We start from the raw sequence: 113,284 nt of genomic DNA, 5'->3' as shown, positions 1-113,284 counted from the left end.
GTCCACAGAGTGCCCCTTTACATCAGAGTCCACAGAGTCCCCCTTTACATCAGAGTCCACAGAGTCCCCCTTTACATCAGAGTCCACAGAGTCCCCCTTTACATCAGAGTCCACAGAGTTCCCTTTACATCAGAGTCCACAGAGTCCCCCTTTATATCAGTGTCCCCCTTTACATCAGAGTCCACAGAGTTCCCCTTTACAGAGTCCACAGAGTCCCCTTTTACATTAGAGTCCACAGAGTTACCCTTTACATCAGAGTCCACAGAGTCCCCCTTTACATCAGAGTCCACAGAGTGCCCCTTTACATCAGAGTCCACAGAGTCCCCCTTTACATCAGAGTCCACAGAGTCCCCCTTTACATCAGAGTCCACAGAGTCCCCCTTTACATCAGAGTCCACAGAGTCCCCTTTACATCAGTCTACAGAGTTACCCTTTACATTAGAGTCCACAGAGTCCCCCTTTTACATTAGAGTCCACAGAGTCCCCCTTTACATCAGAGTCACAGAGTCCCCTTTTACATTAGAGTCCACAGAGTTCCCCTTTTACATTAGAGTCCACAGAGTCCCCCTTTACATCAGAGTCCCCCTTTACATCAGGGTCCTCAGAGTCCCCCTTTACATCAGAGTCCACAGAGTCCCCTTTTACATTAGAGTCCACAGAGTCCCCTTTTACATTAGAGTCCACAGAGTCCTCCTTTACACCAGAGTCCCCTTTACATCTGAGTCCACAGAGTCCCCCTTTACATTAGAGTCCACAGAGTTCCCCTTTACATCACAGTCTACAGAGTTCCCCTTTACATTAGAATCCACAGAGTCCCCCTTTACATCGGAGTCCACAGAGTCCCCCTTTACACAGAGTCCACAGAGTCCCCTTTTACATCAGAGTCCACAGAGTCCCCCTTTACATCAGAGTCCACAGAGTTCCCCTTTACATCAGAGTCCACAGAGTCCCCCTTTACATCAGAGTCCACAGAGTCCCCCTTTACATCAGAGTCCACAGAGTCCCCCTTTACATCAGAGTCCACAGAGTCCCCTTTACATCAGTCTACAGAGTTACCCTTTACATTAGAGTCCACAGAGTCCCCCTTTTACATTAGAGTCCACAGAGTCCCCCTTTACATCAGAGTCACAGAGTCCCCTTTTACATTAGAGTCCACAGAGTTCCCCTTTTACATTAGAGTCCACAGAGTCCCCCTTTACATCAGAGTCCCCCTTTACATCAGGGTCCTCAGAGTCCCCCTTTACATCAGAGTCCACAGAGTCCCCTTTTACATTAGAGTCCACAGAGTCCCCTTTTACATTAGAGTCCACAGAGTCCTCCTTTACACCAGAGTCCCCTTTACATCTGAGTCCACAGAGTCCCCCTTTACATTAGAGTCCACAGAGTTCCCCTTTACATCACAGTCTACAGAGTTCCCCTTTACATTAGAATCCACAGAGTCCCCCTTTACATCGGAGTCCACAGAGTCCCCCTTTACACAGAGTCCACAGAGTCCCCTTTTACATCAGAGTCCACAGAGTCCCCCTTTACATCAGAGTCCACAGAGTTCCCCTTTACATCAGAGTCCACAGAGTTCCCCTTTACACCAGAGTCGACAGAGTTCCCGATTACATCAGAATCACCCTTTACATCAGAGTCCACAGAGTTCCCCTTTACATCAGAGTTCACAGAGTCCCCTTTTATATTAGAGTACACAGAGTTCCCCTTTACATCAGAGTCCCCCTTTACATCAGAGTCCACAGAGCTCCCCTTTACATCAGAGTCCACAGAGTTCCCCTTTACATCAGAGTCCACAGAATTCCCGTTTACATCAGAGTCCACAGAGTCCCCCTTTACATCAGCGTCCCCGTTTACATCAGAGTCCACAGAGTTCCCCTTTACAGAGTCCACAGAGTCCCCTTTTACATTAGAGTCCACAGAGTTCCCCTTTACATCAGAGTCCACAGAGTCCCCCTTTACATCAGAGTCCACAGATTTCCCCTTTACATCAGTCTACCTAGTTACCCTTTACATTAGAGTCCACAGAGTCCCCCTTTTACATTAGAGTCCACAGAGTCCCCCTTTTACATTAGAGTCCAAAGAGTCCCCCTTTTACATTAGAGTCCACAGAGTCCCCCTTTACATCAGAGTCCACAGAGTTCCCCTTTACATCAGTCTACAGAGTCCCCCTTTACATCAGAGTCCCCCTTTACATCAGAGTCCACAGAGTCCCCCTTTACATCAGAGTCCACAGAGTTCCCCTTTACATCACAGTCTACAGAGTTCCCCTTTACATTAGAATCCACAGAGTTCCCCTTTACATCAGAGTCCACAGAGTTCCCCTTTACATCAGTCTACAGAGTCCCCCTTTACATCAGAGTCCCCCTTTACATCAGAGTCCACAGAGTCCCCCTTTACATCAGAGTCCACAGAGTTCCCCTTTACATCACAGTCTACAGAGTTCCCCTTTACATTAGAATCCACAGAGTCCCCCTTTCCATCAGAGTCCACAGAGTTCCCCTTTACATCAGAGTCCACAGAGTCCCCCTTTACATCAGAGTCCACAGAGTTCCCGATTACATCAGAATCCCCCTTTACATCAGAGTCCACAGAGTTCCCTTTTAAATTAGAGTACACAGAGTTCCCCTTTACATCAGAGTCCCCCTTTACATCAGAGTCCACAGAGTTCCCCTTTACATCAGAGTCCACAGAGTCCCCTTTTACATTAGAGTACACAGAGTTCCCCTTTACATCAGAGTCCACAGAGTTCCCCTTTACATCAGTCTACAGAGTTCCGCTTTACATTAGAGTCCACAGAATCCCCTTTACATCAGAGTTCACAGAGTCCCTCTTTACATCAGAGTCCACAGAGTTCCCTTTACATCAGAGTCCACAGAGTCCTCCTTTACATAAGTGTCCCCCTTTACATCAGAGTCCACAGAGTCCCCTTTTACATTAGAGTCCACAGAGTTCCCCTTTACATCAGAGCCCACAGAGTCCCCCTTTACATCAGAGTCCACAGATTTCCCCTTTACATCAGTCTACAGAGTTACCCTTTACACTAGAGTCCACAGAGTCCCCCTTTTACATTAGAGTCCACAGAGTCCCCCTTTACATCAGAGTCCACAGAGTCCCCCTTTACATCAGAGTCCACAGAGTCCCCCTTTACATCAGAGTCCACAGAGTTCCCCTTTACATCAGAGCCCACAGAGTCCCCCTTTACATCAGAGTCCACAGAGTCCCCCTTTACATCAGAGTCCACAGAGTCCCCCTTTACATCAGAGTCCACAGAGTCCCCCTTTACAGAGTCCACAGAGTCCCCTTTTACATTAGAGTCCACAGAGTTCCCCTTTACATCAGAGTCCACAGATTTCCCCTTTACATCAGTCTACAGAGTTCCCCTTTACAGAGTCCACAGAGTCCCCCTTTTACATTAGATTCCACAGAGTCCCCCTTTACATCAGAGTCCACAGAGTCCCCCTTTACATCAGAGTCCACAGAGTCCCCCTTTACATCAGAGTCCACAGAGTCCCCCTTTACATCAGAGTCCACAGAGTCCCCCTTTACATCAGAGTCCACAGAGTTCCCTTTACATCAGAGTCCACAGAGTCCCCCTTTATATCAGTGTCCCCCTTTACATCAGAGTCCACAGAGTTCCCCTTTACAGAGTCCACAGAGTCCCCTTTTACATTAGAGTCCACAGAGTTCCCCTTTACATCAGAGTCCACAGAGTCCCCTTTTACATTAGAGTACACAGAGTTCCCCTTTACATCAGAGTTCCCCTTTACATCAGAGTCCACAGAGTTCCCCTTTACATCAGTCTACAGAGTTCCGCTTTACATTAGAGTCCACAGAATCCCCTTTACATCAGAGTTCACAGAGTCCCTCTTTACATCAGAGTCCACAGAGTTCCCTTTACATCAGAGTCCACAGAGTCCTCCTTTACATAAGTGTCCCCCTTTACATCAGAGTCCACAGAGTTCCCCTTTACAGAGTCCACAGAGTCCCCTTTTACATTAGAGTCCACAGAGTTCCCCTTTACATCAGAGCCCACAGAGTCCCCCTTTACATCAGAGTCCACAGAGTTCCCTTTACATCAGAGTCCACAGAGTCCTCCTTTACATAAGTGTCCCCCTTTACATCAGAGTCCACAGAGTTCCCCTTTACAGAGTCCACAGAGTCCCCTTTTACATTAGAGTCCACAGAGTTCCCCTTTACATCAGAGCCCACAGAGTCCCCCTTTACATCAGAGTCCACAGATTTCCCCTTTACATCAGTCTACAGAGTTACCCTTTACATTAGAGTCCACAGAGTCCCCCTTTTACATTAGAGTCCACAGAGTCCCCCTTTACATCAGAGTCCACAGAGTTCCCCTTTACAGAGTCCACAGAGTTCCCCTTTACAGAGTCCACAGAGTTCCCCTTTACATCAGAGTCCACAGATTTCCCCTTTACATCAGTCTACAGAGTTACCCTTTACATCAGAGCCCACAGAGTCCCCCTTTACATCAGAGTCCACAGAGTCCCCCTTTACATCAGAGTCCACAGAGTCCCCCTTTACATCAGAGTCCACAGAGTTCCCCTTTACAGAGTCCACAGAGTCCCCTTTTACATTAGAGTCCACAGAGTTCCCCTTTACATCAGAGTCCACAGATTTCCCCTTTACATCAGTCTACAGAGTTCCCCTTTACAGAGTCCACAGAGTCCCCCTTTTACATTAGAGTCCACAGAGTCCCCCTTTACATCAGAGTCCACAGAGTGCCCCTTTACATCAGAGTCCACAGAGTCCCCCTTTACATCAGAGTCCACAGAGTCCCCCTTTACATCAGAGTCCACAGAGTCCCCCTTTACATCAGAGTCCACAGAGTTCCCTTTACATCAGAGTCCACAGAGTCCCCCTTTATATCAGTGTCCCCCTTTACATCAGAGTCCACAGAGTTCCCCTTTACAGAGTCCACAGAGTCCCCTTTTACATTAGAGTCCACAGAGTTACCCTTTACATCAGAGTCCACAGAGTCCCCCTTTACATCAGAGTCCACAGAGTCCACAGAGTCCCCTTTACATCAGTCTACAGAGTTACCCTTTACATTAGAGTCCACAGAGTCCCCCTTTTACATTAGAGTCCACAGAGTCCCCCTTTACATCAGAGTCACAGAGTCCCCTTTTACATTAGAGTCCACAGAGTTCCCCTTTTACATTAGAGTCCACAGAGTCCCCCTTTACATCAGAGTCCCCCTTTACATCAGGGTCCTCAGAGTCCCCCTTTACATCAGAGTCCACAGAGTTCCCCTTTACATCAGAGTCACAGAGTCCCCTTTACATCAGAGTCCACAGAGTTCCCATTTACATCAGAGACCACAGAGTTCCCCTTTACATCAGAGTCCACAGAGTCCCCCTTTACATCAGAGTCCACAGAGTCCCCCCTTAAATCAGAGTCCACAGAGTTCCCCTTTACATCACAGTCTACAGAGTTCCCCTTTACATTAGAGTCCACAGAGTCCCCCTTTACATCAGAGTCCACAGAGTCCCCCTTTACATCAGAGTCCACAGTGTCCCCCTTTACATCAGAGTCCACAGAGTCCCCCTTTACATTAGATTCCACAGTTACCCTTTACATCAGTCTACAGAGTTCCCCTTTACATCAGAGTCCACAGAGTCCCCCTTTACATCAGAGTCCACAGAGTACCCCTTTACATTACAATCCACAGAGTTCCCCTTTACATCAGAGTCCACAGAGTCCCCCTTTAAATCAGAGTCCACAGAGTCCCCCTTTTACATTAGAGTCCACAGAGTTCCCCTTTTACATTAGAGTCCACAGAGTTCCCCTTTACATCAGAGTCCACAGAGTCCCCCTTTACATCAGAGTCCACAGAGTCCCCCTTTACATCAGAGTCCACAGAGTCCCCCTTTACATCAGAGTCCACAGAGTTCCCCTTTACATCAGAGTCCACAGAGTCCCCCTTTACATCAGAGTCCACAGAGTACCCCTTTACATTAGAATCCACAGAGTTCCCCTTTACATTAGAGTCCACAGAGTCCCCCTTTAAATCAGAGTCCACAGAGTCCCCCTTTTACATTAGAGTCCACAGAGTTCCCCTTTACATCAGAGTCCACAGAGTTCCCCTTTACATCAGAGTCCACAGAGTCCCCCTTTACATCAGAGTCCACAGAGTCCCCCTTTACATCAGAATCCACAGAGTCCCCCGTTACATCAGAGTCCACATAGTCCCCCTTTACATCAGAGTCCACAGAGTTCCCCTTTACCTCTGAACTCGCAGAGTTCCCTTTCACTGTAAGGAAGGACTCTGCAGACTCTGATGTAAGGGAGAACTCTGGGGACTCTGAGAACCCTGATTTACCTTACTGTACTTACTCAGAGGCTGGAGAGAGAAGGAGGAAGACTTCAGTCACAGACAGGAATGGATGGTGAGCTCACTCACCTCTTGGCAGTCAGCACCTCTCATCCACATGTATCTGAGGCTGCTCGACTTCAAATTTCTGGCCCCCAGCTTTCCTTTTCTGAGGCACAGCACTGGGGATTGGAGTGTGGGCCAACACAGAGGGGTAGGGGTGGGAGGAAGAGGAGCAGATCGAGCCCTCTCTCCTCTCCCGTCTGTGTGTGTGTTTGGGGGGGGGATGTAAGGCCCCTTTCATACTGGGGCGGTGGTGCGGGCCCCAGCTGTAAAAGGTGCTATTTTTAGTGCTGCTTTACCATCGTTTTAGTGACGGTATTCAGCCACTAGCGGGGTGGTTTTACCCCCCTGCTAGCAACCAAGAAAGGGTTAAAACCACAAAGCAATGTTGCAGCGGCACTTTGCCGGCGGTATAGCCGCGCTGCCCCATTCATTTCAATGGGCAGGAGCAGTGGAGGAGCGGTATACACACCGATCCTTCACCGTTCCACACTGATGCTGCTAGCAGAACATTTTTTACCATCCTGCCAGCGCACCGCTCCAGTGTGAAAGTCCTCGGGGAGCTTTGCAGATGCTATTTTTTAGCACTATAGCACCTGCAAAGCGCCCCAATGTGAAAGGGGTCTTAGTAATGGCTTTGGGCAGCGTGAAAGAGGATGTAACAGACACTCTCGGTTTAGACGCCTGCAGCCAGCAACCCTGTTGGGAAGCCACATGCCCCATACACACTGTCAGACATTCCGACCACAAAATCCGTCTTGTGTTGCATACACAAAGTTGTCGGAAAATCCGATTGTTCAGAACGAGGTGACGCACAAAATGTATGACGGGACTATGTAGAGGCCAGTAGCCAATAGCTTTCGTCTCCAATTTTTTTCCGAGCATGCGTGGCACTTTGTGCGTCAGAATTCTCTACACACAATCTGGAAAAATCAGATCGGATTTTGTTGTCGGAAAATTTTAGATCCAGCTCTCAAACTTTTTCCGCCGGACAGTCCAATAGAGCCCACACACAATTGGATTTTCCAACAACATAATCCGATTTCAACTTTTTCAGTTGGAATTTCTGACTGTTTGTACAGGGCAATAGTCCGGTCTGAATAATGTGTCTGGGTTTCAGGCAGTCTGAAAGTTGAAACCTGGATGCATGATTCCAAACTCAAACTGTCCGGGTGAATCCTGGACAGGTGGAAACCCTAATTTTAGCTGCCCATACAAAGCAAAGACAGGCTGTACGCCAGGAACTGCTTTCGTTCACATTAAATGCAGCTTTGAAATTGTGCGACTACATCTGAAATCGCACAATTTTAAAGCCACATTGGTGAGACTTTGAAGACATCTGCATGCCGTCATGCACAGGTACACTATATTACCAAAAGTATTGGGACACCTGCCTTTACACGCATCATGAATATGTTTTTATTACAGTCTGCAGAGTATACAATTCAATCTAAAAATATGAAAGTAAATAAAAAAAGAATTTACTAGGAATAAGTAACCTTGTAACAACAGTATCTCATATTCACAAAGAAAGGTAAGGGTAGTAGGTCCAAAGTATAGTGCAATATCAAACCATATTATTACAGACAATATTACGCACATGAACTTTAATGACCCCTTTCACACTGGGGCCGCAGCCATGTTAGCGCTGCTTGTTTTAGGCCTGATTCACACCTATGCATTTTTAGTGCTTTTTGCATTTCGCAGATTTGTACTACAGAAAGAGTTCCTTAGGAAACCATGTTAAATGGGCTGCAGTGCAAATATGAAAAATGCATAGCTGTGAATCAGGCCTTAGTGGCACTTTAGTGCTATTTAGGTTGGATTCACACCTATGCAGTTTTAGTGCTCTTTGCATTTTGAAGATTTGCACTACAGTTTATTTAACATGGTTTCCTATGGAACATGTTCTGTAGAGCAAATCTGCAAAATGGAAAAAGCATTAAAGCAGCGCTTTTCAGGCTGACGGGCACTTTTAACCCCAAAGAAGGGGTTAAAAGCGCCTGTGTTGCGGCACATTGGAAGCGCTGCTCATTCATTTCCATTTGCAGTAAAAACAGCGCTCTCAAACCGCCCCAAAGATGCTGCTTGCAGGACTTTTCCTAACGCCCTGCAAGCGCACCACCCCAGTGTGAAAAGTCACACTAAAATTAATGGCAGGCGGTTTTCAGGCACTTTACAGGCGCCATTTCTAGCGCGAAATCACCTGGAAACTGCCTCAGTGTGAAAGGAGTCTTAGTCCTAGGCAGGGCCATCTTTAATATTGATTGGACCCTGGACAAAAATTTTCTTGGGCCCCCCCCCCCACCCCGTGCAAGTTCACGCTCTGCCTACTCAGCATTTCATCACTGCTTACTGACTGGTTGCTAGAGGTTACAGCACACATTACGGCTCACTGATTAGTTGCTAGAGGTTACAGCACATCATCTCCTCACTGCAGGGGAGGCATTATATACATATCAATGCCGCCTTTATTTACATATCAATTCTGCCAGCCGCAGCTATTTGCTTAGTATTGCCGCTGCTATTTACTTAGTAATGCCATTATTTACATGTAAACACAGGGTCTGCAGGTGAGTCATCTGTACACAAAAATAGGGCAGAGGCGGGCAGCATTAGTAGCAGCACTTCACACTGAGATATCAGGACACAGCACAGGACTAAAACCTCAAGGGACGAGAGAATTTAAACCCGGGAGAGTTGGCAAGTATGAGGCAGCTGTTTTGGACCCCACAACAATGACAGGGCCCAGGGCAGCTGCCCCTTTTGCCCTGCCTTAAAGACGGTGCTGGTCCTAGGGTTCAATACTGAGTTGGCCCACCCATTAGGCTATAACAGCTTCAACTCTTGATGTTGGATGAGAAAGGCCTGGCTCAAAGTCTCTGTTCTAATTCCATTAGTGGAGAGCAATGATCGGGAACCGGAACGGACGGCTTCTGTCGGAGAGGGTGCCAAACGCACGGGCCGAATGTTGGCTGGTTTTTATTGTACCAGCCAATGTCACCCAACTAGGGATGAGCTCCGGCGTGTTCGCACACTTCACGTGCAGAGCCCGTCGGGAAGTCCGCACTGCACTAATCACAGGCAGTGGGACATTTTCCGATTTCTGCAGCCTTGCATCGGGCAATGTCTCACTGCCTGTGATGAGAGCAGCGCTGCGCCGACTTCCTAGTGGGCTCTGCACATGGAGTATGCAAACATCCCGGAGCTCATCCTTACTCCCAACATTCAGCCTGTGTATGGGGCTTAAGGCTTCTCCCATCCTAGCATATAAAAGGGCACTTGCTCCACCAATTACATCATTACAGGGAGGCTTTATCTTAAGGGGACCTAAAACCCAATTACATAATTCCCTATCATCACACTATATTGGGGCAGAGCAACCTAGTGGCAGACTAGTTAACTGCACCTGCTTACAGGTATTGTAGCCCTGGCAGGCGGCCCGTAAATGCCCTGTACACACAGTCGGAAATTCCGACGGAAAGGGTCCCATCGGATTATATTGTCGGAAAATACGATCGTGTGTGTGCTCTAATTTGAGGGCAGGATCTAAAATTTTCCAACAAAAAAATCCGATCAGACTTTTCAAATTGATTTGTAGAGAATTCCGACAAAGTGCCACGCATCAAATTACGACACCAAAGCTGTTGGCTACTAGCCTCTACGTCATATCCAATGAACGTCACCTCGTTCCGAACGATCAGATTTTCCGACAACTTTGTCTGATCGTGTGTATGCAAGACAAGTTTGGCACAAAATCTGTCGGAAAAAATCTGATGGATTTTGTTGTCGGAATGTCCGACCGTGTGTACAGGGCATAAGTTGCTCAGCCCAGGCATCACAGCTGCATCAGAGTTTTTCGCTCCTGGCTGCTGATAAATAGGGAGAAGCAGATATTTTGTAGTATTATGATTGGCTGGATGAGCACTCGGATTTTACCGCATCCATAATACAGGAGAAGGGATTTGGATGAGACTGGGAAGAAGAGTTGCAATGGCTGAAAGGAGAGAGGACCATACTATGGTAGAGGACCCATGTGGGCTCAAGCTGCAGGCACGGGCTTGAGAGGAGAACCTACTTTTTGCCTGGCCTCCCTTGTACACACATGAGCAGCACAGAAGCATCTAGAGATGGAGTCACCTGTCAGCAGAGGGAGCTGTGCAATCCACCCCAGATGTGGCCCGTCTTGCATCCCCATCCGGTCTGCAGAGACTGACTACTGAATGCTGACAGAAGACATTCAAAGAGCATGTGAGGCCTTTGGCCTTACTTGTGTTTACTGATCCTACTGGTTCCTGCTAGATCCTGTTTTCTGTCTGAAACTATTTAAAGTGGACTTATTCCTCTATTCAGCTACATTAGGATACTCTGGGGGGTATTTCTTTTACCTGCAGATTATAACTACCTTCAATTGAAAGTTGAACGCTCCCACGCCCATTGCCAACAGTCTTTTCTTTGATCGACTCCACTGGCCAGTGACTAGATAGGCTATTTATACTCTTTTAAAATCCGGCTATATTTGCTGCTGTTGTTGGTAGAGTCGTTCCTCTGTCTTTCACCTAATGTGTTTTAGTAGGGCCATTCCCAGGTGACCAATAATAAAGAATTCCATCTCTATTGTCTATCTGTATATTTTGGTGGTCACTGTTGTGTTGACTCTGCTACGGTCAAACCTCTTTAACCAGTTCCTTCCCCATAGGGCATATTGCTTGTTTTTAAAATAAAGCCCATTTGTTGCTCTTGGTATAATGTACTGTCCAGGTACAGGGCGGATCATCACTGGAAATGGTAGAAGAGACCATCATATGTAGCAGCTCCTATGGAGGTAGTGTTACATTATGTTTGATTAAAGATTTAATAACCTTTATTGAATATTCCCAACTTGCATAAAATGGGTGGGCTTAGTTCCGTTCTAATAGAATCTGTTTGGCTAGTATATGGTTATACACTGTATGTGGTATGCCTCAACCAGGGTTCTGTGGAACCCAAGGGTACCTCCAGATGTTGCTAAAGGTTCCATGAGCAGTAGTGGGTTGATGACCTGCCTGATGGTGCCTGCATAGTTATACCACCAACATCAGTCAGCACAGCCATTAGCATAGGGCTAGTGGAGATTCTCGTCTTGTATCCTAGACACCAATGGTCATATTAGCTGTCTGTCAAGGAAGTATTCTTCCCAGTGTCCACCAATGCATAGGGGCATGGCACTGACCACCACTGCATAAGGCATTCTTTCTACTGTTCTAATAGAATCTGTTTGGCTAGTATATAGTTATACACTGTATGTGGTATGCCTCAACCAGGGTTCTGTGGAACCCAAGGGTACCTCCAGATGTTGCTAAAGGTTCCATGAGCAGTAGTTGATTAATGACCTGTCTGATGGTGCCTGCATAGGTATGCCACCAATATCACTCAGCACAGCCATTAGCATAGGGCTAGAGGAGATTCTCCTCTTGTATCCTAGACACCAATGGTCATATTAGCTGTCTGTCAAGGAAGTATTCTTCCCAGTGTCTACCAATGCATAGGGGCATGACACTGACCACCACTGCATAAGGCATTCTTTCTACTGACCACCAGTGTAATGGTGCCCTTCCCTTTTTGACCATCAACATGGTTTGGCTAATGCACAATGCTCTGCAGATATGTTTTTTAGCAGGAGTTCACTAAGATCTGAACATTATTTTATGGTAAAAGGGTTGATAAAGGCTGCCTAATGCCGCGTACACACGAGCGGACTGTATGGCATACTTAGTCCGTCATACAATCCGACGGACAGTCCGTCATACTTTCGACTGAACGGACTTGACCACACACGGATACACAAACAGTCCGTCGAAAGCTTGCGCGATGACGTGTACAGCACGTACGACGGGACTAGAAATAGGAAGTCCAATACACAGCAAAGCACCCTTCCGCCGTGTAAATCCTTTCTGGGCATGCGCCATTCTTAGTCCGTCGAACTAGCATACTGACGAGCGGATTGTCCGCTGAAACCAAAGTATGACGGACAGAATTTCGAAAAATCCGAAATACTTAGTACGCCAGACTGCACGCTGAAAAAGTCTGCTGAAGCCCACACACGAGCGGACTGTCCGCTGAAATGTGTTTCGACGGACTAAGTACGCCATACAGTCCGCCCGTGTGTACACGCCATTAGATATACCTTATTCTTTATAATTATTAGTATATATAATTGTAATTATTATTTTTTCTTTTGAATTCTTCTTGCCTTTCATACCAGCAGTTCCAGCATTTCCCTTTTTCCCAGGAGATCCAGGAATACCAGGACATCCTCTAGGAATGGTCAGTTTATCTGAGTGTTCAAGTCCTATGACCTTTACATCTGCAAGCAAAGGTGAGGACAGGACAGAATATTAAGGGGGCTTCCTCTTTTAACCATAAAGTGAAAATCTAACATTTGGCAGGAAAAAATGCCAAAAGGACAAGTGTCCCTGACCCCATCAAATCAGTCATTCTTAAATCCTCCCAGAGGCTGCTGGGGGCAATTGCTGCTTGGAGATTATCTTCCTCTGAGTGGCTATAAGCATAAGTGAGTCTAATGGAATAGCTGGTTGTCAAGTGTTTACGAGAAGTGGATTCTACTAATGACATTCTTGACCTGTAGAATTTGTCCTATGTTGGAGCATTCCTTTAGGCTGGGTTCACACCAGTGCGAACTGGATGCGGGTTCTCAGAATCCAATTCGCAATAGCAGGGCATTGTGACTCGCTTTCTATGAAGCTGGTATACATATCTCTGCTGCGGCTCCAGTTCAAATTTGCACAGGGGCCCTGTGCGTCTTTTGGTCTGTTTCAGGTCTGAATTCAGGCCAAAATTTGGTCTGAAATCGGACCTAAAACAGTGAACGGAGACGCACCGGACCCCTGCTGTGTGCTGCATGTGGCTTAGATGTGAAGCCAGCCTTACTGAGGGGTTGTTTTGTTACCCCAATGTACAGGTCTTTGCATTCCTCATACTGCACTGCACATACCAGATTGCTTTGCTTATGTTTGGGTGTTGGGTCTTTAGAATGTTCAAGCTTCTGTCTTAGTGTATTGCTGGGCTTGAAGGACACAGGGATGCAATTAGGGCTGCCGCCTGTCCAGGATTCACCCGGACAGTTCGGGTTTGGAATTTTGTGTCTAGGTTTCAGTCTGCCTGAATCACGGACAAATTATTTAGACTGGGCTGTGGCTCCCCAAGTAAATGAGATACAGGGGAATCTTGGATTATGAGCATAATCCACTCCAGGAGAATGCTTGTATTTCAAAGCACTCGCATATCAAAGCGAGTTTCCCCATAGAAGTCAATGGAAATAAAGATAATTAGTTCCGCATTAACTTCTATTGCATGAATTATCGCATGTGGCCAGAGGTGTAGGGGGGGGGCACCGAAAATACTTGGGGACAGCTCACTTGAATTCGGAAAGCCTGAACTGAGTATTTCCGAGTGTTTCCGAGTGAGTCTGAGTGTTTCCAAATGGCTCCGATAGGTTCCAAATTGTTCTGAGTGTCGCTAGTGCTCCCACACCTCTGACCAAATGCGGTACTGCACACCCCATGAGCTTGAATTCTGCTCGTTTTGCGAGACAAAGCTTGCAAACCGAGTCAGAATAAAAAAAAAAAAAAGTTGCTCGTCGTTTCAAAACGCTCGTTAACTGCGTTACCTGTTAACCAAGGTTCCACTGTACTCACACAAAAATCTGTTGCCATTCGGGAGCTGCGGGCCACTGTCTTGGGGGGCAGGTTTGGCATCACTGGGGGGGCCATGATGTCAGAAAGAGCAGTTTGGCCACACCCACTGTTTGCCACAGCGAGCTGCATTACCACCACTCTCCTTGGGGCACCCAATGGTGTCCCATGTCTTTTATAATCCTATTGTGTATACCACGAAAACGAATGTGCCCTGTGCCGCTAAAGTGTTTGGGTTTGGCTTGAAGAAAAGGTGGCAACCCTAAGATGCAATGGCGCCTCCCAAGTTTTTCTCACGCTCCAGCTATATACAGAATGGCTATACTCCACTCAGTGGCATTGAAGGGGGGGGTCTGCACTGAAGGGATAGTATGCACTGAATGGGGGGGTCTGTACTGAAGGAGGGGGCGTCTGTACTGAAGGGGGAGTATGTACTGAATGGGGGGTCTGCATGGAAGGGCGGGTCTACACTCCAGGGGGAGAATGCACTGAATGGGGGGGTCTGTACTGAAGAGGGGGGGTTGTCTGCACTGAATGGGGGGGGGGGGGGGTTATGCCCTGAATGGGGGGGTGGGGGAGGTTTGCATGGAAGGGAGGGTCTGTACTGAAGGGGGAGAATGCACTGAATGGGGGGGTCTGTACTGAATGGGGGGATCTGCACTAAGAGAGGGGGTGTCTATTCTGATGGATGGGGGTCTGTACTGATGGAGGGGGATCTGGATGGGGGGATGTCTGCACTGAATTGGGGGGGGGGTTGCACGCAAGGGAGGGTCTGTACTGAAGGGGGATTATGCACTGAAGGGGGGGGTGTCTATTCTGATGGATGGGGGTCTGTACTGAGGGAGGGGGATCTGTACTGATGAGAGGGGTCTGTACTGAGGGAGGGGGATCTGTAGTGATGAGAGGGGTCTGTACTGAGGGAGGGGGATCTGTACTGAGGGAGGGATCTGTGCTGAGGGAGGGGGGCCTGCACTAAATGGGGGGGGGGGGGGTCTGCACTGAAAGGGGGGAGGGTCTGTACTGAAGGGATGATCTGTACTGAGGGAGGGGGATCTGTACTGATATGAGGGGTCTGTACTGCTGAGAGGGGGAACTGTACTAATGAGAGGGGGGGGTCTGTACTAATGAGGGGGGTCTGTACTGAGGGAGGGGGGGTCTGTACTAATGAGAGGGGTCTGTACTGAGGGAGAGGGGTCTGTACTAATGAGAGGGGGTCTTTACTAATGAGGGGGGTCTGTACTGAGGGGGGGGGGGTCTGTACTAATGAGAGGGGTCTGTGCTGAGGGAGAGGGGTCTGTGCTGAGGGAGAGGGGTCTGTACTGAGGGAAAGGGGTCTGTACTAATGAGAGGGGTCTATACTGAGGGAGAGGGGTCTGTACTAATGAGAGGGGTCTATACTGAGGTAGAGGGGTCTGTACTGAGGGAGAGGGGTCTGTACTGAGGGAGGGGGGTCTGTACTAATGGAGGGAGGGTCTGTACTAATAAGAGGGGTCTGTACTGAGGAAGGGGGGTCTGTACTATTGAGAAGGGTCTGTAGTGGGGTAGGGGAGTCTGTACTGAGGGAGGGGAGTCTGTACTAATGAGAGGTGGGGTCTGTACTAATGAGGGGTCTGTACTGAGGGAGGGATCTGTACTAATGAGAGGGGTCTTTATGGAGGGAGGGGATTATGTACCAAGGAGGGGGGTCTGTACTGAGGGAATGGGGGGTCTGTACTGAGGGGGGACTTTAGTTGGTGGAAGGGGGGGGGGGTGACACCATGTTTTTGCACTGGGTGACACCAACCCTAGTGAGGCCACTGATGGCAGGCACCCCTTATTTGTGGATATGCAGTGATTGGGACTAAGGGGGGCTTCCATGCTGTCAGCCCCAACTGTGATTGCTGGCAAAAGGTTCTGAGGCGGAGCTGTAGACAGGGTACGGGGGGTATTGAGTGGATGAGGGCAGAGAAGCATAAATGCACCAATTTGGAGCAGACATGTGTAGCACTCTTGGTGGGAGAACCCTGTTAAGCAGGCCTCTGTGTTTGTTTTCCTAATTTGGATAGAGTGGGAAGGGTTAGAAGCTCAGTAATGCTTTTTGGATGCTGCCTACACTTACACTTTGGGTCTATGTATAATATTTCTCAGTGCAGGTGTCTTAACTATTCTGCATGGGTACAACAAATGTTTCCCGTTGTTCCGTCAGAATAGGTGACCCATCAAAACATGTAACGGAAGTGACGTTCTGTCACGGCCCTCTTGGTACAACCGCACTCTGCAGTAAGCCTACAGTCTGAAGGTGGCAACTGACCTTAGTGTGCAATAAATGAAATATTAATAAAATACACCGCCATGTTTACAATCACAGAACTGCAAAAAAAAGTTAATAACAAATTAAATAAATATAAAATAAGGAAAAATAATAAAAATATTTAAAAAATGAAAAAAATCATAAAAAATCTAAATAAAAATAAAATGAAATAAAAATAAAAATGTTGTTTTTATTTTTATTTAAATTAAATAAAATTTTAATTTTGTATGTTTTTTTCATTCTTTTTTTATTATTTTTCATTCTTTTTTTATTATTTTTCATTATTTAATATTTTTTTTCATTTTTTATTAAAACATTTTTTTTGTGTTTATCTACTTTGCATTTGAGGCAGTTGTGTGATTGTAAAGATGGCTGTGGTGTGGTAGGTTAGTACGCCTGCTCCAGATTTGTTAATTTCCTTTATTGCGCACATTAGCTCAGTTTATCTGGTCGTGTCCCCTGAGTATTTTGTAATGACCCCTCCTATGTACTATATGTCTGGTCTGGGCAGCATGATTGCTGCGCATGTGTGTATGTTATGGAGGAAAGGGGAGTATATAAGCTTGTGCAGTGACATTATGGCTCCACCCCTTACTGAAGAAGTCAACGCCCTGACAATACGCGTCTAGGGGAGCAGAGCTTACGCACTGACATCACAACTGTGGCCATCTTGAGAATTGGATTGTTTGCTATGCTTTGCAGTTTGCACAAGCTGAAGCTGAGCTTTTCTTGTTATGCCCCATACACACGATCATTCTATCCAGCAGACCAGAGTCCGCCAGACAATCCACCCGTGTGTGGGCCCCGGTGGGTTTTTACTTTCCCCCATAAGTCTGGCGGACTTAGAAAGAAATTTTGACTCAAAATTGTCCGCCAGACTCGGCAGTCCGGCGGACAATCCGGCCGTCTGTGCGCTAGTCTGCCGGACTTTTGAAATGAACGGACTTGCCCACACACAGAGAAAAGTCCATTCATTTTGAACGTGGCTCCAGGTAGACAGGACTAGCGCAGGAGGTCAATGTCGCCGCCTCCATCGGCGAGATTGACACGTCGCTGGCCCCGTCACCTGGTATGGACTTAAAGGGGAAACCCTACGCAGAAAAAATGGCGTGGGGGTCCCCCACAAAGTCCATATCAGACCCTTATCCGAGCACGCAGCCCGGCCGGTCAGGAAACGAGCGAGCGCCCCCCCCCCCCCACTCCTGAGCCGTACCAGGCCACGTGCCCTCAACGTGGGGGGGTGCTTTGGGGAAGGGGGGCCGCGGCCCCCCCACCTCAAAGCACCTTGTCCTCATGTTGATGAGGACAAGGGCCTCTTCCCGACAACCCTGGCCGTTGGTTGTCGGGGTCTATGGGCGGGGGGCTTATCGGAATCCGGGAGCCCCCTTTAATAAGGGGGCCCCCCAAATACCGGCCCCGCACCCTATGTGAATGAATATGGGGTACAATGTACCTCTACCCATTCACCTGGTGAAAAAAGTGTAAATAAAACACAACACAAGGTTTTAAAATAAGTTATTGCACAGCACTGGTGGTCTTCCGTCTTGGGGGGTCTTCTCGATGGACTTCTGAGCTATCTTCTGCTAGCTCTTTTACTAGCGGAGGAACCCGGCTTTGTTCTTCTTCGTTGCCGCCCCCCGGGGGTCTTCTTCCGACTTCGGGGGTCTTGTCGGCCAGGGTTGTCGGGAAGAGGCCCTTGTCTTCATCAACATGGGGACAAGGAGGTTTCCCAAAGCACCCCCCCATGTTGAGGGCACGCGGCCTTGTATGGCTCAGGAGGGGGGGGGGCTCACTTGTCCCCACCCCCTTTCCTGACCGGCCGAGCTGCGTGCTCGGATAAGGGTCTGATATGGACTTTGGGGCGGACCCCCATGCCGTTTTTTCGTTGTAGGGCTTCCCCTTTAAGTCCATACCAGGTGATGGGGCCAGCAACGTGTCAATCTCGCCAATGGAGGCGGCGACATTGACCTCCTGCACTAGTCCCGTCTACCTGGAGCCGCGTTCAAAATTAACAGACTTTTCTCCATGTGCGGGAAAGTCCGTTAATTTTAAAAGTCCCGCGGACTCCCGCCATAGTCCGCTGGCAAAGTCCGGTCGTATGTGGGCAAAGTCCGGTCGTATGTGGGCAGGTCCGCTCGTTTGGAAAGTTCGGTGGACCTCCGCTGCAAAGTCCGGCGGTTTGTCCAGCGGTTTGTCCACCGGACTAAGTCCACCGGATAGTCCGATCGTGTGTACGCGGCATAAGTGTACCTGTTTACCTTTATATAATAAAATCTTTTGGAAAAGGAAAGCACTAGATGTTACCTTTCTTTTACATAAAACCACTCTATTGGGCAAGACGATCAGGGACCTTGGAACATTATTAACCACTTGCTCACTTGGCACTTAAACCCCCTTCCTGCCCAGACCAATTTTCAGCTTTCACTTTGAATGACAATTGCGCGGTCATGCTACGGTGTACTCAAATAACATTTTTATCTTTTTTTTTTCACACAAATAGAGCTTTCTTTTGGTGGTATTTAATCACTGCTGGGTTTTTTTTTTTTTTGCTAAATAAAACGGAAAAGGATTGAAATGATTAAAAAAAAAAACTGTTTCATATTTTGTTATAAAATTTTGAAAACAGGTAATTTTTCTCCTTCACTGATGTGTGCTGATGAGGCTGCACCGACGGGCACTGATAAGGCAACACTCAGTGCCCATCAGTGTCGCTTTATCAGTGCCCATCGGTGCAGCCTCATCAGCACACATCAGTGAAGGAGAAAAATTACCTGTTTTCAAAATTTTATAACAAAATATAAGGTGGCACTGATAAGCACCGATGAGACGGCACTGATGGTTGGCACTGGTAGGTGACACTGATCTGTGGCAGTGATTATGAGACAATGATGGGCATTGATTGGCAGCACTGGTGGGCATTGATGGGTGGCACTGTGGTCACTGGTAGGTGGCACTGGTTGGTACTGATAGGTGGCACATTGGGCACTGGCAGCTGGCATTGGTGGGCACAGAAAATGCAGCCGAGGCTCTCTGTGTGAAAGGCCGATGACCGACCCTCTGACAGAAGCCAGTGATCGGCTTTTTTTTCCCCTAAAGCTGACAGCGTGAGGGAAAAAAAATACAGATTACCGATCTTCTGTTTACATCACATGATCAGTCATCATTGGCTGAAAGAAAATGATGTGGTAAGGGGCCCGGGATTGACCCCTTACTCTGATCACAGAGACCGCCATGTGCGACCCGCATATTGTTGCCACCTGTCCAGGATTCACCCGGACAGTTCGGGTTTGGAATCATGTGTCCGGGTTTCAAACTGCCTGAAACCCGGACACATTATTCAGACTAGGCTATGGCTTCCTAGCAGGGTTGCTGGTTGCAGTTGTCGAAGCTGAGAGTGTCTGTTACACTCTCTTTTACACTGCACAGAGCCAGCACAACAACCCCCCCCCCCCCCCCAAACATACACACAGATGGGAGAGGAGAGAGGGCTTGATCTGCTCCTTTTCCTCCCGCCTCTACCCCTCTGTGTCTGCCCACATTCCAGTCCCTGACACCGTGCCTCAGAAAAGGAAAGTGGGGGCCGGCCAGAAATTTGAAGTCCAGCAGCCTCAGATACATCTGAATGAGAGGTGCTGACTGCCAAGGAGTGAGTGAGCTCACCATTCCTACCCTGTCTGTAACTGAAGTCTCCCCCCTTCTCCCTCCTGCCTCTGAATGAGTACACTAAGGTAATTCAGGGTTCTCAGAGCACCCCTTACATCAGAGTTCCCCTTTACACCAGAGGCCGCAGTGTCCCCCCTTACATCAGAGTTATCAGTGTTTCCCCTTAAATCAGGGTTTCCAGAGCATCCCTTATGTCAGAGTCCCCAGAGTTCTCCCTTACATCAGAGTCTGCAGAGTCCCCTCTTACAATGTAAGATAACTCTGTAAGTGGATTCAGGTGTAAAAGGGGAACTCTGTGGACTCTGATGTAAAGGAGGATTCTTGTGATTAATTTCATATGATTAGAAATGTTAGTTTATTGTAAAATATATGTATAGTTTATACTAAAAAAAAAAAAAAAATTCTATGCACCGCTAAAGTGTTCGGGTTTGATTTGAAGAAAAGGTGGCAACCCTAGACCCGCAGGGACACGCAGACATGGACGCCCTCCCGGCAATTAAGGCCCGCGCTGTAGCCGTCTTTCAGCTATAGCGTGGAAGGAAAGTAGTTAAAGGAGCCATTTATCCAAAGGAGGTCTGTGATATACAGCACACCAGGTGTCATCATTTCCCCAGAGGGGATAACTGCTGATTTTTCTCTGATTAGAGGTGAGCAGCCGGTCAAACTGGTGGTGGAGAGCACTTTTGATTTATGGCAGGATCCTCTTCAGTCAAATATTTTTTCACATGAACTTTCGTTTTAGATTTTTACACTTATGGATTTGAGCATTATTATTATTGTATTCATTTAATAGCGCACCATTTAAATGATTGTATGTACACAGCTTATTGTTCACACGGATTATGCATGGTTTTAAGTGGTGCAGCACTATTTTTTGGCATATTATATTGTATTATATAGCGACGGTGGCGACTTTCATTATTATATTTTCACAATATATTGCGCCAATTGATTTATTCAACAATTTTTCGGGTGTAAAAAGATGTCCACTTGGCGACTTCAGACTGTAGACTTATGCCCTGTACACTACACGGTCGGTTTTTCGGACGGAAAATGTGCGATCGGACTGTGTTGTCGTGAAATCCCATCTGACTTTTTCCATCTGAATTTCTGACACACAAAGTTTGAGATCTGGATCTAAAATTTTCCGACAACAAAATCCGATCGTTTAAATCCCGATCATTGTAGAAAATTCCAAAGCACGAATTGCCACGCATGCTCAGAATAAATTACGAGACAAAAGCTATTGGCTTTTTATAGTCCCGTCGTACGTGTTTTACGTCACCTCGTTCTGAACGATCAGATTTTTCGACAACTTTGTGCGACCGTGTGTATGCAAGCCAAGTTTGGGCCAAAATCTGTCGGAAAAAATCTGACGGATTTTGTTGTTGGAATGTCCGACCGTGTGTACAGGGCATTAGTGTGGACGAGTGCGGGGTGTCCCAAGATGGCCGTGACGGAACGTCACTTCCGTTACGAAATCTGACGGATTGCCTAATCTGACGGAACACCGTATTGCTTAAAGAGGAGGGCCAGTTAAAAAAAAAAAAATGTAAAAGTCAGCAGCTGCAAACACTGTAGCTGCTCACTTAATAAGCCGACTTACCTGTCCAGGATGCCCGCGATGTTGGCCACCCGAGGCCGACCCGTGCCTCGGGTCCCGGCGCCGCCATTTTATGTAAGGGAAACAGGCAGTGGAGCCTTGCGGCTTCACTGCCCGTTTCCTACTGCGCATGCGCGAGTCGCGCAGCGCTTTGTGAATGGGACGCGCTGTGTTCTGGGACACACAGTTCCCAGAACACAGCGCGACCCATTACCCAGAAGACGCCGCACGGAGGAGAGAAGAAAGAAGATCTTCGCGGAGGAGGAAGAGGCAGATTAGGATGATGTGCCAAGCAACAGACATTTCTGGTAAGTAAAAAAAAGAAAAAAAAATTTCATTTTTTTTTTTTATGATTTTTTTCTAATTTTTAATGTATTTTTTTTCAGGGTGGCCCTCAACTTTTTTTAAAATGTCCTATGATCCTCTGATCATCGGCTCCATCTAGTGGCCATAATGTGATATTATTCCTGAAATACCAAAAAAAAAAAAAAACGCATAATGGCCACTAGATGGATCATAGGAAATATACTGCAACAAAACAGCAAACATTTGTGGTTTGGTTAAGACTTCCACAGAGCAAATGATTTATACACAGGCCCCTTGTTGTCAGAGATAAAGGCAGTGTGAGGAAGGGGCACTGCTGTTCATGTCCCACGCTGATCTGAGGTATGTACATTATGGGTCTGTACTGAATGGTGGGGGGAAATCTGTACTGAATGGGGGGGGGGGGGGGGGATATGCACTGAATGGGGGTTCTGCACTGAAGGGGGAGTCTGCACGGGGGGGGGGGTCTGTAGACTCTGCACTGAAGGAGGGAGTTCTGCACTGAGAGAGGATGGCTGTCTGTTCTGAGGTTGGGGGATCTGTACTGATAAGAGGGGGGGGGGGGGGTCTGTATTGAGGGAGGGGGGTCTGTACTGATGAGGGGTGTCAGTTGGTGGAGGGGGGGGGGGGGTGACACCAAGTTTTTCCACACCGGTTGACACCAACCCTAGTGACGCCACTGGTTGGCGAGCGCTCCTTATTTGTGGATATGCAGTGACTGGGACTGAGGGGGGCTGCCTACACCAAAACTTTGGGTCTATGTGTAGCACCCTGATGTCTAGGCAGGGTTACTCCTAAATTTACCTGCCAGGTATGATTGCTTTGGCCAATTGTGAGGGATCCATTGATTTCACACTAAGTCTGGAATTGCTGCACTTCTCTCTTCTGTCACTAGATGGCCGGGTATTTGGTGACATTAGATAAGACAAGGGCATTGCAAGGACAGGTTAAGAGTAGATAGGGTATCTCAGCCAATGGGCAGGGATTTTCTTGGGTCCCTTGGCCTGCTGGGAGAGCCTATTTAATTTGGGTGAGGTCAGGTGATTGGGGTTCTGTGCCACCTGGACGTGTGTTGTACTGCCCCGGCTGCAAAACCAGAGTTTGGGACCTATTCCGGGGGACATCTGTCTGCTAGGGTGTCTGAGGGCCTATCCAAAAGCAAGAGAGCAGCATAGGGTTGGGAACCTTGTTACCAGGTACCACAGAGAGTAGCTGAATCAAGTACTGGAGCAAAATTCTCACCGACCAAGGAAGAATCAGGAAACTTCAGCAGGTGCCAAGCCAGGGATCCAGCCAGTGGGGTGACACTTGAGGAGTATCTGGAGTGCCAAGCTAGTGATCCAGCAGGGAAGCGGGGTGACGCTTGAGGAAGATACTAGACTAGAGTAACGAGATTAGAAGAGCTCACAGGATTCAGTGGCATTGGAACCTCCCAAGGGTGTCCTGGCCCTAAACCCTCTCTCCCACTGTTCTGTTCAAGAGAAAATAAATCTCTTTGCATTCAAGAAGTGTCTGGTGCCCATAACTCTACCTTACATTACACCCACTATGCCTTGCAACTCGCTCTATACAGAAGCATGTCAGCTATCCTTGGCTCTGGAGGTTCTCATTAGACTAAAAGAGTCCTGGGACCTTGCAACATATGTCTGTTATTTCTCAGTGCAGGTGTCTTAACCATTCTGCATGGGTACAACAAATGTTTGCCGTTGTTCCGCCAGAATAGGCGACCCGTCAAAACTTGTAACAGAAGTGATGTTCCATCACGGCTATCTTGGTACACCCGGACTTGCCTGCAGTAAGCCTACAGTCTAAAAGGCGGCAAGCGGACATCTTTTTACAGCCACCGAAGTCTTGCATTTCACATGTATTTTTCCACTAAACTGAGCTTATATCGTAAAATACAGTATTCAAGAATCCGTGACACTGTTTTGATGTTGAATTTTAAAAGCAGCGATGTTCAGGTAGATCAGCAAACCTGTGAGATCAGCACGCTTGCCACTGATTTTAAAATTCAACATCAAAACAGTGTCATGGATTTCTAAATACTCTATTTCACGATATAAGCTCAATTTAGTGGTAAAAATGAATGTGAAATGCAAGATTTTGGGTGTAGAAAGATGTCCGCTTGGTGACTCCAGACTGTAGGCTTAGTGCAGACGAGTGTGGAGTGTACCAAGATGCCTGCTACAGAACGCCACTTTCGTTATGAAGTCTGACGGGTCGCCTAATCTGACGGAACACCGCATTGCTTGTAATGTCGATCATCAGCTCCATCTAGTGGCCATAATGTGATAATGTTCCTAAAATACCTGAGAAAAAAAACGGGAAAAAAAACTGCATTATGGCCACTAGATGGATGATAGCAAATAATTATATTGCAAACAAAACCGCAAACATTTGTGATTCAGCTAAGACTTCCACACAGCAAATGATTTATACACAGGCCCCTTGGTGTCAGAGATAAAGGCAGTGTGAGGAAGGGGCACTGCTGCGCATGTTCTACGTTGATCTGAGGTATGTACATTATGGGTCTGTACATTATGGGTCTGTACTGAATGGGGAAGGGGGGCCTGCACTGAAGGGGGGATCTGTACTGAAGGGAGAGGTCTGCACTGCAGGGGGGGTGTCTACTGCAAGGGGGTCTGTACTGAAGGGGGGATATGCACTGAATGGGGGGGGGGGTCTGCACTGAAGGAGGATGTTCTGCACTGAGAGAGGGGGGTGTCTATTCTGAGGCAGAGGGGTCTGTACTGATTAGAGGGGTCTGTACTGATTAGAGGGGGATCTGTACTGAGGGAGGGGGATCTGTACTGATTAGAGGGGTCTGTACTGATTAGAGGGGGATCTGTACTGAGGGAGGGGGATCTGTACTGATTAGAGGGGTCTGTACTGATTAGAGGGGTCTGTACTGATTAGAGGGGTCTGTACTGATTAGAGGGGGATCTGTACTGAGGGAGGGGGATCTGTACTGATTAGAGGGGTCTGTACTGATTAGAGGGGTCTGTACTGATTAAAGGGGGGTCTGTACTGAGGGAGGGGGATCTGTACTGATTAGAGGGGTCTGTACTGAGGGAGGGAGATCTGTACTGAGGGAGGGGGTCTGTACTGATGAGAGGGGTCTGTACTGAGGGGGGGGGGGGGGTGCTGTACTGATGAGGGGGGTCTGTACTGAGGGAGGGGGGTCTGTACTGATGAGAGGGGTCTGTCCTCAGGAAGGGGGGTCTGTCCTGAGGGAGAGGGGTCTGTACTGAGGGAGGGGGGGTCTGTGCTGAGGAAGGGGGGGTCTGTACAGATAAGTGGGGTTTGTACGGAGGGAGGGGGATCTGTACTGATGAGAGGGGTTTTTACTGAGGGAGGGGGATCTGTACTGACGAGGGGGGGATCTGTACTGACGAGAGGGGGATCTGTACTGACGAGAGGGGGATCTGTACTGACGAGAGGGGGATCTGTACTGACGAGAGGGGTCTGTACTGATGAGAGGGGGGTCTGTATAGATAAGAGGGGTTTTTCCTGAGGGAGGGGGATCTGTACTGATGAGAGGGGTCTGTACTGATGAGAGGGGTCTGTACTGAGGGAGGGGGATCTGTACTGATGAGAGGGGTCTGTACTGATGAGAGGGGTCTGTGCTGAGGGAGGGGGGTCTGTACAGATAAGTGGGGTTTGTACTGAGGGAGGGGGATCTGTACTGAGGGAGGGGGGTCTGTACTGATGAGAGGGGTCTTTACTGAGGGAGGGGGATCTATACTGATGAGAGGGGTCTGTAGTGAGGGAGGGGGATCTGTACTGATGAGAGGGGTCTGTAGTGAGGGAGGGGGATCTGAATTGATGAGAGGGGTCTGTACTGAGGGAGGGGGATCTGTACTGATGAGAGGGGTCTGTAGTGAGGGAGGGGGATCTGTACTGATGAGAGGGGTCTGTAGTGAGGGAGGGGGGTCTGTACAGATAAGAGGGGTTTGTACTGAGGCAGTGGGATCTGCACTGATGAGAGGGATTTTTATTGATGAGAGTGTACTGATGAGAGGGGTGTCTGTATTGATGGGGTGCTATAGTTGGTGGAGGGGGGGTATGACACCATGTTTTTACGCCACGTGACAGCAACCCTAGTGACGCCACTGATGGCAGTGTCCCTTATTTGTGGATATGCAGTGGCTGGGACTGAGGGGCAAAAGGTTCTGAGGCGGAGCTGTAGACAGGGTACGGGGAGTATTGAGTGGATGAGGGCAGAGAAGCATAAATGCACCAAGTTGGAGCAGGCATGTGTACCACTCTCGGTGGGAGAACACAGCCCTGTTAAGCAGGCTTCTGGGTTTTTTAAATTTTTATTTGGATAGAGGGGAAAGGGGATAGAAGCTCAGTGATGCTTTTTTAATGCTGCCTACACCAACACTTTGGGTCTATGTATAATATTTCTCAGTGCAGGTGTCTTAACCATTCACATGGGTACAGCAAAGGTTTGGCGTATTGCTTGTAATGTCCTATGAGCCTCTGATCATTGGCTCCATCTAGTGGCCATAATGTGATATTTTTCTTGAAATCCCTCAAATAAAAACAAAACAAAAAAAATGCATTATGGCCACTATGGATCATAGGAAATAATTATATTGCAAACAAAACCGCATACATTTGTGGTTCAGACTTCCACACAGCAAATGATTTATCCACAGGCCCCTTGGTGTCAGAGATAAAGGCAGTGTGAGGAAATTGCAATATCTTTGTGGGATAGGTGCACAACAGTGTAGCAAAGTTCAGCAAATATAGACAGGCCCAGTGTAGAACCACAACCATCCAGATTCACTTACAACTGAAACAGCAGTGAAACAGTGGGTTGAAGGCTGGAAGGTGCCACCTGGATGGTCCAGGCTTCTTTGAAGAGGTAGGCATGGTACTGTCCCTACTCCTCCAGAACCTTTCCCTATCTCTAAGCACTGTTCCTGCCAGACGGGGGAACCTGTCCCTACTCTAGCCACTCACATCCAGCGCACCAAGCTCGGGAACTGGAGTCAAAAATAGACTTTGACCCAAGATGGCCACCAAAGTTACAGATAGCTCCCTCCCTGTGGCTGAGGAAATCATAGAGGAACCAAGTTCTTCTCAACTCTCTCCCCCATCTGCATTGTCACTGTGGTCTAGCGCCATCTGCAATTGAGACTACAGACTTAACCTGCCTACATGTTGCCTATGCTCACTGAAGGACATAGCTCAAACAGAAGTAGTGCCCCAGGTACAAAACACAATAAACAGCCTAGGGATGGTCCATGCTGGTGGTCAAACCCCCAAATGTTAGAAATAGCTTAAGTCTTCTACTTAGCGTCAGGAGCCAAGACTTCAGAACCTGTGCTGGAATTATTTGTTCATGTTTTTGGCCAAATTGTATTTTTTCATGTGTTAACTGGATTTTTTTTCAATTAACCGCTGGCCTGGTGACCAGCTGTATATTTATAGATAATAGATTAAAAAATCTGGGCACACTGGCCTACTGCATTAACCAACATAGAATTATTAAAAAGAGATAAGAGATAAGACTGAGATAAAACTAATCACAACAAAGTGTAGGTAGTAAACTCGCTCAGCAAGCCACTACAAGTGGCTACAATCTCCCAGCTTTGCCAAAGCCTCTAGCTAAGGCAGGACCTCACCAGGGTCCCTGCCGGCTGATGCGATTAGAAGGAAACCCTTCCACATCAGAGCCCTCTTGTAAGGTCACCTGAGGCCAGGTGACAGATGCACACCATTGGAGTCAGGAGTGCACCGCTAAGGTAGTGGACCCTACGGCTGACTGCTGTGGATAGAGCTCTGGGTGGTTCAGGAAAGCAGGTCCACTGGAGCACCAACACAAATCCCACTGGGAGCTAGAGCATAAGATTCTCCAGGGTGTGTCTAACAGCCACCAGAGCCTCTAGTGGTGACGATGGACTTCATTGCAACTGGCTCCAGGTCGCCGCCCCAGGGTCTCCTAGCTCACACTCGTGGTAGGCTATTGGAGGATAGAGAGGAAGCAGCAGTTCAGGAAAACAAGGGATAGTCAAGAGATAAGCCAAAGGTCGGGGCAACTAGCAAACAAGGATTAGACAAGAGGACGCCAAAGGTCAGGGTAACAAGCAGGCAGGGATAATCCAAAAAAAAGCCAAGATCAATGAACAGAAACAGACGTAGAGCACGCAGCAAGAAACACACAGGAAGCCAAAAAAACAATATTGATCAGCAAGGCTTGGCTTGCAGTGCACAGGTTAATATAGTGTTCCTAGTTAGAGGCTCGGTTGGAGCCATGCTTGAGGGAAGAGTACTTAAGCATACAGGTGAACAGTGACTGGCCTCTAATTTGAACACAACACAAAGGTGGGCAAACAGACATGAACACTACTGCAGAGTCATGACAATACCCCCCCCTCTTATGAGGTCTCCCCCTCCCCTGCTTGGGCCCAGGCTTGGAGGGAAAACTCAGATGAAATCGCCTCAAAAGATGAGGTGCAAAAATGTCAGATGCAGTGATCCAGGACCTCTCCTCAGGACCAAATCCTTTGCACAAGGTACTGAAGAATGCCTTTACAGAGGCGGGAATCCAGAATTTGACTAACCTCGTACTGATTATCCTCAGAAACCGGGCCATGGTAAGGAGAGGATTAGAGAACCTATTGAGGACTAAAGGCTTTAGAAGGGAAACATGGAAGGAGTTAGAGATTTTGAGGCTTTTAGGAATCTGAGGTTTGAAACAAACCCAATTCAGTTTAGAAGTTATACTGTACGGGCCAATGAATCTTGGGACAAACTTCAGTGAAAGAACCCTGAGCTTGATGTTTCTGATGGAGAGACAGACTTTGTACCAAGGCTATAGAGAAGGCATTTACGCCGGTGGTGGTCGGCAAACCTTTGAATTTGCTAGGGGCTGCCCGGAGGGAATCATGAACATCACCCCAAATAGAATGAAAGATTCCTGAGCTGTAGCCAAAGCTGGAATGTCTGGAGAACAGGTCATAGGAAGAGGAAGCTGTGGGTCTCTTCCATAAACTATGAAAAAGGGTGCCTTCTGAGTACTGGTGTTTACATGATTGTTATGAGAGAATTCTGCCCACGGGAGTAGAGAGGACCATTTGTCATGATGAGCAGAGACTAAGGTGCGGAGAAAGGCCTCCTGATTAATCCTCTCAGTCTGTCCATTGGATTGAGGGTGATAAGAAGAGGAAAAATCCAAGACAATAGGATTTGCAAAAGTCTCTCCAAAAACGAGAAGTAAATTGAACACCCCTGTTGGAAACAATATGAGAACTCCATGGAGGCGGATGATTTCTTGAACAAAAATGGGAACTAAAGCAGGAGCAGAAGGGAGACCAGGAAGGGGAACAAAATGAGCCATCTTGGAGAACGAATCTATTACCACCCAAATTACCATATTATTATTCTCAGACAATGGAAGATCGGTGATATAATCCATGGCAATGTGAGACCAAGGCTCCTTGGGAATGGGCAAGGGCATGAGAAGACCAGCAGGAGCTTGTGTGGAGGATTTAGCATAGACATGACCAGCCTTAACGTAGTCCTTGACATCCGAGCGGAGAGTAGGCCACCAGTAGTGGCGACTGATAAGCCGGAAGGATCGGAGAAACCCAGCATGACCTGCCACCTTGGAATCATGTCCCCAGCGAAGGATTTTAGCTCTTAGCTCAGTGGGGACAAAGGTCTTGCCAAGAGGAATTTTTGATTCCAGGGTGGCTGAATGGGCAAGAATACATGAGGTCGGAATGATCGGCTCAGGTTCTGGGTTGGGCTCCTCATCCAAAGTATCAAATGACCTAGAGAGAACATCAGCCCGACTGTTGCAGGAACCAGGTTTGTATGTAATCATAAAATTAAAATGGGAGAAGAAAGGCTCCACCTGGCTTGTATGGGATTCAGACGTTTGGCATTCTGTAAGTACTGCAGATTTTTACCTGTGAAAATCGTTATGGGGTGATAGGACCCCTTCAAGAAATGACGCCACTCCTAACGCCAATTTAATTGCAAGAAGTTCACGATCGCCAATAGCATAATTTTTCTCTGCCTGAGAAATTTTTTTGGAGAAGAAAGCACATGGTTGATGTTTTTTCTCAAAGTACTGAAGAAGCACAGCTCCCACCCCCATTGAAGAAGCATCCACTTCAACAAAAAATTGATCCCCAGGATTAGGTCTCCTCGAGAGGTCCAGAAACAAAGGCCTGTTTCAAATTGTGAAATGCAGAGACAGCTTTATGCAACAACTCCTTGGCATTCGCACCCTTCTTAGTCAAGGAGATAATAGATGCAGCAATGGAACAGAAATTCCTAATGAACTGCCTTGAGGCTGGCAGGAAGAGGCCAGTTGGTAATGGCCGAGACCTTTCCAGGATCCATACGAGGACCCAAACTAGAGACAAAGCATCCCAAAAGCAGGACCCCTTCCCCAAGGCACCCCCCCATGTTGAGGGCACGCGGCCTGGTACGGCTCAGGAGGGGGGGGGCGCTCGCTCGCCCCCCTTTCCTGGCCGGCCGGGTAGCGTGCTCGGACAAGGGTCTGTTGTGGACTTGGGGGGGACCCCCACGTCGATTTTTTTCGGCGTTGGGGTTCCCCTTTTAAGTCCATACCAGGCGGCGGGGCCAGCGACGTCTCCTTCGCGGGCCCCGCCTACCTGGATACCCGCTCGAAATGAGCGGACTTTTCTCCGGGCGGGAAAAGTCCGCTCATTTCAAAAGTACGGCGGACTGGCACACACACGGGCGGATTGTCCGCTGAAATGCGAGTCCGACGGACAGTATTACGGAAATTCCGAAATACTTAGTCCGCCAGACTGCACGCTGAAAAAGTCCGCTGAAGCCCACACACGAGCAGACTGTCCGCTGAAATGTGTTTCGGCGGACTAAGTAGGCCAGACAGTCCGCCCGTGTGTACGCGGCTTTAAACACTATTTTCCATTCATCACCTTCCCGTATCCGGATGAGATTGTATGCGCTGCTGAGATCCAACTTGGTAAACATGGAGGCGCCTTTCAACCTGTCGAATAGTTCAAATATTAAGGGTAAGGGTTATCAAATTTTGATTGTCACCACATTTAAGCCTCGATAGTCAATGCAGGGTCTTAAGATACCATCTTTTTTGGCAATGAAAAAGAACACTGCTCCCGCAGGCGATGATGATTTGCGGATGAACCCCCTGTCTAGATTCTCAGTGACATACTCTGACATGGCCTGGGTTTCTGGAATGGACAGAGGGCAGGTATGGCCCCTGGGCAGAGTTGCTCTGGGAACAAGGTCTATAGCACAGTCAAAGGGCCTGTGAGGAGGAAGCATCTCAGCTGATTTTTTTAGAGAACACATCCCAGAAATCACTATATGCAGGGGTAAGAGCAGAAGATACAGATGTGGTTGCAACCGGGAGTCTCTCCTTTTGGGGCAACCTTGAGTAAGACGAGAAGAGCAAGACGAGAAACAGGAGGGACCCCAAGCCAGGATCTGCCGAGAAGTCCAGTCCACATGTGGAGCTGTAGCCAAGCAAAAATCGCACAAAACTAAATGCCTGAAAGTAAAAGTCCAACATAAGGCACTCATTCCACTATGTTGATGGCATAGGAGTGGCCAGACCGTCACATGGAAGAAAAATGGTGTACTGGACGAATATGTTCATGCAGGTAGACTTGATTGTAAACATCAGTGAATAGTAGATAAATACTTCTTACCGGAACAGTTGGACTCACACAGTCATATGACGGCTGAGTCTGGAAGGCTTGGGGTCACAGTCAAGGACCAAGGAGTGTGAGGAGAGAGGTCAGTTGAGCTAGTGGAGGAGCTCCAGGCGGATGTAGGCTCAAAGATGGATCCTTTCAGATGGAACATCAAAGGTCGAAGTAATCAAGCTCAAACCTTTGATGTTCCATCTGAAAGGATCCATCTTTGAGCCTACATCCGCCTGGAGCTCCTCCACTGTTCCGGTAAGAAGTATTTATCTACTATTCACTGATGTTTACAATCAAGTCTACCTGCATGAACATATTCGTCCAGTACACCATTTTTCTTCCATGTGACGGTCTGGCCACTCCTATGCCATCAACATAGTGGAATGAGTGCCTTATGTTGGACTTTTACTTTCAGGCATTTAGTTTTGTGCGATTTTTGTTTTGCTATTATTATTTTTATAATTTGTGTTGATTACACTTATTATTATTGAAGCGCTACACTGTTTTTATTATTTTATCTGTTGAACTTTGTTTGTTTTTAGTGTTGGCTGCTGTTTTGGCTGTTGTGGCCATCTTTTCACAAACTATAGCGCAGTGTTTTTCCCTTTTTATATGTAGCCAAGGAAGGCCCAATACGATGGGGGTTGAGGCCTTAGGTATGATAAGGAAGGATATCCACTCCTGGTGGAGTATTAGAAATGGAAACAGAGGCGCCATTCTAAGTGCAGTATGGTGGAGTATCCCTACTGACATCTTAACAGGGAGAGTCTGAAAGCGGATAGGGCCCCCTGGAAGAACAGTGCCATCAATTGCAGAGACCACCAGTGGCGTGGTGAGGGGCGAAAGGGTAAGCTTCATGGATGATGCAGTTCTCCAGTCCATAAAATTGCCAGCAGCCCTGGAATCCAGACATGCCAAGACCGATTGAGAGGAAGCGCCTACGTGAAGGAACACGGAAAGAGGTAGATGAGAAGGTGATATTTCTGGGTCCAATACTCCACCTTCCAGATGTATTAGACCCAAGCGTTTCCTGGGCAAGTCATAAAATTACCCCTGGCCCCAGAGTTCTGCACCTAACACATTCCTCGGGGATCAGACTGGTCCAGCCCAGCTGTATAGGTTCCTCAGCTGGCAGAAGATGCTCCACGGGATTAAGGTAGGGGAGCTCAGGCTGACTAGGGACCAGGGAGTGCTGCCATCTTTTTTTTTTCTAGGGACCTCTCCTGAAAGCGAATATTGATCTGGTTACACAAGGAGATGACATCGTCCAGACCGGTGGGGATTTTTCTTCCAGCTAATTCATCCTTCACTCGGTCAGAGGCCATGTAAAAAGTTGCAACTAAGGCATCATTGTTCCAGCTCAACTCAGCTGTTGGTATATGATACTGAAGGGCATACTGTCCCATTGAGGAAGACTCTTGGCGAAGATGTAAAAGGACACTGGCCACTATAGAAACCCGACCCGGTTCCTCAAAGATATTCCAAAAGAGCTTCAAGAAGTTGGACAGGCTAGAAACCACTCGATCATTCTTCTCCCATAGGGGAACAGCCCAGGCTAAAGCCTCACCAGAAAGGAGGGAAATAATATAGGCTACCTTTGCCCAATCTGAAAAGTAAATTGAGCTTTGGCGCTAAAACCTTTTTACGCGTTTCGTCAGAGCGACGTCATCTTCGTCGCTCTGACGAAACGCGTAGGGCGTGGCCTAGGACGTGCACCTTACACTGTTATTCAAGCAGCAACGCCGGCGCAATCAATTTCATAGCGATTTGTCTTTTCGGACTTTGTGAGTAACCTGATTTTAAATAAACACAAACGTTCATACAACAGTATTGCACTATGGCTGTACTTCTGTTTCCCTTTATGTATAAACGCTAAACGGACTATTTACGGAAGGAAGAGTGCAAAATATCCCCACAGCACAGCAGAGGCAGAGCCCAAAGAAAGCTGCACAGTGGCTCATACTGTGACTGTTCGGTTAACCCATTGAGGGTTTGGTGTCTGGTGAGCGCATATATATATCTCTTTTCTAACACAGAGTGGCGCACCGGAGAGGAATGCATTCAACCCTTTTACACCAGTCACCTTGCTTCACCTTCCTCATCTGATAAAAGTTCCATGCGTTTTTCCAGCAACTAGATGATGCGATTTTGAATATTTTTAGTTGGACATTATATGATTTTTTTGTTGTTTTTACTTGGTATTTTCACAATGCTTTTCTGATTGTCACTTTTGAGGTTTTTGAGCATAATTATTGGCTCGCATATGATTTTCCACTAAAGCACCTAATATTTTTAATTGTGACAGATTAACCATATTTTTCACTACACATGTGCATGTTTGTGTTGTAAGATAATAGACACACATTCTCATTTATATATATATTTTTTTCACGTAATTCGTTAAATATCACGTATATAGTGGAGTTTGGGAGACTTCCACATTAGGTCTCGTTTAACTCTTCAGAGTATCAGCATTTATATTTATAGTACACAAAAAGGTTTTAGCGCCAAAGCTCAATTTACTTTTCAGATTTCTAGCCTATTCCCATTTATAGGGATAGGTTTCAAGCACAGGCAGCTTTAACCCCTTATAGTTCACTTCATTTTAGTTATTTTTAACCTGTCTGGTGAACAGGTAAATTTGTCCATAGCGCAATCTTATTTTTCCCTATTACCTTTGCCCAATCACTCAAAGTTTTGAGGCTGGAGCTCAAATTGAATGGTGCACTGGCTGGCTGAGGAACACCCTGCAGTCTTTGGAGTCCCCACAGAAATGGCACATAGCTGGCAGTTGCAGCGAATGTGTGACTGCGACCGGAATAGGTACAGCTGCCAATTGTGATTGAGGTTCCTAAGGCAGCCTGAAGCTGCTCAAAGTGGGAAGCCAAATTCTGGAGAAATCTGATCACCCAAGTCTGATTAGATTTCTGGGTCTTGAGTCTGCGGACTATGCCCTGTAATGGATCATCAGCAGGTAGCGACACATTAGCCGGGTCCATGGCTGATCAAACTGTCAGGTCACCTGAGACCAGGTGACAGATGCACACCATTGGAGTCAGGAGTGCACCACTAAGGTAGTGGACCCTACGGCTGACTGCTGCGGATGGAGCTCTGGGTGGTTCAGGAAAGAAGGTCCACTGGAGCACCAACACGGATCCCACTGTGAGCTAAAGTATAAGATTCCCCAGGGCGCGGAGTCTAAGAGCCAGCAGGTGTTCACCAGAACCTCTAGTAGTGAGGATGGACTGCGCTGCAACTGGCTCCAGGTCGCGGCCCCCAGGGTCTCCCAGCTCATGCTCACGTAAGCCACATAATGTTACAAGCCCCATTAAAGCTCCTTCAGAGCCCACATTATCACAAATTATGGAAGCCATCCAACATTGCTAGGCAACCCTTACCACTCAGATTGTCTCGGTCCGGATGGACCTGACGTTTCTTAAGCAAGGTGTACACCATCTCTGTCATAGGATTACTAACGGTGAGCAGCGTATTGGTGGATGATATGTGCCCTGTGCAAGCCTCTGTCAATGATTTGTGCAAGAGTCAAGAGGACCGTTGTGGCAGAACAATTTAGGCTTTCTGGGGTTCCTGGAGGGGAGAAACCGTGAAACCCTTATGGAACACTGGCTCACGAATACTTCTGACGCTACTACTTTTTTGCCGTTATTTACTTATAGAGCGGGCGCACAGATTCCCCTTACTCCCACTACCCTCGGGCGCACCACCTCGCCCTCTACTTATTAAAGTGCTACATTTCCATTATAAGAAGGCGGTTATGAGAGCAGCTAGGGGAAAAGGGTGGGTCACCTATAATGATAATACCATCGCAATTTTCCCTGATTTCTCTATGTAAAAACAGAAGGCGACATTCCTCTCCATTAAGAAAGGGCTGCAAGACCTGCAACTTCCCTACATAATGCTTTATCCAGCATGGTTGTGGATTATCCATCAGGGAAAGGCACACTTCCTCAAGGATGCAGCACAATGGGTGGACTCCTTGGGTGTGTCTGCACACTCGCGTTACAACCAATGCACACGCCTCGCCGATTGCAATTTCCTGCCTAAGATTATCTTGATCCTCCCCTTCTGTGAATCGCTCTGCACTACTCACCTAATTGGATCGCAGCTTGCGGAACATAAAAGGTTGATCACTACTGCAGTCTCCATGGTATGATATTCCTTTGGCGCCTATTTCATACTCCATGATGCCTATGGGTATGGGGTTCCAGCTGGGGCCTGTATCCTGACCCTGGTCATGTTCGGGTAACTGTTTCTGTTTTCTCACCCGCAAGTTGTTTAAGAACTTATGGTTTATGGTCGCAACCATTTAGGTGGACTTTATCCTACGTTCAGGGTTCAGAACACCTACTTCCTCTCAGGAAACGGGCACACTTCTATGAACTCTGATCTTTACTTCGTTCCATAGATTTTCTATTGGATTGAAGTCAGGTTGTTGGCTGGGCAATTCTAGCAGCTTCATTTTCTTTCTTTGAAACCAATTGAGAGTTTCCTTGATTTTGTGTTTGGGATGATTGTCTTGCTGAAATGTCCACCCTAGTTTCATCTTCGTCATCCTGGTAGATGGCAGCATATTTTTATTAAGAATGTGTACTTTTCATTCATCCTTTGTCACATATCTGATTGAGGCCGAGCTGACGGGAGGGCTTTCCCTTACATCTCCTGTCCCATTTCTCCTGAACATAAAATGGGAAGGGTAAATGGGACTTTAAATGAGGCACGTGTAACCATGTGCCTCCATCCCTGTTTCTCCTAAAGGTGGTGACAGGATATAACAGGGCATAAAGTGGTACAGGTGTCTGGTTGTATATCTTGGACAGAAGGTACTTGCAGTAGGTGCCAAGCAGCGGGCAGGTTTATGGACTGGCAGATGCAGATACACGCGACAGGTGCAGAACAGCAGGCAGACTGGTGGACTGGCAGGTGCAGGCACACAGCAGCAGGTGCAGGACAGCAAACAGCAACCAAGCTGGTGAGAAGGAGGATGCAGGGTTTCAGGTGGTCAGGCAGGCAGAAGTCGGTATCAGACAAAGGTACAGAATCTGATCTAGAGTTAAGTCAAGGCTAAGCCATGGTCTTTATCAGGTGAGCAGAGAAGGCACTGGAATGGTAGGCAAAAGGCAGTGTCGGGTCACAAACCGGGTTAGCAATAAGGTATCAGGAATGAGCAGAGCCAAACAGGCCAGGTATACGCAGGAACAAGCACGGGAGAAGGACACAGATGGTAGACATTAAAGGATTTATTGCTCTACGAGCAAAGTAATATATATTATGGAATGTCCCTGTAATAAAATTTATATACAGAAGACAAAACGACAACTGAGGGTCTGGGTCAGGGAGCATCTGAGAGATATAAAAAGACCCCCAGTAAAGATGAAAAAGAGAGAAAAAAAGAGAACCCCTTAGCTCAACATTTTAAGGTCATGCAGGAAAATCCAGAGGGTTTGAGAATAAAGGGGATTTTTGCCCTTAATCTGCCCCCTAAAAGAAGGGATTTTGAAAGGGTCCTATTACGCAAAAAGAAAATTTCTGGATTTATAGCCTCAATACTTTAACACCAGATGGCTTAAACACCAAGTTGAATCTTAAAATGTTTCTTGAGGATTAACTTGCTACTGTACACAATTTCCTTTATTGTGCGTGAATTTGCCAATAATGGAAATATTCTATGGGCTAGTTGGATGTTTTTAACCATTTAGTTTTGGAGATATTTATGGACATTATTTATGAATGCCAACCTGAAAAAACTACTGTAATATGTCCTCTAAAGGGAAAAAACCTCCATTATCTACCCACTAGATTTATTATTATTATTAGTCATAAAGATCTTTGGGACATGCCTAATGTTATAGAGGGTTACATGATGTCTAACCACATAAGGGGGCTATTGATCCCATGAAACCTATGATATTATGGATAAACTTAAATACAAGGCTGTTCATTTGTTTTCAAAACTGCTGTGAGGACAAATCAACACTGGAGGGAGTCTTTGAACTTTCATAAATAGAGGGTATATAAGGAATATTTGATCAACCCCTTCTTGCTCTGAAGAAGTCTGCTGATTGGTGAACGAAATGCATCATTCAGTGATGTCATCAAGCCCGGAAATGGAACCAGTGTGTCCTTGTGTCAATCTACAGCAGTGATTGCAATGGAAAATAGCCAGCCAGTGTCCTGTCAGAATACTGCTACCCATCAGAAAATGTAACAGGAGTGACAGTCTGAGCAAAAAATGCTTACTGCGCTTGTGCCATGCATTCCAACATGGCCGATATGCGTTCCAATAGGTTTCCTAATCTGACAGAACATGAAGCCAGCAGCAGACATCTTCTTAAACCCAGGCAAGCAGGTAGAAAGTGACGATGGCCAACCACTTGCCGACCGATGCACGCCGATATACGTCAGCACAATGGCAGCAGTGGGCAAATGGGCGTACCTGTATGTCCCCTTTAATTGGCGGGGCTAGTGGGCAGGAGTCCGCCCACTGCGTACAGTGTGACCATGCCCGCAGGACCCGAATGTCTGCCGGTGTCCTGCGATCATGTCACGGAACCGCAGAATGGGGAGATGCCCATATAAACAAGGCATTTGCCCATTCTGCCTAGTGACATGACAGAGATCACTGCTCCCTGTCATCGGAAGCAGTGATTGCTGTCATGTCTGTGGTAGCCCAGCCCCCCACAGTTAGAATCACTCCCTAGGACACACTTAACCCCTTGATCCCCTTCCCTGTCAGTGGAATTTACACAGTAATCAGTGCATTTTTATAGCACTGATCGTTGTATGAATGACAATGGTGCCAAAATAGTGTCAAAAGTGTCCAATTTGTCCGCATTAATGTCGCAGTCATAATAAAAATCACAGATCGCTGCCATTACTAATAAAAAAAATAATAATAATATAAAAAATGGCATAAAAATATCCCCTATTTTGTAGACGCTTTAAAGAGGAAGTAAACCCTTCCAAACAACTTGGACCTATAGGTAAGCCTAGATTAAGGCTTACCTGTAGGTCCAAGCAATATCTCCTAAACCTATATGGTTTAGGAGATATTTGCCCGAAAATGGGCACCGCTGTCTACGGCGCATGCGCCGTAGACAGCGGCACGCATGCGCACTAAATGCGGCAAATCCAAGAATGGATTTGCCAAATTTGTCGACTCCCGTGCGCATACGCGGGAGTGACGTCATCGCGGCTTCGCCGAGTGGCAGCGGCGGAGCTGCGAGACGCGACTCCCGTGCGCATGCGCGGGAGTGACGTCATCGCGGCTTCGCCGCTGTCATTGGTCGGAGCTGCGAGACGCCACCAGCAAGATGGACGCGGCGGACTACAGGGATCAGCGGCGACTTCGCTGGCTCCTGTGTCAGGTAAGTGACACATAATGAGCTACTATGCGATGCATAGTAGTCCATTATGCTTTACCTTTGCAGGGAAAAAAAGAGGAAGTAAACCCATCAGGGTTTACTTCCTCTTTAACTTTTGCGCAAACCAATCAATATACGCTTATTGCGTTTTTTTTATTGTTGTCTTTTGTACTAAAAATATGTAGAATACATATCAGCCTAAACTGACTGGAAAAAAATGATATATATTTTTGGGGGATATTTATGATAGCAAAAAGTAAAAGATATTGCTTTTTTTTCAAAATTGACGCTCTTTTTTTGTTCATAGCGCAAAAGTAAAAACCACAAAGGTGATCAAATACCACCAAAAGAAAGCTCTATTTGTGGGGAAAAAAAGGAAGTCAATTGTTTTGGTGCAATGTCGCACGACTGCGCAATTGTCAGTTAAAGCAACGTAATGCCGAATCTCAAAAAGTTCTCTGATCAGGAAGGGGGTAAAATCTTCCAGGGCTGAAGTGGTTAAATAGTCTAACTGAAGACTTGTCTGGGTGTAAAAACTCACCTTATATACTGAAATAGACTATTTCAACACAACAGAGTGAAATTTCAGTATAAAATCAGTTTGCCACTGAGTAGTGAGGGGTGTGCCAAGATGGCCGTCGTCAGCTTTTGCCTTGATTAGCCATTAAGATGCATCTTCTATCTGTTGCATTTTAGCTACCTCAGATTTAGAAATTGGATTTTTCAATAATCGTGGTTTACTGGTAACGCATGAAGTCCTAGTCACTTTGGACATTTAACATACTTAAAGTGAGGGGAAAAAGGTATTTGATCCCCCTGCTGATTTTGTACGTTTGCACACTGACAAAGAAGTGAACAGTCTCTAATTTTAATGGTATGTTTATTTAAACAGTGAAAGACAGAATAACAACAAAAATATCCAAAAAAACACATAAAAAAAAAAAGAGTGAAATAAGTATTTGACCCCCTATCAGTCAGAAAGTTTTTTGGCCCCCAGGTGTCTTCTATAAAGGTAATGAGCTAAGATTGGGAGTACTCTCTTAAAGGGAATGAATGCCCTAATGCTCATAATCTCAGCTTGTTTTCTGTATAAAAGACACCTGTCCACAGAAGCAATCAGATTCCATTCTCTCCCCCATGGCCAAGACCAAAGAGCTGACCAAGGATGTATGGGACAAGATTGTAGACCTACACAAGGCTGTAATGGGCTACAAGACCATTGCCAAGCAGCTTGGTGAGAGGGTGACAACAGTTGGTGCAATTATTCGCAAATGGAATAAACACAAAATAACTGTCAATTTCCCTCGGTCTGGGGCTCCATGCAACAGGATCAGCCCAGAACTAGAAGAGGGAATCTTGTTAGTGATCTCAAGGCAGCTGGGACAGCAGTCTCCTAGAAAACAATTGGTAACACACTACACTGTAAAGGACTGAAATTCTGCAGCGCCCGCAAGGTTCCCCTGCTCAAGAAAGCACATGTACAGGCCCATCTGAAGTTTTGTAATGAACATCTGAATGATTCAGAGGAGAACTGGGTGAAAGTGCTGTGGTCAGATGAGACCAAAATCGAGTTTTTTGGCATAAACTCAACTCGTCGTGTTTGGAGGAGGAGGAATGCTGCCTATGACCCCAAGAACACCATCTCAAACATGGAGGTGGAAACATTATGCTTTTGGGGTGTTTTTCCGCTTAGGGGACAGGAAACCTTCAAAAGGGACGATGGATGGGGCCATGTACCGTCAAATCTTGGGTGACAAGTTCCTTCCCTCAGCTAGGGCATTGAAAATGGGTCATTGATGGGTATTCCAGCATGACAATGACCCAAAACACACGACCAAGGCAACAAAGGAGTCACTCAAGAAGAAGCACATTAAGGTCCTGGAGTGGCCTAGTCAGTCTCCAGACCTTAATCCCATAGAAAATATGTGGAGGGAGCTGAAGGTTCGAGTTACCAAACGTCAGCCTCTAAATCTTAATGACTTGAAGAGGATCTGCAAAGAGGAGTGGGACAAAATCCCTCCTGAGATGTGTACAAACCTGGTGGCCAACTACAATAAACGTCTGACCTCAGTGATTGCCAACAAGGGTTTTGCCACCAAGTACTAAGTCATGTTTTGCGAAGGGGTCAAATATGTAAGGGTTGCATGGGTTGTTACGGTGAAAATTTCATGTCAATAGCTCCTTTAGAAATATATCAATACTTATTTTACCTGGGTCATGGGTTATCGAGTCCCATATACTGCTGGCAGGGGAAGACAAATGCTTCAAGTGATTGTAAAAAGATATATATATATATATATTTTTTCTTTTACGTGTTATACTTACCTGCTGGGTGCAACTGTTTTCTGGGGTCCCCCACCAGCATCCTCCCCCTGCTAAATTTCCCCATAATAAGCTGCTTGCTATGGGGGCACTCGTGGGGCTGGAATGAACAGGAGGTACTGGGGTGTACAGGGATCTGTTGTGTACAGAGGCATTAGTGGGGTGTATGGGGATCTGTTAAAGTGGTTGTATAGTCTTTTTTACAACTTTTACCTACAGGTAAGCCTATAATAAGGCTTACCTGTAGGTAAAAGAAATATCTCCTAAATCTGTACGGTTTAGGAGATATTCCCCTCTCAATGCGCCGCTGACTGCAGCAGCACATGCGCACAGGGGATTCTCGGCTGAAAGTCCGGCAGACGCCGGACCCTGTCAGGAAAGAAATATCCCGTGCACATGCACTGTGAGTGGCCGCAGCCACGATACCCGGAAGACACGCCAAGGGAACATGTCAGCTCCCTTGGCATGCATCGGGCGAGATGTGGGGGCCTCGTTCTAAGGTAAGTATTTCATAATGAGCTAGTATACGGTGCATACTAGCTCATTATGCCTTTTCCCTTGCAGGTATGAAAATAAAAAACCTCTGCGGGTTTACTACCGCTTTAAGGTGTACAAAGGAGGTAGTTGAGTGTGCAGGGATCTAGTGTGCAGGAGGTAGTGGGGTGTACAGGGATCTATTGGGGGTGTACAGAGGGGATAGTGGGGTGCACAGGGATCTATTGGGGTGCACAGATGGGATAGTAAGGTGTACATGGATCTATTGGGGTGTACAGAGGGAGTAGTGGGGTGAATGGGATCTATTGGGGTGCACATGGATCTACTGGGGTGCACAGAGGGGGTAGTGGGGTGTACAGGGATCTATTGGGTTACACAGAGTGGGTAGTGGGCTGTACAGGGTCTATTCTGGGTGTACAGAGGGGGTAGTGGGGTGTACATGGATCTATTGGGGTGCCCAGGGGGTTAGTGGGGTGCACAGAGGGGGTAGTGGGGTGTACAGGGATCTATTGGGGTGCACAGAGTGGGTAGTGAGGTGTACAGGATCTATTCTGGGTGAACTGAGGGGATAGTGGGGTGTACAGGCATCTATTGGGGTGCACAGAGTGGGTATTGGGGTGTATAGGGATATATTAGGGTGTACAGAGGGGGTAGTTGGTGCACATGGATCTACTGGGGTACACAGAAGGGTTAGTGGGGGTTCAAAAGGGGTTAGTGGGGTGTACAAGGATCTATTGGTGTGTACAGAGTGGGTAGTGGGGTGTACATGGATCTATTTGGGGTGTAGAGAGGGGGTAGTGGGGTGTAAAGAGGAGGTAGTGAGGTCTACAGGGATTTAGTGGGGTGTATAGGGGGTGGTGGGGTAAACATGTCACACTTTAAAATTGCGCATGCTTGTGGAATGGTGCCAAACTTCGGTACTTAAAAATCCCTATAGACTATGCTTTAAAAATGTTTACAGCTTACCAGTTGGGTCTTGCACTAGAATTATTGCTTTCACTCTAACGCTTATGGTGATACCTCACATGCGTGGTTTGAATGCCGTTTACATATGCGGACACGACCTACATCTGCGTCCGCTTTTGTGTGTGAGCACAAGGAGACTGGGGTGCTTTCATTTTTTTTTCTTTTAATTGTTTATTTTATTAAAAAATAAATATTTTTTCACTTTTTCTATTTTATTTATTTATTAATTTTTTTATCACTTGTATTCCTATTACAATGAATGTAAACATCCCTTGTAATAGGAATAGAGCATGACAGGTGCTCTTTACAGCGAGTTCTGGGGTCCATAAGTCCCCAGATCTCTCCTCTATGTTGAAAAAGCCAGAGGAGCAAAAAAATATATAATAATCGCTGCTTCCCAGCCAAAAAGACATCAGTGTTTACATCTGCCGAGGCCAATCGCAGGGGCGAGACGGCAGAAGCATCGGAGGGCAGTGGGAGGGGGGGGTGACTTTCCCTCCCGTCGCTTGTAAAAACAATCAAGTTGTTTTTACTGTGCAGGGAATCGCTGGCAGAAAAAAACAATATCTGAATGATGCCTGTAACTGCAGGCATCATTCAGACATATCAATAAATAGAATTGCGCTAATTACTCAAAGTTAGGAATAATAAGATGCATAAAATGTCCATAGGTGAATCTGCACGCCTTGTGACAAATAGAAGCACTTCTTAGTGGCAGTGACCACCATCCATCACCTTGTGCCACAGTGCCTCCACCAAGCTGTACAAAACTGCTTACTAGTGTAAAATCCTTGGTATGTTTATTAATGGAATTACCTTAATAAACACAGGGAAGGGAATATCACCACTCCAGGTAGGTCAGCCAAAAGTGAATACAAAGTAAGAGAAACAGATTTTTTTGGTTGCGCTGCTGGGTTATATGTATCAGGGGTGGGGGAAGGGGAAACAAGCAAAAAGGGGGGGGGGGGGGGGAAGAGGGGGAAGGGGGGGATGGGGAGATAGGGGGTATATACTGTGACTATGGTATACAGCAGTATTTGGACTTCCAATGTATTTTTTTAGAAGGTAGATCCACAAAATTCTGCAGTTATTAATAGGCAATGGTAGATAATAGTCAATAGTAAATTATGCAGTTATTAATAGTAAATAGTAAATTGTAGCAACAGGGAAGAGAGGGTTTCTTAGCACAAGCAGGGAGGCAGCATGTTCAAGGCCAAAAGTGAAACCTCTCCTCCAGTTTAGAAGCCACAGGTGCTGGCAATGCATATAGCAATGGAAAATAGGAAGAAGTTCTGGACAGCCGCATTCCAAAAATTGCCTTTTATTCAAAAAAACAGGATCAAAAATACATGTCACAGCAGAACAGACAGAAGCACTGACGCGTTTCACACTATACACAGTGCTTAATCATAGCTATGATTAAGCACTGTGTATAGTGTGAAGCTGTAGCATGATTCTATTTATTGATATTGCTGTTTATTGTGATTTTGTTACCCAGGAGAATAGCTGCTTAGTTTTTTTTGATAGATGAATTGCGCAGTTTTTTTTTTTCTTCTTTTTAGACCATTTTGGTTGCATGTCTGGGTGACTGAAAAAAATGGCCTGGGAGTAAAGAGAAACATACAGGTTTGCACTCAAATAGTTAAAGAAAAACCCAGAGTTTTATTGAAAATCTCAACCAAAGCAATATTGCATTGGACAACATGAAACAAACTGACTGCTAGAGCTGTGACATTAGAATACTATACTATTTTGGTTCTATTTTGCCGCAAGAAGATAAATTAGTTATCAGGTTTGTTGACATGCACATATATAGTTCTATCTGGTAAAAATAATCCACATTTCCATATTATCTATCGCATCTTAAACACCAGTCATGCCAGGCTCCTTAACCTCACCGGACAGTTGTAGCCTCTGCACCCCATAAAGTAATGCCCCAGGAGACTGGCGTTCCCACCCAGCAGATGAAGGCTTCAAAACATCCTTCGCAACCGAATATTTACAGTTATTTTGTCATTGCTTCAGTGAGTAGATTAGAAATGAGTGACATGTGACATGATCTAGTCTGATAATTCACCTCCCATCTATCATTTCATGTCTGAATCATATATACATATCCCTTTTATCATCTCAAGTTTTATTGTAAAGCTGTCTAGACCCAGTGCCATCAGCTGCAGAAGACAGAAGAGCCTCCAAGAAGAGTCAGCCAAAGTTCTTACAGCCTAAGATCCGCACCTACTGCATTGACCAGGATATCAGGTACCTACCTACACATAGGGCTCAACACTTTTTATCTATTTCAACCTGATTAATATTTGTATTTTGTATTTGTATATTTGTATTTTGTATTTGTATATTTGTATTTTGTTGTACTTATTGTGAGTTTTCTTGAGTAATTTGATAGTAAACTTAATTTCCAAACTACTCATTTACTAGCTGTGTAATACTTTTAAAAGTTAGTATAATTAATTATTCCATAATAGAGCCACTGAGAACATATGATAAAACCTGATTAATATTTGTATTTTGTATTTGTATTTTGTTGTACTTATTATGAGTTTTCTTGAGTAATTTGATAGTAAACTCAATTTCCAAACTACTCATTTACTAGCATTTACTAGCTGTGTAATAATTTTAAAAGTTACTATAATGAATTATATATATTAATAGAGCCACTGAGAACATATGATAAAAAAACAATAGAGATCAAACTCGCTCAGCAAGGGGTCACTCAGCCTTTGAGTATACAGTGGACGGTAGTTCTGATGTAATGTTTCTTACACCAGCACTGACAGATCCTCCCGTATGGTCCTCCACATTGGAATATGTTCACCAGATAAGAAGAAAAGGAGGCTCCATTGTGCAGTATCTCCGTTTTAAAAGATTTATTTACATCCACATGCAAAAAAACATTTTAAAACAGCCACTGCTCAAGCCAGCCAGCTGGTGCCTGGTGACGTCAAAGACTGATGAAGCACCAGTCTTTGACGTCATCACGTACCAGCTGGCTGGCTTGTGCCGCAGCGGTTTTAAATCATATTTTTGCTTGTGGATGTCAGTACCCTTTAAGCTTGCAATAAATCTTTTAAACTGAGGTAGTGGACCATGAAGCCTCTTTTTCTTCTTATCTGGTAAACACATTCCAATGTGGAGGACCATACGTGAGGATCTGTCAGTGCTGGTGTAAGAAACATTACATCAGAACTACCGTCCACTGTATCAGGAGGGATACCGACTCTAGAGGTGTCCCAGGAGAAATACTCACAGGCTGATAAAACCCATTGCTGAGCTAGTTTGATCTCTATAATTTGAGATCCACCTGATCCGGTAGGTGGCCTCTCTTACTAAAGAGATCCAACAGAAGTTTCAAGCTATATCCAGATGGTTCAATATCACTAAATAATTATTGAAGCACCAAATGGACTTGAATACACACAGTATTTAATTTTGTATTCGTTTTTGGTTTGCGCAATTTGATTAATTTCCACAAATTTATGAGCTGAATATTCAGGCTATTTAAGTTGCGGCACCTGACACACTGTTATATACACAATTTTTTGATTTTTTAGCAACTTAAATCACATAAATTATTACTGATTTATTCAGTAATTTTTTCACACATTCTTTTTATATTCATTTTTTATTTTTAAGATTTGGGGCAGCGCAGATTTTTCTACTTTATACCCAGAAAAATAATAGCACTAATATAAATATGTCCCCTTGATTCAAAACCTAATCCCTTTAGGAAATCCTATTTAATTCTTTAAGGGTATTTGATACTCTGCACTGCCAGTTTGTCTCTGAGAGCATTGTATTTTATAAAAGAAGCCTTGGACTATCATTTTATAACCCAAGCCTTTTGCTAACTGAATAAAGTCCAAAATAGTAAAGAAAAAAATTCTCAGATAGAATGATGGTACATCAGTAAGAACGTGAAGATCTGGGTTCAGTTTAAGAGGGTTCTTCCTGTATGAAGTTTAGATGTTCTTTCTCTGTTTGTAAAGGTTTCCATTCACCATCCACAAACGTATTAGTGCTGCCAATCCCTATTTCATGGAATATTAATGTTCCTCCAGAGGTTGTTAGGGGTTTCTTGAACTGTGGTTGATTGGCGGCACCTTCATAGTTCCAGTACCAACACCACTTGGCAAAGCCATCATCAATTGTATTTTTAGTGACTGGTAAAGCTGGCTATACACCAGTAGAATTTAGTTAGAGAATGTTTGTTTGTTTTCAGAAAATTTTCTACCATATCTAATGGTTACTGGAGTCAAATCCATGCTCACTTTCAGTGGCAGTGATGAGGAAATTCAAAGGAGCATGCTGGAAAGTTTTTCTTGAAATTCTGAATGTAAATTGTGGTTTTTTTTTTCTTCAAGAAAAATCATACGTATTGTAATGAAACCTATTTGGTATACGGTATCTGGGATTTCATTCAAATAGCAGATCTGAATGAAATTTTAAAGGGCTTTCGAACAAATTTAGTTGACTCAATGGTGGCAAGAGAGAACCTTCTAACAAGTCATTTTTTCTACAAGTGTTCACATGAAAATCCAATCATGTATGGCCAGCTTAAGGGTGGCATTTTGACCACCACTGTAAGGATTGCATTCTTTGTATTGATCAACTGAGTAAGAGGATATTTTGCCACTGATCCTCGATTTATTAATTTTAGTAAGGGTTCCCCAAAACCTGAAAATTATTTTAGGAGTTCCTCTGGGATAAAATTGTTGAGAAAGGCTGTACTAATGGGTTAAGTGGCTTCACTCTAAAAGGATCCAAGTGTCTTTGCCTGTATGACTGTAGAATGGACATTAAAGTTGCTTTGGGAGGAGCAACTGATAGAAGTGGTTCTATGTAGCCTGACATGCTGGGAACTTTTATTTATTGGTGCTACAGAAATTAAGAAAACAAACTGCTATTCCAACAAATGAGTGATTTGGCTGCATTTGACATAAGCAAGTAACTTTATAGTAACATCAGGTTAAAGGTCTTTTGTCCTTTCTCCAATCTTGGTAATTGTTTAAGCCGAACCTTTGTCTTGTTTAAGAAGAACCTGAACCTAAACACAAATGCTTCTCTGGTTTCACATGGAGGAAATTTTGAGATCACTACATAAAATTCGAAAACCAATATTCAATCCCCAAATTTATATAAATATACGTATATTGCAGACTAATAGTCTTTAGATGTGATGGCTGCCAATTTACGCAGCACTTTACACATATGAATTGTATTCATACAGTGCCTGGCTTTTTACCTATTTTGTTACATTAAAGTCTTTAGTTCAATGTTTTTTTTAATCTGAATTATATGTGATGGATCAGAACACAATAGTCTAAGTTGGTAAAGTAAAATTAAAAAAATATATACATAAAATTTATTCAGAAATTAAAAACTGATAATTGGCATGTGCGTATGTATTCACCCCCTTTGTTATGAAGCCAATAAAAAAACTCTGGTGCAACCAATTACCTTCAGAAGTCACATAATTAGTGAAATGATGTCCACCTGTGTGCAATTTAAGTGTCACGTGATCTGTCATTACATATACACACATTTTTGAAAGGCCCCCGAGGCTGCAACACCTAAGCAAGAGGCACCACTAACCAAACACCACGAAGACCAAGGAACTCTCCAAACAAGTAAGGCACATGTTGTTGAGAAGTACAAGTCAGGGTTGGGTTATAAAAAAAAAAATCTAAATCTTTCATGATCCCTAGAAGCACCATCACATCTATCATAACCAAATGGAAAGAACATGGCACAACAGCAAACCTGCCAAGAGACGGCCGCACACCAAAACTCACAGATCGGGCAAGGAGGGCATTAATCAGAGAGGCAGCACAGAGACCGAAGGTAACCCTGGAGGAGCTGCAGAGTTCCACAGCAGAGACTGGAGTATCTGTATATAGGACGACAATAAGCCGTACGCTCCATAGAGTTGGGCTTTATGGCAAAGTGGCCAGAAGAAAGCCATTACTTTCAGCAAAAAACAAAATGGCACATTTTCAGTTTGAGAAAAGGCAGGTGGGAGACTTCTAAATTGTATGCAGGAAGGTGCTCTGGTCTGATGAGACAAAAATTGAACTTTTTGTCTATCAAAGAAAACACTATGTCTGGCGCAAACCCAACACATCACATCACCCAAAGAACAGCATCCCCACAGTGAAACATGGTGGTGGCAGCATCAAGCTGTGGGGATGTTTTTCAGCAGTCGGGACTGGTAAACTGGTCAGAGTTGACGGAAAGATGGATGGTGCTGTGTGTGATTTGAGGCTAGGACAGAGGTTCACCTTCCAGCAGGACAATTACCCCAAACACACTGCTAAAGCAACACTTGAGTGGTTTAAGGGGAAACATGTAAATGTGTTGGAATGGCCTAGTTAAAGCCCAGACCTCAATCCAATAGAAAAACTGTGGTCAGACTTAAAGATTGCTGTTCACAAGCGCAAACCATCCAACTTGAAGGAGCTGGAGCAGTTTTGCAAGGAGGAATGGACAAAAATCCAAGTGGTAAGATGTTACAAGCTCATAGAGACTTATCCAAAGTGACTTGGAGCTGTGATAGCCACAAAAGGTGCCTCTACAAAGTATTGACTTAAGGGGGTGAATAGTTATGCACATTGACTTTTTCTGATATTTTGTCCTTTTTGTTTGCTTCACAATAAAAAAAATCTTCAAAGTTGTGGGTATGTTCTGTAAATTAAATGGTGCAAATCCTCAAACAATCCATGTTAATTCCAGGTTGTGAGGCAACAAAACACAAAAAATGCCTAAGAGGGTGAATACTTTTGCAAGGCACTGTATATGTAAATATGCATTTATATCAATCCCTGCCCTCAAGAAACTTACAATCTAGGGTCCCTAAAGCCTGGTACACACTATTCGTTTTCTTTTTGTTCAACCCAGTGGGCTGAACTAAAAAAAAATAAATGGAAGAGCTGCTGTGCTAACTATGCAATGTTAGTACAGCGATCTTTCCCGCTGAGATATTGTGTTCTCACAGGACGGCCCCCCTGCCAGAACACCCCTGGTCAGTACTCTCAGCCATTAGTTAAAAGCACTGATCGGATGCCGATCGGCAGACCTTTTTTGGTCAAGCCCCTTCAACAGAAGCCAGCCGAACGGTTGTATACGCGGGCTGAATGTCGGCTGGTTTCTATTGAATCGCCCGATATTTGGCCCATTTGTGCTAGGCTTAACTCCCATACATACATACACATACTAGGGCCAATTTAGAAAGGAGCCAATTAACCTGCCAGCATACCTTTGAAGTGCGGGAGGACACCGAATTACATGGAGGAAACCCACAAAAAGCACAGGGAGAACATGCAAATGTAGAAATAAACCAACCTTTCTCAACCTCCTAACTCTGGAGAAACCGTTGAAAAAAATCTCAGGTCTCAGGGATTTCCTGCTATAATGAATTAACCCGTTCACTGCCAGTTCTGTACGCCTTACGGACGTACAGAAGTGCCTGCAGGTGGCCAGGTCAGTACGGCTTATGGACCTCATTTCAATTTTATAACTCTGACCAGTGGATTACAACCAGCTGATCAGCATTATTAACCCCTAATGTGACCGCCCACCCACGCCGCCGCCTCCCTGTCCCCTGCCTCTCCACCCCCTGCCGCACCCTTCCATCTAAAACTGCCCCTCACTCTCCTGTCTTATCCCCTTCACCCCCAGCATTGATTACCCCCCTCCACCGGATTCCGAACCCCCCCCCCTGCAAACCTGCTCTGTGCACAGATCTCCGTGATCTGTCAGCCTGGGGATCGTGGCGGTGGGGAGAAAGGTGGGGGTGAAGTTGGGGCTTGGGAGGCTTTAGTAAGCATATGTTTACTAAACACCCCCCTGTAGAAGAAAGGGCGCATGCAGCGATCACTACTGATCACTGCTATGTCCCCACTGACACTGACAACTGATATATTGTAATCACAAGTTTGTCAGAAACCATGAATTAGACCTAGACAGAAGTACAGTTAAATCACACTTGTTTAATAATAAAAGTAAATCGAACATAAAGTTAAAACATAGCCAAAGTTCGGTAACCGGAACAGATATGTCAGGTCACCTTGAGGCTAGGTGACAAATGAACACCGTTGAGATCAGGAGTGCACCGCAAGGTAGTGGATCCTACGGCTGACTGCTGCGAATGGGAGTCAAGGTGGTAAGGAAGGCAGGATTATGACCAAGGCGAAGGCAGAGATTCTGGGCTGGATGGCTTAAGTAGGCAGGACTGACGAGCAGGATATCAACAGGTGAGTCACTGTGGAGAGATAAGAGCTGGCAATTATCCGTCAGATAGGTGGCCAGTTCAGAGAAGGAAGGGCTGAGCCCATCCCTGACAGAGTGTTGCAATGTATCAGACTGTCATTTTCTGAATGAATGGAATCTCATTCATTCAAGTAAAGTAATACAGAGAAAAGGGACTATCTTCAGCCCCCTTTCTCTGTCTAATGTAATAATTGTAAAAAAAAAAAAAAAATTCGTAAAAAGTAAAATAAAACACAGTAAGACCCTCCAGGAGGTCCACCCGCACTCACCCCTCCATGGTGACGGTCAACCCCCCCCGCACTCACCCATTAACGGATACCTGCTCCTCCCGGCCAACCCGATCCGTCCCGATTGGCCAGGAGAAGCCGGAAGATAATATCTAATATTAATTCGCTATTGTCACAACTCACAAGTGGGTGGGTTCGAGGTGCAATGCTATGCGCCCAGGCCCAAAAAATTTTAAGCCAAATAGAGCCCCAGGCTCTAATCATGTGGCTTGAAAAAAAAGAAAAAACTCATACAAAGCTATGAGTCTGGTGCCCTGCAGGGGAGCGGCGCCCCTAATGGACCGCCCGCTTCTGGTAAGACCCCTTTCACAAGGAGCGGACTCTGAAAAAGCAGATCCACCTGCTCAGAGGGGGATATATCTGCTGATCCCCATTGAGCAGGCGGATGACAGGTCCATGTCCACTCCTCTGATGCAGAGTGGACACGGACACAGCTCGCTATTCTCTATGGGATGGTTGGATGGAAACGGACCGCCTGTCTATTTCCATCGGATACCATCTGATTCCCCATCCTTCTGTTTTTAGAGGACTGGATCAGATCCAGGCAGGTGTAAACGGACACGTCCAGTTACATCAGTCTCTCCATAGAGACCAATGGGTTGTCCGAATGGGCCCGTCTAAAAAAAATGGACAGGCAGACCCGATCGGTGTGCTTGTGTGAAAGGGGCCTAAGGCCTTGTTCACACAGGGCATACACAGAGTACCTTTACAGAGATGCACGAGTGTTCCATGCATCTCTGTGTAGACGGTCCCATTGATGTCATTTTGGATGTAGCAACTGCACGAACAGAGCTGTTGCTCCCAGCTTTACATCCATGTAGGTCCGCCTGCATGTCCCTGAGCTCACACCGTCTGCGTTCAAGGTCATGTACCCACTCCCACATGGATGCCAGATTGGGAACAGCAGCTATGCCTGTGCAGCCGTTGCATCCCAATTGACATAAATGAGACAGCCTGTACGGGGATGCATGGAACACCTGTGCATCCCTGTGCGGGTAAACATGGACCCCCATGGGCATACACTTTAGTATGCCACACATGAACGAGGCTTTAGTACTAATTTAGCAGGAATTTTGTAAGTTACGTTGCCCAAAAAATCAGTAGAACTTTTTTTATTCTACTGACCATGTGCTTTTAGGAAATCTCTACTTTTGAGGGGTCTTTTCAAATTCTGAAAGCTAAAAACCTCCAGATTTTTTGAGAAATTTTTGGGTACGTTCGATTTTCACAATTTTTCAAAATTTAAAATTTACAAATATTTGTTATTTATTAACTCAATGCAAGTTAAGCTTTTATATTTAGTAGGGATTTAGCAGGAATTTTGAAAAATTAGCTGTGTTTTTATCGGGTAATAATGGTTTTAGTGTATTTTTTACGAATAAATTGGTTCGATAATCATTTGCACAAATATCACAGGGTCTAAAAAATCAGTAGCACCTTCTTTTTATTCTAGCGGTCATATGGTTTCAGAAAATATATGGTTTTGGGGGTCTTTTGCAAATTTTGAAAGCCATAAGGGAAAAATTAAAACCTTCCGATTTTTAGAGAAATTTTGATATCTACACTTTTGTGAAATTTTCATAATTTCGCAAAAAGGTGCAATTTAAAAGTTACAAATATTTGTTATTTATTCACTCAATACAGGTTAAGCTTTTATATTTACTAGAAATTTTCTTTCACAAATGCTGAAAGCTAGAAGTGAAAAATAAAAAACAAAGGAAAAATTGCAAAAATGGTCTGGCCACCTGAGTGTACAAAATGGAACACAGGGCCTGGCAGCGAAAGGGTCAATCAGATATTACTAGGAGAATGCCACTTGCATTGTACGTTGGTAGCCAGTGTGAAAGCCCCCATTACAGTGGTTGCCACAGTTCCCACCTTATCGACAGCTAAAAAGATTATTGGTGCCATACCGATGATTGTAGCAAATGGCTTTGGCCCCACAACTATATTAGTTGCAATCAGATAACTGATTTCCACCACATTTTTTGTAGTTTTGGGCACTCAAAGTTGTGAAATGATTTCAGCCATGAGAACCATCCCCATAATTAAGCTCATAGGGGTGGAGTGAAACACGTTGGGAGCGTGGCCTGGCGGGAGTCCAGGCTGAGACTGCCCATTGCTTCCAATACCAGTGGGTCTACATTGATGTACAGCTTCAAGGGATCCATCCTTTGCTCAACAGTTGTCTGGACATGAGACAAGCTCCTTCCCTGGCCTGCACTTACAGTGGTGGACATGGGATTGCTTTCCCTTGTAGCCTGAGCGGCACACATTTTTCCATTACCAGAAACCAAACATTGCCAGGTTAGTCAAAGGGCTATAGTGGGCGAGGATTGAGATTTCCAATGCATGGTTATTTATTTTTTGGCATAAAACAGAGCTATACGTATAAAGGTTTGTACATTTTTTCAACAGTCCTCCATCATCAATATATCCTAACAGGCATCACAGGGGATTAAATATATTAGGTATCTGAGTTAGAGCTAATAAAGGCCGTGGCCTCCAACCAGAACTTTCTAAATCTGTGGACATTCCCACATTAGGAGCCAATTACATTCACCAAAGTGTAATACAGTGGAACCTTGGATTGCGAGCATAATCCGTTCCAGGAGAATGCTTGTAATCCAAAGCACTCGCATATCAAAGTGAGTTTCCCCATAGAAGTCAATGGAAATTAAGATAATTTGTTCCGCATTGACTTCTATTGCATGCAATACCGCATGTGGCCAGAGGGGTGGGAAGGGGGCTGGAGAGCCTTGGAAATACTGGGACAGCTCGGGTGAACTTGGAAACCCTCGCAAAGGCTTAGAAATACTTGGGAACAGAGTGTTTCAGAGTATTTCCAAGTAGTTCCGAGCATTTCAGAACCTCTCCAAACCGTCCTGAGTGTCACTGGCAGCCCCGCACCTCTGGCCCAATGCAGTACTGCACACCACATTAGCTTGAATTCTGCTCGTTTTGCGAGACAACACTCGGAAACAGAGTCAGGATTTAAAAAAAAAGTTGCTCATCTTTTAAAACGCTCGTTAAACGCGTTACACGTTAACCAAGGTTCCACTGTATATTGAAGCTCACCTGTGAGTAAGGGCAGATGATTCATGTAGCATTTATTTCCTGGAATCCTTCTGCCCTTAGTTCAGGTATGCAGGCGGGAAGGTGTACTTCCCCTCCTCCCCTTCTCCAAATGAAGGGAAAAACAATGCTATCATTTTTGCCTAGGCCAGAAACCAGGAAACAGCTGTAGAAAGCAATTGTTTTCTATGTGTCCATGTGGTGACCTGTGTTCTTTCAGTGCAGTAAAATGTTGGTAAATGCAGGTAATACATGAACAGAGGGATTTGTGAATGTAGAACCCTCTTGAAGCAGGTCAAATGTACGTCATGTATTAAGGTAGTGTTTTTAGTCCAAATCAGTAGAGCAACCAAGGCGGCAGGGTGGATATAAATAAATGATTCTTTTTTTTTTTTTTATTATTTAAATCATATATTTACTTTTTTTTTTTTTTTTATCAAATTTATTTTAATAAAACGCTTTTGGAGTAAAAATCTAAAGACCGTTTTCTATTTAAGATACATTAATAATTTAGTTTATTCAGCATGAAATGGAGCTTAGTTATGTAGCACAAGGCTGTATATTCTGCAATATTCACATTTTTGGTAAACTCATTCAATGAATCCAAGCTCTACAAGCTGAGATAACATGCACTACATTGATGCATTCACACAATTTCACAGTAACCATGAGATAAAACAAATCAGGAATATTCCTTTTATCTCATTGTTTTGCAAATCTATGTAAAACTACAAACTGTATGATATGGATCCGTTCTGATATCGCGGTTTTACTAACCTGACAGCCTATTATTCTAAATAGGAAACCTTTGTTTTGTTTGCAAATATTAAAGATTATAATTACCAGCAAGAATAAGTCCTTACATGTAAAGAGCACCTGTCATTTCAGATCCATCGTGGCAGCGCCTGTTAGCGGGCATCCACTCACCTTATTGTGTCACTGCCGCATCACCAGCCATCCCATTAAAGTGAATGAGACTGTCGGTGAGTCAGAGGAGGAGCCTCTCTGCGGGACAGAGAAGACAGTTGCCCTTTAAAAATTATGATTTAAATAAAGTTAATTTAAATTAAGCTGTTTGACTAATGACTTAAATCATGATGTAACCACTTCAATACCGGGCACTTTCCCTGTTCCTGCCCAGGACAATTTTTAGCTTTCAGCGCTGTCGCACTTTGAATGACAATTGCGCGGTCATGCTACACTGTACCCAAACTAAATGTTTATAATTTTTTTCTCACAAATAGAGCTTTCTTTTGGTGGTATTTGATCACCTCTGTAGTTTTTGATTTTCGCACTATAAATTAAAAAACACAGACAATTAAAAGAATAAAATAAGCGGCACTGGCAGCATTGATAGGCGGCACTGATAGATGGCATTGGATAGGCAGCACTGATGAGGAGCTACTGACAGGCATTACTGAGTGGCACTTATGGGTACTTTTTTGGGCACTGATCGGCACTGACATGCGTTTATTATGGGGACAGATTGGCAGCTGATGGGCACCTTTTGATGGGGGCTGTGCTGATAATCAATGTACCAATCAACCGATTATCAGCACAGAACCCCTCCCTCTGACAAGGAGAGCCGCCATTCGGCTCTCGCTGTCGGCGTGAATCGAGGAAAGCCGTTTACCGGCACTTCCTGGTTCACGCGATGATCAGCTGTGATTGGTCACAGCTGATCACGTGGTAAGAAACCTTTGTCAGAGGGTTTATACCACGATCAGAGTTGCAGTGTGTCAGACTGACACACCGCACCTCCGATCACCACGCTACATGCCCCCACGGGTGCCCTCCGGATGTGTTATTCTAATTTAAATTTTAATTCTACGTCATATGATGTCCAGTCAGGATAACACAACCACTTTGCCGCCGTCTTTCTGCTATATGGCGGGTGGCAAGTGGTTAAATCGTGATTTTAATCGACCTGATTTAAATCAAGTCCAACCTGCTAGGGGGACAACACTGCTCCTCCATGGATACAGTGCAGTAAGTGAGGATTGTCGCCCGTGGACAGAAAGATTGTACCTACCTGATTACCAAGTCAAAAAAAAGCAAAAAAGCCTGAAAAAAGAAATGATTGTAGCCACCAAATCGAAGGATTGCAATAATTCTGATCACTATGAAATTACAGATAAGTGAATAATGAACTATTTATGTATAGGTTCAATATGCTGGTATATAAGAAGCAGATTAACAAGCAAAATCCCATTCATTTCAATAGCACCTGTTCACATCTGAGCGTTTTGTCACCTGAAGCAAAACGTCTTAAAAACGCCCTTAGGCCCCTTTTCACACTACCACGACTAAAGTCATGAGATGTTGCCGCAATTTCTAAAGCGATTTTGATGCGATTTTTGCTGTGACTTCAGGGAATGCCTGTGTAACTCGCATCACAGTCGGACCAAAGTAGTGCAGGGACTACTTTGAAGTCGGCACGACTATTCTGAATGGTAGTGATTGGAAATCATGGGGAACAACTTGTCATACGACTTTGCAGTCCCAAGTCATAGGACAGGTTGTGCAAGTGTGAAAGGGGCCCAAACTCAAAAAACAACATGAGCTTCATTGGGGCAGATTACAGGTGTTTTTCTGCCTTTTACATTGGTGACCTGAACAAAGTTGCGTCAAAATCGCGACAAAAACGCAGTTAAAAAAACCGCGACTTTGAAACGCTCAGGTTTGAATGCGGCCTTATGCCCTGTACACACGATCCAAAAATCGTACGACTGATCGTCCGACTTTTTTTGCTTACTAGTCGCAAGTAGAAATTGAATAGGTTAAAGTCCCGAAAATTTTCATATGGCAGAAAAAAATTCGGACGTAATGTCATGTGTTGTAGTGTATTTGTATTGTATTATCGGACGACAACTGTACTGACTAAACTAAAATTATACGATCTGGTATCAGGCGAAGAAAATTTTTGTGCTTGTCCGATTGAATAATATCAGATGAACTGTCGTGATTGGCTCTCGAAAGCTCTGTATTAACGATCCGATTATAGTACGATCGCGTCAAAAGCAGTATTTTTTGTCCTATTTTCGGATTGTGTGTATGGGCCATTAACCACTTCAGGTCCTGTCCATAGTCAAATGATATCCGCAGGGGGGGCGTCATATGACATCCTGGGCGAGCGTCCCCCCCCCCCCCCGCCACGTCACTTGGGAGCCAATGCGCGTGCCTGGCGACAGCGATGTCTGCCTGCCACCGGCGATTGCCCGGTAACAGAGCCGGAACGTGGATCTGTGTGTGTAAACACATAGGTCCACGTCCTGTCAGGGGAGAGGAGACCGATCATGTGTTTCCGTGTACAGAGGCACACCAATCGGTCTCCTCCCCTTGTGAGTCCCCTCCCCTTGTGAGTCCCCTCCCCCTGCAGTTAGAATCACTCCCTAGGTAACACATTAACCCCTTGATTGCCCCCCTAGTGTTAACCTCTTCCCTGCCAGTGACATTTATACAGTAATCAGTGCATTTTTATAGCACTGATAGCTGTATAATTGTCAGTGATCCCAAAACGGTGTCAAAATTGTCCGAACTGTCCACCATAATGTCAATCACGATAAAAATTGCAGATCGCCGCCATTACTAGTACAAAAAATAAAATAATAAAAATGCCACGAAACTATCCCCAATATTGTAGAACACTTTGGGGGTTATTTACGAAAGGCAAATCCACTTTGCACTGAAAGTGCACTTGGAAGTGCAGTCACTCTAAATCTAAGGGGTAGATCTGAAATGAGGGGAAGCTCTGCTGATTTTATCATCCAATCATGTGCAAGCTAAAATGCTGTTTTTTATTTTCCTTGCATGTCCCCCCCCCGGATCTACAGCAAGTTTACTTCACAGTGCACTGATAGTGCAAAGTGGATTTTCCTTTAATAAATAACCCCCTATAACTTTGGCGCAAACCAATCAATATACGCTTATTGCGATTTATTTTTTTACCAAAAATATGGAGAAGAATACAAATCAGCCTAAGCTGGGGAGAAAATGTGTTTTTTAAAAAAATTTATAAATTGGGATATTTATTATAGCAAAAAGTAAAAAATATTGTTTTTTTTTTTCAAACTTGTCGCTCTTCCTTTGTTTATAGCGTAAAAAATAAAAACCGCAGAGGCTATCAAATACCACCAAAAGAAAGCTCTATTTGTGGGAAAAAAAATTATAAAAATTTCATTTGGGTACAGTGTTGCATGAATGGCAATTGTCATTCAAAGTGCAACAGCGCTGAAAACTGAAAATTGGCCTGGGCAGGAAGGGGGTGAAAATGCCCAGTATTGAAGTGGTTAATGTATAGTGAGTGTCAGATGCCCTCTTCGCACATTACATACATTCTGTCACTCAGCTCTTGCTGAGACAAGAAGAAAATGTGTGTAGAGCAGCAGGTGAACCTGCACAGATCATATATCTAGTCTACAGAAAGACTTGCAATAAAACAGCAGCTGCAATTTAATAGTAATGGGATACAAATGAAGCAGCACACTAGTGATCTGATAAATTGAGGCCGGGTTCACATAGAAACACGCAGCAGATCACAGCGGGAGTCCGGTGCGTCCTCGTTCACCGTTTCAGGTCCGATTTCGGGCCTGAGTTCAGACCCGAAACGGATCAAAAGATGCACAGGGCTCATGTGCAAATCGCACTTATTAGGTTGTACTAAGCTGTATGCCATGTGAACCAAGATTTGTTTGCAAAGTTTTAAAGCTAAAGTTTAAGTCTTTTATTTTCTTTCCTGCCCCCTCCAATCAACGTGCTAATGAAAAAAAAAAAAAATAATTATTCATCATAATCATCAAGAACACAGGAAATTTCCCCAGGGGTTTTTTAGCAGCAGAGAGTTGGTGTGAAAATAGTTGATGTAAAAAAATAATTTATTTGACAGACAATAGTAATTCCAAATGAACAATAATACATCATCCATATAGGTAGTGCGACAAATACAGACATGGAACATCACTCATAGCAAAAAACTCTGTACAAGCATGGTTTGCCAATTGTATTCGTAACATATGTATCCACATGAAAAACCCAGATGCATTTCGACCCTTGCGATTTCCGGTCTCTTCAGGGGGATTTATATATTCTAGGGGAATGTCAAAATATCTAATTAAAGACTTTGGACAATATAAAAAAACTGGATGGCTATAATCCTGCAATGCCGGTTCATGCGACACGTCCTCATGTCCTCATACACCTATTGGTAACTATATCTCTATATGCATGGAGACATATTTTTGCTTAATTTGAAATACTATACCTATATATATTTTTTTATATTGTCCAAAGTCTTTAATTAGATATTTTGACATTTCCCTAGAATATAAATCCCCCTGAAGAGACCGGAAATCGCAAGGGTCTAAATGCATCGGGGTTTTTCATGTGTGCTTGTACATAGAGTTTTTTGCTATGAGTGATGTTCCATGTCTGTATTTGTCGCACTACCTATATGGATGATGTATTATTGTTCATTTGGAATTACTATTGTCTGTCAAATAAATTATTTTTTTACATCAACTATTTTCACACCAACTCTCTGCTGCTAAAAAACCCCTGGGGAATGAATGACCTGCAGGAAAATGATAGAAAAATAACTCAACTTGACAGTGTACTTGACCCCCCATCTTCTTAAGTCTATTTCAAACAGTCAAGTCATACACATGTATGGGACACTTAGCAATTCATAGAAAGTGACCAAAACAATGACTACAGAGATCAATGAAATACCTTTTGATTGAACAAACAAAGTTATCTGCTCTCGTTGACTAGTGATTCTCATCCATCGGGCCATGGCACACTGCTGGACTGTGGTCTTCTCTCTCCCAGGCCTCTAGCCAGCTATAGATCCCCACAGTTCTTCCCAGCTCACATAGTGCCCCCCATCCTCTGATAGTGGCCTACAGTTCCCCTGGGCCCTCTGAGAGCCCTCAGCCTTCGTAGTGTCCCCAAACCTCCTACAGTGTCGTGCAGACCTTCACAGTGTGTCCAGCCTGCGGCAGAACCCCCAGTCCTTCATTGTACCTCAAACAGTGTCCCACAGTGCTCCTCAATCTCGCACAGTGCTCTCCAGAAACCTCATCTCCCACAGGGCCACCAAATGTGTTGCAGAGTCCCCTAACACTCTCCACCCCCCCCCCCCCCAAACAATGACACCCAGCCCCATCCAAAACCTTCCAACTTTTCAATACACGTCATGCATTCCTATACCTCTTTTGTGTGAGTATAAACTTTATTCTTTACGTTTGGAGCCTGGAAGGTTTCGGAAGGGCTTACCATAGTCAACGTATTTACTTATTAGACAGTTACACAGTATGTGAGGTTGAAAACAAGATACAAGTCCATCAAGTCCAACCTATATGTGTGATTATATGTCAGTATTACATTGTATATCCCTGTATGTTGCGGTCGTTCAGGTGCTTATCTAATAATAGTTTCTTGAAACTATTGATGCTCCCCGCTGAGACCACCGCCTGTGGAAGGGAATTCCACATCCTTGCCACTCTTACAGAAAATAATTCTCTATGCAGTTTAAGGTTAAACCTTTTTTCTTCTAATTTTAATGAGTGGCCACGAGTCTTGTTAAACTCCCTTCCGCAAAAAAGTTTTATCCCTATTGTCGGGTCACCAGTACGGTATTTGTATAGTGAAATCATATCCCCTCTCAAGCGTCTCTTCTCCAGAGAGAAAATGTTCAGTGTGCTCTTGTTATCTTCTGTCTTGTTAGACACTCTTGTTATCATGACAAACAGTCCCACATACCCTTTTTTACTCAAGGACAGACATGTGGTGAACTAAGTCAAACATTCCCACCAACAGCACTTTTCTATAGTTTACAACATTTTTTAGACTAAGCTAAAGGCGGATTAAAATATTCTCTGCCAGTACTTAATGCCTAGCTCTGGGCTTTGTGCTCCCCTAAAAAGTAACCCTATTCCTCCAGATGCCCCCACTCAGTGTATATTGTAAAGTTCGGGGGACCAGCTAGATTGCAGGACACAGACTTTTCACTCAAAAGGAGGCTTATTGCACTTAAAGGGGTTGTAAAGGTAAATGTTTTTTCACCTTAATGCATTCTATGCATTAAGGTGAAAAAACATCTCACACTGCCGGCGCCCCCAGTCCCCCCGTTTTACTTACCTGACCCCTCGAAAATCCCGCGCTCGCCCCCGCCGTCCTTTTCGCCGCTCAGCCTGGCCGCTGATTGGCTGGAGTGGATGGATTGAAAGCAGCGCAGCCATTGGCTCGCGCTGCTGTCAATCACATCCAATGACGCAGCGTGCCGGGGGGCGGGGCCTTGTGATACAGCGAGCGGCTATAGCCGCCGGCTGTATCACGGGAGCGCGCCCGCAGTGCTTCTCACCAATGCGAGGGAGCTCGCATTAACGTGAGAAGCACCTGCGGGAGGAAGCAGAGACAGCCGCCGAGGGTCCCCAGAAGAGCAGGTTCGGGGCCACTCTGTGCAAAACGAGCTGCACAGTGGAGGTAAGTATGACATGTTTGTTATTTTAAAAAAATAAAAATTTTTACTTTACAACCCCTTTAAATAGCTTTACAGCAGCAAAATGAAAAAAAAAAAGATTTCAGTCTCACCGACTTGCAAAGTCCAGAATTGCTATCTCAATCAAAAAGTCCTTGGTTTCTGTTGCAGGTAGCTTCCCCTGCCAGGAGGCTTCCAGGCAGGACACTGCTGTCCACTTTTGTTGCTGCAAACCAAACACAAAACACCATCCACCATCTCCTCCACACCCATCTACAACTTCTTGTCTTGTTTTAAACCCACTTCCTCTAACAGGTGAGTTAACCACTTTTGTTCCCTTAAAGGGGCCACAGTCCAAACAGAGGGGAAACATAGCGTCCTTCCAGGACCCAGCCACGGGGTCCTGTACATATCCCCCCCCCCCCCCCCTGTGCCCCAACGCCAAGGAGGTGGAGGCAACAGTGGAGCTCAAGCAATGGACTCGAGAGAGGCCATCTGCATTTTGATGAAGTCTCCCGGGCCTATGCTCCACTACAATTTAAATTCCTGGAGTGCCAGGAACCACCGAGTAACCCTGGGAATAGTCCCTTTTCCTTTTGTCAGCCATGTTAAAGGGGCATGATCAGAAATCAGCCTAAACTTCCTCTCCAAAAGGTAATATCTGAGGAGTTCCAGAGCCCACTTAATGGCCAGACACTCTCGTTCAATTATAGCGTAGTTTTTCTCCACTAGGAAGTCTAGGAAGACTACCGGGTGTTCCTCGCCATGAATAACCTGTGACAACCCCATTCCCAATCCTTCATCGGAAGCATCAGTCTGGACAACAAACTCTTTTAATAAATTAGGTGCTACCAGGACAGGGTGTTGGCACAGTGCCGACTTGAGCTCCAAAAAAGCCTTCTCAGCGTCTGCATTCCACTCCACCATGACTGATTTCCGACCCTTAGTCAGATCGGTCAATGGAGCCGCCAACATGGCAAAGTTGGGTACAAGCCTCCTGTAGTATCCCACCATGCCCAGGAATGCACGTACCTGCTTTTTTTGTGAGGGAGCGGGGCCAATTCTGTATAGCCTCTATCTTGTTGACCTGAGGTTTCACTACCCCTCTACCCATGATATAGCCCAGGTATTTCACCTTCTCCATTCCCAAAGCACATTTTTCAGGGTTTATTGTAAACCCTTCCTTCCAAAGAGAGTCCAGCACTGCCTAAACTTTGGGCAAATGTGATTCCCAGTCTTTGCTAAAAATTACTATATCATCCAAGTACACTGAGGCATACTTCCAGTGAGGCTGTAAAATCCTATCCATTGCTCTCTGGAATGTGGCTGGAGCAGTTTGCAATCCAAAAGGCATTCTTTTGTACTGAAAACTCCCTTCTGGGGTAGAAAAGGCAGATTTCTCTCTAGCAGCCTTAGTCAACGGGATAAGCTCATCTACCCTGGGCATGGGGTAGGCATCAAACCGTGAAACTTCATTAAGTTTCCGGAAATCATTGCAGAATCCCGTTGGGCTTCGTTACCAACACAATCGGGCTCGACCACTCACTCTGCGATTCTTCAATAATCCCCAGGTCTTACATCTTCTTCACTTCCTCTGAAATGGCCTTCCTTTGAGCCTCTGTGATGCGGTAGGGCCGGACAAAAACTTTGACTCCTGGTTCCATGATAATATCATGCTCTATGACATTAGTGAACCCTGACAAGTCTGAAAATTTTTCTTTATTTCTCTGCAAGAACTCCTTTGCCTGCTGACTTTGGGTTTTAGACAGGGTATTTGCTACTTGGACACTCTCCACCCCAACCCGAGGCTCAAGTTTTGATCTAGCCAGGGAGGTCAGCGGTTCCCTGTCTGTCCAGGGCTTTACCAAGTTTACATGATATATCTGATAGGGTTTCCTCTTGCCCGGCTGGTGGACTCTATAATTTACCTCTTCCACTTTTTCTACAACCTCAAAAGGGCCTTGCTATCTGGCCAAGAATATACTTTCCACAGTGGGAATCAACACTGCTACTCGACCCCCCACTTGGAAGTTCCTAATTTTGGCAGCCCTATTAAAGACCCGTCATTGAGCTTCCTGTGCTTTTTGTAAATGTTCCTTAACTAGTGGCATCACAGTTCGGATCCTCTCCTGCATTTGGGAGACATATTCAAGAACACTCTTATGCTGAATTGGTTCACTTTCCCATTCTTCTTTAACACAGTTCAGTAGTCCGCGAGGTCTCCGCCTATATGCCAATTCAAATGGCGAAATCCCAGTGGAGGCCTGGGGCACTTCCCGGATAGCAAACAGGAGTGCTGGTAACAGGCAGTCCCAGTCTTTCCCATCCCTTTGTACCACTCTCTTGAACATAGACTTAAGGGTCTTATTAAAACATTTTACCAATCCATCTGTTTGGGGATGGTAGACCGATGTGCGCAGCTCTTTAATCCGGAACAGTTTGCATACATCAGCAATAACCTTTGACATAAACGGGGTGCCCTGGTCTGTGAGTATTTCCTTGGGAAAACCAGTCTGTGTACTGGAATAGTTCCCGGGCAATAGCCTTAGAGGAGGTATTCCACAGGGGTAGCTCCTCAGGATATCGAGTGGCATAGTCGAGGATCACCAGTATGTAAGAGTGACCTTGAGCCGACTTTACCAAGGGACCCACTATATCCATGGGTATCCTCTGAAATGGGACCTCAATTATGGGCAGAGGGACCAACGGGCTCCGGAAGTGGGTCACCGGAGTTGTCAACTGACAGGTGGGACAAGAGGTACAGTATCTGCTTACCTCTGCTTTCAGGCCTGGCCAGTAAAACCGGTCGGCGATCTGTGCCTCCGTATTTTCAACTCCCTGGTGTCCCCCTAAAACATCATCATGGGCCAAGTCGAGGACCTTGCATCCATACTGTTGGGGTACCAATAATTGTTCTACCACATTTTCTCTCACTTTTTGGTAACCCGAAAAAGAAATTCATTACATATTGCAAAGTGTGGCCACCGCTCATTCGCACCTGGCTCTTGGGGATCCCCATTTAGTACTACAACCTGTTCCCGTGCCCGGGCCAAAGTGGGGTCCTGCATCTGGGCAGTACCAAATGCCCCCTGGGGAACACCCAAATCTGGCAAGGCAGGGGTAGAGGCCACTTCCTCTTCCCCCAGCATTACCTGAAGTGGGGAAGGTTCCCCCCCTCCTCAGTGTTCAGGTAGGTCTGTGAACCACACATTTTGACATCCTTAACAGTATCAGCACTACTTTCATCACCATTAACCAAATCATTGGCATTTTTATCAACTGGATCCATATTAAGAACATGTGGCATCTCAGGATTATTACCCTCAACAGCAGGAACAGAGGGACTAGTTTCTCCCCAGTCTCTGGACCATTCAGATAGTTCTCCTTGTCCCCACAGTTTTGCAAATAACGGACAGTCTCGTCCTATGATAAAGTCATGCACCAAGTTCTTTACCACCTCTTGAGTACCAGTGCCACATGCTGTTGAGATGGAGACCGAGATGAGAAGGTACTCTCTAGTGTCCCTATGAATGCACACAACCCGTAAAATTTTACTTACCAGACCGATTTTCCCAATCACTCTAGGATGAACCAGGGTTACCATGCTTCCGGAGTCCAGCAAAGCCCGGGGAGGGTGGTGGTTCACTTGGACTTCACACTCAAATTTGCCCTCTCCAAGGTCAAGCTGTGTTGTACACGCTTTATGGGCATAAGAAGACCCCCTCCGAAGAACCTTGCATTTCATGGGCTCTTCTTGCAATGGGCAGTGGGCCCGGGTATGGCCCCAGGCATGACATCACCAACATTGTACATCTCCTCCTCTCCGAACAGGAACAGATCGCCGAGGGGGTAACAGGAGTGACTCTTGATCTTCCGGGGTGTTGATTGCAGGGCTCCTGGGGACGTCCTTTGGAAGGGCGCCAGTCGATCGGAAAGGTCGTGGCCGACAGGGCCCTTGACGCTTGGTAAGGCCAAGCAGATCCTCCACCACTGTATATCGTTCCACCATCTCTACAAGGAGGTTCACAGTTTTGGGGTCTCCATGGCTGACCCACCGTTTAAGGTTGTCTGGCAGTGACCTTAAGTATCGGTCTAGCACGCCCCACTCCACAATTTGGGGGCCAGACAATACTTCGGGCTGCAGCCATTTTTTTAACTAGTTGCACCAGGTCATGCATTTGAGACCGTGGTGGCCGATTCGGACGATACTTCCATTGGTGCACTCGTTGGGCCCGAACAGCCGTAGTCACCCCCAACTGAGCCAGTATTTCTGCCTTTAGTTTTTGATAATCTTTAGCGTCTTCTGGTGGTAGGTCGAAATAGGCTTTTTGAGGATCTCCGGTGAGGAAAGGAGCAATTAAGCCGGCCCAGTGGTCCTGGGGCCACCCTTCTCTCTGCCGTCCTCTCAAATGTAGCCAGAAACGCCTCTACATCATCACTCAGGGACAACTTCTGCAGAAAATGGCTTGCCCTTATGATCACCTGGTTGCCAGGGGCAACGGCCGCTTGTTCATGGCCCTGAGAAAACTGCTGCACTGCTTCTTTTAAGGCAGTCATCTGAGCCTGCATAACCCCTGGTTGGGTTGCTTGCTGGGCTGCCAACTGGGCCACCAACAGGCGAGTATTTTCTTGCTGCGGAGCCAGCGCCTTGTTGTGGTGCGTTTTTTGTACCTCCAGCTGGGTTGCTAAGTGCTGATTAGCTTCCTCATAGCGAGTCTGCGCTTGCATATTAGCCAAGGACAGCTGTTTAATTAGCTCCTCCATTGTTTCAGCTTTCAGCAGTTGTGCGGCTTTAACCCAGGACATAAATTCACCGTACTGTCCCTTTTAAATATCAGTTTAAATCCAATGCAAAAAAAAAAAAATAGCAAGAAAAACGCCTGTTACTTTGTCCTGCCCACATTCTCCACTACTTGTAAAGTTCGGGGGACCAGCTAGATCGCAGGACACAGGCTTTTCACTCAAAAGGAGGTTTATTGAACTTAAATAGCTTTACAGCAGCATAATCAAAAGAAAAAGATTTCAGTCTCACCGACTTGCAAAGTCCAGAATTGCTATCTCAATTAAACGGTCCTTGGTTTCTGTTGTAGGTAGCTTCCCCTGGGTGGTCGGTAAAAACGGGTGGTTGAGCCATGGTTTTTCCACCCTCCTGGCTGCCCGCCCAAACTGTAAAATGACAGCCGGGCAGGGTGGTACACATGCCAAAGCTGCTAAGCTCTGCTTCACTGCTGCCGCATTAACTCAGGGTGCAGATGTTGACTATCGGCTCTGTGTCCAACTTGCCCATTGAGTTTAATGGGGCTGTGCCGCAACGCTTGGTGGTGCACCATTATAGGTTTAAATCAGGCACTGAGGAGGCAAAAAACACCTCCCAACCACCTGTCAAAAGCCCTCTAAAAAGTGCTCCACTGTTAGTATGAAATAGCACTAAAGCCCCATACACACTGTCTGATTTTCTGCTGATTTTTGTCTTCAGATTTACTAAAACCATGTAGTGCAAGGTCCTGCCTGATTGCATACAAATTGAAACTCCTAAGGTTTGGACTCATATTACATGGTTTTGGTAAATCTGAAGACAAAAATCAGCAGAAAATCTAATAGTGTGTATGGGGTCTAACAGGCCAGGTTTTATGTATTGGGGAGATGCAGACTAGAATACTGCAATCACTGAGCAGCAAATGATATTACCTGTGAAGTATTTAAGTTATCATGCAAACCTGGCCTGTTAGTGGGTCCTGAGGACAGGGTTGACGACAACTGATATAGATTGTAGCATGAGGCCACGGGGATGGCGCTGAACTGTCAGGGAATTTAGCTGGCAGGATAATTCTATCAGTCAGCTAAATGAAGTGTCCGCTATGACAGCCAGTCCCGCTCTAACTTTAGCAATCTGACAGCTTTGTGACATTCATTTCCACTAGAAAAATCGATATTAGCTGCTGCTCAGTCACCTCGCATAATATGATGTGATTTCATTATTATATTATCTTACTTGTAGCTTGTACTTAAATCACATCTCTTCCAGATGACTACATTTGCACACAACAGTACGGAATATTTTGCTGCCTACGGTGTAGGCTATAGTAAATATAGAGGATAATGTTCCCCCTGCAGTAGTTTATGAAGATATGTAGAGTCATGGAACAGTTCCCATGACCATATAAAAGAACAAGGTGAGTAACTTTATAAAAGTCACAAAACTTCTAGTAAAGGTGTATGAGTGTCAGAAACCATGAATCAGACCGAGACAGAAGTACAATTAAATCACGCTTGTTTATTAACCAGTTGCCGACCGCCGCACGCCGATGTACGTCGGTACAATGGCACGGGCAGGCATAAGGACATACATGTACGTCCCTTGCCTCCCGCGGGTCGGGGGCCCGATCGGGCCCCCGCCCGGTGCCTGCGGCGGTCGGAATTCGTACGGGAGCGATCCCGGACGAGGGGACGGCCATTCATTCATGGCCACCCCCTCGCGATCGCTCCCGACGAATAGAAATCCCCGGTGACATCACTTCCTCTCCTGTAATGTAAACACAGGAGAGGAAGTGATGTATTCTCTCCTCCGTGTCGGTATTTTTCGTTCCGACACGGAGGAGAACGGATCAGTAAGTTGCACCAACACTCACACACACAGTAGAACATGCCAGGCACACTCACACCCCCCCTTTACCCCCCGATCACCCCCCCAATTACCCCTGCCCCCCAGTCACAGTGACACCAATGTCATTTTTTTTTTTTTTTTTTTTGCATTGGTGTCATTTGTGACTGTAATAACTGTTAGGGCAGTTAGAGTTAGCCCCCTTTAGTTCTAATGTACCCCCCTAACCCCCCCAATAAAGGTTTAACCCCGTGATCACCCCCCGTCGCCAGTGTCACTAAGGCTGGGTTCACATTGCAGCGGTTTATGAGAACGAATGTGATTCGCACCGCACTGCAGTGCAAATCACATCCGATCTCTGTGCGATTCGAGTTCAGCCATTCGCCGCACCCGCCACACCCGCCGCACCCGCCGCAAATTCGCACGGGACCCTTTTTTTGGCCCGCAGCAGAATCGGATCGCATGGGTGTTCACACCATGCGATCCGAGTTTGCAGATCGCACTGCGATATGCGAACTGATCTGGGGGTGTCAGTAACATTTCACTGACACTCCCAGCAGTTCGCATAGGGCAGTGTGAACTGCCGCCGGGAGGCATGCGATGCGGGAACCCGCCGCGGATTCGCGGCGTTTCCGCATCGCTCCAGTGTGAACCCAGCCTAATAAGCGATCATTTTTCTGATCGCCGTATTAGTGTCACAGGTGACGCTAGTTAGGCAGGTAGGTATTTAGGTTCGCCGCAGCTTTTTATAGCGCCAGGGACCCCCATATACTACCGCATAAAGCCCCCTGATTGCCCCCTAGTTAACCCTTTCACCAGTGATCACCATATAACTGTTACAGGTGACGCTGGTTGGTTAGTTATTTTTTTATAGTTTCAGGGCACCCGCCATTTATTACCTAATAAAGGTTTAACCCCCTGATCACCCGGCGGGTGTCATTTGTGACTAATAACTGTTAGGGCAGTTAGGGTTAGCCCCCTTTAGTTATAAGGTACCCCCCTAACCCCCCCAATAAAGGTTTAACCCCGTGATCACCCCCCGTCGCCAGTGTCACTAAGGCTGGGTTCACATTGCAGCGGTTTATGAGAACGGATGTGATTCGCACCGCACTGCAGTGCAAATCACATCCGATCTCTGTGCGATTCGAGTTCAGCCATTCGCCGCACCCGCCGCAAATTCGCACGGGACCCTTTTTTTGGCCCGCAGCAGAATCGGATCGCATGGGTGTTCACACCATGCGATCCGAGTTTGCAGATCGCACTGCGATATGCGAACTGATCTGGGGGTGTCAGTAACATTTCACTGACACTCCCAGCAGTTCGCATAGGGCAGTGTGAACTGCCGCCGGGAGGCATGCGATGCGGGAACCCGCCGCGCATTCGTGGCGTTCCCGCATCGCTCCAGTGTGAACCCAGCCTAATAAGCGATCGTTTTTCTGATCGCTGTATTAGTGTCACAGGTGACGCTAGTTAGGCAGGTAGGTATTTAGGTTCGCTGCAGCTTTTTATAGCGCCAGGGACCCCCATATACTACCGCATAAAGCCCCCTGATTGCCCCCTAGTTAACCCTTTCACCAGTGATCACCATATAACTGTTACAGGTGACGCTGGTTGGTTAGTTATTTTTTTATAGTTTCAGGGCACCCGCCATTTATTACCTAGTCTCACTAGTGTACCCCTAAATTTAGGGGTGTCTACTTTCCAAAATGGGGTCATTTGGGGGGGGTTTGTGCCATCTTGGCATTTTATGGCCTTCAAAACTGTAACGCCCTTAGAAAGCCTGAAGGCGGTGCTTGGTTTTCGGGGCCCCGTACGCGGCTAGGCTCCCAAAAAGTCCCACATATGTGGTATCCCCATACTCAGGAGAAGCAGCAGAATTTATTTTGGGGTGTCATTTCACATATGCCCATGGCATGCGTGAGCAATATATCATTTAGTGACAACTTTGTGAAAAAAAAAAAAAAAGTTTGTAATTTTCCCGCAACTTGTGGCAAAATATAAAATATTCCATGGACTCAACATGCCTCTCAGCAAATAGCTTGGGGTGTCTACTTTCTAAAATGGGGTCATTTGTGGGGGTTTTGTGCCATCTTGGCATTTTATGGCCTTCAAAACTGTAATAGGTAGTGAGGAGTGAAATCAAAAAATTACGCCCTTAGAAAGCCTGAAGGCGGTGCTTGGTTTTCGGGGCCCCGTACGCGGCTAGGCTCCCAAAAAGTCCCACATATGTGGTATCCCCGTACTCAGGAGAAGCAGCAGAATTTATTTTGGGGTGTCATTTCACATATGCCCATGGCATGCATGAGCAATATATCATTTAGTGACAACTTTGTTAAAAAAAAAAAAAAAAAAAAAAAGTTTGTAATTTTCCCGCAACTTGTGGCAAAATATAAAATATTCCATGAACTCAACATGCCTCTCAGCAAATAGCTTGGGGTGTCTACTTTCTAAAATGGGGTCATTTGTGGGGGTTTTGTGCCATCTTGGCATTTTATGGCCTTCAAAACTGTAATAGGTAGTGAGAAGTGAACTCAAAAATTTACGCCCTTAGAAAGCCTGAAGGCGGTGCTTGGTTTTCGGGGCCCCGTACGCGGCTAGGCTCCCAAAAAGTCCCACATATGTGGTATCCCCATACTCAGGAGAAGCAGCAGAATTTATTTTGGGGTGTCATTTCACATACGCCCATAGCATGTGTGAGCAATATATCATTTAGTGACAACTTTGTGTAAAAAAAAAAAAAAATTTTTTTTTTTGTCATTATTCAATCGCTTGAGGCAAAAAAATAAAATATTCAATGGGCTCAACATGCCTCTTATCAATTTCCTTAGGGGGTCTACTTTCCAAAATGGGGTCATTTGGGGGGGTTTTGTACTGCCCTGCCATTTTAGCACCTCAAGAAATGAGATAGGCAGTCGTAAACTAAAAGCTGCGTAAATTCCAGAAAACGTACCTTAGTTTGTAGATGTGACAACTTTTGCGCAAACCAATAAATATACAATTATTGACTTTTTTTTTACCAAAGACATGTGGCTGAATACATTTTGGCCTAAATGTATGACTAAAATTGAGTTTATTGGATTTTTCTAATAACAAAAAGTAGAAAATATCATTTTTTTTCAAAATTTGCGGTCTTTTTACGTTTATATCGCAAAAAATAAAAATCGCAGAGGCAATCAAATACCATCAAAAGAAAGCTCTATTTGTGGGAAGAAAAGGACGCAAATTTTGTTTGGGTACAACATTGCATGACCGCGCAATTACCAGTTAAAGCAGCGCAGTGCCAAAGTGTAAAAAGACCTCTGGTCATTTACCAGCAAAATGGTCCGGTCTGAAAGTGGTTAAATAAAAATAAAAAGGTAGATAGAAAAAGCATAGTTAAAGCATAGCCAGATTCCAGTAACCGCATTGCGTAGTCAGCCAGGCCAGAGTTCAATAACCAGATCGGGTAATCAGCCAGGCCAGAAGTCAAGGATTCAAGTAGACCAACAGCATGCAGGATAAGGAGCCAGAAGGGATGTCAGCAAGCCAGTCTTTAAACAGAACCGCAGGAGATGGTTTCTTTTGATGTGACCAAAGCGAAGGCAGAGGTGAAGTGAGCTGGACAGCTTTAAGTAGGCAGGTCAGACGAGCATGATCAGGAACAGCTGGTAACTGTGGAGAGAGATGAGAGCTGGCAATTAGCCAACAGCTGAGCAGCCAGCCCAGATAAGGAAGGGCTAAGCCAGCCCTGACAGTACCCCCTCCTCAATGACCCGTCTCCCTCGGAGGGCCACCAGGCTTGAGGGGAAACCGTCTATGGAACTCGCGGAGGAGGACAGGGGCATGTACATCCGAGGATGAAACCCAGGAGCGTTCCTGCGGACCGTACCCCTTCCAATGCACCAGGTACTTATGCGCCCACGGAACCTACGGGAGTCAACAATGGATTGTACCTCATCATGGTTCTCAACCTGAATAGGATGAGGGCTTGGCACCGAGGTGGTAAATCGGTTACAGACCAACAGTTTCAATAAGGAGACAAGAAACACATTTGAGATGCGCATACTAGGAGGTAGGTGCAACGCGTAAGCCTCTGGGTTAATCCTGTGAAGGATACGGAAAGGCCCAATAAACCGAGGTGCAAACTTCAGTGAGGGAACACGAAGCCGGAGGTTGTGAGATGACAGCCAGACCCTGTCCCCAACCTGGTAGGAAGGCAGAGGCAGGCGTCTGCGGTCAGCATGGAGTCGGTACCTAACATTAGCATGACGCAAAGCCTCCTGGACTTGTACCCAAGTGAAACGAAGACCACAGAGATGCTCCTCTAACGCAGGAATACTCTGTGGAACAAACGAGTCAGGCAACATGGAAGGTTGGAAACCATAATTCAAAAATAAATGGAGACAATCGGGAGGCAGAATTCAAGGCACTGTTGTGAGCAAACTCTGCCCATGATAATAGGTCTGACCAGTTGTTATGGTGGTCAGAAATATAGCAACGTAGGAATTGCTCCAAGGACTGATTGGCTCGCTCTGTGGCCCCATTAGACTGCGGGTGATACGCAGAAGAGAACGCAAGCTGAATTCCCAACTGTGCACAAAAGGCTCACCAGAACCGGGAGACAAACTGACTGCCCCTGTCCGAGACAATCACCTTGGGTAGCCCATGTAAGCGAAAGATCTCCCGAGCAAAAATGGAAGCCAGTTCCTTAGAGGTAGGCAACTTCTTAAGTGAATGCAATGATACATCTTTGAGAACTGGTCAACCACCATAAGGATAACAGTGTTGCCTTGGGAGTTGGACAACTCCACAATGAAATCCATTGACAGGTGAGTCCAGGGCCTCTCTCCATTGGGTATGGGTTGTAGGAGGCCCACTGGAAGGTGTCATGGAGTCTTACTCTGAGCACACACAGGACAGGCAGCTACGAAGGCAGTAACATCAGCCCATAGACTAGGCCACCAGAATTGTTGGGGAATGGCCCAAATGAGTTGATTCTTCCCAGGATGGCCAGCTGCCTTGGGAGAATGGTAAGTCTGGAGCACAGCAGTACGGAGACTCTCTGGGACAAAGCAGTGGTCGCAAGGTTTCTCAGGAGGAGCGTTGACCCGAGCAGCAAGAATTTTGTCACCCAAAGGAGGAGAAGTAAGACTGGTGCGAACTGTAGCCAAGATACGATCAGGAGGAATCATAGGAACCGGAACCGACTCAGACTTGGAAGTGGAGGAAAATTGTTGTGACAAGGCATCAGCCCTTACATTCTTAGTACCGGGTAAGAATGAGACAATGTAATTAACCAGTTGGGATCCGCGCTATTGCCAAATGACGGCATTAGCGCGGACCTACTTTTCCGGGACGGCGGCGCGCTCTGTGATCGGCGAGTCCATGAGACTCGCCTGATCACCGATCCGTGCAAGGGGTCGATCCCGACCCCTTATCACGTGATCAGCTGTCAGCCAATGACAGCTGATCATGTGATAGAACGGAGCCGGTAATCGGCTATTATTCCTCCTCGTGCTGACAGCGCGAGGAAAAAAAAAAACCCGATCACCGGCGGCCGTGATCGGGACATCAGTCCCGATCACGGCCAGCAATACAAGCGACCACCTGCCCCCTGCCAGTGCCCACCTGCCCCCTGCAGTGCCATCCTGAATAAAAGTAAGTGCCCCCCGTCAGTGCCACCCAGCAGTGCCCATAGTGCCCACAGTGCCACACACAGTGCCCACAATCTGCCTCAAAGGTGCTGCACCCCAGTGCCGCCCATCAGTGCCCAGCAGTGCCGCCCATCAGTGCCCAGCAGTGCCACCTATCAGAGCCACCTATCAGTGCCACCTATCAGTGCCCATCAGTCCCATCTATCAGTGGTACCTATCAGTGCCCATCCGTGCCACCCATCCGTGCCATCTTATCTGTGTCCATCTTTGCCCATCAGTGCCGCCTTATCTGTGCCCATCGGTGCCGCCTTATCTGTGCCTATTAGTGCCGCCTTAACTATGCCTATCAGTGCAGCCTATCAGTGCCCACCAATGCAGCCTATCAGTGCCCAGCAATGCAGCCCATCAGTGCCCACCAATGCAGCCTATCAGTGCCGCCTAATCAGCGCACTTCAATGAAGGAGAAAAATGACCCGTTTGCAAAATTTTATAACAAACTATTAAAACATGATTTTTTTTTTTTTGGATCTTTTTTTGTTTGTTTAGCAAAAAATAAAACTCCGAGCTGTAACTAAATACCACCAAAAGAAAGCTCTATTTGTGGGAAAAAAAATGATAAAAATTTAATTTGGGTACAGTGTTGTATGACCGCGCAATTGTCATTCAAAGTGCATCAGCGCTGAAAGCTGAAAATTGGTCTGGGACTGAGGGGGGTTTAAGTGCCCAGTAAGCAAGTGGTTAAAGCTCGACAAGAAAAGAGCCCATCGCGCCCTTCTGGGAGAGAGTCGCTTAGCCTCAGACAAGAATGTAAGATTCTTATGGTCAGTAAGAATAAGAACAGGCACAGTGGTACCTTCAAGAAGATGTCTCCATTCTTTCAGGGCTAAAATGATCGCCAACAGCTCTCTGTCACCAATCTCATAATTGCACACAGCAGGTGACAATTTCTTGGAAAAGTAGCCACACGGATGCATAGCACTTTCGGAGTTAGGACATTGAGACAGAAGGGCGCCAACTCCAGTTTTAGAAACATCAACTTCTAGGATAAAAGGCAACGTAGGATCAGGATGTGCCAACACAGGAGCAGAAACAAAGACAGCCTTGAGAGTCTCAAAGGCCTTAATGGACTCCAGAGACCAACTCTGTGGGTTACCGTCCTTTCTGGTCATATCAGTCAGGGGCTTGACCAGAGACGAGAAGTTATGAATAAACTTCTGATAGAAGTTGGCAAAACCCAGGAAACGCTGCAGAGGACGTAAACCCATGGGTCGGGGCCACTGTAGGACTGCCGGAAGTTTCTCTGGGTCCATCGAAAAACCAGCAGTGGAAATGACATAGCCCAGGAATGTAACCTGTTCACGATGGAACTTGCACTTCTCCAGTTTACAATAGAGATTGTTCTCTCTTAGGTTCTGAAGCACACAACAGACATCTGTGTGGTGGCTCTCCAGGGACTTGGAAAATATTAGGATATCATCGAGATAAACCACCACACATAACTGCAACAAATCTCGGAGGACATCGTTAATAAATTCCTGGAAAACAAAGGCCAAACGGCATTACCAGGTATTCATAATGGCCTGTTCTGGTATTAAACGCAGTTTTCCACTCGTCGCCTTAATGCGCATGAGATTGTATGCCCCTCTCAAGTCAAGTTTCGTGAAAACCGTTGCTCCCTTAAGGCGGTCAAATAAGTCTGTAATCGACGGAATCGGGTAGGCATTCTTAATGGTGACAAGACTGAGACCCCTATAATCTATACAAGGTCTCAGTTCACCGCTCTTCTTCTTCACAAAGAAGAAACCAGCACCAGCAGGAGACGAGGATTTGCGGATGAAACCTCGAGAAAGTGCGTCAGCAACATACTCCTCCATGGCCTTATCCTCCAAGACCGACAAAGGGTAAACCCGGCCACGAGGAGGTATGGCACCAGGTTGAAGGTCAATTGTGCAATCATAAGACCGGTGTGGAGGCAAACTACCGGCTTGACCTTTATCAAAGACATCGCTAAAATCGTGGTACTCCTCCGGCAGAGAGGCTAGTGAAGAGGTGCACAGGACCTTGGATACCTTCAGGAAGCATGTCTCACTGCATTGTGGTGACCAGAGAAGGGAGATTAAGGTCTGGTGTGACCCCTCTGACACCTCCATCTCTAATAATGCACAAAAAACAAGAAAAATAGCCCTTGGACTTTAAATGAGGTGAGAGAGGTTTAGCCAATGTCCACAACAAACACTGAGACAAAATCTATTTATTTGTTTCAAAATGTTATGCAACAGAGCGGCAACAACAATGATTGTGAGTTACCCAGCATAATAGCCAATGTGCACAACACAAGTGAAAGTAAATATACAAAGATTTATTACAAATGTTATACATCCATGAGCAACAATAAACCGTAAAAGTTGCTGAGTCAGTAAATACACATACACAATAAAAAATGTACATACATGTGGACAGAAAATATGTAAACATAATGCAGACATCAATAATACCCAGCATGTACTGGCATAAAACAAGCATCAATAGAGCCCTATGCATTTTGCGAGACCCTGCTCGCTTCTTCAGGGGCGGATGCATGAATGTTGTATTGAAGGTCTGAGATAAATCGCCAAACGCTGGATATCAAAATGGCAGCCGTGTAGTGCATCCAGCTCGGGAGCTGAGGGGGCGGAACAAACAAAAGCCACAACAGGGGAACATCCGGAGGATCAGCGCGGTCTGGATAGGGGTATTTCTCACTGCGGTCTCCACTTAGCCCCTTAACTCGTGTCTTGAAAACGTCTCAACAGAGTAAAAAATCCAATGGTTGTCAATTTGTTCTTAGAGATGTGACTGCTCTATCCAAAAAGGTTGTGAATCGGAATCCCAGCCGTGCTGAACGTCTAGATATACCCACAAGGGCTTGAAGGTTACGCCCCCAAAGTCATGTACGGGTGCATCTGTGCACCCCCTTTGATGGTGGATGTTTTATGGACACCCATGCATCACCGCTCGTACATGACGTTGGGGGCGTAACCTTCAAGCCCTTGTGGGTATATCTAGACGTTCAGCACGGCTGGGATTCCGATTCACAACTTTTTTGGATAGAGCAGTCACATCTCTAAGAACAAATTGACAACCATTGGATTTTTTACTCTGTTGAGACGTTTTCAAGACACAAGTTAAGGGGCTAAGTGGAGACCGCAGTGAGAAATACCCCTATCCAGACCGTGCCGATCCTCCGGATGTTCCCCTGTTGTGGCTTTTGTTTGTTCCGCCCCCTCAGCTCCCGAGCTGGATGCACTACACGGCTGCCATTTTGATATCCAGCATTTGGCGATTTATCTCAGACCTTCAATACAACATTCATGCATCCGCCCCTGAAGAAGCGAGCAGGGTCTCGCAAAATGCATAGGGCTCTATTGATGCTTGTTTTATGCCAGTACATGCTGGGTATTATTGATGTCTGCATTATGTTTACATATTTTCTGTCCACATGTATGTACATTTTTTATTGTGTATGTGTATTTACTGACCCAGCAACTTTTACGGTTTATTGTTGCTCATGGATGTATAACATTTGTAATAAATCTTTGTATATTTACTTTCACTTGTGTTGTGCACATTGGCTATTATGCCGGGTAACTCACAATCATTGTTGTTGCCGCTCTGTTGCATAACATTTTGAAACAAATAAATTGATTTGTCTCAGTGTTTGTTGTGGACATTGGCTAAACCTCTCTCACCTCATTTAAAGTCCCAGGGCTATTTTTCTTGCTTTTTGTGGTGACCAGGAGAGAACCTCAGCACGGAGCCAATCAAAAGAGGGGTTGTGCCTCTGTAACGGGTAAAGGATAACCAATAACCAGCGGAAACCTGGGTGAGGAAATAACTTGGAATTGGATTATCTCATGGTGAAGAGCCCCTATGGCCATGGACAATGGAACCGTCTCATGAGTCACATGGGCAGGCTGTAAAGGTCTCCCATCAAGAGCCTCAATGGCAAGTGGAGTGTCACGCAGCTGCAACGGAATCGAGTGCTGCAAAACAAATGCAGCATCAATGAACAGGCCTGCAGCCCCAGAGTCGATTAGAGCCTGTATCCCGATGAAGGACTCAGCCCAAGAAAGGGTGCCTAAAACCAGGGGCTTATCCTTCTGGATAACTGGGGGCGAAACAACGCCACCTAAGGTCTGTTCATGACAGGACCTCAAGGTTCGGGTGTTCCCTGGAGAGGTAGGACAAGACTTCAAAAAGTGACATGCCTGGCCACAATAAAGGCACAATCTCTCCCTCCTCCTAAAGGCTCTCTCATCGGCAGAGAGACGCATGAAGCCCAGGTGCATGGGTTCATCTTCACTGACCGACTCGGTACCAGGAGGCAGGGGAGGTGAGGGAGGCATGGGTGGGACTACAAAGCTCGGAGGCAAATGTACAGGAAGCTTTCGCAAGCACTCCTTAAGAGAAAGTCTTTCTCTGAGTCCGGAGTCAACGAGGATGGCAAACGAGATCAAGCTCTCCAGCTCAGTGGGCATATCTCGGGCTGCTATCTCATCCTTGATGAAATCCGAAAGACCATGAGAATAAGCAGCCACGAGGGCCTCATTGTTCCAAGCAACCTCTGCTGCCAGAGTACGGAATTCAATGGCGTAGTCGGCAACAGTTCTCGTACTCTGTTTGATGGACATGAGGCACTTGGTAGCAGAAGCGGAGCGTGCGGGAACGGCAAATACCCTTTTAAAGGAGGCCACAAACTCAGGGTAACTCAAGACAACAGGTTTTTGCGTCTCCCATAGAGGGTTAGCCCAGGCCAAGGCTCTCTCAGAAAGCAAAGATATCACGAAACCTACTTTGCTTCTATCTGTGGGAAACGCCTGGGGCAGCATCTCAAAGTATATCTCAACCTGATTGAGAAACCCTCTGCATTGAACTGGATCACCCCCAAATTGCTGGGCAAGCGGAGCGGAACCAGACATACCTCTTATAGAGGTAATACTCAAGGCGGGTGCCTGCACAGAGACTGGTGCAGCAGCAGGGACGGCCTGTGACTCAGGTTGTACCAGAGCAGCCACTGTGGGGGATTCCAAGTGAGCCGCGCGCTCAGGAGCGTTTGTAACGCCATGGCAAACTGATCCATCCCGTGATCTTGCTCATCCAATCTGGAAAAAATATTACCAACAAGTGGATTGACTGTATCTTTTGAATTCATGGCCTTCGCCTGCTGTCAGAAACCATGAATCAGACCGAGACAGAAGTACAATTAAATTACACTTGTTTATTAAATAAAAATAAAAAGGTAGATAGAAAATACATAGTCAAAGCATAGCCAGAGTTCAGTAACCGGATCATCGAGTAGTTAGCCAGGCCAGAGTTCAATAACCAGATCGGGTAATCAGCCAGGCCAAAAGTCAGGGATCCAAGTAGAGCAACAGCAAGCAGGATAAGGAGCCAGAAGGGATGTCAGCAAGCCAGTCTTTAAGCAGAACCGCAGGAGATGGTTTCTTGTGATGTGACCAAGGCGAGGCAGAGGTGAAGTGAGCTGGACAGCTTTAACCACTTGATTACTGGGCACTTTAACCCCCCTCCTGCCCAGACCAATTTTCAGCTTTCAGCGCTGATGCAGTTTGAATGACAATTGCGCGGCCATACAACACTGTACCCAAATTAAATTTTTATCATTTTTTTTCCCTCAAATAGAGCTTTCTTTTGGTGGTATTTAATTACAGCTGGGAGTTTTATTTTTTGCTAAACAAACAAAAAAAGATGCAAAATAAAAAATCATGTTTAATAGTTTAACAGGTCATTTTTCTCCTTCATTGAAATGTGCTGATGAGGCGGCACTGGTGGGCACTGATAGGCACAGTTAAGGCAGCACTAATAGGCACAGATAAGGTGGCACCGATAGGCACAGATAAGGCAGTACTGATGGGCAAAGATGGACACAGATAAGATGGCACTGATGGGAAGCACAGATGGGTGGCACGGATGGGCACTGATAGGTACCACTGATAGATGGGACTGATGGGCACTGATAGGTGGCACTGATGGGCACTGATGGGCGGCACTGATGGGCACTGGTAGATGACACTGATGGGCACGGATATGTGGCACTGAGGTGCAGCACTGTTGCAGCAGATTGTGGGCACTGATAGGTGGCACTGTGGGCACTGATGGGTGGCACTATGGGCACTAATGGGTGGCACTGATGAGTGGCACTTTTTCCAACACATAGGTGGCACTGGCAGGGGGCAGGTGAGCACTGATGAGCTGACTCCAGCTCGCCGTGATCGGGACTGAAGTCCCTCTCACGGCCTTTTGTTTCTCCTCGCGCTGTCAGCGCGAGTAGGAAAAATAGCCGATTACCGGCTCTGTTGTGATCACATGATCAGCTGTCATTGGCTGACAGTTGATCACGTGGTAAGGGGTCGGGATCGACCCCTTGCTCCGATCTGTGATCAGGCGAGTCTCATAGACGTCGTCCCGGCAAAGCAGGTCCGCGCTGTAGCCGTCATTCGGCTTAAGCGGGGATCTCTAGAGGTTAAGTAGGCAGGTCAGACGAGCATGATCAGGAACAGCTGGTAACTGTGGAGAGAGATGAGAGCTGGCAATTAGCTGACAGCTGAGCAGCCAGCCCAGAGAAGGAAGAGCTAAGCCAGCCCTGACAATGAGTAGCCAAACCTTTACGCCTCTGCTGAAGCAAATTGGAGCATGCTTTGCTGCTCTGATTCATCCCAAAAGTGTTCTATCGGGTTGAGATCAGGACTCTGTACAGGCCAGTCGAAGTCCTCCACTCCAAACTGACTTCATTTATGGACCTTCCTTTGTGTACTGGCCCAATGTCCAATTCATTTGGTGGGGGAGGGTTGGGATGGGTTATGGTGTGGGGTAGTTTTTCAGGGTTTGGGCTTGGACCCTTAGTTCCAGTAAAGGGAACTCTTAAAGTGGATGTAAACCAGAAAAAAAAATGTAATCATGGCTTGCACCTTGTACAGTATAGGATTTCATGTAATCTGTGCCCAGTTTTGCCACGAAGAGTTAATCAGCTCTGAGCAGTTCCTTTTTATCTTTTTTCAGTGAGATAAAAACTGACACACAGAGAAATAGGAGTCAGTTTCTCTCCCTTGCTGTGAGTGACGGGTGATTAACATATCTCATGCAGGAGCCTGAGAGAGACATTCTGTGTACTTCAGATCCCCTCCTTTCTTCTCCAGCTTTCCCAAGATTGGCTGCTCCACACCTCAGCATGATTGGGCATGCTGAAGTCATGTGGTGATTTTTCTGGGTTTTGACTGTATGTTAGTGATCATAGCAGAAGTTCAGTGTAAGAAATAGGAGAAAATGCATGTTGACAAGAGGAGTCTTCTGGCATCACGACACCACCCACCGAGCTCCGGACAACAGACCCACTCACAGAATCTGCAGTTTTTTGGGTCTCGTAACAGACAGATAACCACTATGGCAGTAGTTTAAAAAGGATGAGAGTGGGTTTACATCCACTTTAAGGCGTCAGCATACCAAGACATACCGGACCTTTTCTCCTACCAACAAAAGCTGGCCACCTACCTCTTTATTTCTGCAAAGCACGCTATTGTTAGAGCCTGCCGGAAGCCCTCGGTTGGTATTACAGAACTAAAGAACATTTTGACCATCCTCATGTTACATGAAAAGATGGCCAGTGTACTTCATGGCACCCAAGGTAAGTTCCTAAAAGTGTGGTATCCATGGTGGTCTTATGCTCTCCCTGCTTTGCCCCCCACCAGCTTGGGTATTCCAGACTATTCCAATATACCACCCAACCCACAGGCCCCAAGCTCTTTTCTTGTCTAAGTCTACACCCCCTCCTTTCCCATTCTTATCCGACCTGCCGCTCTCCCCTGATTTATGCACTACAGAGGGAGGGGCTGAGATCCCCCTCTGACGTCTGTCTGGCGGTCACATGACCGCAGAACGGCGAGGTGAAATAAGGCATTTAGAAGGAGAATTAAAAAAACAAAAGACACTGGGGTTGATTTACTAAAGGCAAATCCAATTTGCACTACAAGTGCACTTGGAAGTGCAGTCACTGTAGATGAAAATGAGGGAAAGCTCTGTTGATTTCTATCATCCAATCATGTGCTAGCAAAAATGCTGTTTTTATTTTTCTTGCATACCCCTCTCAGATCTACAGCAGCTGCACTTCCAAGTGCACTTGCAGTGCAAAGTAGATTTTCTTTTAGTTAATCAACCCCAAAGTGTAGTACATTTTGTCCTAGCAGAGGGGCTACCAGTAATTGTGAGCAGTTACTTTACTGCCACTTGGAACAGCGGTAGTAGGGGAGGGGTGGCTCCACACACAAGAGCTGACAGGCAGGGGGAGGGGGAGAGGGGAGGGCAGAGGGCTGATGGAGGGGATCAGCAGCTATGATTACTGTGATTGCTGTGGTCAGGACACACAGGGGCACAGGAACAGGCAGGATCAACCAGGTATTTTAAAGCATAGAAAAGGAAAAATTACCCCGCTGCTAAAACACCCCAAAGATGCAGCCCTCATGGCTGCTTTTTTCCATGGTCTCTCGGATAACATTAAAGATGAGATAGCAGCCCAAGACATACCTACCGATCTGGAGACATTAATCCCGTTTGCCATTCTCATTGACTCCAGACTCCTAGAGAGACCTTACTTTTAGGAATGCTTGCGGAAGCCTCCTGTACGTTTGGCTCCGAGCTTTGCAGTCCCACCCTTGCCTTCCTCACCTCCCATGCCTCATGGTACCGAGTCTGCCAGTGCTTTACATGTCTCTCTGTGGAGGAAAGGGCCTTTAGGAGGAGGGAGAGATTGTGCCTTTATTGTGGCCAGGTAGGTCACTTTTTGAAGTCTTGTCCTACCTGTCCGGGAAACGCCCACACCTGAGGTCCTGTAGGGGACAGACCTTAGTTGGCATTGTTGTGTCCCTAATTATCCTGAAGCATAAGCCTCTAGTCCCAGTTACCCTTTCTTGGTCTGAGGCATCCATCGATACACAGGCTCTAATCAACTCTGGGGCCGCAGGCCCATTCATAGATACTGCTTTTGTGTCTAAGCACTCGATCCCGCAGCAGTTTCGTGCTACTCCACTTGCTATTGAGGCTATTGATGGGAGACCTTTGCAGCCTTCTCATGTGACTCATGAGACTGCTCCTTTGACCATGGCCATAGGGGCTCTTTTGAGATAATCTAATTTCAAGTCATTTCCTCACCTCATTACCCGGTGGTCGATGGTTATCCTTGGTTACAGAGGCATAATCCCTCCTTTGATTGACATTGTGCAGAGGTTCTTTCTTGGCCGCCACAATGCAGCAACACAAATTTTCAGAAACTGGTTAAGGTCCTGTGCACGTCTTCACTCTCTTTTGCCAGAGGAGTACCGCAAATTTAGCAATGTCTTTGACAAAGGTCAAGCCGGTATTTTGCCTCCACACCGGTCATATGACTGTGCCATTGAACTTCAACCCGGTGCCAAGCCTCCTCGTGGCTGGGTCTACCCTTTGTTGGTCTCGGAGGATAAAGCCATGGGGGACTATGTTGCAGATTCACTTTCTGGAGGATCCATCCACAAATCCTAGTCTCTTGCCAGCGCTGGCTTCTTCTATGTGAAAAATAAGAGTGGCGAGCTGAGACCTCGTATCGATTATAGGTGTTTCAATCACATCACGACTAAGAACGCTTATCCAATTCCACTGATTACGGAATTATTTGACTGCCTCAAGGGAGCAACGGTTTTTACTAAGCTTGATTTGAGAGCGGCATACAATCTCGTGAGGAACAAGTAGGGGGCAACGAAAGAAAAACTGTGTTTAATACCAGGACCGGACATTACGAATACCTCGTAATGCAGTTTTTCAGGAATTCATCAACAATGGCCTCCAAGATATGTTGCAGCAAGGTGTAGTAGTTTATCTCAAAGCTATTCTCATACTGTATATTCAAAATCCCTACAGAGCCACCACACAGATTTCTCCTATGTACTACAGAGGATGAGAGATAATAACCTGTATTGAATCAAAGGACAGGAAGGGAAATTAGGGATTTTCGCGGTGCTGATTAACAAAGTACAATTAATTAAAGTACAAAATTAGTAGTACAAAAATTTATTAAGTTTGAAGTTAAAATCAGTAGCAATATATGCTTAAAAGATTCAGAGTAATGCAATACAGTGGTTGTTCTCGTCAAGCACACATAGTCCCGACATGTTTCGCATTGGATTGCTTCTTCAGGGGATGTGTGAATGTTTGAACAAGATCTTCAACCACTACGTTGATGGTAAAGTAGGGGAATTGTCCACCTCGGGGGTTAACTGCAGCAGTGCTGAATCGCAGGGGGCTAAAAAGCCAACCCAAGGAAAATAGGTTGGATAGTTGTAAGAAATGGGGACGCTCGTATTTTGAAAAAAATCTTTTTGAGCACTCGGGGAGACACACCTGCACAGAAGTACCAGCAAGAAGTACAAAGTCTGGAGGATCAAGCGTCACCCTTGGCTGCGACCCGCGGCCTCTTGAAGATCTTGTTCAAACATTCACACATCCCCTGAAGAAGCAATCCAATGCGAAACATGTCGGGACTATGTGTGCTTGACGAGAACAACCACTGTATTGCATTACTCTGAATCTTTTAAGCATATATTGCTACTGATTTTAACTTCAAACTTAATAAATTTTTGTACTACTAATTTTGTACTTTAATTAATTGTACTTTGTTAATCAGCACCGCGAAAATCCCTAATTTCCCTTCCTGTCTTTTGATTCATGTTTCAAATTTTCAGGGATGAGGTGCCATCTTTGTTAGGTGTTGTGTGAGGCTGAACCATCAAAATTATTCCAATAACCTGTATTGTGAGTTGGAGAAGTGCGAGTTCCATCGTGTACAGGTTAAACTTCTGGATTATGTCATGTCCACTGCCAGTTTTTCAATGGACCCTGAAAAACTATCTGCAGTTCTACAGTGGCCTCGACCCATAGGTCTTCATCCGCTATAAGGTTTTCTTGGCTTTGCCAATTATTATTGGAAACGTATTCCTAATTTCTCTTCTCTGGTCAAACCCCTGACTGATATGACCAGGAAGGATGGAAACCCACAGAATTGGTCTCCAGATTCCATTAAAGTCTTTGAGTCTCTTATTACCCTTCATTCTTGAGATTGATACGTCTGAGACTGCAGTAGGTGGCCTCTTGTCTCAACTGCCTACCTCTGAGAGCGCTATGCATTCTTGTGGCTACTTTTCCAAGAAATTGGCTCCTGCGGAATGCAATTTACGAGATTGGGGACAGAGAATTGCTAGCTATCATTTTAGCTCTCAAAGAATGGAGGCATCTCCTTGAGGATACCACTGTGCAGGTCCTCATTTTGACTGACTATAAGAATCTGACATTCTTGTCTGAGGCAAAATGCTTATCTCTCAGAAGGGCTTGTTGGGCTCTTTTTTTTGTTAAGCTTCAATTACATACTTACCCGATACTAAAAATCTAAGGGCTGATGCATTGTCACAACAGTTTTCCTCCTCCTCCAAAATAGAGTCGGCTCCTACTCCTGTGATACCTCTCGATCGCATTCTAGCCACGATTCGTACTAGACTCACTTCACCTTTGGGTGACAGAATTTTTGCTGCTCAGATCCATTCTCCTCCCAAAAAACCTTGTGACCGCTGCTTTATGCCTGAGAATCTCTGAACTACTTTTCTCCAGACGTACCATTCTCCCAAGGCAGCTGGTCACCCAGGGAAGAATCAACTCATCTGGTCTATTTCTCAACAATTCTGGTGGCCTAGTCTCCACGCTGATGTAACTGCCTTCGTAGTCTCTTGTTCTGTGTGTGCTCAAAGTAAAACACCACAAGACCTTCCAGTGGGCCTCCTAAAACCTATACCCAATGAAGAGATGCCTTGGACCCCCTTGTCTATGGATTTTATTGTGGAGTTACCCAACTCCCAGGGCAACAGTTATTTTTATGGTGGTTGACCGGTTCTCAAAGATGTCTCATTGTATTCCACTTAAGAAGTTGCCCACATCCAAAGAACTGGCATTAATTTTTGCTCAAGAGATCTTTAAGTTACATGGGCTATTCAAGGTTATCATCTCAGATAGAGGTAGCCAGTTTGTGTCCAGGTTTTGGCGAGTCTTTTGTGCACAGTTTGGAATTCAGCTTTTCTTCTCCTCAGTGTATCACCTGCAGTCCAGTGGGGCCACAGAACGAGCAAACCAAACCATGGAGCAGTTCCTACATTGCTATATTTCTGATCACCGTAGCAACTGGTCGGACCTCTTACTTTGGGCAGAGTTTGCTCACAATAGTGCCATCAATGCTGTTTCCTGATTGTCTCCATAAATGCTGAATTATGCTTTCTAGCCATCCATGTTTCCTGACATATTTGTTCCTCAAAAAATTCCTGCGTTAGAGGAGCATCTTAGTGATCTCCGTTCCACTTGGGTGCAGGTCCAAGAGTCCTTGTGACATGCCAGTGTCAGGTACAGATTCCATGCTGACCGCCGACACCTACCTGAGCCTTCCTACCAAGTTGGGGACAGGGTCTGGCCGTCACCTCATAAGCTCCAACTCCATGTTTCATCTATGAATCTGGCACCGCGGTATATTGGGCCTTTCCATATCCTCCGTAGGATCAACCCAGTGGCCTATGCATTAGACCTTCCTTCCAACACGCATATTTCTAATGTATTTCATGTTTCCTTATTAAAACCTTTGGCGTGCAACCTCTTCACCACCTCGGTACATCTTCCTCGCCCCCGGTTCAGAACCATGAGGAATATGAGGTGCAATCTATAATTGACTCTGGTAGGTTCCGTGGGCGCATACAGTGCCTGGTTCATTGGAAAGGGTACGGTCTGGAGGATCGCTCTTGGGTCTCATCCTTGAATGTAGATGCTCCTGTCCTCCTCAGTGCTTTCCATAGAAGTTTTCCCTTCAATCCTGGTGCCCCTCGGAGGGGGAGGGGGTACTGTCAGGGCTGGGCTCTCAGCAGCTCCCTTCTCTGTGCTCAGGCTGCTCAGCTGTTGGATAATTGACAGCATTCATCGTTCCACAGTGGCTCACCTGGTGATCATTTCCTGCTTGTCAGTCTCACCTACAGCCAGCCCCTTTGTTTTTTTTTAACTGCCTTGTTGCTTTCGTGCCTTCGCCTGATCAACATATCCGGATATTCTCTGCTGTGTTCCTGTGAAAGACTTTGCCGGCTGACGTCCCTACTGGTTACTGATCCTGTTCTTCTGCCTCCGACTACGCTGATCTCTGGTTCTCTGATTACTGGCTTGTCTGACTACCCGCATTGGCTTCTGATCCTGTCTTATGTTTACTGATCTGTACCATTACATTAAAAGGTGTGATTTTTACTGGATTTTCTGTCTCAGGTGAGGAAGAGTTAAGTAAGTGCATGCATGGAGTCCACGCTACGTGTATGGCGGTGGCCCATTCTGTTACTGAGAGTGAGGTAGTGTAGATACCCTGGACAGGTGTAGAGGGTATTGGCTCTGCATGTCCCTCCTAAATGCAATTGAGACAGTTGTGATGTAAGTTAACATACATACATATTACCCCTGATTATTCACTCATAAAAAAAAACAACAACATTGTAAACAAACATAATACATGTTTGAAAAAAATGTCACACTGTGTAAATCTATTGTCAATCGCTTTGTCCAGTAATGTAGAAACATTAGATACTAACAAAGTGTATATCAAACCCTGTTTGTAATGCCATAAAAGGTGCACAGTTCACATTAGTCTATACACCTAAGGAGCAAGCACACTAAAGTTCCCACCGCAATATAGCCTGTTATTATAATCCAAGCCTAGAGGCGATTCAGTTCGCATTGTGCGCTATACAAGTATTTCATTCATTCATTCATTCATTTATGTACCTCTGGCATATGACACAGTGGTAAATAAAAGAACCATCTCCCTTTCCGTGTGTTGGTCTCCTTGTGAGATCAGCTTATTACATTCTAAATAATCCACAGAGCTCACTATAGTCCCTAGAGACTCCACAAAACGAGTCCCTCGAAAATGCAGAAATGTCAGAGATGTGGTCACTCTCTGGGGATTTTTTCTCCATATCTTCTGGACCTGTCCCACCATCACCGAGTTTTGTAAAGAGGCGCTAGATATGATATGGTTACGTCTATCTCCCTGAGACCTACTATGGCAACTTGCTTATTAGGGCTGGTGGAAAATGGCACCCTCATGGTTGCAAGGAGAACGAAGGTCAGCTTGCTTCTCTTTTAAGCTTCAAAGGCCATCACATTGTACTGGGAAAATAATCAGCCCTTCCTACTCTAGATTTTTGGAAACAATTTGTAAATAATAGTTTAACATTACATAAGGATACTTACTTTAACAGGGGCTGTCCCAAAAAATACAACGTGTGATCTAGTTGGATAGTTAATATTTTATGTACTACGTTGGTTCCATGTCTGAGGTTTTTATTTTGCATATGGGGACATTTATACGACTCCTACTGTTGTGTGTGTGTGTGTATGTATGTATGTATATGTGTAATAAATATATATACACACACACACACACACACACACACACACACACGTCTTTAGTATCTTACATGTAGCGTGTGTTTTTACGAGCTGCACCACAGTTGTTTTTGGGTTGTTTTCCATGCCTGTGCTTCAGAACCTTTTTTGGTATCCCCTGCATGGGCCATCACCTTTCTCCTGATCAGTGGCGGCTGGTACTCCATTTTTTTAGGGGGGGTGCAAACAAAACCCCAACCAACCCCCCCCCCCACGTCACTTGCCGTGATGGGGCCTATAGACAGAAAGACAGAGGGATAGATTGGATAGGACAAACAGATAGATATACAGATAGATAGACATACAGACAGGTAGATATTCAGTTAAACAGATAAATAGATATACAGACAGATAGATAGACAGACAGACAGACAGACAGATATACATACAGATAGATAGACAGATAGATTTGCAGATTGATAGATATACAGATAGATAGACAGATATATAGCTAGATAGAGAGATAGATAGAGAGATAGATAGATTAGATAGATAGAGAGAGAGAGAGAACACTGACCTGTGGAGGATGACTGTAGGACGCAGTGCTGGGAGCCCTGGTGGTATACACAGTATATACACATACAGGAGATGTGTAATGAAGGCTCCAGCACATTGTCGGGTGAAGGACTGGAGCAGAGGTGGATTCCAGGGCAGAGGTGAAGCACAGCACGGCTCCCTCCACCCTCCGATCACAGACTGGAAATACATACAGCACAAGGTGCTGCTGTAGATGTGCGGGGTGGACAGATAATTACAGGCTGTTAGTAACATTAACTGGGCTTCTCATCCACACAAACCCAAACGAAAGTAACAGGCCGCCCGTCCATGGCACAGCCCAGACAGAAGGAGATGCGGGAGAATGACCCAATGAGCATGTAGAGGCGCACTGCATAGCGCCACATGGCATCAAAAACCACCGCAAATGAAGCAATTTGCCAGCAATCACAGGACTGCATTGGCATGACGCTTCCATAGTGCACTGTGACTGGCGCCGAACACAGTGCACTTACAGGAACTTTTTTTTTTCTGAAAGGGACCATTTTTTTTGTGTGACTGGCTTTGGGGGGGGGCAGGCCTCCACTGCTCCTGACATTTAAAAGATCCCTAATATGTTAAATCCCCACTACTAAACAGAGCTCTGCCACACTAAGAACAGTTAGAAAACTCTGCATAAGTATATTTTAGAAGTTGGAGTAATGTAGAGCATGGGCCTGGTGGGTCTTTCTTGGATGATAGAAGTCTAAAGTTTGCACCATTTTTAGACGTAAGCAATATTTCTGTAGCTAACCCTTACTATAATGTGAAATCTTTTTAATGCAGGTTGAAACGATGAAGGCTTCTTGGATATGTAGCTCAGTAATTGTTTTTATGCTGTGTGGAATTCAGTCATCGTTGGGTACAGATGTTCTGGACAACTCTGCTCCAAATTCTGATCTGTTAATAAGAGAACGTCGAGATGAAGAGCCCCAGTATCCAGGTAAAATGGTTGTGAAACATCACTGTGTGCAACTGAGCTTTCAACCCCAATGACATCTGCACATGTGCCTGGAATGTGGTGGTAGAACTATATTTGCCACAGCGGGTGCAGTCACACTATGACCAAAAGTAAGATATATAAAATAACTATAGTCCTATGAGGTCCTGGGCCCATTGATGTGGAAGTACCCTGTCATTTATTGAAGTTGTTCTCAACCCTGTCCTTTTGTTCCTCTCCTCTGATGTGATACAGGCCATGTTTTGGTAATTTCTCTTAGGCCGCGTACACACGGGCGGACTGTTCGCCCAACTTTGTCCGCTGAACAGTGTTTGGGCGGACAGTCCGCTCGTGTGTGGGCTTTCAGCGGACAGTTTCAGCGGACAGTTGGACGGACAAGGTTTTTCGGAATTTCCGAAAAACTGTCCGCTGAAACCTTGTTTCAGCGAACAGCCCGCTCGTGTGTAGGCTTGTTCGTCAAACAAAGTTGCGCGCATGCTCAGAAAGGATTTTCACGCCGAAAGCTATAATGCAGTGTATAGGACGTCGTATTTTTCGTCCCGTCGTACGTGCTGTTCACGTCATCGCGCACGGTTTCAGCAAACTGTTCGTTCGTCGTGTGTGGGCATGTCCGTCCATGCTAATTTTGAGCGGACTGTTTGCTGAAACTGTTGGACGGACAAAGTTGGGCGAACAGTCCGCGCGTGTGTACGCGGCCTTAGATAAAATAGCTGTCCAAAATACCAAGCCATTGACTGATTTAATGCACCTATGCAAGATAAAAGGAAACCTGCAAACATGTCCCGTTGTGGGTACTTGAGTACAGAGTTGAGAGTAGAACCACTGCCTTAGTGGATATAAGAGGGTTTGTCTCCTACTAATAGAAATGTAAGATGGTATTTTACTGACCACCAATATAAGGAAGCCATTCTCCCACTGACGTCAATATAAAGGGGTGTATTACTACCCACCAATGCAAAGCAACATTTCTCCCAATTACACCAATGGAAGGTTGGCTTTCTCTTGCTAAACACCAATGCCTAAGCTATCTCACTGACTCACCTCAATGTAAGGGGTGAGTTTACTGACCACCAATGTAAGGGGACATTTCTCCCACTGACACCAAGGGAAGGGGCTCTTCTTCCTCTGAGAACCAATGTAAGGAAAGGGGTCAGCTTCTTCCTCCAAAAACCAATGTAAGAGGGTCCTTCTGCACTAGACAGTCACCAATGTAAATGGGGCCCTCTCCCAGTGAATATCAGTGTAAGGAGGCACTTCTCCAATTGACACCAATGTAAGGGGGCATTTCTTCAATTGACACCAAGGTAAAACGGCTCTTCTCCAACTGACACCAATGTAAGGGGGACCCTTCTGCCACTGAACAACGATTTAAAGTGGGGTGCCCCCTAAAAAAAATATTTAAAAGTCAGCAGCTACAAATACTGCAGCTGCTGACTTTTAATAATCAAACACTTACCTGTCCCAGGGTCTAGCGATGCAGGGGAACGAAGCCCCCCCTCGTTCCCCGCTCCGCTCGCGGCGCCGACATTCTTCACAGCCCGGCACCCACTGCGCATGCGCGAGCGGCGCCACGCGCCCTGATCCGCCGCACAGTCATCTGGGACACGTGGCCTAAACAAGAAAATACTGCACTAAAAAATAAATAGTACAAAAAAATTGAAAAAAACAAATAAAACAAACCCAATAGCCTCCACCCTCCCCCCCCCCCCCCCCCACAGCAGCAGCTCTAAATTGTGAGATGTGCACAAATGTAAACGTAGTAATAAGAAAAAAAGCTGTGCTTACTAATATGTATGTGATATATATACACCACTATTAGTATAAAGTAAAAAGACAGTCCAATATTGATAATGAAAAATAAAGTCCAAAAAGTGGGAATAGAAACTGTAGTTAAACAGACACCACCAACACGTGATCCACCACCACATGAATTGCACGCTTACCAGAGGCAAGCTTAATTGAAAGCCTGTATGTATCCAAACATCAACTTGATACTAGTGCTTCCACAGACCACCTGGATAATATTCGTGCAGTGGGAGAGGCTTTCAGATTCATATCGCTGTCATCACCCTTCCTTATATGAATGTAAATGATGGACAAGAGAAGGCAACAACCCGATTGGAGCTCACCTCCGTCATAAATTCCAGGTGCAAAAATTCTTCCAGTCATATATCAATTGTCCTCACACTTCAGGTATGTTCCAAGCCTTCAATTCTCCAGCAATGCTGCCTTAGAAGGATTAGGTATTCCTCTGAACATGTGGTGCAGGCTTAGCTGACTCCATTGCAGTGTCTCTCCTCATGAAAAGGATGAAAGAGTTGTGTCACAGCTAAGCCTGCACCACATGTTCAGAGGAATACCCAATCCTTCTAAGGCAGCATTGCTGGAGAATTGAAGGCTTGGAACATACCTGAAGTGTGAGGACAATTGATATATGACTGGAAGAATTTTTGCACCTGGAATTTATGACGGAGGTGAGCTCCGATCGGTTGTTGCCTTCTCTTGTCCATCATTTACGTTCATATAAGGAAGGGTGATGGCAGCGATGTAAATCTGAAAGTCTCTCCCACTGCACGAATATTATCCAGCCGGTCTGTGGAAGCACTATTATCAAGTTGATGTTTGGATACATACAGGCTTTCAATTAAGCTTGCCTCTGGTAAGCGTGCAATTCGTGTGGTGGTGGATCACGTGTTGGTGGTGTCTGTTTAACTACAGTTTCTATTCCCACTTTTTGGACTTTATTTTTCATTATCAATATTGGACTGTCTTTTTACTTTATACTAATAGTGGTGTATATATATCACATACATATTAGTAAGCGCAGATTTTTTCTTATTACTACATCTGGGACACGTGACAGGTCCCAGGTGACTGTGCGGCGCCGAGGGGAAGTGATGTTACCAGCCCGGGCAATGAAGGAGGCAGACTACGAGGGACCCCCTATCAACAGGCATTTAGAGGTGAGTAAAAAACATTTTTTTTCCAATTATTTTTTTCTAAATTTTTTTATGAATTTTAAGTAATTTTTTTTTTTTTGGTGGCAACATGTAAGGGGGTATTTTTTCAATTGACAACAAGGTAAAATTTCTGTTCTCCTACTGACACCAATGTAAGGGGACCCTTATCCTACTGAACAACAATGTAAGGGAGTCCTTTTCCCACGCGAGAGATATTTCCCAAAGCGAGAGATATTTCTAGGTGGTACAGCAACATTAATTTAAGGGGTACATTTCCTGACCACCAATATAAAGATGCACATCACACTCTGAACACCAACGTATCAAGGAAATCTAAGCTGTCCACCAACATAACGGTACGTCTTCGTCTGACCATAGTTGGAGGGAACACCTATCACAATGGCACAAATGTAAAAGGGCACTGCATTTGCCACCAATATAAGGAGGCAATCCTAGCTCTGAAAATCAATGTACTGGGGATTTCCACAACTACTAACGGTGTAAAGGGGGACTTTAAACCAACCACCAATGGATTTACAGTGTCAATTCAATCCTAAACTTCAATGCGTTAATGCATTGAAATCCAAGGATTTCACATACTAAAATAGTCAGATAGTGGGATAAAATCCAAATAAGGGTCACATACCTGGTGGAGACCAAATACTGTGTATGAGAAGTTTTTTTTTTTTCACCTCCTGTCCAACACCCCTGGAATTGGAGACAGGCAATGTATGGACACAGGGTGTCGTGAATGCCAGTGTTGCAGGCAGTACTGGATCTGTGCAGCTGTCAGGTGCATAGGCAAGATAACTGTAGACCACTAGGCAGGAACCAGATGCAAAAACACCAAAGGTACCAGAGCAGATGGCAGGAATAAAGCCAAGACACAAGCTCAGGTTGGTAGCAGCTGGACAGCGAGGTATCAAATCAGAGGACAGGAACAGAAACAAAGTCAAGGACACAAGTCTAGGTCGGTAACAGTCAGGCATTGATGTACCAATTTAGGAAGCAGAAACAACATGGAGGATACAAGCCAAGGTCTGTGATGGCCGGACAGCAGAGGTAAAAGGCAGAAAGTCACATAAGCCAGGTCATGCATGGGAAGGCAGCATTAGCAAATTAAGGGACACAGACTATCGGGAACTAGCGGAAGATTACCCAGCAATGTCACAACATAATGCTGTAGTTTATATAAGCCGTTTGGCACCAACACCACACACAATGGCGTACACACCCCCAGGCCTTTTTAAATAATTTATATAGCTGTTAAATTCAACTAGACAGTTTTTTTTATGAGTAAATAAACAGTAATCATTTACTCACTATTGTATCTGTGTCAAAAATTATATTTCAGATTTAGCAACTACAGTTGTCCCAAGTTGTCTCTTGGGTTATATTTGTGGTTATTGGCCCATTCAGTTTTAACTTTTTCCATTGCTAGTATTGAAAGCAGACTTATTGAAGTGGATTATTTACCTAAAGGTAATTTTTTAGTTTTGTATACAGTGGAGAGAGATTATGCTTTTCCATTTTTATTTCTGTGTGTGCGCCCCCATTATGGAGATTCACCTTCTCTATTTGTCCTGTTTACCATTATCACTGAAAGTGAAGGTAAAAGAAAATCCCACATTTTTGAGTTGACCCCAGAAAAGTAAGAGGGAAATCTTCCAATGGGGACACTAGCTCTGGTGAGCTGGGGGTCCCCAAGGTATTCCATTAATTTGCAGGGATTTCCCCTCACTTCCTGTTTAGGTATGGCATTGAAAGTGAAGGGAAATCTCTGCAATGAGAAACTACTTTAAGAAAGCATTGAAGCAGGTCTACCACAATGTCCATGTTTTAATTTGTAATTCAAGCTTTTCTAAGGCCAATCATCCTAGTCTTTGTGTTAATGGTGTTGTAGATAACAACTATGACTCTGGTGAGCAAGATCGCTGGCCAACACTGGACGAACTGTCGAAGTACAAGAGAAGGCTATCCACCAAAAGAGGAGGAATTTTGAATGGCCCTGCTAGTCTGTATGATCTTCTGTCAACAAACCGCAAACCAGCACCAGAGAGGAGAACCATTGACAGCTTTAAAGATGCCTATGTGGGTGAGCTTCTGAAAAGGCATCGTCTGCCCCGGAGTCCAAAGGTGACCACAGTGGAGCCAAACATAGATCAACCAATCTCTGAGCGAGTCATTGCGAATTAAAGTAGTGATGACCTATCTGAGTGACCCTATTGTACTTAATCTTTGTATTACATCTGAAAAGCTCCTACAGCTTTCATAGAAAACATTTAAAGAAAATCTGTACTGAGAAAAATACAAAAGCTTCCATTGCCTACACCCTTCTGAAAATGTCAGTTGCCTGCTGAAAATGTCAGTTGCTAGATGTCTCTCACCTCAATACTTTCTAAGTCACCCAATGGGAATACACATGCAGTCAGTGAATTCAGAGCAAGGTCAGAACTCCTGATCCTCATACTTTTTCTAGATCAGTGACTCAGGAAGCATTGTATAGCTCAGCAACCAGCATAACAGCTAGACAACAAAGGCCCCTTTCACACGGGCAGATAGAATTATGCTTTTGGCTGCAGATTTTATAGTTTTCTACCACAGCTAAAAGCACACAATGCTTTCATATGGCCCCATTCACACACTGCGTTTAGCTGCGATTTAGTTACATGCAGTTTGGTGCGGATAGAAAAAATAGAATTGACTGCATCCAGGAGCGATTTAGCACAGCTATCTGCACATAACCGCAGGTAATCGCAGTGTACTATTTCACCTGCGGATAGCAGCGTGAGAAAAAAAAAAGATATAGATGGAAATAGATGGTTTGAAATGCAGAGGACCAAAATGCATCAAGGGTAGATTCAAGGGACCCAAGAAAAAACAATAAATAAAAAAAGTGTTGCTATGGGAATTACTACCGCAGCTAAACAAAACCGTATGTAATCACACTGTACAAATGCAGCTGATCGCAGTACCCGGAGTCTTGAATTTCACAGAACAAATGATATGCTTTAACTGCGACAGAACAGCCATCCGTGTGAAAGGGGCCTAACACTCTCATAAGGAGAGTTTAGCAATGGCAGCCTACATACTTCTCAGTAAAGTTTCTTTAAAAAGTATGTTATTGATTTTTAGTGTAGTACCTGTTTTCTAGTGTGATGCCTTTCAGAATTTAATTTCAGCAATACAGAAAGAACTATGAGAAGCAGATAAACGCCCTCCTGGAGGGTATTACATAGGAGGTTTTTGCATGTGCTTTTGGTATTGGTAGTACTATTAAGTGAAGGTCCTTAAATATCTAAAATTATATTTGTCATTCTTGGAAATATTTTGATGCTCAACAAATACTTCAGTTTTTATATTGGGGAACCCCATCCTACCCCCACCAGACTGAAAACAATTCAAGTCAAAAATGGTTTAAGACAGAGTAGAGCCCTTGGCAATGTAGCTGTTTTGGACTGACTCATCCCTTTGCCATTGATAAAATTCATCCAATTAGCATTTTATGCACTGGCATGGCCCCAACAGACACCAGCTGCCCACAAGTACTTCCTTTCTTGTGAAGTGAGAGGCAAGTACAGAGTTTTGACCAATGCATTGGCCCCTATACTATTGCCCAGGTTGGATGCAGATCTGCCCATAGTTTACGAATGGGTACAATACATAACCAAGGAAGGAGGGGGAATGGTTAAGTACTACACTGTGTCCCATTTTGCACTACAAGAGGCTTATATACTGAATAATAAATATAACATGTCTATTATAAAGATTCCTATTAAGAAAAAACAGCCTAAACTAGCACATTCTGTAAACTACAGCAGACTAAACAATATTATCTGGCATCAGAACTGGCCACAGATATGAGAAGTTTTCCTTTTTAGATGTTCCGCCGACAATGGGCAGCTAACTGGCATGGGCAACACCTACAGATAAAATACTGCCAACAGCTAGCTCAGGTGACTATTTTGTATATATCAAAACACTAATTATAAAAAAAGTCTTACCATAAAGCCAAACTTTTAGCTTATATTAAGAAAACGTATTCATAAAAAAAAATCCCATTATGGCATCCTCACACTTGTGCGTATGTCAGTGCACTTGTTTTCATGTGTTGAGGGTACTAATTTTATCCTGGTTGGCCGGTAATCACCTACTGCACCATGTGGTCATGAGTTTGTCTCCCCATCTAGCCAAAAAAAAACTCCTCTTATGTCTCTGGGCTACTTAACTAATATTCAACCAGACATGAATTATCCACTTTTTGCCACTTTCCCACTTTTCATTCCTAATCAAACGAATTAGGATACACAATTTACCACAATGCATTATAAGGTTTCCCTATCTTTCTCTATTGCTTGCAAACCCAGTGTCATTTTATGGTTACTAACCACCGGGTTATAAAATGTAACCACCTTACTACCCCCATGTTATTCTGGACCTTCTTTAAATGACACAGAGGGGTAGCTTGTGGGACAGCACTTTTCCATTCCACCTTTAATATTGTTATGGTTGTTATAAACATTATGATTGCCACTGTTTTTTTAAAATGGATTACCCCCAATGGTTTTCAGAACTTGGGGTGAATACTACACACTGAAGAACTGGTATATAGCACCTTCCCAACTGCTTGGTGGCCATTCATGCAGCCAGTCCAAAAACAAAACTTTGTAAAATAATTCAAAAAGCCCACTGAGTACTGTTAAAGCCCAAATGGAAATATATCACTTTCGGGTCTCTGTCTCTGCTACTTGTGCAGGCTACCAGAGTTTTGTAGCATCAAACTTATATTTACCATGGATTTATACATTTATCAGTTACTTGTTGGAAAAAGAATTGTCATAACTACAAATACATAATTAATGAATATTTCCATTGCGTCCAAATAAATAAAACATCCAAAGATCGATACCTGGGGTCTCTTCCCATTATTTAGCCTTGTAGCCACTATTGGATTTGTTAGCAATCTGAGTAATAAAATGAAATATTTAAAACCCAAATGTGAGTCAGGAAACTTATCCTGCCACCTTCAACACCAGAACTTATATGGGGCAAACAATCAGTTCACCCTCAGTTCACCCTCTCACAACAGTGCTCAGACTTGGCAACTGGCTAAGGACACCCAGCACTGCATTGTTGGCGAAAGATAAGAGAGACCTTGGCTCCCCCATACCTAGAACGTTTAGGTAATCCACAGTTTTTTGATGGGCAAGTAGGGTTTTAGAGGGAACAGAAGTTGAACACTGGCATCAGGAGAAGGCCTGTGGACAAATATTTGAACCTGTTTCTTTGCCTTGAATGTGCAAAGTACTGGGTCAATTCATGCTAAACATAAACAAAATATAACTAATACCCTATTCAATTACAGTACATCAAACTCATGTTTATGGTGAAGAACATTAGGCAGCTGACTATTACGTGAGGAAAGACTTCAACTGGATGGGTTTGAACTTTGAAAACCTTCTCCATTTCCTACTCTTCCCTCTGAGATATAGTAAGATAAAGAAAGGTCCTTCCCCTTTCTCCTCTAGAAGGCTGGCCATACACCAGTAGAATTTTAGTCAAACATTCACATGGAAATTCTGACAAATTGTACATTGGTGCATTTGATCTTGCTATGGTTGAGTCAACTAATGTTGTTTGAAAGCCCTTAAAATGTTGTCCACAGCTGATACTTGAATGCAATCCCAGACATATTAAGCTGGCTTTTTATGCTTCTTTGTGCCTAAAACACGCATATAACAAAATGTGCAAATTTTCCTGAAAAATAAAGTTTTCAAACAAAATTCTCCTAATTATGACCAGCTTTTCTCACACAAGGCAAGAAGTTGAAAGAAATCTCCTTTATACACTTTAAGTATACATAACAAAAGTGAAAAAGTTGAATATACTAGACCATCTGAATATCTGAGTTCAGGTGGGCCCCATCTAATGAACTTTTATAATCTTTTCATAGTATAATTTCTGGCCCAGCCACCCCAATGTTCTTCTCTCTCGCTTATCATGTTTCTGTCTGAGTTTTAAAAAGTGCATTCTGTTTGTATCACTAGGTAGGTCATCTCCCATCATTCACTGTATTGTTGCTTCACGGAAAAGGGTGTGTTTTACCAGTCTGGACCACACCTCCTTAATTACTATACCACCACCTCTTGTTTTATTTCTACCCACTTTCCTACTTCTTCCCCTAAGGTGACCATACACATTACAATTTGATTTTATAAGCTGCTTTTAGATCTCCCATCAGCTAGTGTATGTAATGATATGATACAAATTAAATAGATTGTTCAGGTGGGTCCTCCTATTCCATAGTTCTGGTAAATCTAAAGGAACTCGTACAGAGATTGTACAATCAGATTACATAGTGTATGGCCATCTTTATGCAAGTACATTGGAGGAAGTAAATGGAAAAAGAACATTTTCACTATCAGACCCCATTCACACTGTTCCCACATGTGTTTTATGGGGTGCTTTTTGTAGAGTTTCCACTCATCACTTGAATGAGCTGCCCTATGTGCAACAATCACCCCAAACAAGCTCCAGACCATTTTATTTATTTTTTTTGGAGCATGGTGCGTTTTTTTTACCATGCTTTTTGGTGCATTTTCAGCGCCTTTCTGAAATGCACGGCAGCATGCATTTTCTGTTCGATTTGCCATGCATTCGGAAATACACAGAGCTGTTCTTGTGTAAATGCACCAATTTCTGTTTCAGGCCCCAGTTACACATAGTGTAGTGGGAGCATAACTTTTTTTGGGCTTGTTTTTTCCCTGTGAGAAAAAGAAAAGGGCAACCTATTGATTCCAATGGGCTGCCCTATACATTGCAAAGTAGCTCATGGGACATTTTGGTGTGTTGCACGTTTTCTACTGTGCGTTTTGCTGTGCTTCTGTCACTCTTTTTTTCATGTGGCAAAATGTGTGAGTCTGTGTTTGGTGTGCCATTGTCAGGAGAATTAGTAGACCAGACTGTGTGGACTGCACAGAGATAACCAAAAAATGCATGTAAAGTGAATAATAATAATAATATTTATTAAGATAGGTAATAAATAAGACAATACAAACAGTGCACAACCAACCCACCAAACCCACCAACGACAACAGTATATACAGCAAGGGGCAGTATCAGAAACACAGATGTCAGCCAGGCCAGAATCATACACAGCAGGTCAGCAGAAGGTCATACACAGGGAGATCAGTAGAAGAGGGACTGGGAACAAACAGGACAAGGAGGGGATGGATCAGGATGAAGGTTAAAGGTAAGGGTACAGGAACACAGGAGGGACAAGATCAGGATGGGATCTAGATCAGGTGCAGGATGCAGGGCATAAGGAAGATACCAAGACAAACATGTGAGTTTTTGCCGGGTATTTATATGCCTGTAATTGGTCTCAAGTGACACCTGTTTGCAAGAGGTGCTGTCTGCTCCACACTGCCGTGATCCATCCGCTGGTGGACGCCAGTACTGTGGCCCAAAGGTGACCTAATACTACCAAAAGTACTGCACGCCAAATATTAAGTGGATGTAACCTTCCCTGACAGCCATTAACAATTAATGGCACTAAAAGCACAACTAGTTAAAGTGGTTCTAAAGCCTAAACATGTTTTACCCTGATGCATTCCTTGTGTTAAAAAAATCTAGGTATCAGCATCCACCCTCACACCCCCTTTACTTACTTGCACCCTCATTCCATCCAGCGCCGTGCACATCTGCAGCTCTCCTCTCCCCTCCCTTCACTGGCTTTGCTGGGGCACTGGGAGCTATTGGTTCTCAGTGCTGTCAATCAAAGCCAGTGATGAGGGAGCAGGGGTTGGGGCCAAGTCCTGCTGTCTGTGTCAATGGATGCATCACCGGGGCTTGGGAACGAGCACGCAGGAGTGCACGGAAGCTGTTTCCCATGGGGCACTGGAGAGAGAGAGGTTTCAGGGGACCCGAAAAGAGGAGGTTCCCAGACGCTCTGTGCAATTCTATTGCACAGTGCAGGTAAGTATAGACATGTTTGTTATTTTTTATTTTTTTTACCTTCACAATCATTTTAATTTTAGGTGTATAAAGATGGCCATACACTATATGATCTGATTGTACAATCTCCGTTAGATTTATCAAAACTATGTAATAGGAGGAGACACCATCTATTTAATCAGTCTGTATCCAATCAGGCAGGCCTTTGTACTACATAGTTTATTATAGATCTTAAGGAGATTATACAATCAAATTGTATGGTGAGCTTTACAGAACCCAGGACATACTTCTCCTGTTTTCAATACTACAGCTCTATCCACATAAGCTGTTATCTGATCGCTCAGCTCCTGCACACTCTGCCAAATGAACAATGACTGTATTTAGTGAGAATGGTATTCACAGATTTCATTGGGAAAATGTGCACCTGATGAGGTGGGTGGCAGTGATCTGCTGAAAGGGTTGAGGTGCAGATGCAGGGTGTGTGTTAATAAGGTCAGCTTGTGAACTCCTTCCTGTGTCATGTCCTAAGATCTGTCCAGGAAGTAATGGAGAAGTTTATACAGCCAGCTGAACACTGAGGCCAGAGCTGTGTAGAATAAACAGAAAGCTTTATATTTCTGAAAAAGAAGTACATTAATGCTATATTGGTACAAAGGGGAGTTGGAAAAAAAAAAAAAAAAGAGGTGAACTTAGCCTTTAAGCTAAGTACGGTCAGAATTCATCACAGCTGGGCGAATGTTAGTCTCATTTGTCCTACAATTTTTTTTTTTTATAACTAGACCCCTTAATGAACAGTTTGGAAATGTTAGATGTAAGATGTAAATGAACTGAAAATATGTGCAATTTGTGTATATGAATATTTACTGGTCAATAAAGTATTATTTGTGCATGTATATTCATTTACCTTTTTTTTTAACAATACTTTTTAATCTCAGGTGAAAAAACAAAACCACTTTTGGAAATGTTCTCACTGACTACTTATAACTTTGCAAGCCCCATGATGCCACACATCTATAGAATTATGACTTATCATCACATGATGTGCTATTCATTATAGCTATCTTGCCTGATTGAAGGAGTTGACTTTCTATAAATATCAAATACAGTGAGTACAGTAGAGTAGGTGTTATCAAAGACATTAATGGATTCTAGCCAAGGTCTTCATTGTAAGCTCAAGCATGTTCAACAACTGCCGTGCCAACTATTCCAGTCACTCCCATATCACACATAGTGACAACTCTGGCACATGCTGAATGAAACATAATACTACGGGATGCAGAAACAGGCATCCCAATTGGCACTACTAAATGCCTGGAGCATGAATGGTTATGAGATCCACACAATCCTTTTACAAGTGGCAACATGGCATGATGTCATCACATATTCATTCTAGTCTGAATAAAATACTTGATCTATAGCAGTAAATGTTCTCGTGGTAAGTACATTCTCCGCACTGACTTGGGCAGCCCTTTTCAACCATTCCTACCACAGAGGAACCCCTGTAATAATATTTAGGTCTCATAGGACCTCTACTAATAATTAGTACATGTATCTACAACTCAAAGTACATTAGTGCGATCAAATAGTCATAAATATGGTAATAAATAAAAGGATAAATATTGTGGTGTGCTCTACAAGAGAATTTCATTTTTAGTGAGGAACATAAACTAAAATAAAAATGACCAGAAAAGAAAATGATAGTGCTTCCTTTATATTGGTGGTAAGTAAAGAAATGTCCCCTTACATTTATGGTTTTGGTCCACTTACATTCGTGGTCAGGGTCAACTTTCATGGTCATGGTCCATTTACTTTCATGATCATAGTCAACGTTCATGGTTGTGGTCCACCTACTTTCATGGTCATAGTCCACTTTCATGGTCATGGTCTACTTAAATTCATGATCACAGTCTACTTTCATGGACATGGTCCACTTACATTCATGCTCATAGGCCACTTTCATTGTCATGGTCGACTTACATTGATGATAATAGTACACTTTTGTTGTCATGGTCCACTGACATTCATGGTCATAGTCCACTTTCATGGTTAGGGTCCACTTACATTTATGGTCATAGTCCACCTACGTTCATGGTCATAGTCAACTTTTATGGTCATGGTCCACTTGCATCCATGCAAATAGTCCACTTTCATTGTCATGGTCCAGTTACATTTATGGTCATAGTTTACTTTAATGGTCACAGCCCACTTACATCCATGGCCGTAGCCCACTTTCATGGTCTTGGTCCACTAACATTAATGGTCATAGTCCACTTTCATGGTCAAGGTCCACCTACATTCAAGGTCATAGTCTACTTTCATAGTCATGGTCCATTTACATTCATGGTCATAGATTACTTTTATGGTCATGCTCCACTTACATTCATGGTAATGGTCCACTTTCATAGGGATGCTCTACTTACATTCATGTTCACAATCCACTTTCATGGTTATGGTCCACTTACATTCATGGACCATCTTACTTTGCTGGTCACTGGGAGAAGAGCTCCCTTATAAACAGTTAAAAATATCACTGGTGTCAATGGTTACTTACCTGAGAGATGAGAGGAAAGGTTCTACTGGTCCCACACGACTGGCTCTGCTGGGTGACTTTGGGGATAAAACTATGTAGACACGATGAGACAGGAAATCAATCCATCACTGTTCTATGCTCAAGGAACTCCTAAAAACCTCTGGAGGAACCCTGATGTTCCATGAGACCCTGGGTGAGAAAAGTTGAGCTAGGATTATTTAACAATAAACAGAAAGATACTAAGCTGGCCATACACCAGCACAATTTTGTTCTAAAAAAAAATTTCATAACATTTGTGCAATTTTCTAATAGTGAGACAATCATTTTTGACCATAGTGATGTTAAAAAACCAAGAAGCAGGTTGGAAAATTTTTCTTGAACAAAATTGTAATGGTGAAAAATCATGCATATTGTAATGTGCATATGATAAGATAGAAATCTGTTTAATATGTCTGGGATTACAATCATATAACAGGTCTGGATGAAATTTTAGGGCCTTTAGTTGACTAATGGCAAGATTGAACAATTTTTCAGAATTTCCCTAGAGAGAGTTTAAATAAAATCCAACTGATGTATGACCAACTTTAGATTGCAGAAAGCTCTTAATTTCCCTATTTTGGGAACCCTGCTGTGAACGAGGTTGGAGGCCCAAAGTTTTTCATTTGCAATTCTACAATACAACACTTTCTTGCCCCCAGCCTGTGATTGGACAGAAAAGGATCATAAGCACCTTGATTAACACATCAATCTTCTTTTTTCTCCTGTGCATCCCCTTTGAGGATACTCCCAACTCTGTACTGGTGGCCACTGTCATCAAGAAAAAGGGTAAATCCAACATTTTAGAATAGTCACCAGAACAAGAGGTGTGACCTACAATGGGAACAAGTAGAATCTGTGCCATCCATGAAGCCAATTGAGGTGGTACACATGAAGGCGCAGTGGGGAGCAGCACTGAGGCTAGAGTGTCGATACCATACACTCTGTCCTCAGTGTATGTTCAGTTTCAGGGTTGCAAAGGGTCATTGGTTGTTATGGCACAGGCATCCAGAATTGCTCTGTGTTCTCTGGCCACAAGCCTGCTAGTGGTCAATCACAGGGGGTAGAAAAAACGGTCACATATCTTAGGAGATTGCAGCGCAAGAGACTCACAGTTGCCTAAGATGAAAATCTTTCTCACTTGGGGGATCTCCTCTAAGTTCTGGTTGCATCCCTGGGCCGGGACGTAAAGGGAAATTTCTCCAATGGTACACAGACAGTAAAAAAAAAAAAAAAAAAAACTTCTACTCTATCCAAACTTAAAGGATAAAGTTTTGGCTATACCTAGGCCTTGTTAGGCCTTGGATGCACGGACACAGTCCGTGCTCTCAATTTGACATCTGTGAGGGTGAATGACCCCGAATGCAGACAAAATGCACCCAGGTGGCTGTCAAATCCGTGCGTACGCTGTAGTACGCCCCATGTGAATGAGACCATACACTTGAGCAGGGATGAGCTCAGGCATTTTGAGACATGAGTCTGAACCTACCTGACCTATCCTGCTGGGAAGCTGTTAAAGCTGATAGCCAATCATAGGTGGCAGAGTCATTCCCCACCTATGATTGGCTGTTTGCTTTGAGAGCATCTAGGGGTAATAGCTCAGGCAGGTTCAGACTCGTGTCTGAACCTGCCTGAGTTCATCCCTACACTCAAGCCTTCATTTGCCTACTGTGATTTGCAGTAGCAGGACTCTCCGGATTCCTGCGGCTGGAATTGACAGATGTGTGTGCCCATACAATGCAATAACAGGCTGTTACTGGCCACAGCCAAAGCAAGTCCACAGGTAACCTGATAGCCTGCAGTGGCTGCAGCTATTTGCACCCACCTGTTAATTCCAGCCACAGGAATCCACAGGTTCTTGCTGCTGGAAATGGCAGTTTATGTGAATGGAGCTGTAGGGATCTGCTGCCCTCTACTGTCTGTATTTGTAAATAGCTGTGCTGCTTTTCACTGAATTAATTATGTAGAGCACTTCCTGTCTCTGGGTTGTTGGGTTGAAAACCTCAAAAGGAGGCAGTTAAGAGAGAGTTTGAAGCCACATGTCCTGTCAACGGAAGACCTGTTGCTAAATTTAGAGCAGAAGCAGACTTGTGTTCTTACATATCTAGTCTGTGATCTTGTGTGCATGTGTGTAGTGGTCACCTTGCTGTATGTTAGCAGGCGAATCTGTTTATTGCAATATAGTTTATATGCAGTTCCTGTTAATTTAATTAACCCTTTCAGTTCTGGTCTGGGATTCTTTGGCTAGTTTTAACTTGGGGCTCTATAACCAGCATAGGCTAGATCCAGGTTAGGCATATGACAGCCACTTCTGGTAGTTAGAGGTCCAGCTGCATTACAGATTAGACACTATTAGGAGCTAAGCATAGAGTAGATAGGCTGACTCTGAGTTCCAGCACCACAGCACAGGTTCAACTGAATCTGTGTTCCAGGCTGGTTGGACAGTGGAGGAGAAACTCCCAATCACCAATGATCTTGCCTTCAGGTCACTGAAATAAAGATGGACACTGCATTGCGATCACCCTCAGGAGCCCCTAGACTTTGCTGCAACATTCATCTGGAGGGATCTCTATTAATAACTATATATACCCTTTGCTGGGAATACCTGTTTGTACATTGGATGTATGCACTGTAATTAAAGAATAAGTTCACTTTTACAAATAAATAAATGCACTTTTTAGCAGGTTTTTTTTGTTAGGGACCTGTAAAGCATTGAACCCACGATCAGCAGATTGTGGGTGTAACGCCATGGTCCTACAGACTGTCTGTGTAGCTGTCTACCTGTACCTCTGATACAGGCAGACAATTACATTCTGACAGGGAGATTCAATGTACTACCTCCTAAAGCAATCAACAGCGCCCTGGTAGTTCATTGAGAACTAGAAGCTGACAGCGCCAAAGACTGTCAGGACTTGTAGTTTTTCCATTGACAGAACACTGTGAATGAGTGACCCATACAGGCAGAGTTTTTATTTAGTTTGTGACAGCCAGCGGGGGTGATGATCCCCTGATAGCTGTTAAAATGGGGAAGTTGCCTGGCAATGTTCCACCATAAGGCCGCGTACACACGGGCGGACTGTTCGCCCAACCTTGTCCGCTGAACAGTGTTTGGGCGGACAGTCCGCCCGTGTGTGGGCTTTCAGCGGACAGTTTCAGCGGACAGTTGGACGGACAAAGTCTTTCGGAAATTCCGAAAAACTGTCCGCTGAAACTGTGTTTGAGCGAACAGTCCGCCCGTGTGTAGGCTACTTTCGAAATGAGCAAACTGTTCCCGCTCGGAAAGTCCGCCCATTTCGAGCGCGTGTACAGGTAGGCGGGGCCCGCGAAGGAGACGTCGCGGGCTCCGCCGCCTGGAATGGGCTTAAAGGGGAACCCCAACGCTGAAAAAAATCGGCGTGGGGGTTCCCCCAAAGTCCACACCAGACCCTTGTCCGAGCACGCTACCCGGCCGGCCAGGAAAGGGGGCGAGCGAGCGCGCCCCCCCTCCTGAGCCGTACCAGGCCGCGTGCCCTCAACATGGGGGGTGCCTTGGGGAAGGGGGGGCCGCGCGGCCCCCCCCACCCCAAAGCACCTTGTCCCCATGTTGATGAGGACAAGGGCCTCTTCCCGACAACCCTGGCCGTTGGTTGTCGGGGTCTGCGGGCGGGGGGCTTATCGGAATCCGGGAGCCCCCTTTAAGAAGGGGGCCCCCGGATACCGGCCCCCCACCCTATGTGAATGAGTATGGGGTACAATGTACCCCTACCCATTCACCTGTGAAATAAAGTACAAAAAAAACACAACACAGGGAAAAAATATTTTATTGCACAGCTCCGGGGGTCTTCCGTCTTCGGGGGTCTTCTCACCGGACTCCTCCGCTATCTGTGTGTAGCTCTTTTGCTAGCGGAGGAGTCCGGCTTTCTTCCTCCCCGCCGCCGGCCTCTTCTCCCGACTTCGGGGGTCTTGTCCCCCTCTTCGGTTCTTCTGCCGGGCCACCGCGCCTTCTTGTAGCTCTTTTGCAGGCGGTGGCCCGGTCTTCTGTCGCCGCTGCCTTCCGTTCTTCTGTCGCCGCCTTCGGTTCTTCTGCCGGGCCACCGCGCCTTCTTGTAGCTCTTTTACAGGCGGTGGCCCGGTCTTCTGTCGCTGCTGTCGTCGCCGCCGCCTTCCGTTCTTGTTCTTCTTCTTGTTCTTCTTGTTCTCCTGGAGATGTTGACTCGACGAGCTCTCCGGCCGGAATGCCAGAGCCGCGCTGTGCGGTCACTTATATAGTGACAATGGGGCGGTGTCACATGGTATATGTCACATGGGTTGGTCACATGGGTTGATGTCACATGGGGACTATGACATCGTAAGGGGGCGGGGTCACCATGTGACCAACCCATGTGACATATACCATGTGACACGGCCCCATTGTCACTATATAAGTGGCAGCGGAGCGTGTCCCTGGCATTCCGGCCGGAGAGCTCGTCGAGTCAACATCTCCAGGAGAAGAAGAAGAACAAGAAGAAGAACAAGAACGGAAGGCGGCGGCGACGGCGGCGACGACAGAAGACCGGGCCACCGCCTGTAAAAGAGCTACAAGAAGGCGCGGTGGCCCGGCAGAAGAACCGAAGGCGGCGACAGAAGAACGGAAGGCAGCGGCGACAGAAGACCGGGCCACCGCCTGCAAAAGAGCTACAAGAAGGCGCGGTGGCCCGGCAGAAGAACCGAAGAGCGGGACAAGACCCCCGAAGTCGGGAGAAGAGGCCGGCGGCAGGGAGGAAGAAAGCCGGACTCCTCCGCTAGCAAAAGAGCTACACACAGATAGCGGAGGAGTCCGGCGAGAAGACCCCCGAAGACGGAAGACCCCCGGAGCTGTGCAATAAAATATTTTTTCCCTGTGTTGTGTTTTTTTATGTACTTTATGTACTTTATTTCACAGGTGAATGGGTAGGGGTACATTGTACCCCATACTCATTCACATAGGGTGGGGGGCCGGTATCCGGGGGCCCCCTTCTTAAAGGGGGCTCCCGGATTCCGATAAGCCCCCCGCCCGCAGACCCCGACAACCAACGGCCAGGGTTGTCGGGAAGAGGCCCTTGTCCTCATCAACATGGGCACAAGGTGCTTTGGGGTGGGGGGGCCGCGCGGCCCCCCCTTCCCCAAGGCACCCCCCATGTTGAGGGCACGCGGCCTGGTACGGCTCAGGAGGGGGGGCGCGCTCGCTCGCCCCCTTTCCTGGCCGGCCGGGTAGCGTGCTCGGACAAGGGTCTGGTGTGGACTTTGGGGGAACCCCCACGCCGATTTTTTTCGGCGTTGGGGTTCCCCTTTAAGCCCATTCCAGGCGGCGGAGCCCGCGACGTCTCCTTCGCGGGCCCCGCCTACCTGTACACGCGCTCGAAATGGGCGGATTTGCCTCCTCCTTACGTGGGCGAGTCCGTTCATTTCAAAAGTTGAGCGGACTGTTTGCCGAAACTGTTTGACGAACAAGGTTGGGCAAACAGTCCGCGCGTGTGTACGCGGCCTAAGTTGCGTGACTTTCAGGTTGCAGTAGTGTGAACAGAGCTTCAATCTCTTCTTATATCAAGCTTGAATTATTTGTATACTGGTGTACATCTATGTACTTATGGTTAAAGTGGTAGTAAACTCAATATTGTTTACGTGTACCTACAGGCAAGACTAAAATAAGGCTCACCTGTAGCTACAATAAATATCTCCAAAATGTGCAACGTTTAGGAGATTTTTACTATAGTAGCAGCCGGTGAAGTCACCGACGCATGCACACTACACTCTAAAGCTGGGTTCACACTGATGCGAATTGGATGCTGGTTTCCCCTTATCCAATTCGCATGACAGGAGACTATGACTGGCTCTCAATGGAGCCGGTTCACATATTTCCGGGGCATCCATGCAAAGCATTGCAGAAGGGTTCTCTGCATCTTGGGCTCTGCTTCAGGTCCGAATTCAGGCTAAAATTCGGACTGGATTCACCCTTGAAACGGAGAACAGGGATGCACCAGACCCCTGCTGCAAGCCACTCCGCATATAGTGTGAACCCAAGCCTGAATGGAAGGCATGCCATACATTGAGAGAGCCATGCCGCGGCCATGACTCCTGTGCCTATGCCAGTTAAACAGCCGAAGCCTGCAAACCTGAGAAGACCAGGTGAAGATGAAAGCCCTATAAGCGATTTCGTTCTAACGTACGTCTTTCATAATGTGCTAGTGTGTGATGCATACTAGCACATTATGTTCTCACAGCGGAAAGTAAACCTCCAAAAGAAAAAACACTGCAAGACTATGGCATATTGTACTAGTATACATCACATAATAGCACATTATGAAAGACTTACCTTAGAACGAAGCCCTTCCAGCAGCGCCCGGTCACTGCTGAGAGGGCTGACATCTCCCATCCTATCTTCTGGAATTGCGGGCTCCGGCGCTGTGAGTGGCTGGAGCTGCGATGACCTCACTCCCGTGCATGCATGCGGCACCCCCTGGTTCCAGCAAGAAGCTCTGAAGGTCCGGCACGGTATGCCGGTGTTCCGTCAGAATCGGCAACCCGTCAGATTAAGTAACGGAAGTGAGTTTCCGGCACCAGCGCATGCGCTCCACCGTTACCAGGTTTGCTCATCTGACAGAACACCTGCACTCAGAAGAAGGCAGCAGACATCTTACTAAACCCAGCTACGTCTTTAATTTCACAGTAATGCACATGAGCAAATCTGGTAGTGGTGGAGCGCATGCACACCTGAAGGAAAGTCACTTCCGTTACCTAAAATGACGGGTCACCAATTCTGACAGAACATCGGACCTTCATAACACATGCGCCACTGCCATCAGCGGCTGCATGCAGGGTGAATATCTCCTACACTATGCATGTTTAGGAGATATTAATTTTACCTACAGGTAAGCCTTATTATGGGCCTAAGGCTGGATTCACACTTATGCATTTGTAATGCTTTTTGCAGATTTGCACTACAGTCCATTTAACATGGTTTCCTATGGAACACGTTCTGTAGTGCAAATCTACAAAATGCAAAAAGCACTAAAAATGCATGGGTGTAAATCCAGCCTTAATATAGGCTTACCTGTAGGTAAAAGTAACAAAGCGGGCTTTACAACCACTTTAATTCTGAGTTCCACCCAAAAATTAAACTTCCACTTTAAGTGCAGGTGACCCCCTGACATGCCACATTTGGCATGTCATTTTCTTTGGGGGGGGGGGGGGCGGATAACCCACTTAGAGAGATCCAGCTCCCACTTTCTCCTGGGGGCATCGCGGTGCCAGAAGGAAGTTCACTTCTCCCTAATTATCTGGGCACATCACAGGTCCCAGATGATTGCCCTGCCAGTCACAGCACAGCTTGCGCCTGGCTGTGAGGCGGAAACCCACAGTGACAATGCCGGAGCTGCAGGGAGGACGGGAAGAGGAGTGGGGAGAGGAGCAGGGCTTTGTTTGCCCACATCGCTGGACCTTGGACAGGTGAGTGTCCATTTAGTAAAAGTCAGCAGCTACACTTTTTGTAGCTGCTGACTTTTATATGGGTGGAACTCCGCTTTAAATAGGAGTTCCGCTTAACAAAATTTTTAAAAGTCAGCAACTACAAATTTTGCAGCTGCTGCAGGGTCCAGCACATCTCCCCTTCTTCTCTGTGGTGTTGGCATTGTCACTGTTCCAACGTGAGCCGTGCGGCGCGCTGTGACTGGCCGGGCAATCATCTGGGAACTGTGATGTGTCTAGATTATTGCTGAGAGGGAGGGGGGAGAGGTGATCTCCCTTCTGGTGCCATGGTATGCAAGGAGGAAGTGGGGTATCTACCCCCCCAAAAAAATGACATGCCAAATGTGACATGTCAGGGGGTCACCTGCACTTAAAGTGGTTGTAAACCCTTACAAACCACTTTGACCTACAGGTAAGCCTAGATTAAGGCTTACCTGTAGGTCCAAGCAATATCTCCTAAACCTATATGGTTTAGGAGATATTTGCCCGAAAATGGGCACCGCTGTTGTTAGGTTGCTCGTCTTCTGTAAGTAACCCCTGGTAGCCTAGGCTAGGATTGAAGGGCGGAGGTCCCTTTCACCGGTGGACAAAACATTACACATACACGCTATTGTACGTGAATAATGAATGTGCCTATTGAAGCACACACAACAATTTTATTTAGTTTGAACAGAAGGACAGCCCTGTGGTTTAACCAATCAGGTAATTCATACATACATCGACATTTTTCTTAAACTCATGACATTATCTAAGTCAAAGGTGAAATACAGTCTTCTGATAGTTATTTCGTCATTTCAACATCTGCTGACTGACCATATTCTTGCGTAACCAGTCCTATCTTAGCTTTGTACCTCTTACCGCAGACAGATGCATCCTAATATGTCAACATCTTGCACCTTAATTCTGAACTTAGTGAAATGCACGCCTAAGCATATTATCTTAGACCTTTAACCTAGTACCGTATATCTTTTGGCAACCTTAATAAGTATTCCCTTATAATCCTTCCTTTGATCATTCTGTGATTTACATAATGATCATTCCTTTTCTAATTTAATAGCACAGGCTTCATACTCCGAACCCTTGTGCTCTTGGTTTCTATACCATACCGTTGGATCCTTAACAATGGAAGTGAGTTTCAGATCCTTCGGAGCGACCGTGTTTCCCTTTTTACATAAACATTTGATTATCTTATAACAGGCATATAAAAATAGAATGAAGAGAATCACAGTGACAATTGTCATGGCAGCATTTCGGAGCCAAGATATTAATCCCCCAAAACTAAAACTGCTCGAGAAGGGATCCCAGTTTTTTCCTATGTTCCTTGCCTCTTTCTGTAGTTTATTTACCTCTTCCCTGTGTTGAGCAATAACGTCATAGTAGTCTGGGACTTCGATGCTGGTATTATGAATCCAGGTACAGCACTCATAATCCTCAGTAGTCTCACAGAGGCCAGTAAGGGCTGCACTCATACTTTCTATAGCCAACTCATGTAGTTCTAGTTGCTTCCTAATTGCCCTAGTTTCTAGATTTAGTTTGGTTATGTCATCAGAATTTTCCTCCAGAATCTCATCAATTATGCCAGTGTAATTATTTAATCTTTTCATTAGGTCAATTCCCCACCCTGTCCAGGAAGGGAACCATGCCCAGGCCATATCTTTTCCTAAAAACAATTCTCGTTTATTACGGTGTCTAAGGGGATATCTAGGATGCATGCTGGCTTCAAGGAGGTGACTTCCCTTGTTATCCCCTAATACCCCCATAATAGGAACCAGGGCTGCAAGGTAACACCACCCCTGGGGTTTGGTTGGGATCCAGGGGTGACAGAGTTTGCCGCAGCATATATATATGGTATTTCCTAGAGCTAGGGGTCGTTTATGGAACACGTTCCTAAGAGTATCAGAAAGGCCAGAGAGCACCAGAATTGACATTAATTGGTGTATTGTAGTCTTGGTACTGGAGCTAAGAAAGTCTAAAAAGGTGGCATTTAGGGTGGGATCTGAAGTATGGAAGAAAGAAGGACTGTTAAATGATGTCATTGAAATGTTAAGTTTTGCTTGTTTGCAAACCTCGGCTCCATCTGTGGTGTTTCCCAGTCGGAAACACCAGTCTGGGAAGTGGCTTCTACCTATAATTTGGAAAGTGAGGGTT

General features: G+C 45.4%; 1 protein-coding gene across 5 annotated transcripts; it reads left to right on the top strand.

Moving 5' to 3' along the window:
* Window positions 1–22,149: 22,149 nt before the first annotated feature.
* LOC143980810 (uncharacterized) lies at window positions 22,150–102,002 on the top strand. Of its 5 annotated transcripts, none has more exons than XM_077479030.1 (4): window positions 22,150–22,307; window positions 44,959–45,069; window positions 90,019–90,175; window positions 95,057–102,002. In XM_077479030.1, the coding sequence occupies exons 3-4, from the start codon at window positions 90,028–90,030 to the stop codon at window positions 95,347–95,349; spliced, it is 441 nt and encodes a 146-aa protein (XP_077335156.1). In that variant the 5' UTR covers window positions 22,150–22,307; window positions 44,959–45,069; window positions 90,019–90,027; the 3' UTR covers window positions 95,350–102,002. The 5 variants fall into 5 exon arrangements, with proteins under 5 accessions (XP_077335156.1, XP_077335158.1, XP_077335159.1 ...); XM_077479032.1 differs by having other exon boundaries at window positions 22,161–22,307; window positions 44,946–45,069; XM_077479031.1 differs by lacking the exon at window positions 22,150–22,307 and adding an exon at window positions 24,296–24,479 and having other exon boundaries at window positions 44,946–45,069.
* The last annotated feature ends 11,282 nt before the right edge of the window (window positions 102,003–113,284 follow it).

Source organism: Lithobates pipiens, unplaced genomic scaffold, assembly GCF_037356315.1.
Source record: "Lithobates pipiens isolate NorthernLeopardFrog02 unplaced genomic scaffold, aLitPip1_a1.2 Scaffold_1, whole genome shotgun sequence".
Lineage (NCBI taxonomy): Eukaryota > Metazoa > Chordata > Amphibia > Anura > Ranidae > Lithobates > Lithobates pipiens.
Note: the sequence above shows the minus strand (reverse complement) of the source record. Positions and strands in the feature narration are given on the sequence as shown.

Coding starts and splice junctions, on each gene's coding strand:
- LOC143980810 (XM_077479030.1), top strand. CDS start 90,028: ATGAAGGCTTCTTGGATATGTAGCTCAGTAATTGTTTTTATGCTGTGT. Junction 90,176..95,056: donor TGAAGAGCCCCAGTATCCAG/GTAAAATGGTTG, acceptor ATGGTGTTGTAG/ATAACAACTATGACTCTGGT.